This window comes from Crinia signifera, chromosome 5 (assembly GCF_055691185.1).
Source record: "Crinia signifera chromosome 5, ASM5569118v1, whole genome shotgun sequence".
In the NCBI taxonomy this organism is placed as follows: domain Eukaryota; kingdom Metazoa; phylum Chordata; class Amphibia; order Anura; family Myobatrachidae; genus Crinia; species Crinia signifera.
Window position 1 is genome coordinate 65,135,090 of NC_139221.1, and position 138,222 is coordinate 65,273,311.

General features: G+C 45.3%; 2 protein-coding genes across 5 annotated transcripts; one reads left to right on the forward strand and one right to left on the reverse strand.

Moving 5' to 3' along the window:
• Positions 1-13,923: 13,923 nt before the first annotated feature.
• LOC146080281 (carbonic anhydrase 3-like) lies at positions 13,924-91,624 on the reverse strand. 4 transcript variants are annotated; one of them, XM_083187362.1, is made up of 8 exons: positions 91,487-91,624; positions 77,512-77,569; positions 41,616-41,804; positions 30,111-30,229; positions 26,690-26,782; positions 25,346-25,408; positions 19,611-19,766; positions 13,924-14,106 (listed from the first exon to the last, which is right to left on the reverse strand). In XM_083187362.1, exons 2-8 carry the CDS (start codon positions 77,534-77,536, stop codon positions 13,987-13,989), a joined length of 765 nt encoding a protein of 254 aa, XP_083043488.1. In that variant the 5' UTR covers positions 77,537-77,569; positions 91,487-91,624; the 3' UTR covers positions 13,924-13,986. The 4 variants fall into 4 exon arrangements, with proteins under 4 accessions (XP_083043488.1, XP_083043490.1, XP_083043492.1 ...); XM_083187364.1 differs by lacking the exon at positions 91,487-91,624 and adding an exon at positions 91,180-91,316; XM_083187366.1 differs by lacking the exon at positions 19,611-19,766.
• Positions 91,539-119,360, forward strand: LOC146005697 (carbonic anhydrase 1-like). Its single transcript, XM_083145124.1, has 7 exons — positions 91,539-91,623; positions 96,517-96,714; positions 98,105-98,223; positions 101,696-101,791; positions 113,300-113,362; positions 115,594-115,749; positions 119,149-119,360. Exons 1-7 carry the CDS (start codon positions 91,539-91,541, stop codon positions 119,266-119,268), a joined length of 837 nt encoding a protein of 278 aa, XP_083001250.1. The 3' UTR covers positions 119,269-119,360.
• The last annotated feature ends 18,862 nt before the right edge of the window (positions 119,361-138,222 follow it).

A 138,222-nucleotide genomic window follows, 5' to 3' on the forward strand; every position in this document is an offset into this window, starting at 1 on the left:
GTGCAGTGAGATGTGGTGCAGCAGGTGTAGTATGATGGGGTGTGGGGGACTGAGATGGTGGACAGGTGCAGTGAAATGTGGTGCAGCAGGTGTAGTATGATGGGGTGTGGGGGACTGAGATGGTGGACAGGTGCAGAGAGATGTTGTGCAGCAGGTGTAGTATGATGGGGTGTGGGGGACTGAGATGGTGGACAGGTGCAGGGAGATGTGCAGCAGGTGTAGTATTATTGGGTGCAGTGGGATAGGGGACAGGTGCAGTGAGATGTGGTGCAGCAGGTGTAGTATGATGGGGTGCAGTGGGATGAGGGACAGGTGCAGTGAGATGTGGTGCAGCAGGTGTAGTATGATGATGGGGTGTGGGGGACTGAGATGGCGGACAGGTGATGGGAGATGACATGGAGCAGGTAAGGTATTAGTGTTCCCGGGTAGGCTGTTTTAGCAAGATGTTGCACCCTGCCCAATTTTTCGCGCCATTTAGGAGGGACCCCCCCTCCCCATCACAGCAGCGGTGAAGGTAGCAAAAAAGTAAGTGGCACGTTTAGGGGCATTGTGTAATGTCAGGTGCACTACTAGTGGCATTAAGTTTATAGGCAGGATCACTGGGGGCATTACATGTAACAATGGGGGTTATTCTAGTTCACTCTTTCTGACAAAATCCTTCTTAGATGGACAAAACCATGTGCACTGCAGGGGGGAAGATGTTACTTGTGCAGGGAGAATTAGATTTGGGTGGGGTTTTACTTCAAAGTGAGATCTATATTGCAGTGTAGAAATAAAGCAGCCAGTATTTACCCTGCACAGAAACAAAATAACTCACCCAAATCTAATTCTCTCTGCACATTTTACATCTGCCCCACCTGCAGTGCACATGGTTTTGTCCATCTAAGAAGGATTTTGTCAGAAAGAGTAAACTAGAATAAAGCCCAATGTGTGGCATAATATGTAATGGGCATAACAGTGTGCAGCGTATTGTGTAATGGGCATAACAGTGTGCAGCATATTGTGTGATGCATTATGTGTGGCCTTGTGTAATGGGTATTATAAAGTTTGCTAAAATGTGCAATGGACATTATGGTGTGTGGTTTAATGTTTCCATTAGGACGTGCCCCCTTTTTACCGAGCAAGAGCCCCGACTACTACAAATCAGGGGGGGGGGGGGGGGCGAGAGACCATACCCTTGCTCCGGGCACCGTGGCACCTAGCTACACCACTGCTGACAAGCAGCCGGACGAATGCTCACAGCAGCAGGTCCACATGTAACAAGTCACGAGTGACGCTGCCCGCCTCCTGTCTAGGAGGAGCGGGGTCTGCGGGGAGCGCTGAGAGTACCAGGATGTGCGGGTCCTATCAGTGTGGCTAATGCCACAGGGCTGCTGCATGTGTACACGTCCCCGGGTTTGTCACTACTGTGCACACCCGCCTGCACCTACAACTAACCTTGGCAACAAGCAGCGCTGATATTGGTGAGCCCTGGGGACAAAGGGACTAGTCACTGCTACATGCACTCTGCTGGAAGCAGAGATGGGAGAGCGCCGGCACATTCATTAAGATCAGTGCACACTCGGGAAGCCAGGTTGAAGTGCGGAAGCGGTAGGGCTGTGGTGGGGGCGGAGTCCGGTGACTGTATAGATGGATAGCTGCTGAACTGGGGACAGCGTGCACTGATGGGTGGCTTCTGCATTACTATGGTTCCCTGATTACTGCCATGGAGTCTGGCCACGGGGTAGATGGATGCAGAGACTGGGGGTAAGATTGTGCTACTGTGTGGTAATTTGAGAAAACATTCCTTGTGAGAGCACAACTCCTTTTTTATGGCGCATGCCTCTAGCGCAGGGCTGGGCAACACCGGCCCTCCAGATGTTAGTGAACTACACATCCCAGGATGCTTTGCATTAGTTTTGCTATGTGGCCATGCTGAAACTGATGCAAGGCATGCTGGGATGTGTAGTTCATCAACATCTGGAGGGCCGGTGTTGCCCAGCCCTGCTCTAGCGTGTGCTCTTTTATAAGATATGGGAGGGCGCAAATTTAGAGTTTGCAGGTAGGCGCCAAACACCCTAGCACCGGCCCTGCTCCCCCACCGGCAATGAGTTACAGAATTTTACTGCTCTAAAGGTGAAGAATCCTCTTCTTAATTCAGTATGGAATGTATTTTCTCGAGCCTCAGTACATGCCCGCATGTCCTAAGTATTGGCCTGTTAGCGAACAAATCATCTCCCAGTTCCATATGATTCCCAATCCTGTATTAGAACATACTAATCATGTCACTTCTCAACCTCTGTTTCTCCAGTGAAAACATTTTCAGCCTGGTTAACCTATCCTTGTATTGTAGTGATTCGAGACCTTTTATTAGCTTACACGCCCTTCTCTGTACCTCTGTACCTGTTCCAATTCATTTATGTCATTTCCTCTGACAAATATTCATTTGCAGAAACCTGGGATTTTTGTCACTGAAAAAGTGGTATTAATGTCAACAATTCCTTTAGGATTAATAAAAATGTAGCATTAAAAAAATATATATATATTTCATTATTAAATAAAAAAAAGGAAATGAGAGCCAATCTCCCCCAAAGCAGTGGGAAAGGTGACATTACAGTAGCTGCCAACTGTCATTAATTTACAGCCTCAGGTTTATTCCTTTTAATATATTTTTTTTCAATATTCATCTTACATTCTTATTTTTCTTTTAATTCATGTAATTCTCACATCAATATTCAATTTACTGTATATACTGTACATTATATTTGGGTATGAACCTTTACAATGCAGAGAGCTGTATACATGTTATTATGGGGCTGTAGTAACAACAATAAAACACGACAACCAAATTCTGGCTTTTTTTATTGCAAAATGCTTTTTTTTATAGATAACAAATAACACTAACATTTTCAATTTATTAAACACAATTACAAAATGTGCACAATATAGTGTATATGCTTATAAGAGCAATACCCTGCATACCTAGCTTTATGATTGTAATATTTGCATACAATTTTATATATATATATATATATATATATATATATATATATATATATATATATACGGTAATCGGCGGCACTCAGTGAAATAAATGAAACAGAACGCCAGATGACGCCAACGTTTCAATGCTTTATGGCATTTTCGTCAGGGCAGCAATTCATATTACAGTACTCACCATTTATGTAGTGCTCGCCTTCACCAAACCGTCCCTCTGGGCGGAATCCGGCCACTGCCGGTGTCTCACCCAGAAGTCATCACCCTGTGAACCCACCACCGCCAACTTGCTTAAGGGAAAGCTGCATACACAACAAAAACGACATGGTAATGTACTCTAACAAATGTTGTACATATAATAAATACAAGTTTATAAAAAACATTGCAAGCCCATGGTTTTATTCAAACCTGCTGGACTAAGAGAGTCCAATAAGAAAATCCATTTGGCCTCTTTTTGTAAAAGCATTTTAGATCTATTGCCGCCCCTTGCGAGCGGCGGGACATGGTCAATTACCATATGCCTAAATGCAGTAGGTGAGTGCCCTGCCTCTGCATAATGTCTGGCCACCGGCTGATTGCTGGTGCCAGAGAGGATAACTGCACGGATAGCCAGCCTATGTTGGGCCATTCTGGTTTTGAACAATCTGTTTTGCCCACATAATATCTGCCACATGGGCATATGAGAACATAGACAACGAAAGAAGAATTACATCCCAATCTATGATGGATCTTAAAATATTTTGCAAGTCTAGGGTGTTTAATGGTACTGCCAGTAAGCATGTACCCACAGGTAACACACCCTGTACACTTAAAGCAGCCTAATTTAGGGGTTCCCCAAAATGCACCAGAGCTCTTCTTTTCAAGGTTAGTGACATCCGTGTGTACCACGAAGTCACGAATATTCTTTCCTTTAGAATAACTAGTCATTATTCTCTTATTGTGCAATGATGTTAACTTTTTGTCTGTAGATACAATGACAAAAAATGGTGAGTACTGTAATATGAATTGCTGCCCTGACGAAAATGCCATAAAGCATTGGCGTCATCTGGCATTCTGTTTCATTTATTTCACTGAGTGCCGCCGATTACCGTACATATTGTGACAGACCGAGTCCGTGGACAAGCCTGTCAGCGGAAGGCACTGGGACCAGTATATCTACAGCTAATAGTGAGTGCCAGGACCTCCCAAGCATATATATATATACTGTATATATATATATATATGGTACTCTTTACTTAGCACGGCGGCCATCGCGGGCATTGAATGCACTAAAAAATCGGGTGCAACGCGACCGACGCGATGCCCGCGATTTCCCATAGGGAACAATGTTAAATGTCTCAATTGACCCGATTTTCCTGTTCAATGCCTCAATTGACCCGATTTTTCCATAGGAAACAATGTTAAATGGCCCACAGAGGCCAAATAGGCACCCTGAAGTGTGAAATGGCCCCCACAATTGTTAACGCCACCCCACCATCAACGAGAACCCGAAGCGTGGCGAGCGCAGCGAGCCCGCGAGGGGCGGCGGTACGCGTCCTACAACCTTTTCATACCCCCACTATCCACGTCGGCGTGGAGTTGAGAATAGAATAGTGCGGCGAGCGCAGCGAGCCACCGAGCCCGAAGCATGGCGAGCACAGCGAGCCCCGCGAGGGGACGCGGATACCTGTGAAGCCCGCGAAGGGACGCGTTTACCTGTGAAGGTATCCGCGTCCCCTCGCGGGGCTCGCTGCGCTCGCCACGCTTCGGGCTCGGTGGCACGCTGCGCTCGCCACACTATTCTATTCTCAACTCATCGCCAACGTGGATAGTGGGGGTATGAAAAGGTCGTAGGACGAGTAACGCCGCCCCTCGCGGGCTCGCTGCGCTCGCCACGCTTCAGGTTCACGTTGATCGTGGGGTGGCGTTAACAAATGTGGGGGCCATTTCACACTTCAGGGTGGCTATTTGGCCTCTGTGGGCCATTTAACATTGTTTCCTATGGAAAAATCGGGTCAATTGAGGCATTGAACAGAAAAATCGGGTCAATTGAGACATTTAACATTGTTCCCTATGGGAAATCGCGGGCATTGCGTCGGTCGTGTCGCACCCGATTTTTAGTGCATTCAATGCCCGCGATGCCCGCGATTTTTTTACCTGCGATGCCCACGATCAAAATCGTGGGCGCCGTGCTAGGTAAAGAGTACCATATATATATATATATATATATATATATATATATATATATATATATATATGGTATAACAGGTGGACGCAAATAGTTATTTGGATTATTCCAGCTGCAACTATGGCGCCTGGAAGGAATGGGATCATTCGTCAGACTGCATTTAGGTCTACAGTCATTAGGTCGACCCCACTAGGTCGACTGGCAGTAAGGTCAACCTGACTTAAGGTCGACATGGGCCAAGGTCGACATGACTTAAGGTCGAATTTGCATAAAGGTCGACATGAGGAAGGTCGACTGGTCATAAGGTCGACATGGGTTTTTCACTGTTTTTTGATCCGAATGTCGACACAGTCGACATGGACACAGTTGGCAATGAGAATCGGACCCTCGCATCGCTCGCTTCGCTCGCAATGCTTCGGGCACGGTGCCTCGCTGCGCTCGGCACACTATTTTATTCTCCCACCACGCCCTAGTGGATGGTAGGGCATGAAATACCGCCTGTCGGCACATGTCGGCTCAAAAAACAGTGAAAAACCCATGTCGACCTTATGACCAGTCGACCTTCCTCATGTCGACCTTTATGCAAATTCGACCTTAAGTCATGTCGACCTTGGTCCATGTCGACCTTAAGTCAGGTCGACCTTCCTGCCAGTCGACCTAGTGGGGTCGACCTAATGACTGTAGACCTAAGTTCATTCTAATAGATGACCGCATCCCGCCTGGAAAGACAATATCCCCTTCTCCCAATTCCTCTGCCTAAAAAAGGAATTGCTCAAGTCCTGCATCATTTGAAGAACAGGCTTTGGTGTATACGGATATATTTGAGGAAAGTGGTTATCCTGGCGGCATTGTAGAAGGTGCATTATCTAGGGCCAGGAGTACTGATAGAAGACAACTCTTATATGATAAAAAAATTCCGGTTGATCCAAAAACATCTGGGGACGTAATGTTTATCACCCAGTACAATACTCATGAATTGAATCAGATCATGAGAAAACACTGGGATGTTGTAAAATTAGATCCTGTTCTATCAGAACATATACCGGAGTTCCCTAGAATTGTGTACAGAAGGGTTAAAACGCTTAAATCCCTTGTGTCCAAAAGTCAGCTGAATATAATTGATGTTAAATCACCTAGTGATACATTTTTAGCAATAAAAGGCTGTTTTCCGTGTAACAGATGTAAGGTGTGTTCTCATATAAAGAAGGGCAACACCATACAGGGCACGGACTTTAAAGTGTCACATTTTATTAACTGCAATTCCACCTTTGTGGTCTATCTTGTTACATGTGGATGTGGTCTTAATTACATAGGTAAGACAAAAAGGTGTTTGAAAATAAGGATTTTAGAACACATCAGAAATATTAAGTAAGGAATCCAGAACCACAGTGTTTCGAGACACTTTAAGGAACTCCATGGTTGTGATCCTTCTAGTTTAACTTTGTCGTATATATATATGTGTGTTACTTTGGGCCTTATTTTGGTTCATTCTTTCTGACAAAATCCTTCTTAGATGGACAAAACCATGTGCACTGCGGCGGGGGGGGGGGGGGGGGGGGGGCAGATGTAACATGTGCAGAGAGAATTAGATTTGGGTGAGTAATTTTGTTTCTGTGCAGGGAAAATACTGACTGCTTTATTTTTACACTGCAATATAGATCTCACTTTGAAGTAAAACCCCACCCAAATCTAATTCTCTCTGCACAAGTAACATCTGCCCCACCTGCAGTGCACATGGTTTTGCCCATCTAAGAAGGATTTTGTCAGAAAGAATGAACCAAAATAAGGCCCTTTATTTTGATAATTGGAGTGTGTTGTCCCTCCTTTTAATAATGTTAGCATTAACTTTTTTAATAGTAAAACATTTTTTTCCCTTGTCAAATTTTATGTATACTAATTTGTGATGGCGGAGTGGCCTACGATAGCTCCGGGTTAATTACACTAATTGGTCTTTATTAAGATTGCATAGTCTGTAGAGCGTCACAGTGTATGTGTATTGCTCCATGTTGCAGCGTACCAGACTGAACCTCCCCCCCCGTAAAGGGAAGTCTCCGCTTGCACAGCATTGAGTGACAGGTCAGTTGGTATTTATATCCAGTGAGCGTACGTAGTAGCCACGCCCTCTGACAAAGTCTTATGACGAAATGCGCCAGGGCGTGGCCTACGACGCTCTCCAGACTGCCACGCTTACCGGTGATTCCATCCAGCTGAGCCCTATCCTGCCGCTGCACAGCATACCAGCCTTGTGGCGTCCAGTGAGATGGTCGACGTATCCCGGCGTATCGTGAGCAGCTCTTGCCTTTGGTTTTATATGTATATCATGTGGTACCCAGCCCACAGTGTTTTATATTTTGGTACGAGTCCGAATCTTCTATATTGTGGACTATGTTATTAAAGTATGTTTTTTTGCATGACATACTGCACCATGAAGCGCATTTCTTCTATCTCCTAATATATATATATATATATATATATATATATATGTATATATATATATATATATATATATATATATATATATATATATATATATATATCTGTTAGTTGTGGATAAGAGGCGCCACTTGTGCTGAATTCAATGTTACCAAACAATAATATTCCTTTCAGTTAGAAAGGTGTCAGCCTGTCCTTTAGTAAAAGTATAGGTATGTTACTTGGGGGGTTAATATGTAGCAATATAAAAGGACAGCGGCGACTAATTATTGCGGATGAGATAATTTAGATAATAAATAAATTATTTAATAGGATGACAATAAACAAATGGCATGATGATAAAAGACATGAAAAAGGTACGAGATGTATATAAAAAAATGTATAAAAAAAGTTATATTTATAAAATTAATTAGATATATATATATATATAAAAAAGAGGGGGGATATATATATATAAAAGAGAAAGAATCAGGAATAAAAAATGCTAATAAAAACAATTTTGCTTAGCTTAGGAGGTGATAGGAGGTAGGTAGCCCAACGCGTTTTTTCGATGTGACTTCTTCAAGGGGTGGAGGGCAAATGAATTCAGACCCATATTTATACCTGTATGCCTGTCAGGGTGATCTATGACATCACTTCCTGCTATTATTCAATTACAAGTGGCTATACATATAAAAACATAGATGAAGGACTAAACAAATATCAAGGGGTGAGCTGAGCAATAGGTAGAGTGGATCGCTATATTTAAAACAATTTGCAATGGCTAAAAACATTTTAATTTCATAAAGTCCGTGATTCGCGGCACTTCCGCCACGTTTCCGGCATCCTTAAAGCGCTATTGCGCATGCCCGGCTATTTCATGTCCCGGAGATGTGGTGACCTTCCTGGTGCCGGGCATGCGCAATAGCGCTTTAAGGATGCCGGAAACGTGGCGGAAGTGCCGCGAATCACGGACTTTATGAAATTAAAATGTTTTTAGCCATTGCAAATTGTTTTAAATATAGCGATCCACTCTACCTATTGCTCAGCTCACCCCTTGATATTTGTTTAGTCCTTCATCTATGTTTTTATATGTATAGCCACTTGTAATTGAATAATAGCAGGAAGTGATGTCATAGATCACCCTGACAGGCATACAGGTATAAATATGGGTCTGAATTCATTTGCCCTCCACCCCTTGAAGAAGTCACATCGACGAAACGCGTTGGGCTACCTACCTCCTATCACCTCCTAAGCTAAGCAAAATTGTTTTTATTAGCATTTTTTATTCCTGATTCTTTCTCTTTTATATATATATATCCCCCCTCTTTTTTATATATATATATCTAATTAATTTTATAAATATAACTTTTTTTATACATTTTTTTATATACATCTCGTACCTTTTTCATGTCTTTTATCATCATGCCATTTGTTTATTGTCATCCTATTAAATAATTTATTTATTATCTAAATTATCTCATCCGCAATAATTAGTCGCCGCTGTCCTTTTATATTGCTACATATATATATATATATCTGTATATATTTCTGGTGTCCGTTTGTAACCGAATCACTGCCATCTGCTGGCAGCAGGTGAATCTACATATCTTTCTCTTTCACACATACAGAAACACAGAGGCAATCACACAGACTAGCTTTTGCTTCGAGCGGACTTAGCTAGTTATTATATCGTGTTCTGTATGTATTTTGTGCACTTTCGAGCTGCTGTTTCTAAGCTTCTCTAGCAGCGCCATCTAGAGGTTCTTTTCTGCTGTTTTCTTATAAAATAATGGGAGCTATACCTGATAAAACATCTGCAAACTCGCAGGCCGGCAATAACTGATGGACTGCACATGCGTATGGCTTGCCATACGTTTACGATAGGTCATCCTGCAAGAAAAATCCATTGTCTTTTTTAACTGCCGGCCGTACGTAAGTTAATTTCCTGGAAATTGTGGGTGTCACCCAGCTGTTGTCAGGAATAACACAAACATGCCCAGGTGTTTTTAGCAACGTTGTGACATCTTCTCTGGCCCTGATCACAATAGGGCAAGGTGTAATGTCAGCAACCGTGCATAAGGCAAGTTGTAATGTCAGGGACTGTGCACAAGGCAAGGCGTAATGTCAGCATCCGTGCACAAGGCAAGTTGTAATGTCAGGGACTGTGCACAAGGCAAGGCCTAATGTCAGGGACTGTGCACAAGGCAAGGCGTAATGTCAGGGACTGTGCACAAGGCAAGGCGTAATGGCAGGGACTGTGCACAAGGCAAGGTGTAATGTCAGGGACTGCGCACAAGGCAAGGCGTAATGGCAGGGACTGTGCACAAGGCAACATATGGGGCAGTATTCAATGAGAATTTTGACGATGTGCAGCGAATCCTGTTTAGGATTCGCTGCACATTCGCCACTGCCCGCCGCGTTCCGGAGCCTCGCCGACTTCAGTATTCAACGAGTCAGGGGCTCACTGCCCCTGACCGGCAAAGTTTAACTCCTGCGACAATGCCGCAGGGAGCCTGCGGACGGCGGCAGGCAGGGAGATGGAAGTCTCCCTGCCTGCCCCAGAACGTTTGTGGGGGGGAGGTGGGTTCCCCGGGAGCCAGGCAGCACAGGCTGCCCCCCGGGATAGCCAACAGGGGACCGAGTATTCACTACACCCGATCGTGCATATGTAATGATCGGGTGCATTGAATATATGAATATCTAATGAGCGGCTCGGCTCCTAGCCCCCTGCTGGCTGCTGTGTAAAAAAATAAAAAAAATAATTGGGTACTCTGGGTACTCTGGTTTCCTCCCACAATCCAAAAGTATACTGGTAGGCTTATTGGCTGCTAACAAATTAACCCTAAAATGCCTATGCGTGCATGTACATGTGATAGGGAATATAGATTGTAAGCTCCACTGGGGCAGGGACTGATGTGAATGTTCAAATATTCTCTGTAAAGCGCTGCGGAATATGTGTGCGCTATATAAGAAACTGGTAATAATAATAATATGAGTTTTATACATGATAAGAGGGGCGGAACTACTGCCGGTGCAGACAGTGCAGTGCATCGGGGCCCGGTGCTGCCATCCGCCTGGCATGCTGTAATTCCCATTTTGTTACAATATGTTGGCTGCCATCAGGGGGATACTGCCGGGGGTGGGGGCACACAGACCGCAGGCCAACCCCTGGACCCTCTTTAAATAGTACCGCCGCAGGTGGAGTTCGGGGCTGGCAGTTCACGTGCGGCGCAGAGAGAGTGACCGGAAGCAGTGCTGGCATTATTACATACTACCACTTCTGGCACTTCAAACACCAGATGCAGCAGCGCTAGTCCCCGGTGTCCTGTCCCTGCTGCTGCAGTGGACCACCAGTTAAAGGTAGCCACAGACACCAAGAGCGGAGTCGCTCGCAGGGAGCGGAGGAGGGAGGCCGAACACACAGGGAGGGGAGCCGCACACATGGGGAGCAGAGGAGGAGAGGCGCACACACGGGGAGCGGAGGTGGGTAGCCATTGACACAGGAAGCACGGGAGGGAAGCCGCACACAAGGGGAGCGGAGGGAGCTGCACAAACACAGGGAGCGGAGGAGGGGGGAATCAAACACATGGTCCCCTACAGTTGACAGCTGCTGTCAGGGCTGGGAATGAACAGGGTAGCCTGCAGAGGGAGATGTCTGAATATAATGCCAGAACCCGCAGTAGCACTGTGTGCATTGTTTGTGTGTGTGATACTGGGTGTGTGTTGTGTATGCAGGTGGCATTAAGCATTAAGGAGGAATGCTCTAACATCCGCGCCCCCTTACCGCCGCACATCGCCGGCTACCGCTAACATAATTATCGCATATGCTCTAATATATGCGATAATTATGGCAAAAGACAGCTCTTGAACAATCAACTCCCCCCCCCCCCCCCCCCATACTGCTACCAATACCCACTTTCCGGAATGGCAGGTCCACCCAGCCCACCGGAAGGTGGGCAAGTCCCATGTTTTCCATGGAGGCCTTTCTTTGCCATCCACAATAGAGTACAAGGAGATGGGGGCAGATATGTAGGGAAGTAAGCCTCAAGGGAAAGTATGGAGGTGTGGTCTTAGAAGTTCCACAGCAGCCACCTGCATTAAGTACAACAAAGATCCTCATGGACATCCTTGATTTTTTTGATAGGTAGACTTGATGGCGCCCCCCCAGATCCTGGCGCCCTAGGCAGCTGACTGCGGGGCATTACTTTTAGCATAATATGTAAGGGGCATTACAGTGTGTGGTATAATGTGTAATGGGCATTGCGGTGTAATGGTCATTACAGTGTGTGGCATAATATGTCGTGGGCATTATTGTGTGCGGCATAATATGTAATGGCCACTGTGATGTGCATATAATGTGTAATTTGCATTATGGTGTGTAACATTGTGTAATGGGCATTAAGTGTAATGGGTGGCATAGTGTGTAATGGTCTTTAAATTTGAAGTAAACAAGACAAAAAAAAATTTTTGCACCTGGGCGCACAACTCGCTTGTTCCGCCTCTGCATGATAACATGTATATTTATATGTGTTCAGCGATCCCTCCTGCACTACATGGTCTGCGCTGTAGAGCTCCACTACTCACATTATAGATAAACCATCACTCTGCTCGTTATTCATTTGCCACATGTACACAGCGTTACTGACACATTTGCAGAAGGACTTGGACCCTTATTATGGTTCACTCGCAAAGGCAAATTCTTTCTCAAATGAACAAAACTATGGGCCTTATTCTGCTTGGTGAGGACCGTTCCGAATTCTTTCGGAGGGCGCATTTTAGCCGTCTGCGCATGCGTAGGCAACGCAATGCGTATGTGCAACGTAGTGTCTCCGCACTCGTTCTCGCCAATACCGTCGGAAAATATGGGCGTATATGGGCATCATGTGGGCGTACACAAGGGCACGGTTTCAAAGTGGGCAAAACTGGGCGTAAATCAGGGCGTACACGTGGGAGTTCACGAACTGTGGTAGGCGTGCATTCGGACAAGACACCGACTGCAAGCGAACCAACTCCCATGAAATATGCGGTGTCCATAAGCAAGTTTCAGTTTGCGGAGAGCACTTGTTCATGCGCTAGGCATTCGGTTCGCCCAATTAGTACGCACGCACCTGAAGCACTCTCAGCTGACCACAATACAATCCACTCCTCTACTCATTAGTGATTAATTACACTCTTTTCACAGGTTCAATTGGAACCACTAAGACAGGTAAAGGGGCAACAATGAAGTAATACCACTTTACATGATGTAAGGGTTAATCTAAAGTGCTAGTAATGTGTTTAAGTATCAATTAGGAATTAATTGATTACATTTAAAAATAATCTATGTGTTATGAGGTTGGCTAATTGCATAAATGTGTCATGTTGCAGATGTATGAGATCCAAATAGAGTAGTGAGGTTTGCGGAAATACACCGAATCGGTGCGTACGGCCAGCTTCCCATCCGTTCGGACGCTGTAAGACCGTGCAGAATCTTTGTGTTCCCACCGCACACGCACGTTTGGATGAAGTCCGAAGACACTCCCTCTCCTTAGAGAGTCCATCCGAAGGGATGCCGACGACCTGTGGGCGTGTGTTCTTAGAATGTCCGCACGACGTGGCGTTCGGTCAGTTCTGAAAGAATTCGGAACGGACCGCAATAACCAGAATAAGGCCCCATGTGCACTGCAGGGGGGAAGGGGGGGAGCAGATGTAACGTGCAGAGAGAATTAGGTTTGGGTGAGTTATATTGTTTCTCTGCAGAGAAAATACTGACTGCTTTATTTCTACACTGCATACCTCCCAACTTTTGAAGTTGGGAGGTCGAAATGCCACGCTCCCGAAAAGGGGGCGTGGCATCAAGAAACGGGGGCGTGGCCTCACAGGGTGACGCAACCTCCGGCCACGCCCCCGTTTTCGCCGCTCGTCGGCGCTGAATAGATGCTGTGCGCATGCGCACAGCGTCTGTTCTCGGCAAGCTGGGGGGGCTCCCAACTGTCCCCCCCCACCGCGGGACAATGGCGGCCCCGGGCGGGACGCGGGAACGTCCCCGAATATCGGGACGTTCCCGCGGAAAGCGTGACAGTTGGGAGGTATGCACTGCAGTATCTCACTCTGAACTAAAACCCAAATCTAACTCTCTCTGCACAAGTTACATCTGCCCCACCTGCAGTGCACATGGTTTTGTCCATTTGAGAAGGAATTTTCCTTTGCGAGTGAACCAGAATAAGGGCCTTGGTTAACTGCTCAAGCATAAGCATTGCGTCCACCTCAGAATCAGGTTATGTCCATAAAACGACAGCATTTGCCCATAATTACCACATTTGCAGTTGCACTGCTGACCAACATGTATGCCCCTCTGTAAATGATCCTTTATGTCAGAACCTGCAAATCTTTCCAGCACTTTATTTCAGACATGGCAAAAACATTTTTTAGCAAGTCATGCGCTGAGTCTAGTCGAAAGACGCTTTGACTTCTCTCCCGTTCAGAGGCTGCGTGGGCCGATAGTTGTTTGCCAAGTGCAGGGGATCCTCACATTCCATAGTTGAGAAGATGCTCCGGAATTTCTCCATCTGTCACAATAATGTAATGAGCGGAGAAAGAGAAACATGAAATACAGCATGCTGTCTTTATACACTGACATTCTTCCTGGCTTGACTGAAACTGATCTTCATTCAATCGTTTTCTGTTTACTGTATACTCTCCCCCCATCCTAATTCCAGTAGTTGATACCAATGAGTTATAATCAGGTGGATTGGAGGGAAAATGGGGACTGGACCTAGTGACACAATTCAACCCTCTATTTATATATGCACACCTTGCAGCATGTTGCTGTGCGGGGGCAGCAGGATCTAATGATTGGCCAGGCGTGAAGCTTCGGCGCGTGCCTAAAATTTTTGGGGGCATGGCCTTACGATGGGGGGTGGGGCCTATTCCCACAAGGGGGCATGAGTAGCGGTTCTCTGAGCTGGGGATGTGGAAACGCCCCCCAAAAATGGGAAATTGCCATGAAAAGCGGGATAGTTGGGAGGTATTCTCCGAGAGTGGAGATTTTTAAAGTAGGCGATCAGAGGGTGTACCACGCACCTGCTGCCCTTGCAATAGAACCCACTGTGTGCCAAGCAGTGAGTCCCCTATAACAGCTGCCAGCGGATATAGGCCCTGAATCAGGTTGTCTCGTACCGAATTTTCAGCAGGGTTCGATGTTGCGGGTCTGCGTATGCCTATCGGTGAAAATACGCATGTGCAGACCCGCAGTACAAATGCCTACGGCGAGCATCACATTCGCCGAGACATTTGCACACAGCAGTGAGGACAGGGGGCATGCAGGGGGCTGGAGCATGGTGAGAAAAATGCTGGGCGTTCATATGTAACCGCCGAAGCCAGTATGTATTTGCGAATGGGTGGCACAGTCATCTGGTGGTCGCCGACCATTGAATGATTTTTCACCCTTACACATGCAAGCGAATGTGGCCGCTCACACGGGTGAAGGGGGAGTGAGTTTGCACAGCCGGCGGGCGGTGTCTGTCCGCTCGGTAAGCTGCTAATGTATGCAGCCTACCGAGTCAACGTGAATCACCCTGAAATTTTGGTGATATATTGTACTGGCACAGGAGGATCTGTGACAGAACCTATGCGTTCTTCTGTGCATGCTACAGCAGGTATGGGGGGTGGCCCCATGTGCCATTCCTCTTACAGCTCCATACAATACCCGGGATGGGGTGCGAGGGAGAATTAATCACTGTGCATTATCTGATACTGTCTGCAGTGCTCGGTATAATACAGTCCAGGACAACAGTTATATTGGAGGTATCATTAACCCAGGAACGCCATATTTTTATGCCTCCGTCTTCCTGTCAATCAAACTGAAACTGCTATTCGTCCGCATATTAATTTGCAATTTTCATGCTCGATGTCAAGGCGGATGCAGCACATGCGCAGTAATTCGATAATTGCCCGAATTGCCATTTCCCTAATAAGCGATCCATGTTGAATTAGGCCCACTGCTCTTAAATGCCATACAAAATACTCAGGGCAGATTTATTAAGCTTGGTGAAGCGATAAAGTGTTTGGTTTTTATCACCGGCCAATCAGCTTCTAATTGTGAAGTTATAGGCTTGGCTTGAAAAATGCTAGGTAGGAGCTGATTGGCCGGTGATAAAAAACAGACACTTTGGGGGAAATTTACTAAAGGAAATTTGTAAAAAAAAATAGGTGTATTTGTATTTAGAAATACACTTATTTTTGACATTTACGATTCCGAATATACGGCAATTCGTATTCCTATTGATGTGCTATCAATACGATTACGAATTGCCGTATTTTCGGGATAGTAAATGTCAAAAATAAGTGTATTTATAAATACAAATACACCTATTTTTTTACAAATTTCCTTTAGTAAATTTCCCCCTTTATCACTACACGGAGCTTAATAAAACTACCCTAAAGCCCTAAATAGTACAAAACACACTATAAATACAAATAATTTCTCCTACATGTAAATTGCTAGGAAAGCTATCTAACACTGGACACAATGATATACAGTACACAACATTTATGGGAAATGTTATTGGTTCAAAGCAGACATGAAAGGTGCATTTGTCACCAATTTCATATTAAGGACATATGTCCTCTAAAGATGCTTCATGCTGATTCTTGATCCTATTCATTGAATCAATTTTAAAATGTGACAGTTCAGCAGGATGGTGAATCTACAGTGACAGCTGTGAAGGGCGAGATGTGAATGGTGAGCTGGAGATGTACATTTCAAAACATTCATTTGATTCAGTGCTCTACGACAATGGCACCACAGACATGTTCATTGCCATTGAACTAACTGAATTTCTAGCATGTTTTAATTGACCTTGATTCTGAGGGGTACATTTACTAAAGGTTTTAAAAATGAATATGTGATGTTGCCCATAGCAACACATAAGATTCTGCCTAGGATGTTAGAATCTTATTGCTATAGGCAGGATCACCTTATTTACCCTTAGGGCTACAATTTTCTGAAAATGGATATAATTGGTTGATTTGATTGGTTGCTATGGGCTCTAATGGGATGCTAAATACAACATTACAATAGACCTTTTTATTTTTAGAACCTTTAGTAAATAAATATACACCTTAGTTTCTTCTATTCAAAAATTATATTAAAGCAGACTATACTTGTATACTTTAGAAAACTAGAATCATTGAGATTACAGCAGAGTGCACTGTGCTGTAATCTCCCTGATTGTATCACACTCTGCTTAAAGCAGGCATGTCCAAAGTCCGGCCCGGGGGCCAATTGCGGCCCACCCTGTCATTTCAAGCGGCCCGCAGCCTCCAGCCAGAAGCGGGTGGAGCATCAGATGGTGAAGGTGGGGCCCCGGCTAGCGTGCCTTTACCTTGGTGTCTGCAGCAGTGAGGAGGTGCCGGCCACCACAGTGAGATGTGTTTGGCATCTTTTGGGTGAGTATGCATCCAACCCCTGCAGCTGCAATTGTATATCACCCTCCTCCGCAATCACAGTGACAGCAGTGTGTGGGGAGGGGGTGCAGCAAGGGGAAAGCTTGCTCCCGTAACATGCAGAGTGGAGGAGGGCGGCAGCGGGAGCCCAATCATCTCCTGTGCTTGCAGTTCCTGCTTGGCCTCTCCGTCCTCTGGCTCACACAAGATGCTAGGAAACATACAGAGAAGGGAGGGGGCAGGCAGGGGGACATACAGTCAATCGGGGCAGAGTGGGGGACATACAGTGAAGAAGGGTCAGACTGGGGGACATACAGTGAATGGAGGCAGTGATGGACATTCAGAGAAGGGGGGGGGGGGGGGCAGGCTGTGGGACATAGTGAATGGGAGTCATACAGTGAATGGGGGCAGATTGGGGGACATACAGTGAAGGAGGGTCAGGCTTTGGGACAAACAGTGAATGGAGGGTCAGGCCTTGGGACATACAGTGAATGGAGGCAGTGATTGGCATTCAGAGAAGGGGGACAAGCTGGGGGACAGAGTGAATGGGTGCAGAGTGGGGAACACCAAGTGAATGGTGGACATACAGTGAAGGAGGAGCAGGCTGGGGGACATACAGAGAAAGATGGTCAGGTAGGGGAATATACAGTGGAGGGGGCAGAGTGGGGGATATACAGTGAATAGGGGCATTCTATCGCTAACTACTCCTCACCTCTGAGGTGAAGTACTCCCAATGACCACTAGAGGTCACTCGATGGACCAAATTACTCCTTAACAGAAAGCGAAAGCAAAATGATCTGTTTCAAACTTGCTGGATATGGAGAGAGGGAGCTGTCAAGACAGAGATTGGAGGTAGAATAGGAACTAATTAACAATATATTAGATTGATATTAACATTACTGTCTGTAATTTGGGGTTTCTTGTTTGCAATTATATATTAGGTGTGATATTTCTTTTATTCTCATTCAGCATAGTATACTGTGGCATGGACAGCATATTTCCACATAAGAGTAATGTGAAAGATCCAGTCCAGGCTTTAGAGCAGCAGCAGGAAAATTAGATCCAATCCAGGTTTCCTAAACTGATTTGATCAAGGTTTGGCTGATTAGCAGCACTTGTGGCTTCCTGTTATATGTGTGTCCAGGGCAGGAGGTCATTGCTTCCAATGCTGAAAAGCAGCTGGGTGATATGCGGGTAATGTAATATTACGTTAGGTGCTTTGGAGTGTATCCTGACTGAAATCTATGGAAACTGTGCAATGCTTTAAACTTGTTTGCCGAGCTGTTAACCTGGTATGCTGTTTACCTGGTACAAAATAAAGACCCAGACTTCATCTATATCCAGTATATGTGATTCCTTGTAACAATACATGATTAATTAATCCCCATTGCAACACATGATTAATGTGATGCCTATGCAATAACTTTCAAATGCAATTTGACCTTGTGGGAGTTCATCCATAAGCATATAAGTATGTTTTCGGTGTATTTAATGTTATTTTATTGTGAACATTAACTGTCTGTATCTTGTATCTGTATATTTATTGGGTGTGCTGTTTTCCATACCATTATAGCATTAGGCAAATCAGTATGGACACCAGATACTCTAATTATACAATTGTGTTTAACTACACAAAGATAATTTACAAAAATGCTGCTGCTAGTGAGTCACAACTCACTAGCAGCAGCATGCTATGGATGAGTGCACACCAGCACAGAAGACACTGTGTGATCATGTGGTGCTGTCTCTCTCATGTCAGTGGTTCCCACAAGGGATATAAGTAGAGTTGCCAGCAGGGATTACTGAGCAGGTACAGTAAATAACAGTGATTACAGCAAATCACTGTCCTTGCACATAAGCTCCTTAGTGGCACCCCTGACAAAATCTGAAGAATCCGGGAGATTAGAAGTACAATGCCAGACAACAGAGATATATGGCAAAATGGGAGCTGTCTGTGAGATGCTGGAGGTTAAGCAACTAAAGTATGGTGCAGGTACACATTTTAAGAAATTACAGTGATCAAAAAGCAGAGTTGCACTGTGCAGCAGAGCCTTTATAAAATCTCAGGCTGGGGCTCTCATAAGATTCTAGGCAGATAAGGGAACAGGTATGCTGACTCTTCTCTGTCTTCCATCTTCTCTGTACAATATCTATCTATCTATCTATCTATCTATCTATCTATCTATCTATCTATCTATCTATCTATGACTATGTACTCCTCACTTCTATGAGGTGAAGTACCGCCACTGACCCCTAGAGGACACTCGACAGACCAAATGACTCCTTTGTGTACTAACAGATGTCAGAACAGAAAGTAAAAGCAATTTTTGCAGTGACACTAATCTGTTCCAAACTTGCTGGATATGGAGAGAGCGAGCTGTGAAGACAGATATTAGAGGTAGGAGCAAATAGGGATTAGGGATGGGGTGAAGAGATTGTGGACTTACAACTGTCACAGCTCAAAGTTAATGAAAAACGGTCACAGCTCAAGTGAAGGTACATTGCAGAAGCCATTATTTTGATGGGATTTTAACTAGTATTGTATATATAAGTACTCTGTGACTGGTCTGTGTACAAAAAAAATAATTGTAGAAAAAGATGACAAGCGATAACCTAAACATTCTACCTGTTCCGAGCTGACTGTGATTGGTTCCCTCAAGAGCAGCCAAGTCACACATTCCTCACATGGAGGGGTGGTGAAAGAGCCTTGATACGTCCAATAATCCCGGGATGTAGGGAACAGAATTGTAGGGTCAAATTCTGTGAAATGAGCTTTCTTTCCCTAGAGATGAAATGAATACATTCTCACTGTGTAATCACTATAACAAAACCTTTTATTAATACGAGACAAATACACTTTATCCATAATTAGTTAGTGTATAGAGCAGGCATGTCCAACGTTGGCCCTCCAGATGTTGTGAAACTACACATCCCAGCATGCTTTGCCACAGTTTTTCTATTAGACAATGCTAAAACTTTTGCAAAGCATGCTGGTATGTGTAGTTTCACAACATCTGGAGGGCCAACGTTGGACATGCCTGGTATAGAGCATTTCAGTGCAGTAAATCAATCTACATATCCAATATATCCTACCAATAGCGCCTCTCTCACCCTTCTGTCTCTTGCCACTTTATCCCACTGTCTTCTCTGTCTCCTCTTCTCTGTCTCTCCCCCTGATGATGTGAGACATGTTTGTACTTGCACATGTCCCGGATCTTGTACAGTATACTGTACCTAAGATCACAGCTACTGTACCCATGGTCGATAATAGGATTTTTGTCAACCAAAGCCATGCAGTAATTCATACACCCACATCACATGTGCAGCCAGAGCCGGATTAACAATGGGCCTGATGGAGCTATAGCTCCAGGCCTACTCTCCAAATAGGCCCATTTTGTAGCTGAGGGTCAGGGCTTTCCAACGAGACCAGCCCCGCGTCGCTAGCCCCCTGGGAACCGGAGATACCGCAAGGCAAACCTGGAACGTTTTCCCCATAGGATAACATGGGACCCGCTAATTCCGACCTCCACCCGGTTCCAACAGCTGCCAGTTCCCCCTACAGCATCACAGAAACTCGAGGTTGATCTCAGTCTAACCCAAATCGCTGGGCCTTCAATCTGATACCTGGCCCATATGGGTTCATTGGTTCTAGCGATATTGCAGGTAAAACTATTTTTGGTACTTGTTTCCTAGCACGGCCACAATCTTGTGGATCGTGTACCTTTAAGTTAAGGTACACGATCCACACGATGGACCCGATTTACTTTGAAATCAGGTCCATTTTGCCGGCAAAGGTACAATATCGGGGGCATCGCGTCGGTCGGGACCATTAACATTGGTCCCGACGCGACCGACGCGATGCCCCCGATTTCCCCATAGGCTTCAATGTTAAAATATTTTTTAACATTGAAATCGTGAGGATCGCGTCGGTCTTGTGCCATTATAATGGCACAAGATGAGATGGACTTGATTAAGTTCATCTCACCTTTAAAAAAATGTGAAAAATGTGAAATGGGCCAATATGACCCATTTCACATTATAGATGTCCCCGTCGTCACCCCACGATAGATGCCAACCCGAAGCGTGGCGAGCGCAGCGAGCCCGCGAGGGGCGGCGGTGCGCGTCCTCCGACCTTTTCATTCCCCTACTATCCACGTCGGCGTGGAGTTGAGAATAGAATAGTGTGGCGAGCGCAGCGAGCCACCGAGCCCGAAGCGTGGCGAGCGCAGCGAGCCCCGCGAGGGGACGCGTATAAGTTCACAGGTATACGCGTCCCCTCGCCACGCTTCGGGCTCGGTGGCTCGCTGCGCTCGCCACACTATTCTATTCTCAACTCCACGCCGACGTGGATAGTAGGGGAATGAAAAGGTCGGAGGACGCGCACCGCCGCCCCTCGCGGGCTCGCTGCGCTCGCCACGCTTCGGGTTGGCGTCTATCGTGGGGTGGGGTTTACGTCGTTAAATTTGGGGGGGTAGGGAATATTTTACATTGAATCCAATGTAAAATCGGGTCCCAGGGACCCGATTTACATTTCATTCAATTAAAAAATCAGGTCGAAAATCGACCCGATTTTTCCGACACGACCACCCCGATGTAAATCGGTGTGGCCGTGCTAGGAAACAAGTACCCTATTTTTTTTTTCGGTACTTATGTAGTATCTGGGCTGCCGATTTTTTGATTGTATGCCTTAAGTTAAGGCATACAATCAGATGCGATGCGATGCGATATCGCATCGCATCGCATCGCATCGCATGCGACCATCGGATGCGATGACCCGATTTTTCCATAGGAATCAATGTTAAAATGGACTGAGTCCATTTTAACATGGAATTCAATGGGAAAAAGGGGTCCTTTTCATACCCCTACTATCCAAGTGGGCATGGAGTTGGATATAAACCTGTGGCGAGCGCAGCGAGCCACCGAGCCCGAAGCGTGGCGAGCGAAGCGAGCCCCGCGAGGGGACGGTATTCTGTGTCCCCTCGCGGGGCTCGCTACGCTCGCCACGCTTCGGGCTCGGTGGCTCGCTACGCTCGCCACAGGTTTATATCCAACTCCATGCCCACTTGGATAGTAGGGGTATGAAAAGGACCCCTTTTTCCCATTGAATTCCATGTTAAAATGGACTCAGTCCATTTTAACATTGATTCCTATGGAAAAATCGGGTCATCGCATCGCATCGCATCGCATCCGATGGTCGCATGCGATGCGATGCGATGTACCCGATTTAGAAATCGGCAGCCCAGATACTACATAAGTACCTTTTTTTCATTTCTGAAATGTAATTTCATGGCTGTTCATGTTGTTTGAGGACAGATTTCTCTAGACCCAAACGGCCCAGTTTCACGGGACCAAAATCATTCGAAGGCTACATGTAAATGGGTCAGTTGGTTCCGAAGATATAGCTGGTTGTTTAAAGGGGGGCGGGTGGTTTTCTCTCCCCCTCACACCAGAAAATGCAGGGACTAGTCTGGTGTAAAAGGGGCCAGTCCGAGAATGTCCCTGCATGATCCTGGGACCATATTCCCTGCATTTTTTGGTATGAAAGGGGTATTATTTCAAATAGTTGCTCTGAATACAGCAGGGCAGCCCCCTACTCTCTGCCCAGCTGTCAATGGCTGTCATTTCTGCCCGGCGGCGACTGTCCCCCAGTTACCGCGAGCATGTATTCCCCCTTGGCAATGAGCATGTAATCCCACATGGCAACGAGCATGGAACCCCTGGCAATGAACATGTAGGTAAGCAACACTTATGTAGCATAATTTTTAATAGGCATTATGGTGTTTGGCATAATACGTAATGGAGATTATGGTGTGAGGCTTAACATGTAATGGGCATTATGGTGTAAATTTTTACTGTGCGCCATATTGTGCATTATTGCTCAATTTGTTTGGTATAGTGCAGGCATGTCCAAACTATGGCCCTCCAGCTGTGAAACTACAAGTCCCATCATGCATTGCCACAGTTTTGCAATTAGGGAATGCTAAAACTATGTCAAGGCTTGCTGGGACGTGTAGTTTCACAACAGCTGGATGGCCACTGTTTGGACATGCCTGGTATAGTGTGTATTTTGGCTCAATCCATGTGGCAAAATGTGAATTTTGCCCTAATCTGTGTGGCATAACGTGAATTTTGACTCAATCTGTGTGCCATAGTGTGAATTTTTGCTCAATCGGTGTGAATTTTGTCTCATTCCATGTGGCATAATATGTAAGAAGCAAGTACAGTATAAGGGGTTACTATTGTGTTGCATGAATTGTATAAGGGGTATATGGTGTGGTAAACTTAGGTTACCACATAAAAGGTGCTGACATATTGTCTACCAAGTTTCGGTTTTCAGTATTTTTTTATGACTGGAGTGCTGCCTCACCCCGCAAGTATCTTAGGAAATCTGCGTCCTGCGGGTGCACCTTTGGAGGGCACCCACCAATATATCTCCCTGCATTTTTCCTATGCCAGCCCCCTGCCTTTTCCAGGCATATATAATTAGTTGAAAGTATTTACACAAATACAGACACACCCATGAGCAGACCACCCAACCAGAACACTGGTCACGCCACCCACATTATTAGGTGCTGGCCACAACCCCTATTATTGCGCATAATAGGCCCTTGATCATTTTCAGCTCCAGGCCCATTTAGACCTTAATCTGGCTCTGTGTGCAGCGCAGATAGGAAAAAACTTTATTGTACCAGGTCCCTCTATGCCTGCACCAGAGTTTTCACGTTCTTTTGGTGTCATTGTCGACACCTGAGCAAGTTGACCCTGAATTAGTGTACCGTGTCGCCATGCGAGGGTCGGGTGCCTTGCTCCGCTAGCGATGCCCAAGACACACGTGGTTGGAAATGAATGAAAAGTTCAACCCCCTGCAAATAAAAATTGTCAACCTTTTCATGTGCCAACCTTTTGCTTGTGTTAACCTTTTTTCAATGTCGATCTTGTGCATGTCCCCTTATTGACTGTTGTCCAGCCATACGGATACCAACTGTAACATGCAGAGTTGAGCACAAGTCCATTTGTGCAGTGTATTTTGAGGTCTAACCTGTGCACATTATTTGGAACCAAGTATACGGGTGGTGCATATGCATCTCCATCTGCAACTGAAGGGACAGAACTGAGGTGTAAAAGAGCAGTGGCAAATTCAGGGGAGGGGGGCACATGAGCCGTGCCCCCCCCCCCCATGTCTCTCCCCCAATTCTTGCACTTGCATGAAGGGGCAAGCAGCACCATTGTCAGCAGCATGAATAACTCATTACAGTATGCTGCAGCAGGCTGTAACAATGTAGGAGGTGGTCCAACTGATCCAGCCCCTCACTCATGTTTCCTCCCCCTACTCTTGCCCCCTCTTCTCTGATGCTGCTGTTGCCAGGGCTCGACGTTACGATCTAATGACCGGCCCAAGCTCAAATACTAGTAGAGAGGACCTGGCCTGCTCTGCTGTCGCTGATACTAACGGGGGACTTGCTACTGCAGGAGACTGCAGCTGACTGCCCCACTGAGACTTTCCCTTCATGTCCCAGTGAACCCAATCAGACAAATTGACCAATTTTACTTCCACGTATAGAGACCTCAGATACCCTCTACCTCTACTGTTCACCCTCTGCCAATCACACCGATCACACTCTGCTTTGCTATTTTACCCACTGTCCACCCTCTACCACTCCATCACTGTCTGCTTGTCAGCTTCTTCCCATCCCCCTCTGCCTCTCTTTGTTTCCCCATAACGCTCTGCTTCTCTCTGTCACTCATTGCTTATCACCCCCTTCCTGTCAATCTTTCTCCATCACCCTCTACCACTCCCTTTCACCTACTCATAGTCACCCTCTGTTTCTTCCTATTACCCACTGTTACTCATTGTCACCTCTCCCTGTTACCTTCCCTTCGTCATCCTCTGCTTCTCAGTAACCACCTGCTTGACCTGACATCCTTTCTCTCTCCCCATCACCCACTGCCTCTCCATTCTCTACATCCACTATCCTGTAATGCCATGCCTGCAGTAAAGCCCTGGTGACGTGCCCGAGGATATAGTCCTCCCTACCCCATGTTGGAGGTGTCCACAGCTTTCTCTAACCAGGAAGATCCAGAGTAGGGGCTGAAAAAATAAGGCTATATAAGTGTTAGTCACAGGTGCCCTCCTGGCCTGGGGATGTCTCAAACATCCACAGTTTGAATTTTCATATGGTGGACAGAGGAGCTGGCGATGAGCAGAAGAGAGGGCAGTTCCAAGTGGAGTCTGAGCTGCAATATGAATAGTGCAGTGTCACTCCCTACGGTAGGTAGGCCCCCTATCTGTCTGGGTCCGATATTCCTGCATCCCCCCCGATGGTGGCCCTGTTTGTCTAAAGGGTTTATTTTATTACATACTTTTGTCTTTATACAGTCCAGACCTTCTAATATCAACTTCAAATGTGGCTTGGCTTTCCCGATCTGTTGCAAAAAAGGAAATAACATTAATTGAGAAGAGTAATGACACTGTTGTTTGAGATGCAGAAAAATGAGTTGCCATTGTGCTTGAGCTGGAAGTGCCCTGCGTCTGTTACATGTGGGTAACCAGAAAGTGGCAACACAAGATGTGATAATGACCACGCTTCCAGCTTACTGTGCTGCTTACTGGAAGACACTGATATACCCCACTGCCTCTTTTTTAATACTTACCTCGTCCCTCGGTGTAGACGGCGGCCATCAGAATCCTTTTCAGCGGCATCCCCGGGGATGCTGGTGAAGAGGATTACGATGGTCGCTGTGGACACCAGGGGACACTGTGGACGCCGGGGTACCATCAGGGCACTGCCAGGAGACCAGGTTACTATGAAAAAAAAGAATTCTGAAATCCGCAAAAAATCCTTATTCAAAATGCTTGTGGTCCCGAGCATTTCGGATAAGGGATACTCAACCTGTATTATCATAATTGTTTAGGATCATAGATTCTACAATATCAGCAATAAAGCGGTATGCGGTCCTTGGGTCGACAATGTCTAGGTCAACAGTCACTCGGTCAGCCACTAATGGTCGACAGTGACCAGGTTCGAGACAAATAATGGTCAACATACCCTTGTGACAGATGGTTGACACAATCTTAGCGCTGACATGGTCAACATGAATAAGGTCGGCATGAGTTTCTTTTTTTTTTTTAAAGTGGTTTTTCATTGAGAATATCCTTGGTAAAATGTGAGGGGGCATACGTCGACATAGACACCCCAAAAATGTAAAAAACTCATGTCCACCTTATTTATGTCAACCATGTGGATCTTCTGTTAATGGCAACAAGGGTTTAACTACCATAGGTGCAATGGGTGCAGCTGCTATGGGGCCCAGAACTTAAGGGGGCCCATCTTTATTGTCTAAGTAATATGTTTTACATACATTTATTACCATCAGTTGCTAAATAGGGGGCCCTTAAAAACTTTTGCTATGGGGCCTATGAATATCTAGTTACGCCACTGAATGGCAACCTAGGGTATTTCGACCATTCTTATGTGTTGGCCTAGTGATGACCTAGACAATGTCTACCATCTATATCACAACCCATTAAAGCAGTGCTGTATGTATACTGTATATCCAGCTCTTGTAAAATAATATTTTTGCCCATTTTGCTTATGTTGTAGATTTACAGGACACAATGATACTACTGTAGCTGGTGTACGTGCTTATTGATTGCTTTGTATGCAGTGTTATATGTATCAGTCAGACACAAAAGCTGGCACCTACTTTTAAGAACACAGAGATTATAGCCACTCCATCCGGCTGTTTCTTCGCTTCTGTTATATTGTCATACTTTGAGTTCCAATGAACAAATTGAATCTAAAATACCAAAATATCTGTTTCAATTATACAAGTACGTTCATTTCATTTAGTATTTTAAAGTTCTAATTCAATTTTGTTATAAAATGTTAAAATTGAACCCTGCAGAATAAATATATGCGCTATATATATATATATATATATATATATATATATATATATATATATATATATATATATATATATATATATATATATATATGGAGATTGGATGGCTGCGGCACTCCTCCGGTCAGTGGGTGTATACCTGGTGCCCCCCACAGTGGATCCCCTAGGGGTTTCAATATGTAGCGTGGTGGGAGCGGCGGCACTCAGAAAAAATGACACAAACGACCTGGATAACCCCAGGTTATCCAGGTCGTTTGTGTCATTTTTTCTGAGTGCTGCCGCTCCCACCACGCTACACACATATACATATATATATATATATATATATATATATATATACGGCAAAGTTGGATTTAGGGACCTGGGGGGACCCCCAAAGAAACAGGCGGCACTCGATTAGCTGGATAAGTAGAATCCAATTTTATTTGCAGGTTTCAGACAAATACAAGCATGTTGCCAACGTTTCAAAGCCGGTGCGGCTTTATCAACAGGGCTTGTGCAGCGAGAAAGTGCATGTAGTGCTGTTCTTTTCACAGCACTACATGCACTTTCTCGCTGCACAAGCCCTGATGATAAAGCCGCACCGGCTTTGAAATGTTGGCAACATGCTTGTATTTGTCTGAAACCTGCAAATAAAATTGGATTCTACTTATCCAGCTAATCGAGTGCCGCCTGTTTCTTTGGGGGTCCCCCCAGGTCCCTCAATCCAACTTTGCCGTTTATACATCACCTCGAGGAAGGCACCTTGGCGTCTTCCCTAGTGAGGAGAGTGCCAGTCAACCAACCAATATTATATATATATATATATATATATATATATATATATAAATCAGCAGATAGACCGGCACTCTGTGCTGATAGCCAGGTAACTTGCCCTGGTGCCTTCTCAGCTTTGTAGGTAAAGCAGGAATACAGGAGACTGTGGAGCGGCACTCAGGAAATAAATGTAGCAATAATCGACACTACAATGTCGTCAGTTTCAACGTTTCAGTGCTCTGTTTTATTGGCACTATCCTGACGATAGTGCCAATAAAACAGAGCACTGAAACGTTGAAACTGACGACATTGTAGTGTCGATTATTGCTACATTTATTTCCTGAGTGCCGCTCCACAGTCTCATATATATATATATATATATATATATATATATATATATATATATATATATATATATATATATATATAAAACAAAACTAGATAAAGCGGCACTCGGAGACTTCTGAGTGGTGAAAATGTAAAAAATAAATAAAAAAGTTAAATGCACAACTTGTCTGATGACGGAGCCGCCGTACTTCAAAACTTTACCCGGTACTTGTTTCCTAGCACAGCGCCCATCGCATCGTATACCATAACACTAAATAAGGTATACGATGGTATGCGATGCGACACGATGTTGTACAATAAAATATTGCATGGCATACGATGCGATCGTATACTATTTTTGATTGTACAAGCACCCTGATGTGAAATGGCCCCCCATAGTAAACGCCACCCCCAGGATCAATGCCAACCCGAAGCGTGGCGAGCGCAGCGAGCCCGCGAGTGGTGGTGGTACGCGTCCTCCAACCTTTTCATACCCCCACTATCCACATCGGCGTGGAGTTGGCTTTAGATAGTGTGGTGAAGGCAGTGAGCCACCAAGCCCGAAGCGTGGCGAGCGCATCGAGACCTGTGAGGGGACGCAGATTACGAGCCCGAAGCTCAACACGCAGTACATACATGCAATACATGTAAAGTAATCCGTGCCGCCTCGTGGGGCACCCTGCGCTCGCCACGCTCGGTGCGCTCGCCACACTATCTAGAAATCAACTCCACGCCGACGTGGATAGTCGGGGTATGAAAAGGTCGGAGGACGCGTACCGCCGCCCCTCGCTGGCTGGCTGCGCTCGCCACGCTTAGGGTTGCCATTGATCGTGGGGGTGGCGTTGAGTATGGGGGGCCATTTAACATTGTAAGGACCCATCAGGGTGGTTGTACAATAACAAATCTTATACCATCGCATTGCATGCATTGTATGCGGCTATATGGCATGCGATGCGATGCGATGAAAGTATTGAAAGATGAAAATATTGGCACTGTGCTAGGAAACAAGTACCCTTTACCCTTTTGCCAGCACATGGATTAAAAGTAATCCACTTGTTTTTACCACTCAGAAGTCTCCGAGTGCCGCTTTATTTCGTTTTGTTATATTGGAGGCACCAACACCTCTTCTTTGATGGCACCGGAGCCAGCTATTGTGAGCATCCACTATAAGTCCTGAGTGCCGGGCCCTACCCTATGGCTGGTTTCACACACTCCGGCTCCTGCCGGATGGTGAAATCACGCACGGCCAGGGAGCCGTGCCGCACACACTAGTTTATCATGGAAGGGATGGCCACAGCCCGGCAGCCGTCCCTTCCAGTGGCGGGATCCGGCTGCAAGCGTGCGGCTGGGTCGTGGCCGTCCCGTGTGAATGGACACAATAGTGTCCATTCACAACTAATGTGTGTGGCACGGCTCCCTGGCCGTGCGAGATTTCACCATCCGGCAGGAGCCGGAGTGTGTGAAACCAGCCTATCTATCTATCTATCTATCTATCTATCTATCTATCTATCTATATATATATATATATATATATATATATATATATACTATTGTAAAGCGCAACGGAATCTGATGCGCTATATAAGAAACTGTAAATAAATAAATAAATAGTGAGAGAGAGATAGATATATAGATATTTTTATTTATTATTTATTTATTTACAGTTTCTTATATAGCGCAGCAGATTCCGTTGCGCTTTACAATAGTAGATAAAGTGATGGTGGTAGCGGCACTCAGTTCCAAAGTATGAAGAGATGCTTAATCCCCACGTGAAGAAATACAAAGCAGTGCCCTCCGTGTATGTGACAAAAGCCACTAGTAATCCAGACTTTGATGAACGGCGGCACTCGCAAAATAGTCAAATCTGAAGCAGAGCTTAAGCCGAGGTTTTGCAAGTGCTGCCGTTCATCAACGTCTATATATATATATATATATATATATATATATATATATATATATATATATATATATATATATATATATATATATATATATATATATATATATATATATATATATACATACACAGTTTATATATATATATATATATATATATATATATATATTGTTGCTGATATAAAGACTTGCTGAATAGCACAGAAGCATATTAAATAGATATATGTATTATTTTCAGTACTTCTCCGGAATATTTCAGTCCATCTATAACATGCTCAGAACCCTGGTCATCAGAGGAACCCCAGTGAAACTGCAACTGGCGAAGTCTGTACGTTCCAGTTAAGGGTCCGTCCTTGATTACTAATGAACAGAAAAAGAATAAATTAGATTTACATATGATAAAAGAAAACTAAAGTAGCGCCTGATCAAGGGTAATTGTATCATTAAACAGATTGCCTGTTTTTATTTTATGTAATATAAATATATTTATCTTAAAAAGGGGCAAACAAATTATGTAAAATACCCACAACAATGCAGAACATATATTTATATTTACTCGTTCCTATGATTATATAATTGGACTATTTGGATAAGGACAAATTTTGATTCCAATTGCCAGCACAGTCCAGTATATTAAGATTAACCAGAATATTCACCTTTGTGGGAATAAAATGGTATATTCCATAAATCGGAAAACCAAATGCATTTAGCTGAACTTTCATGCAGCTTTTTCAAAGGTGATGCACTAATACCCCTTTCACACCAGAAAATGCATGGACATTCCTGGGAATATTGTGCCTGGATGATGCAGGGACATTCCCGGGTTGGCCCCTTTCACACCGGGCTAGTCCCTGCATTTTCTGGTGTGTGAAGGTGGCAGGAAGGAGGCGATTACTCACCCCGGTTGCTGGTCCTTGATGCGGGCCATGGATCCACACAGGCGGCGGGCGCAGATGACATGTCAGACGCCGGGTGCAGGTGACGTAGCTCTGCGGCGGCAGTGATGGCGCCGGAGAACTGCGTCATCTTCATCTGCCGCTGTCCTGTCATTTGCGCCCGCCACCTGTGTGGATCCCAGGCCTGACAGCACACCGAGGACTGGCAACGTGGGTAAGTATCCCCTAGCCCTTTCACTCCTCGGTGTGCTGTCAGGCCAGGGATCCACACAGGCGGCGGATGCAGATGACAGGTCAGATGCCGGGTGCAGATGACGCAGCTCTACGGCAGCAGTGATGGCGCCGGAGAGCTGCGTCATCTTCATCTGTCCGCTGTCCTGTCATTTGCGCCTGCCGCCTGTGTGGATCCCTGGCCTGACAGCAAACCGAGGATCGGCAATGCGGGTAAGTATCCCTAGCCCTTTCACACCGGCCAAGTCCCCGGGTTGAACCCAGGAACAACCCTGCTCCATGGCCCGGGAACCTTTCACACCAGCGCTTGTCGCGGGCCCAACCCTGGAAATTTGGCTGGTGTGAAAGGGGTATTATGTGGGGTACACACCAAGACGATTTGGCCCAAAATGAGCCAATTTAGATACAATCTCGACCAATTGTATGTAAATTGGCCATGTTTTGGGCCATTTCGCTGCCGTTTTGATGCGATCCCGATCCAATGCTTGGCCCGCGGGTCTTTAGGTCTTTTCTGAGATCCTACCTGCAGCAGGTCGGATCTAAGAAACAACCATTGTAGTGGGTGCGGGTCGCGATCGGATCGCGGTCACATCAGGTGCCTTTTCTGTGCGGGTTGGCGGCGGATCGGCGGCTCCGTCAACTCGTGAGCGGGTTGTACGTTTCTGTGATGACTCGCTCATGAGCAGCATCGTGCTGGTGTGTACCCAGCATTAGGAACTGGATTAGTTATCTCTTTATCTAACAAAACAAACCCCAGACTGGCTTGGGGAAATAACAGGTCCTGCTTTGGGCTCAGATTTCTATCAGTTGTAAAATTTTGGGGATAGTCAGTCCAATGCCATAAAAATGAAAAAAAAAAAAAAAATATATATATACAGCGCTTATTTCGATGAAGAAAATAATACCATTCAATGGTTGAAGTATCATAAAACTTTTATTTATAAAAGCACATAGATAGGTCTAAATGCAACTTAGTAAAAATCTAAATATGTAAGTAGCAATGTATTGAAATCAATGTGAAATGAATGTCTCTCTTTTACAAAGGTCCTTCCAAACTGTAATGCCCATTACACATTATGCCACACACCATCATGCCTGCAACACATTATGCCACACACCATAATGCGTATTACATATTATAGCACACATCATAATGCCTATTACATATTATGCCACACACTGTAATGCCTATTGCATATTATGCCATACACAAAAATGCCCCAGGATAAGGCTTCTAATTACACGTTTCCAGGTGTTTCACAGCATAAGATGTATCTTCTCTTGGCAGCACCAGTGTTCCTGGCATTTCCGGGTAATGCTATATATGCAATTGCGCAATTATAAATTTTGCACCCTCAATAGCGTTTTAGTGTAACTTACACATAATGCCCCCTATAGCGCCACTTACACATATAATTCCCCCTGTAGTACTGCTTACACATATTATTCCCCCACTAGTGCCGCTTACACATAAAATCCCCCCTGTAGTACCGCTTCCATACATATTTCCCCCATTAGCGCCATTTAAACACATAATACCCCAGTAAGTGGTGCTTACCAAAATGCTCATTGAGAGTGGTTATTAATACCCTTTTTAGACATACTACCCGGAATTTTAGCTGTCTAAAATCCCAGGTCCATTGCAGGTGCGAAGGACCCCGGGATTTTAGATGACTAAAATCCCGGGTAGATCCATTCAGACATACACTAGTCCCAGGATTGTGCGTGTGCACATGAAAAATCCCAGGATTTTGCTGCATGTCTGAAAGGGGTATAACTAGTAGATAACCTGCTGATACAGCAGTCAACTATATATATAAAAGGCTAACAACCACAAAGATTGTAAGCTTGCGAGCAGGGCTCTCCTACCTTGTTTGTTTCTACCCAGTTTGTTTAATCACTGTTGTTTCCAATTGTAAAGCGCAACAGAATATGCTGTGCTATATAAGAAACTGTAAATAAATAAATAAAATAAATGAGGTGAAGTACAGTACCACCACTGACCACTAGAGGCCAATCCACGGACCAAATGACTCCTTTGCAAAGCTCTTGGGGCCTTATTCTGATCGGTGCGGCCAAACGTGCGTACGTTCGCCATTACCGCACGCTAGCCGTACGCGGCCGTTAGGGTTAAGTCCACCCACAAATCAGCCGCTTACGTACGGGCAGAAATAACGTAGAAGGGGAGTGCCGTACAAATGAGCGTACGGCAACGTACGCGGCCGGCCCAGCCCTTACACTCCGACAACTGGCGTACAACTGAGCGTACGGCGCCGTCTACGGCCGTCTTTCCTCCGTCTCCCCACCGACTTCTTGCGGAGATCTGAGCGTACGCCAGCTTGCACGGACGGGTCCCTATTGTTTTCAATGGAAAACTCAGCTTATGTCACCGCTCGTGAGAGTGAGCGTACGTCCGTGCACGCTGGCATACCCTTCACATATATGGACCTGCAAATCTTGCCTCTCAACTACTAATCTGACAATTGATTAATTAATCTATTTGTTATTCAATTATTGTTTTCTATTAACTCAATTGTCTACCTTAATAAAGACCTAATAAAACTACATTTTAACCCACATTACATGTATATTTGTGATGTTCTAATGTGGCATTTTAATCACTATCTATGTGTCCCCATATTGCTGTTATTTTTACATCAAGTAATGTTGGTGTTTCTGTATATGTACTAAATTATGTCCATAATTACTTTGTCCACAATGTGTAACATGTATACCTACCCTGATGTTATGTGTGATGTTGTAATCGAACAACATTAAAAATTCATGCATTTTTACTATGTGTTATTTTATTCAAAAACACACACATTCACACATCAATCATTACCCCTCACCTCAAATTACAAGTATAACTTACAGTACACATCTGTATGTACCTACCCTTACAAGCCCTCTAACATATTTCTGATTAAAAACAAAGGCAATTTCGAACTGTACATAAACGTTTATTTGGCACAAAAATACTAAGGGGGGGGGGGGATAAAAAAAAATTAAATTCGGGCCTCCAGAAGGCCAAACAGGATCTGGAGGTACAGGAGGGTGAGGACAATCTCCTGCATTAGGGCTGCCACCTCCTCCTGCTGCTGTCCAGTGTCTGTAGGGAAGGGATAAAAATAAAAAATTTATATATAACATACACAAATGTTTGTTGTATTTGTACCTAAAAATAAGTTGAGAGTTATGTGTGAAGGCCACATACATTTTTAAACTACATTGAAGATGGGTCTGCTGTAAACACAGTACTACAAAATAATATACTTAATTAACTGCAGGGGATATATATATATATATATATATATATATATATATATATATATATATATATATATATATATACACACACACACACACCACATGAAAAGCCTGTGTTTGTCCCTCTGCCCCTTACTCTGGTGGAGACCTCACAGTCCTCGTCCTAGTGCTGCCTCTGATTAAAATCCCTCCCATGACTAAGCTGCTGCTGCTGTTCTCCATGGACCTGAGAAGCATGTAATGAGCTCCACCAATCAGAGCTCAGCACAAACTTCTCAGCCTCTGTCCTCTGGTGCAAAGTGTCATGGGACTTAGTCAACTCCCAGAAATGCACTGCACACTTGTGCAATCAGTGTGCCTTGGCTCCCGATGCTCAGCACCATAAATCATTGTCACATTGGCAGATAGGTGAAGCTGCAGCACTACCCCACCCATGCACAAAACATTTAGCTAAAAAAGAAAAAAAACAACTTACACATTTTTTTGGTCAAAAATACATGACAACCACAGGGGGCCCCTAGCTAGAGGGGGGCCCAGGGGCACTGACCCCTTGTGCCTCCATTATAATCCGGCCCTGTGTTGCACATCATGCTGGGAACTGGAGTTACCCAACACCTGGAGCCACATAACTACCACACCACTAATGTCGGATATCTCATTGGATGTACTGTTATGTCAATTATTCAAGGGGTGAGGCATGGCCACACTCAAAAAAACCACCAAGGGGACCCTTGTTCCTGGAGAAGGACAGGACACACCTCATGGTCGCCCTGCAGTGATATGTTGCAACTAATGTTGATGTTGGATACACATATGTGGTTGTTGTGATTGTTGATGTGTAGAAATGTGTAGGTAAACATTAGACAAATTATTTACTTACGGCTACTTGAGCCATCCTCGTCACCGCTGGTTGGCTGTGCGGTGGTTGGGGGGGTCTGGAGCAACGCCAATGATGGTCCCGGAGTCTGGACCACGGTAGTGGCTGTTACTGGGGAATGGAGAGGTTTGGGGGTGGGTGGTGGAGAGGTATAGGGGGGTTGGAAATGGGGTGGGGAGGGGGGGGGGTGGGGGTTGGGGAGGTGGTGGGGGTGGGGGTTGTGGAGGGGGAAGGGGATGGGGAAATTGTGTGGGTCCAAACAGCACCCTGTGTCTCTTCCTCCTCCTCCTCTTCCTCCTCCTCCTCTTTCTTCTCCTCCTCTTCCTCTTCCTCCTCCTCCTCTTCCTCCTCCTCCTCTTTCTTCTCCTCCTCTTCCTCTTCCTCCTCCTCCTCTTCCTCCTCCTCCTCCTCCTCTTCCTCCTCTTCCTCTTCCTCTTCCTCCTCCTCTGGCTGCTCTGGGGCTGCCTGGTCCCGGCGTGCCTGCTCCCGGGCTTCTCTGGCGGCTCTTGCCCGTGCTGCAATGTTCATGTTGATGGCATAGAAATCGAAGATTGGGATTCATAAAAAAGGGGGAAAGAAAAATTCACATTAGTCATGCTCATAACCTTCCAAATGATCATTGCTGTGATATTTCAGACATTTATCATGCTAACTATTTGATATCCTACACCAAAAAACTGAGCAACTACTTAAACCCCCCCTATACCCCCCCTATACCCCCCATATACACCCATATACACCCATATACACCCCCCTATACCCCCCATATACACCCATATACACCCCCCTATACCCCCCATATACACCCCATATACACCCATATACACCCCCATATACACCCATATACACCCCCCTATACCCCCCATATACACCCATATACACCCATATACACCCATATACACCCCCATATACCCCCCATATACACCCATATACACCCCCCTATACCCCCCATATACACCCATATACACCCATATACACCCATATACACCCCCATATACCCCCCATATACACCCATATACACCCCCCTATACCCCCCATATACACCCATATACACCCATATATACCCCCCATATACACCCCATATACACCCATATACACCCCCCTATACACCCATATACACCCATATACACCCCCCTATACCCCCCATATACACCCCATATACACCCATATACACCCCCATATACACCCATATACACCCATATACACCCCCATACTCAGCAACCTATTTTTAAAAAGTACACACAACATTGCTAAAAAACGCAGACATACTAGTAATCAAAACTTACATCGGGCAATATGGCGGCGAAGGCTGCACAGTAGAACGGGCTGCCGCCGGCGCAGGTCTGACCAGCGCCGCTCAACCTGCCCCAGGCTTCTGCGGACGCCGGTCGTGGAAAATATCAGGCGGCGGGCAGCATTATACGCCCGCCGCTTGTCCGCATTAGAAACATATGGGCCCCTGGGCCCCAGGTGACGGTCCATGACGTGGACCAGGGCCAACAGCTCAGAGTTGGAGAATGGCCTAGCTCTGTTTGCTGTCATGGTGGCAATGGCGCAGTTATTAATTGCAGGTACATATATCACTTTTGGTGCTTGCTGATTGGTGTAAAAAATTGTTTGTTTGGTATTAACTTTATTAATCCCTCTTACATTAACAAACTGGATGCGAATAGAAACTTACGCGGACCGTTCCGATATACACACCACAACCAACAGCATGCATTCAATGTATAGAGAGGAACTGTATATATACAGTGTGCGGAAAATAATACACGCACCCCGTCTACTCATAACTACGCTGCTTAAAGGGGGCTCAATACACCGATTGCCATGAAGAGAAAAGTACTGTATATATAGTATGCGGAAAATAATACACGCACCCCGTCTACTCATAACTACGCTGCTTAAAGGGGGCTCAATACACCGATTGCCATGAAGAGAAAAGTACTGTATATATAGTATGCGGAAATTAATACACGCAACCGTCTACTTAGAACTACGATGCTTAAAGGGCCACAATGCAACATGTTGCTGTATGACAATTGCATAGACATTACATATGCAAGGCAAGCATTATAACGTGATGTTTTGAAATGTGACTCACAAAGCATACACGAACTCCAACAGATACCAGCTGACAACACTCATCATTGGAATGACAGGTGCACACATTTCACGCTGTAGCCCACAATGCTCCACAACCTGTGTATATACATATACGGGTGATTGATCAGGTGCATTGAGACCTGCATAATTTAAGCGGCAATTATCGGCGGGAAATATCGGCGTAAATTTGCATATACCTTGTGGGGAAAAATATACGCCCCCTTGTTCGTGGCGGGAGATTAACATATAAATATTCAGTCAGATGCAGCCCACAATTGCTGCAAACATGTCTGACTCTGACGATTCAGCAGCAGAGGACGCTCTGCAGAGAGCACAAGCAGAATCCCTGCTTGAAGCATTACAGAAGAGGGAACAGGAGCGGAGAAGGAGGGCCCAAGAGAGGAGTAGCCTGCAAGATCAAGCGGGCTCCTCAGTAACAGGCCCTGGTGAACCTCCACCAGCTCCACAAGGGCCAAGCAACCAGCCAGAACAAGAGGTTGTATCTCTCCAAACAGGTGTGACCCAGCAGGTGCATGGTGAGAGAACTGGGGCCACCAGAAAACGTGCTGCAACATCTAGGGTGATGACTGAGCAGGATACCACCACCAGAAGGAGAAACCCTGCATTTGTAGAGGCCGAAATGCGAATTCTAGTGCCCAGGGCACGCAAATGGATTGAATTGGCAACCAGGAAGCCGGGTGCCAGTGCAAGGCGAAACCTTTGGGACAAGATCACAGAGGAAGTGAACCAGGTGTCACCAGTGGTCAGAACTTGGGACGCGGTGAAGAAAAGGTTAGTGTGTTTGTCAGGGCAATTTTTCAGCAGTCTCCAGCAGGAACTGAGGCCCTTATTCTAGTTCACTCTTTCTGCCCAAATATTTCTTAGATGGACAAAACCATGTGCACTGCAGGTGAGGCAGGTGTTACTTGTGCAGAGATAATCAGATTTGGGTGGGGTTTTACACCTGCCTCACCTGCAGTGCACATGGTTTTGTCCATCAAAGAAATATTTTGCCACACATGGCAAAAAAACATAAGATCACCCACACTAGGAAATGTCACGTAGCTAGGGGTACCACATAGTCCCTTTAATTCCGGACACATATTAATTACACAGGTTCTGTGGCTGGCTGACTTCAAGACTCCACTTCACCTAATTTTAAACTGCCACAGAACCTGTGTAAGTAACATGTGTCCGGAATTAAAGGGACTAGGTGGTAACCCTACACGTAGCACAGTGGTGCACATATCTCATGGTGATATTTGTATTTTTAAACTTGTAGGTGGACTGACTTCAAAAGTGCCCTGAAGAGGAAGATGACTGACCGGTACAACCACAGCATGTCCACCGGGAGCGGTCCTATGCCTGACCATTTGGAGTATACCCCCCTGGAGCTGGGATCCTGTGACGTGATCGATGTGGGGGAGATCAGGGGGATCTCCAATATGGACAGTGAGCTCCCGGCGGAGGTCTTTGCTGCTGCTTTTGATGGTAAGTCACAGTAATGCATTGTATTTAGAAAGATAATTTTTATTGCGTATGTGATGGTGACATTGTTTTCAATTCTTATCCTAGCAGAAGCAGAAAGTCAGGATGTACCGGCAGCATCTTCCTCTGCAGAGCCACAGGTGGAGCAGGTGGTCCAGCCTCCACCAAGACGTCGCCCCCAGCCCCAGCCACAGGAGACATTGAGTGAGAGCCTGTTGGTGACGCTGGACAGGATCGAGCAGCAAGGGGTGGATGCTGCGATCCGTCAGCAGCAGGTGGCGGATTTTCTGGCGGAGTGGAAGGCCACAAACCAGCTGCAGGTTGAGGCGTTGAACCGCATTAATGAAACTCTGGCGGCTGGCATGCTAAGCATTGGCCAACACCTCAGCCGCCAGAATGAACTTATTGCGGAGCAGCTGTCCACCGCCAGGTCCCTAAGGGACAATCCCCCATCTGCTGCCCCACCCCAAGCTGCTCCCCAACCTTCCACCTCGGCTGACCCTCCTGTGTCGACTAGGGGAAGACGCCGAAAGCCAGCTGAGCCAAAGGCCCCTGTCCCCAAGGCCCCATCTAAAAGGGGCAAAAAGGGCCCAAATGAGACCTGGTTCACTTCCTCTGTGGTTGGAGGCCAAAGGTTTAAATTGCACTGGACATCCGCTTCCTGAATTGCCCATCGATCCATTTGCGTGCCATGGGCATGAAAGTTCGTATTTTGACCTCTACAAATGCAGGATTTTTTTTTTTGGTGGTGTGTATCTTGCTTAGTATTCACCCTGGTTGTTGCAGTACGTATTCTGGTGTCCCCATTTCTTTCACCATTGCATTTGCAGGGTAACACATGTTTGGAGATATGCAACCTCTTGTTCTGGCTGTTTTATTATTTGTGTGTCTATTTTATTTGTTTATTTGATTTCTCACATTAAAGTGTCAAGCTGTGATGCTGAACAGCAAATAAATTTATTTTACAAATTAAATCTAAATTGTGGTATGTGTAATTTCTTGTGTGAAACAAATACTAGATTTATGTGTACTTACTGACCAGGGTATTTTTGAACATTTGTTGAAGTGTGGTGGAAGTTTCCCATGTGTAACCCTCTCCATGGCCATTCCCATGTTCCTATCCAACTTTTCCCTGCTAATTAGTTTGTGTCAGCACATGTGCAGAGCAACTTAATAGGTGAGAAAGCAGTTTGTGTGCAGGTGAGGTAGCTCCTACAGTAGTAGGTAAAAGCAGGTCCAGAACAATGCTTTCCTCATGGAGTGGGTGAGGCAGACAAACAAGGGTGAAAAGGTAAATTGCTGTAGGAATGCATATGTGTCCTCCCTAAAAAAAGATGTGTGAATGGGCCAAACATGATAAATTAGCTTGTGAACAAACATGCATAACTTTTAAAATATATATGATTTGACAGTGTCATAAGCAGATGTAGGAATCCTTTGTTAAAGAGATGAGAGTGCAATAATGTGATTGGTGGCATCTTACATCCAGAGTGTAGTGAAATCCAAATCATAGCAGATGAGATAGTGGTACAGTACAGGTCATAATTTTGGGTACTATACAAAGATGGTGTGGAAAATAGTGGTCATGGGCTTCAAACATTGCTGAAACATCCTTTGTAGGTGTTAGATGTGGTTTATGTTATTGTATCCTAAATACAAAACCTATGTTAGTATTAGAGTGAACACGTTGACACATGTCGACTTGTGTAGATTGAGTGTGCTACTGCGTAAAGTCTATGAAAGCACGTAGTGAATGTGTCTGTTTATCAAATACCTACCTTAGCGTATAAAAAGATTCTTACCTTAAATTAAACAAACCTTTAAATGTGGAGAAGTATAGAAACATAAGCTTCCAATGTGTTTGCGTGCTGCATGTGTGGCTTGCAGGCAGTGAAATCATGGTTTGGAGTTAATAGACTGCAGCATTGCTTATTACATTCAGGTGTATGTGTTTGAGTAGTAATCAGCGTTAATTAGCCAACTCAGGCGCACGCTGGCATGCGGTATCTGTAGGGGTGGTTTTAGCTGGCGGTTGGCGGCCGCCTGATTGGTGTCCGAAACGAACGGTGCCTTAGTCGATCGTGCGGTAGTAGCACCGCTCATTTTTGGTGCACACCCCCGTGTACGCCCATATTTACGCCCATTTTCCCTCATTATTTCGTCCGCTCCCATCAACACGCCCCTATGCCGCCCAATTACCCGTACGCTCGCGTACAGGTTTTTTCGCACGTTGAGACACCGGCCGTAAGCGTTGTGGAGTGTTCGCGCCGGCGCATTAGCGTATCTGCACATGCGCAGATCGTAAAAAACCCCGGGACGTACGCGTACGGCCCGGACGCTCCAACCAGAATAAGGCCCAAAGTGTAGTAATAATTGTCACAGCTCAAAGTAAATGTGCATTGCAGAAGCAGTCATTCATTTGGACGGGTTTTTAACTACTGTACATATAATAAGCTTAAGACAAATCCAACCAAGAGCTTCAGGGTTAATGTGTGTGGTATGTGTAGATAAAGTACATCATTTAATGGAAGTGGAAGCCCTTTAACAAAATGATTGGTGACCAGGGCCGGTCTGCCTATATGGCACTTATGGCAAATGCCAGAAGGGCTGATGGACCGGTCTGGCCCCACATAAACACCTGGGCTGGCCGACTCTGCTCGGCCGCCCACATACAGGAACCCCGAGAAACTTTGGAAATTGAACAGCACAGCCCCCCAAAGCTACGCCGGGGGTGTGCCATGAGGCCAAACTCTTGCACATGAATTGCTACTTTCCATGTTACTTATGTGGCACAGTGCACAATGCCATTAAACCTGTTTTCTTTCTTATATCCCAATGTATATTGTCCCAAAGCCTTATTATAGATATAAATGGTCACCTGACGATTCATCAAACATCACCCTGACACCCTTGCCATCATTGACAATCATTAGAGAAGAGGAAGGATTGTAGGTGGAAGTCCACGGTCGCAGTGTGCCATCATGTTTAATATACCGGGTGTGAAGTTCAATCGGGGATTGACGTTCTCCTTTAGCAAATGGGAAGAATTCAGCCCATGTGTCTGGACCTGAAAAGATAAAAAGAAAAATGTAATCTTACTGAGGACAACACTTAGGAACCACTTCTGGTTCACTCTTGGTGAACCGAATTCGGTCCTTGCCCTGGTGGTTGGGGTTTTCGCTGGGCGTTCCCATGGGGGGTGCGGGTGGCTGCCCTGACTTTGTCCTGGTGCCTACAAATATAATTTAGTCTCCACTGATTTATATTTACGAGTCAATTAGAATCACCCCCTCACTGAATAATAAATATGTGCTCATAAATCAAAGACTAACCATAGACCGTATGTTTGTGTGTTACTGTACTTGGCAAATGCTGGATTATAGAGATCACATACTGTACTCGATGTTCACATTTTCATGCAGATTTGTAAACAGGGAAGTATGGGGAACAGTAAAAGATTATGTAAGGGGTAAAGGAAAGGTACCAAATAAGTGAAAGACCTCATACCTCCAAACCTTCCCTATTTTCGCAGGACAGTCCCATTTTTGAGGGGGGACGGACTGTACCACGTCCCACCCACAGCCGGCAATTTCCCTTTGGTGGTGAGGGCAGTTGGGAGTACCCCTGTCAGAGCAGCAGTGAATAGACGCTGTGTGCATGTGCACAGCTGCTATTCGGGGAGACAAGATGCATGGCCAGCAGCTCACAGAGTGCTGCTCATGCCCCCCACATCGGCGAAACTGGGGCATGGCTACGCGATTATGGACATTCTGCCCCTAAAGATACAGCCCCTTTTTACGATAACAGAATTGATCTTACAGATTAAGGAATCCTTATGGGACTTATACCATATAAAAACATATTGAAAAGACTTGCCGGACGCTCTCAGCCAATCAGCGTCCGGGCCATTCTTTTCAAAATGTATTCAAATTCAGCAGCGCTTCCCACCCTGCCGCCCGGCAAATAGCGCTACAAGCTCCCAGCTGCCGCTGCCTGGATCCTCGCAGTCTGGACCCCGCTGCCCGGACCCTGCTGCTGCACATAGGCACCCTCCCGGCGCTGTCTTTCCCTCCTCACACCAGAAAATGCAGGGACTAGGCTGATGTGAAAGAGGCCATCCCAGGAATGTCCCTGCTTGATCCCTGGACTGTATTCCCTGGTAATTACCTGCATTTTTTGGTGTGAAAGGGGTATAAGGATGAGCAAGGTTCATCCAAAGGAACAAGCAGGGGTGGGACCCAGCAATAGGATTTCTTTAAAGGTCAGGGACAGGAAGGTACAGTACCGGTATAACTAATATCTAACCAACACTGCTGTCTAAAGTTTACAATTCTGAAATCAACATGAAAATTATGTAAATCCTGGAAAATCAACTTTATATGCCACTTAGATAGGGTCGGACATGTATCATTGCTGTGCTAGAAAACAATAGGTGGCTTAGTTATAGCAAGCTAATACAGTCAAACCTTTAGTGGGATCTCAAAGGACGGCCCGTTTAGCCTCACCTAGGGCCAGACGTACTAACTAAAGGCCCCCATACACGCGATAGCAGCGTGCCATGGGATGCGCGCTCCCCCGGGCATCGCATCACACAGTAGAAAAAGTATGTGCTGCACATACTTTTTGTACTGCCCGCGGATCGCATCGCACGCAAATCACATGCAAAACACATGTGTTGCGATGCGATCCAGCCCATAACGCATCGCAGCGTATATGGGCACCTTAAGCTTCAAAACAGTGATAACGTGGAAAGTAATAAACTATTATCCAATCAGATCCCAACTGTCATTTTTCAACACAGTATGTAGCATGGCAGTAAGTAGTTGATTGGCCTGGTAGTTTATCTCCACTTTATCACTTCTTGACGTTTGATACACCTGACCCTTAAAGAGGTATCTCACTTATCCGGTTTCTCATTTATCCAGGTTCAAGAGGGTATTGGTCGACAGGGCTTAGGTTGACACACGAAATAGGTTGACATGGCTAAGGTCATCGGGGTCAGAAGGTCGAGACAGGCATTATGTGGACAATAGAAAGGTCGAAAGTCAAAAGGTCGACATGAGTTTTTCACATTTTTTTGTCCCGAATTTCAATGTAAGTTGACATGGGCACCGTATAAGTGTACCGCGTCCCCTCATATGGCTCGCTGCACTCTCCATGATCTGCATGCTATTACAGGTCTGTTCTCCCTCCATGCCCTAGTGGAAGGTAGGGTATGAAATACCACCTGTCTGCACAAATCAGCAAAAAAAGAGAAAAGGGTAGTAGACCTAGCGCCGTAATAGAGGTTCTCATTTATGCAGGATCAAACAGTATACTTCAACACAGGTGATATCAATCATAAATTAAAGGGAAGTCCAGGAATAGAGCATTGTGTCCCTCCTGGAGAGGGTCATGTTGGGAGGTATGAAACAGTACATGTGTGACTTATAGGGGTACCTAAATGCTAAATAAAACTATGTACATTGAGAACATGCTTTGTTTCAGTGTCCCTTCTGACATCAGTGATTGGCAGTAGAGACTCGTCAACACCTGAACTAATCCCAGTTACAGAGATTCTAAAGGTGATTATTTCATTTATAGAGGTTATTAACTGCACTACAGAGGTCCTAACAGCAATCAGCTTAGTTATAAAGGAGATTAATCCTAAATGTCAGTCTCGGTTAAAGAGGTTTGATAGTCTCACTAAAAGGTTTTTTGGTTTGACTGTAATAGGACAAGCTACCAGCATTAACTTGGCAATGAATCAGAAACCAACAAGCAACATTAATGACTGTATTTGCAAAGGGATATCCTAAAGAAGCTGTACTAATATACCTATAATCAGTACTATTTTCTGGAAAAATAGGTCCAGGAACTCCGGGTCTGAGGGTGGTTCGATTAAGTAAAAATAGGTAGGGAGAGAGAGATGTATATATATGTGTATATATATATATATATATATATATATATATATATATATATATATCTCCTATATATTTGGCTACATCTGTCACTCAAAGTGGGTGTCTGTGTCTATAACGCTCTGTTCCTGGACTTTCCTCTTAATGTGTGATTGCCTTCATCTGTGCTGAACACCTTTCTGAGAAATTAACCTGTTTAAAACAGGTGATGGCAATCATACATTAAGGGGAAGTCTAGAAACAGAGCATTGTGTCCCTCCTGGAGAGGGTCATTGCCAGACACCCACTGCCTTCCCATGTTGCCCAGCACTGCTACTCCACAGCCACCAGGTGAGCGCCCCCCTCCCGCGATTTGTGGCAAAACCTCCCCCCCCCCGCCCCCCCCCCTCCCGCGATTCGCGGCAAAAACACCCGCTCCCCCGTGACCCCCCCTACCGCGAATCTCAGCAAAAACACCCCCGCGACCCCCCCTCCCACGATTCGCTGCAAAAAGAACCCCCCCACGACCCCTCCCGCAATTCGCGGCATAACCACCACCCCGTGACCCCCCCCCTCCCGCGAATCGCGGCAAACCCTCCCCCGTGACCCCCCCCCCGATTCGCGGAAAAAACACCCCCCCGCGACCTCCCTCCCGCGATTCGCGGCAAAAAGAACCCCCCCGCGACCCCCCCTTGCACGATTGGCGGCACCCCCCCTGCGACCCCCCTCCCGCGATTCGCGGCACCCCCCCCCGCAATTCGCAGCAGCCCCAGGATTAAATGGCACATGCAAAACACTGACATGGCTATGGTCGACAATGAAAAAGGTTGACATGAGTTTTTGAAGATTTATTTTTAATTTTTTTTTATTTTTTCATATTCATTGTCATATGTCGACATGGACACCAATGAAGTGGCACACTTATGTCAACATTTACATGTGTTGACCTTTCTGTGTTGATTTTTTCTTGTGGCGATTCGCGTCACAGCCCCCCGCAACCCCCCCTCCCGCGATTCGCGGCACCCCCCGTGACCCCCCACCTCCCGCAATTCGCGGCAACCCCCCACCGGAACCCCTGTGAACCCCACCCTCCCGCGATTCGCGGCACCCACCCCCGCGCCCCCCCCTCCCGCAATTCGCGGCACCCCCCCCCGTGATTCGCGGCAGCTCCAGAATTAAATTGCACATGGAAAACACTGACATGGCTATGGTCGACAATGAAAAAGGTTGACATGAGTTTTTGAAGTTTTTTTGTCATTTTTTGAATATTTTCATATTCATTCTCATGTGTCGACATGGACACCAATGAAGTGCCACACTTATGTCAACATTTACATGTGTTGACCTTTCTGTGTTGATTTTTTTCTTGTGGCAATTCGCGTCACACCCCCCGCAACCCCCCCTCCGGCGATTCGCGGCACCCCGGCACCCCCCTGCGACCCCCCCCCCTCCCGCAATTCGCGGCAACCCCCCACCGGAACCCCCATGAACCCCGCTCTCCCGCGATTCGCGGCACCCACCCCCCGCAACCCCCCCCCCCTCCCGCAAATCGCGGCACCCCCCGCGATTCGCGGCAGCCCCAGGATTAAATGGCACATGCAAAACACTGGCACGGCTATGGTCGACAATGAAAAAGGTTGACATGAGTTTTTGAAGATTTATTTCATTTTTTGAATGTTTTCATATTCATTGTCATGTGTCAACATGGACACCAATGAAGTGGCACACTTATGTCAACATTTACATGTGTTGACCTTTCTGTGTTGATTTTTTCTTGTGGCGATTTGCGTCACACCCCCCCGACACCCCCCCCCCCCACAACCCCCACTCCCGCGATTCACGGCACACACACACACACCTCCCCCGCGATTCTCGGCACCCCACCCCGTGACCCCCCCTCCCGTGATTCACGGCACACCCCGCGACCCCCCCTCCCATGATTCGCCGCAACCTCCGCCCCGTAACCCCCCCTCCCGCGATTCGCGGCACCCACCCCCGCGACCCCCCCTCCCACAATTCGCGGCACCCCCCCGCGATTCGCGGCAGCTCCAGAATTAAATTGCACTTGGAAAACACTGACATGGCTATGGTCGACAATGAAAAAGGTTGACATGAGTTTTTGAAGTTTTTTTTTTCATTTTTTGAATGTTTTCATATTCATTCTCATGTGTCGACATGGACACCAATGAAGTGCCACACTTATGTCAACATTTACATGTGTTGACCTTTCTGTGTTGATTTTTTCTTGTGGCGATTCGCGTCACACACCCCCACCCCCCCGCAACCCCCACTCCCGCGATTCACCGCACACACACCCCCCCGCGATTCTCGGCACCCCACCCCGTGACCCCCCCTCCTGTGATTCACGGCACACCCCCCGCGACCCCCCCTACCATGATTCGCCGCAACCCCCGCCCCCGTAACCCCCCTCCCGCGATTTGCGGCAACCCACCCCGCAACCCCCCTCCCGCGATTCTCTGCAATCCCTCCCCTTCCGCGATTCGCAGCATCCACCCCCCCACAACCCCCCCTCCTGCAATTCGTGGCACCCCCCGCGACCCCCCCTCCTGCAATTCGCGGCACCCTCTGCGACCCCCCCTCCCGCGATTCGCGGACACCTAAGTTGCAATACAGGGCATCTTTCATACAATTCTAACCATATTTCTCATATACAAACGTTCACAAATTAAGGGGGCGCAGCCCCTTACGACGGTGTGAAGAGCGCCCGTAGGGCGCGATGAATCACCTAGTATATATATATATATATATGAAAAAAGAAAGTTGGGTTTCAGAGGGCGCTAATATATCACAACAATTTTGATAAAAATGGTATTTATTACAACCTCAGTAAAAATTGTCATAAAAAACACCTCTTAGGGTGTAATGTTTACACATAAACAATGAAAATAAAACTCTGGTGTGACATTATGAGTCGCAATTGGAACGATGACACTGGTGGTATAGTCAATTCAGAATGGAAGGCCCAACGCGTTTCGTCATATTCATGACTTCATCAGGGGCAGTGAAACAATTGAAACGACTATAATATTCAGAAATAAGTATCAAGTATCCAGAGTGAATTTCTCAGCAATTAGCCAGAATGATGGCACGATTATTCAATAAGAGCCGATGGGTTTTGATTTTCTCCAGCAATAAACGATGCTGGGCTCAAATGAGAAAATGGCCCGTACAATATTGGAGTTCTGTGAAGAGATGTACACCGCATGAATCCACCAGATTATATATATATAGACTTCTTTATATATATATATATATATATATATATATATATATATATATATATATATATATATATATATATATATATATATATATATATGGGTTGGGATCATTTGGTCTATTGCATACCGCCTGTCGGCACATGTTGGCTCAAAAAACAGTGAAAAACTCCATGTCGACCTTGTGAATGTCGACATAGACAATGTCGAACTAATGACCTTGTCGAACTAATGACCTGTCGAACTATTGACCTTTCGAACTAGAATCATGTCGACCTTTTCCCATGTCGACCTAGAGTCATGTCGACCTTTTACCATGTCGACCTAATGGATTCGACCTAATGACTGTCGACCATAATGCAGTAGACAAAATGACCGCATCCCATATATATATATATATATATATATATATATATATATATATATATATATATATATATATATATTATATTTAGAAACAAAAGCACTCACAGGTAACTTTAAAATAAAACTTAGCTCATGGAAAGTACATTTTGTCCCAGAACAGGTTTAGGAACCCAGTTCCGGATGATTTCACATCTAATTAGAGGTTCAGTAACTGAGTTCCGGCTGGTTCCTGCTGAAATATAGCACTGCCTATAATACAAACAGCGTACACATAAAAACTACCACAATATAAATGTGAGGCACTATCAGCAACAAACAACTGTCATATCTTCTATATTAAATTCACACTGTGTTCATGCCGACTCCAGATGATGTATTAGTAAAGTGATGGAAACAATATCTTAACTGAGAAAAACAAATAAATCTAAGCCTCAATGACATTAAATACTGCGCTCACCATTGCACATGCCGTAATCCCATTCATGTCTTAGTGCCATCACGTGTCTTCTTTATTGACTTCTGCCTCCTTGTTACAAGTATTAAATCATGTACTGATTGTGTTCCTGTACTGTCCCATATGCCATTTATAGTCTCCTGCTACCCCCTGTGGCTAGACCTGGGTTTATCCATCCTCCTCCCCTATTTTCTGGGTGGAGATCAGAGAATGACAATGTTATCCTGACTAACAAGCCCCCGTGCCCTGTGGGACCATGTTCAAGATATGATGATCCCTTCTCACATTTGAACAGAGCACGAGATGTAAAGCTAATCTGACCACCACAAGTATACATTACAGAGCCAGCCACATTCACACACGGACGTGGAGATTCCGACAGAAACTGAATCACTGCAGTTGATGTGAGAATATGTCTCACCCAAGCAGTTAATACTATAAGTGCTTAGCACATACATGATTAGAACTTTTATAAGTTCATCTTTTCATTATGAAGGGTGAACTGGAACCAGAAGGAATGCATCAAAGAGGAACCAGAATTCTACTGCCTCTTCCAGAGAATAACAATTGGCTGGCTGGATACCAGGTGACCAATGCGGAATAACATTTGCTTGTAGCAATGTTAACTGAGACCTCACAATTTCAACAATCAAACATGTAAATATAATTAAAGGGACATCAAAGAAATGTACTCGTTAATTCATTGACGTGACATAAAGTAACATTTACAAATATATTGGGGCATATTTAATTAGCCGCGTTAACGGGCAAAGCAAGCTAATGAGGATGGCCACAAGTTTTTTCTATTTAAATAGATGGGCAAATTTTGCTGCGGTAGTTTTCAATAGGCTGTAACTGTGCCTATAGTTTTCATGGTAAAGGAATTGTTCATTCGTACTTCAAGAGAGAATATACTGTACTTCACATACTCCCACCCCTCTCCCACAGTGGTGGCTATATGTACACATCATCCTGTCCTCTCCGGAGGATCAGTCCCATCTCCTTACTATGCATGACAGAGATTGGGCAGATCTCCCTTGATTATTGTATGGACGTTATATCTCTTCAGCACTGTGCTGCTACTTAAACTGCTTTTTTTCAAAATCCCGCTGTCAGCCACAAGTCAATGAATAAGTCATCAGGAAGCCAACAAGGGGAAGATGTGAAAACAATAGGGGGATTATCGAAGCATTCAATCAGCTCCTGCCATGTCACAGGCGGTGACAGTTAGGCATACTTGCCTACATTTCAGTTTTCCTCTCCAGGAGACCCAAATGACAGGGGGCGGATGTGGGGGGCGACTGATGTCCCTAAGCCCCACCCCAATCCCACAAAACGCCATGATTTGTGTGCCCATAAAGAGGGATGAAGCTAAAATGATGTGGTTTGCATCGCGTTTGCCCCGCCACCTCCCTGGAGACCCACGAAGTCTGGCATTTGTCGCTGTGGGGAAGGTGGGTGTGGTGGCCCTGGAGAGCATGCAGGAGTCTTGCCCACATTCTCGGTGGGGCCCGGAGGGGGACTCCATTTTCAGGATCCTCCCGGCCATCCCGGGAGGATAGACAAGTATGCAGTTAGGAGATGATTGGTTGCTACTTTATCTCTCTCTTCTTTATCTCTCTCCAAGCTTTGCTACTTCCCCAATGTCTCAAGTACAGTAATTTTTATTAACAAAAGAAAGTATACACAAGTTATGCATTTTTTATACAGATGGAGCTCATTCATCGCCAGGAATCACCAGAATGCCCCCACTGATGATCACTGGCGGAGAGACGCTCCATCTGACTGGGATGCGCGTCTCACACGCACGTGCATCCCAGTCAATCGGTGGCGGGGAGTGAAAACCCTGCCCGTATCCGCTTCAGGGAGAAGGGCAGGTTAGGGGGAGGGTGCGGGGAAGCGGCGAGGACCGGCGGACAGCGACAAGGAGCAACGGGGAGGCGGCGGTGAGCTCCATTGGAACGGGGTGTGCGAGTGTCGCGTGCGCGCAAGCCCCCTTCCGGCAGATGGCGGCGGCTGGAGGAGGCTGGCGATTCTATCGCCAGTCCCCAGCTGAATGAGTCTGGCTCCATCTGTACTGTTAATATTTTGCAATTTAAAACAGGAAGTTTTCAGTTAGCATAATTAGATCAATAATTACAAGTCATTTTTGGGGTATAGAATATGACCTCAAATTATCTCAAAGTGTACATTTTTATTGTGTTATGCACCCCATTTAATTAAAAAATTTTTTTAAATAATTGCTTTTTTCATTTTATTTACAAAGTATACCTAAAGGCCATTTTTCATGCTTTTTTTATTTTTCATTTTCATTTTTTTGATGAAAGTTTATGAACAAAGTTTGCTTTATATCATTTATTTTCTAAATGCACAAACCACCATTTAATTGCGTTGCACTGCAGATGGGGCTGATGCAACACATGCGGAGATAATTAAATTGGGGGGGGGGGGGGGGTAGATTTTGTCTGTGCAGGGTACTGACTACTTCATTCTTACTTCAATTTAGATTTCAGTTTGAACACACCCCACCCAAATCTAAGGGGTATATTTACTAAAGCTTCTAAAAATGAAAAGAGGTGATATTGCCCATAGAAACCAATCAGATTCCGGTCTATCATTTTCTAGGATACAATAGAGCAGAGGTCCTCAAACTATTTTGCTCAATAAAAATAATGACAGGACCCCAGCAAGTTACTGCAGAAGGTCAGCACATCACATGTATGGTCAGCAGACAGCACACGCATGGCAGCATTGTGGAGGCACAAAATGATAGAAGGATTAGAAAAGTCATCAGCCTGATGGTCAGCAACATGGAGTCGCGTCCCCATGCTGAGAAACTTGGGTCCCACTTTGGGGTCAGGACCCACGGTTTGAGAATCGCTGCAATAGAGAAATGATAGACAAAATATGATTGCACATGTTACTGTATATCAGCCCCAACTGCAGTTTTGCCCAGTTCTGTGCTTTTTGCTTTGCTAACAAGCTGAATAAGGCCCATTGCCATTTTCTTGGCACTTACACACGTCTTTCACATCACATATGGCTGACAATTCGCAAAACCTCTGCTGCCATAACTGCAACTAGGAATTTTAAATTGGGTTGGAGTATTCTCGGGAGCACGCATTAAGGTCCCGATACATTAGGTCGACTTGTCCTAAGGACAAGTCAGCCCCTATTTCCCCTGAGCTCCCCAGGAGAGCTCACTAAGATTTGGCACTTATTGTGCCATTTATTTACATGTGATAAATCGCATGTAATGTATTGCATGTAAGCCCGGGGAGCTGCAGGCAGGGGCTGGCAGAATTGAAAAATCTGATTTAATAGAATGGGTGGCCGCTGATTGGCTGAAAGAGCTCTTTCAGCCAATCAGCGGCCACCCAGTCCTTTGAATAGGATTTTTCAATTCTCTCCACTGCACCCCGCACCATATAAGATGCGATACACTGCGATGTGCCATTGAAGATTTACCCTATGTGCAGCCCGTCGGATGATTTCACCTGATTTCTCGGCTCGATCTGCCTGAATCAGGTGAAATCGGGCAGCAGCACAGGATCTAATGAGTCCATAACAGACCATAACAGAACTTTCTGGTTACATAATAATATTAATTGTAAAGTTATTGCAAAGTTAATAATGGTCATTAGCTTTTTTTGCTGTAGTCAATGCTAAATAAGATAATGCTATCTCATAGTTATTTTTTAATACTGTCGTTCCTGTAATCCATTACCTGCATGTGGCCAAATAACTCCCCTTCCCGCAAATTGAATTGCTCAAGGACATTTGAGCATCTGTCAGACAGAAGAGTATCATTCATCGAAAAGTAATTTAAAAATATACAGTAGTAGAGCTGGATGCTGCATAGAACATCAGTATATAAATATCATACACAATCTAGCCTTATTTAAACTTTAGTTCTAAATATACAGTATCATGATAAGCTTTTATTGTTTCTGCTCAGCTTTTCCAAACACAATATATACTGGATTTGGTCTTTAATCATTTGGTTTATGCTTCTTTACTTTAGCTTTGCTGTAGGTGTTGAAACGCTACTGTTTACAAATTGATGATATATTAAACAATAGCATTGGTATTCAGGGGGATTTGGGGTATAATCCTGCCTATGCACCCATGTCCAGTGAGGCAATGCCGTAGACATGTTGGCACCGATTACAGGGAGGATTTCTAGAAAGAAGGACATCACTATGTTTGGTGACATATAACAGACGATGATGGCTTTACTAGGAATAAACTGATCAAGCCATTGACTTAGTAAAGAATAGTTTTGGGATGGGATTCGAACAATTAATGTACAGCTGCCAAGTTGGTACTTAACTAGACATGCCAACGTCACAGAGATTTGCTGTAATACCCCCAGATATGTCATTGCTGGTTTGGATTGCAGCTGTTATGGGTTTTTTTTTCCAGACAACCATTGACTACATAATTGTTGCGCACTGGAGGTTCTACTGAACAAAATCAGTGTGTGTGGGCCTTTAGATTTGCTTGAGATGTGTCCAAAATGAAAATCGCACACACGGTTTGATTCCGTTTTCGATTCGATTTTTATTAGATATGGACTATTCTACCTGCTATGAAGTTTTTTCTACTCATTTTTGATTTCCACTATTTTCTATTCAATTTTTCTTTCGATGTGCATTTGATTTGCTATTCGATTTGCTGTTAGATCAACACTGGCTTCAGGCAGGAGATGAACATCGAATCAAATGCTGCAGAGAACACATTAGATTTGCATGATCTACATTAGATTTCCACTAGCAAGCAGATAAATGCGCCCCCCCCCCGCTCCTTCTTCACCCAATACCACTCACCAGCATGGTAGTAGATGTGTACGCTTACCCATCCACTCGCATACGGCCATCATTCGATGGTCTCTCACCATCCAAGTATTTTTTTCTATGTTCCTGGATAAGTCTATATTTACTTTGATCCTGGATGGAGAAGGTCAAAAATGGGGCGGGCGCTGATGTCATGTGATGTCAGCTGCCAAAGCCCTTCGCTCCCGGGGTTTGCCCATGGTCATATTCACACATTCGCAAATCCCGACCACTGGACAGTGGATCGAAATTGGCACGCAGAGAGTTGGTCTGAATGGCCCCCTAAATTCAGTGTAATAATAAAGCCGTTTGGTGTCTGTGGGTTACATGCAAAAGCAGCAAATGTTTACCCTGCACAGAAAAAAATCTAAATGTATTTCCCCCCTTATGGTTTGTTCCAGATACAAAGTAACTTTTTTTTTTTTTTTGCTTTACTTCGAAAAATGGATCAGGCCCAGTAAAGGTGCATGCACACTGGGTGTTTTTGCCCCAGCATGTATGCACAGCAATGAGCGCTAAAATTGCTGGTCTGAAAATCATGCATACACACTGAGCGATTTCTTCCAGCCATTTTCCCTGCTGTGTACGGCTTTCCATAGCAGGATTATTTGGAGCACCACGTTCAAGCTCAATTTTATTTTAAGCGCCAGATTCAAGCCCAATTGTCCATATTTGAAAGTTTTCAACTAACTTAATTGGCCCAATTATTATACTGTATACCATTTTTTTAAGTAAAAAAAACGGGCTCAAAGTACCTCATAATCAAATCTTTTTTAATCAGTTTATTTAAAGTATTTAAATAAGTGTAATTAAAGTATTTGTTTCAATTTAAAATAATTGCTTTTTTAATTTTTTGGGATGACTCAAATGACCCCAAATTACTTTTTTTTCTATATTTTTTTGCATGTAATTAAATTAATTGAATAAGCTTTTTACAATATTTAACCTTTTGAAAAAAAATTTAACAACTTTTAAGTGGTACATTATTTTCCATATGTCCACAAGTAGTCTTCTATATAATTATGCTAATGAGTTTGTCACAGGTTCTGTCCAGTTTTTTTTTTTAAGGTCTAGAAAAGTCTCTGCACTTTTCATGCTCTGTTCTCAGTTCACCTTTGGGACAAAATTCTCAAGAGTTGTGTGAATATTGTATTTGAATTGTACATATCTTAGGTACGTGCATGAAGGCGAAACGTGTGAATCTGCTGTCAAAGTGTGCAGTTTTAACACCTTTGTAAACTTGCACCTAACTTAATTCTCCCCTAAATGTAACATATTATATAATGTTCTAGCTGAATATCAAGGGGAAAACTGCAGTAGTAGGGTTTTTTGATCCAGCCACAAATCAATGTGGGTTTAGGAGCCTACATGATGTTTCAGAAAAGACATTGAAAATACTGAAACATAAAAACATAGAATTTGACGACAGATAAGAACCACTTGGCCCATTTAGTCTGTCCCTTTTTTAAACATGTTACCTCAAACCATATTTGATCCTTATTTTTTGTAAGGATATCAATATGCCTAGCCCAAGCATGTTTAAATTGTTCTGCTGTATTTGTCTCTACCACCTCTGATGGGAGGCTATTCCACTTATCTACTACTCTTTCTGTGAAGTAATTCTTCCTCAAATTTCCCCTGAATTTTCCTCCTTCTAGTTTCAGTCCATGTCCTCGTGTCCAGTTACTCCTATTCCTGTGTGTACCTTGTTAAAACCCTTAATATATTTGAAAGTTTCTATCATGTCCCCCCTTTCCCTTCTCTGCTCTAAAGTATACATATTAAGATCTTTTAGTCTTTCCTGGTACGTTTTGTGATGTAGGCCATGCACCATTTTAGTTGCCCTTCTTTGTACAGTCTCTAATGTATTTATATCCTTCTGGAGATATGGCCTCTAGAACTGAACACAATACTCTAGATGAGGTCCTACCAATGACCTATACAGTGGCATTATTACTTCTTAATTTCTACTGCTGATACCTCTCCATATGCAACCAAGCATCTGACTTGCCTTCTTCATTGCTTTGTTACATTGCCTACCTGCCTTTAAGTCCCCTGAAATAGTGACACCTAGATCCCTCTCTTTCTCAGTAGTTTCCATTATAGTGCCATTTATACTGTATTTAGTCTTTGGATTTTTGAGACCCAAGTGCATGATTTTGCATTTTTTTGCATTAAACTGTAGGTGCCATACTCGTGACCATTCCTCTAATCTACCTAGATCATCAATCATTTGTTTTACCTCTCCTAGTGTGTCTACCCTTTTGCATACCTTTGTGTCATCTGCAAAAACGCACATTTTACCCTCTATTCCATTTGCAATATCACCAATAAAGATATTAGAAAGCACTGGTCAAAATACAGATCCCTGGGGTACTCCACTTGTAACCTTTCCCTCCTTTGACTGTACTTTGTTTACTATAATTCTATATTTTGTTTGACATGATCTTCCCTCAGTAAACCCATGCTGTTTTGGATCCTGTAAATTACTGGTTTTGAGATATTCTACAACTCTTTGTTTTAAGAGTGTTTCCATCAATTTCCCTACTACTGATGTAAGGCTCACTGGTCGATAATTGTTTATCTCTTCCTTGCTTCCACTTTTGTGCAGTGGGACTACATTCACTGTTTTCCAGTGTTCTGGGATTACTCCAGCAGCTAGTGACTGGTTGATTAATTCTGTTAATGGTTTTACCAGCTCCCCTTTAAGCTCTTTTAGTATCCTTGGATGTATCCTGTCTGTATTGATTTATCCACTTTCAGTTTTGAGAGTTCTGTTAGGACTTTCTTTGCGATAATTAGGAAACAAAATGGCGCTAGCGCATTTTTCCTCAAATAGTCCATTTAATAGGATGCGCAGAGTCCCGTAAATCGCATTTTTTCCCCGAAAACTCGCACTTTCTCAATATGCGGGAAAAATTAGCATTTTTATCGCATCCAGATGTTTTTGCACAGAAAAGTATACAAAACGCATATTTAATAGGATGCGCAAACAGAAATCGCATCCATTTGAGGTGTCTATAAATCGCACTTTTTTCAGACCAGGTTCTGATGTGCGAATTGGTCAGAGACATGCACAGATCATTGTGATCTGTGCATGTTTCTGTTGTAAAAATTTAATAAAAAATGTGAAAACAAAACCGGAGTGGGGTCCCCCCTCCTGAGCATAACCAGCCCCGGGCTCAAAGAGCTGGTCCTGGTTTCATAAAATCACGGGGCAAACCAAATAGGGGTACCCTGGATTTTATAAAACCAGCACCAGGCTCAAGGGCCGGTCCTGGTTCCCAAAATACGGGGGACAAAAGATCGAAATTGGCACGCAGAGAGTTGGTCTGAATGGCCCCCTAAATTCAGTGTAATAATAAAGCCGTTTGGTGTCTGTGGGTTACATGCAAAAGCAGCAAATGTTTACCCTGCACAGAAAAAAATCTAAATGTATTTCCCCCCTTATGGTTTGTTCCAGATACAAAGTAACTTTTTTTTTTTTTTTGCTTTACTTCGAAAAATGGATCAGGCCCAGTAAAGGTGCATGCACACTGGGTGTTTTTGCCCCAGCATGTATGCACAGCAATGAGCGCTAAAATTGCTGGTCTGAAAATCATGCATACACACTGAGCGATTTCTTCCAGCCATTTTCCCTGCTGTGTACGGCTTTCCATAGCAGGATTATTTGGAGCACCACGTTCAAGCTCAATTTTATTTTAAGCGCCAGATTCAAGCCCAATTGTCCATATTTGAAAGTTTTCAACTAACTTAATTGGCCCAATTATTATACTGTATACCATTTTTTTAAGTAAAAAAAACGGGCTCAAAGTACCTCATAATCAAATCTTTTTTAATCAGTTTATTTAAAGTATTTAAATAAGTGTAATTAAAGTATTTGTTTCAATTTAAAATAATTGCTTTTTTAATTTTTTGGGATGACTCAAATGACCCCAAATTACTTTTTTTTCTATATTTTTTTGCATGTAATTAAATTAATTGAATAAGCTTTTTACAATATTTAACCTTTTGAAAAAATTTTTAACAACTTTTAAGTGGTACATTATTTTCCATATGTCCACAAGTAGTCTTCTATATAATTATGCTAATGAGTTTGTCGCAGGTTCTGTCCAGTTTTTTTTTTTAAGGTCTAGAAAAGTCTCTGCACTTTTCATGCTCTGTTCTCAGTTCACCTTTGGGACAAAATTCTCAAGAGTTGTGTGAATATTGTATTTGAATTGTACATATCTTAGGTACGTGCATGAAGGCGAAACGTGTGAATCTGCTGTCAAAGTGTGCAGTTTTAACACCTTTGTAAACTTGCACCTAACTTAATTCTCCCCTAAATGTAACATATTATATAATGTTCTAGCTGAATATCAAGGGGAAAACTGCAGTAGTAGGGTTTTTTGATCCAGCCACAAATCAATGTGGGTTTAGGAGCCTACATGATGTTTCAGAAAAGACATTGAAAATACTGAAACATAAAAACATAGAATTTGACGACAGATAAGAACCACTTGGCCCATTTAGTCTGTCCCTTTTTTAAACATGTTACCTCAAACCATATTTGATCCTTATTTTTTGTAAGGATATCAATATGCCTAGCCCAAGCATGTTTAAATTGTTCTGCTGTATTTGTCTCTACCACCTCTGATGGGAGGCTATTCCACTTATCTACTACTCTTTCTGTGAAGTAATTCTTCCTCAAATTTCCCCTGAATTTTCCTCCTTCTAGTTTCAGTCCATGTCCTCGTGTCCAGTTACTCCTATTCCTGTGTGTACCTTGTTAAAACCCTTAATATATTTGAAAGTTTCTATCATGTCCCCCCTTTCCCTTCTCTGCTCTAAAGTATACATATTAAGATCTTTTAGTCTTTCCTGGTACGTTTTGTGATGTAGGCCATGCACCATTTTAGTTGCCCTTCTTTGTACAGTCTCTAATGTATTTATATCCTTCTGGAGATATGGCCTCTAGAACTGAACACAATACTCTAGATGAGGTCCTACCAATGACCTATACAGTGGCATTATTACTTCTTTATTTCTACTGCTGATACCTCTCCATATGCAACCAAGCATCTGACTTGCCTTCTTCATTGCTTTGTTACATTGCCTACCTGCCTTTAAGTCCCCTGAAATAGTGACACCTAGATCCCTCTCTTTCTCAGTAGTTTCCATTATAGTGCCATTTATACTGTATTTAGTCTTTGGATTTTTGAGACCCAAGTGCATGATTTTGCATTTTTTTGCATTAAACTGTAGGTGCCATACTCGTGACCATTCCTCTAATCTACCTAGATCATCAATCATTTGTTTTACCTCTCCTAGTGTGTCTACCCTTTTGCATACCTTTGTGTCATCTGCAAAAACGCACATTTTACCCTCTATTCCATTTGCAATATCACCAATAAAGATATTAGAAAGCACTGGTCAAAATACAGATCCCTGGGGTACTCCACTTGTAACCTTTCCCTCCTTTGACTGTACTTTGTTTACTATAATTCTATATTTTGTTTGACATGATCTTCCCTCAGTAAACCCATGCTGTTTTGGATCCTGTAAATTACTGGTTTTGAGATATTCTACAACTCTTTGTTTTAAGAGTGTTTCCATCAATTTCCCTACTACTGATGTAAGGCTCACTGGTCGATAATTGTTTATCTCTTCCTTGCTTCCACTTTTGTGCAGTGGGACTACATTCACTGTTTTCCAGTGTTCTGGGATTACTCCAGCAGCTAGTGACTGGTTGATTAATTCTGTTAATGGTTTTACCAGCTCCCCTTTAAGCTCTTTTAGTATCCTTGGATGTATCCTGTCTGTATTGATTTATCCACTTTCAGTTTTGAGAGTTCTGTTAGGACTTTCTTTGCGATAATTAGGAAACAAAATGGCGCTAGCGCATTTTTCCTCAAATAGTCCATTTAATAGGATGCGCAGAGTCCCGTAAATCGCATTTTTTCCCCGAAAACTCGCACTTTCTCAATATGCGGGAAAAATTAGCATTTTTATCGCATCCAGATGTTTTTGCACAGAAAAGTATACAAAACGCATATTTAATAGGATGCGCAAACAGAAATCGCATCCATTTGAGGTGTCTATAAATCGCACTTTTTTCAGACCAGGTTCTGATGTGCGAATTGGTCAGAGACATGCACAGATCATTGTGATCTGTGCATGTTTCTGTTGTAAAAATTTAATAAAAAATGTGAAAACAAAACCGGAGTGGGGTCCCCCCTCCTGAGCATAACCAGCCCCGGGCTCAAAGAGCTGGTCCTGGTTTCATAAAATCACGGGGCAAACCAAATAGGGGTACCCTGGATTTTATAAAACCAGCACCAGGCTCAAGGGCCGGTCCTGGTTCCCAAAATACGGGGGACAAAAGAGAAATCGTTAAACACATTAAAAATAGACACCCATTAAAAATAAAACTTTAATACATCCAAAACCCACACATACTGATACTTACCTATCTTGAGCCCGTAGGTAGGTCCCTGGGTCCGGTGCTCTGGGGTCCGGGGCTCCAGGGCTGTAGAGTCCAGGATCCGAAGAAATTCATAGGGGGACCTGTGGAAGACAATCCTACTCACAAAGGTCCTCAGGCGAAGCTCTGTCCTCTTGATCCGACGTAGTTCAGGTCTTCTGCCCCGCGTCAGGTCTTCTGCGTCTACTCCCGCTGGTACCCATCTGACGAACTAGCCGGAGAGACTCTGAAAATGCGCACATTTCCATGACTTAAAATCGCCACAAATCGCACCATATCGCAATTTTTCCCCGCGATTTCGCATTTCATTAAATATGCGGATTACAAGTGAAAAATGTGAGTTCTAAAAGTGCGAATTTGCGGCGATATGGTGCGATTTCTAAAAATGCGATAAAATCGTATTCTATTAAATGTCACCTTATATGTCATACTTCACTCTGAACTGTCCTGTGTTCCCCAAATTCAAACTGTCTCAAACTCAGGCCATATGCATCTAAACATATATTCAAAATACGTCCTTACCGTAATTGCACAAGACACTACTAATGGGCCCTACACACATGCCGATGTGTGCAGGGCTACCTAGCTATGCTAGGTCGGGCTGTGCTGCGCAGCTATCGCCTAGCACACAGAGCTGACAGCCCACACACAGAGCGAGCTGTCAGCTCTGTGTGCTAAGCGAGCAGACAGCGCCAGTGTTCTCCAGTGGGAGAACACTGCCGATGCCGAGATTGATGGACACTGTCCATCAATCTCGGCCAGCGATAAAGACGCGCGGGGACGCGCACGGATGCCGATACAGCCCCCACACATACACCGATGTGAGGGCATTTGCTAAGCGACTTTGCCAAACTAAGCAAAATCGCTTAGAAAATGCCTTAATATCGGCATGTGTGTAGGCCGTATAATCCATGTTCTCTTTATCTCCCTCATTGATTATTGCATAGTCTCTTTACTAGTCTTCCCGAATCAGCACTACAATCCATCATGAATGCAGCTGTGAGACTAATCTTCCTTGCCAGACATTTATTGTCTCCAAAACTGCTCTGTCAGTCCCTTCACTGGTTACCTTTATTTTACTGTATTATATATAAAATACTTTTATTTACACACAAAGCCATAAACCAAACTACACCAAAATACATCTCTTCTATTATCTCAAAATATCTCCCAACTCAACCTCTTTACTCCTGACCAGATCTATGTCTCTCATTTACGTACATTGGGGATGAGGTTTTAAGCCTTAAAAAGAGATAAACGCAAGGGTGATAGAGTGATACATGTACAGCCAGTCAGCTCTTAAATTTCATGTTTAGGAAGTGACAGATAAATGACAGTTAGGAGCTGATTGGCCGGATGTTTATCATTCTTTATCACCCTTGAGTTTATCTTTCTTTTAAGGCTTCTCTCATACTTCACACACATCAACTGTGGGCACTTAGGTAATCCCACTTGTGTCTAATGTATAGCCTGTCTGACAGCTGTGCAAAAAGTATCTACCAAGAGCAGTAGCTGTTGCTATTGGTTTATGTCAAATGTATTTGTGATCCTTCATACAGGGAGGGTCCATACATTTGTATTTACTCCTTGTCCAGTAAAAAAAAAAAAAACCCTGAAACACGCTCATCAGTTTCCAGGGGAGGGAGCAGGGCCGCTGAGAGGGTTGTGTGTTTTTGTGTGTGTGTGTGTGTGTGTGTGTGTGTGTGGGGGGGGGGGGTACCAATTACCCAGGCCCGGGCTTGTTGGAGGGACCTGGCAGAGGCCCTGGTCGGACCCCCTCCGTCCCTCCCGGGCAGCAGCACACACGTACTGCGTGTGGTGTGCTGACAGCAGGCTCAGCGTGAGCATCTCACTGGCAGCGCGAGAGCTCATGCTAAGCCTGCTGTCAGCACAGCACATACTGTAAGTGTTTACTGCTGCTGCCGAGTGGGGGAGCACAATAACACCCCCCCCCCCTCGACTTTAGAGGGTTTTTTCAACACTCCTCTAAACATTTAGGGGGCATGGCCTAATTGTGGGATGTGGCCACACCTCTGGAAATTAAGCCACTCCTCCAAAATGTTACCGGGGCCCAGCAAGTCTCTCTGGGAGGTAGTTCCAGGTGATCAGAATTGTGCCATTGAGCGTCTTGCTCCAATTACTTTCCATAACTCTCCAATACGGATCTTGTCCACTTTTTATTGGAGCTGGGAGACTCTACACCAAAACAGGAGTCTCCCGGTAATTCAGGAGGGTGGGCAATTATGACTTACTGTATGTTCCTTATCTCGTTGCTATGATTCATTTATACCAAAACGGAGAACTTAACCAAGCAGAGGTATAATAGAAAGTAGTAACTTAATGAAAAGTGTGGCTGTAATGTAAAAGTTTAGACGTTGGTACAATCTTTATACTCTTACACAGCAATTGTACAGTGAGATTCTAAAATTAGCTCCTCTCTGTCCACGTATATCATCTTTAGTCCAGTGACACAGGTGCCAGGAATTTTGGCTTTACTGAAAAAGCTTTACTTGGCAAATCCGGTGCTGACAGATGGCTGCATGGCGGGGAACAATGAAATACTGCACATATACTGCATGCTAATAAAAAAATAAAATGTGACTGACGTTGTTGGTATGTTTGGGAAAGTGAGAAGTATTCACAGTATTTAGCAAACAAGAATTTGCATAACCCCCAGTAAAACAGCTTGGTAGATCCTAATTCCTGTTGAAAATATTCCTTTTTTTCATAGACATAAAATCTACTGAGCAAAATCACGGCTGTGTTTTCCTGTAATTGAAACAATGTGGTCTAAACATTAGAAATACTTAAATTGGTTTCAAAGAAGTTCTTGAAATTGGGCCTAATTCATGATTGTATGCAATGGTGGACTATCACGCAAGGGAGCAATTATCATCGGACTGCACATATAGGCCCTCATTCAGTATCAGTGAAATGGTTTGCTATCACATGCTTGGAGCCGAGCAGCACATGGCAAGTGCGATACTGAATGATTATGAATAGAGACAGGATTATAAGCATTTGCATATTTGCATAAGTATTTGCATATTTTGCACATTCTCACTGGTTATTGCATATTTTACCTAAAATCTAGTGATGGTGCATATTTTTCCAAAGGGGTCACTTCACGTATTAGGCCCCACCCCCTTTCCACCAGCGAATCACGGCAATGCTTTGCCCTGCTGCTGCTGGCCAGGTAGTGGTAGAGTGTGCAGGCTGGGACAATATGTGCGCAGTGTGTGGGACCATAGATGTACGCTACGTCTGACACTGACACAAAAATCAGTTGGGACGGATGCCGTCACAAAGCTCCTGAACCTTTGCCTACCCCTGGCCTGGGATTTTTCGCCAAGAGAGAGACTTCTGCAGCAGAGGAGGTGGACGGAAGGATTGTGACATCACACGGTGCGGAGGAAACGCCGGGTCACAGTGAGTATGCGGCACAGGGAGGAAGCCTTCCACTGCGCCGCCCTCACATGCTATGCTGATCCATCGGAGCTAGAGATGAGCATATCTCCCAACATGACCCATTTCAGGAGGGACAAAATGCTCTGCTCCTTGACATCCTTGCCAGTTGCAGTTGCAGAGGTGGGACTGCACCACTGTCACAAATTCAAACAGTCCCAGCATGCGGGGCATTAAAGGGCCCGCTGGCACTTGTAGTTCTACAGTACAAAAAGTAGTTCAATAAAACACACTGACACCCTGAAAAATAAAAGTTTAATACACACATAACACACACATACAGATACTTACCTACCTTGAGCCCATAGGTCGGTCCCTGGATCCTGGGTCCGGGCTCCGGGGCTCCAGGGCAAAAGAGTCCGGTTCCGGGGCCTTGGTCTTGGTTCCGGGGCTGGTCCGGGGCTCCAGGGCAGAAGAGTCCGGTTCCGGGGCCTTGGTCCTGGTTCCGGGGCTGGTCCGGGGTTCCGGGGCTCCTGGGCTGAAGAATCCGGGGTCCAGGATCCGAAGTAGTCCACAGGGGTACCTGAGGAAGGAAATCCTACTCACCTGGTCCCCGGCGACGACATCGGCATCCTCTCCGGCAGACTCGCTGCTCCCGGCTGCTGTGGTACCCGCTCTCGGACTGAAGAGGCGCAGAGATTTTCATCTTCCGCGCCTCTCCTCCAGATGATTCTATTGGCCGCCTAGCGGCCAATCAGGAGCCGACTTTCTCGGCTCCTGATTGGCCGCTAGGCGGCCAATGGAATCATTCTGAGAAAAGGCGCGGAAGATGAAACATCTCTGCGCCTCTTTAGTCCGAGAGCGGGTACCACAGCAGCCGGGAGCAGCGCGTCTGCCGGAGAGGATGCCGATGTCATCGCCGGGGACCAGGTGAGTAGGATTTCCTTCCTCAGGTACCCCTGTGGACTACTTCGGATCCTGGACCCCGGATTCTTCAGCCCAGGAGCCCCGGAACCCCGGACCAGCCCCGGAACCAGGACCAAGGCCCCGGAACTGGACTCTTCTGCCCTGGAGCCCCGGAGCCCAGATTCAGGGACCGACCTACGGGCTCAAGGTAGGTAAGTATCAGTATGTGTGTGTTATGTGTGTATTAAACTTTTATTTTTCAGGGTGTCAGTGTGTTTTATTTAACTATTTTTTGTACTGTAGAACTACAAGTGCCAGCGGGCCCTTTAATGCCCCGCATGCTGGGACTTGTGGTTCTCCAAGTCCCAGCATGCGGGGTAGGCTTGCTGGGACTCATAGTTCTACAGTAGAAAACAATAGTTTATATTCTTTTTTTTACACTTTCCATCAGCCCGATGCCCACCGCCCAGGGGCATCAGAGACAGCCCTGGACTTTCAGCATGGGCTGGTAAGTCCTGGAGGGGAGGACCCCTTCTTTGGGGGGGTCCCCACTTCCCCAGGACCCCTGCCCATGCTGACCAGCCAGGGGGTTAATGCTTTGGCCGCGGGACCTTATATAATAAGTGTCCCCCGGCTGTGGCATTACCCTGCTGGCTGGTTGTGTCTGGTGCTGGTTCTTAAAATACGGGGGACCCCTAGTCATTTTGTCCCCCGTATTTTGGGAACCAGCGCCGGACCTTGAGCCTGGTGCTGGTTTCATTAAATCAAGGGGACCCCTATTTGTCGGGGACCCTGATTTTATGTCACCAGCACCGGCTCAATGAGCCGGGGCTGGTTATGCTCGGGCGGGGGACCCCGCGCTCGTTTTTTTTTTTATTTTAACTGTTTAATTTTTTTTTTACACCAGAACCCTGCACAGAACATTGTTATCTGTGCAGGGTTCTGGCTAATTCGCCCATCAGAACCTGGTCTGATTTTTGGGTGAATTATAGACACACTTTATACAAATCGCATACCATTAAATATGCGATTTGTATACTTTTTCATGTGAAAACATCTGGATGCGATGTGCTGCGAAAAGCAGCCATCGCATTTCCAGTGTGTCCAACTTGTTGGCAAAAATTGCACTTTTTTCACATTTTCGCAGCTCATTAAATATGCGAAAATGGAAAAAAATGCGATTTCGGACGTTTTTGCGAAAAAAATCGCAAAAGTCTATTTTTCTCATCCCATAGAATGTCACAATGCAAGCTCTTTGGCTTGAGGCTCATTTTTTCACTGGAACTGGATGGAGGAAGAAGTTCACAGTGAAGATGGGCTGCTGTATCGGCAAATGCTGTGACAGTGACTTACCTGCGATTACCCGGGTTTCATTGGACTATGAGGAGGCAGAATTTGTTGCGGATGTCCACATGAGCCGACTGGTGTTTAGCCGCAGAAGAAACCGACGCCTCAAGGCTTGTAGATTTACACCAACCCTCTCCCCTATTGATGAAGAGGAGGAGCCTGAGGAGGCCTCTGAGGAGCTCGGTGGCAGTGGAGATGGAGGCAGAACTTGCCCAGGGAGCTGTGACATGGCATCTGGCACTGGGCATGCAGAATAGGAGTCGGAGTCTTTAGACATTGACCCTAATGACTTTTATATGTGCTATTCGTTATTGTGGCCTTTATTATCATCAGGCTGCAGATCTACTGCTGGTCGGTAGTGAGGACGATGGCACATTCATGTATATATGTATATTTGTATATTTGTAAATATTGTACATATTAGATATCTATCTATCTATCTATCTATCTATCTATAGATATCACTCTCCGTGTATCTATGTATAACCAATGTACAATAAAACCCTGTATAATAACAGAACATGCGTGTGTGTGATGTGTGACACAACCCTATCTCTCACGCTGCTGTTGCACACCTACACATCTCACAGGTTTTGCTCATTTGCATTCGCCAGCAATTCTGTTGGTTCAGTTGGTGTGTTTTACAGCTGCAAAATGTGATGCAGCCGCTCTGACTCAGCCGCATAGTGTTATACAGTATAGTTATTGGTACCGATAACCACAACGCCATAAGATGCTGGTATGTAATGTTGTGTAACATAAGGTATAATATATCCCGTTCTGTACATTACTGTGGATATAAGAAGTCACCACAGAGGTCTGTGTCCTATGTAATAACCAAGGCTACTGACCTGTACATGGTCTCATCTCCCCGGTCACTTCTAATATCCGTATAAATTATAGAAGGGTGAGCACTACCCCAAATAGTGGTGGAGATACATGAAGCCTGGTGAAGTGATAAAGTGGCACCAGACAAACAGCTCCCAACTGTCAAGTTACTGGCTGGGTTAGTAAAATGACTATTATGAGCTGATTGGCTGGTGCGTTATCACCTCACCAGGCTTAATAAATCACATTTGACCAGTGGAAGCAGCCCTTCTTCGACAACACTGTGGTTGCCATGGGCAACTTCTCCATTTTATCTACAGTATAATGCAGTGATGGCTAACCTTGACACTCCAGCTGTTGTTAAACTACACATCCCAGCATGCCCTGCATCAGTTTTAGCATGGCCAAATAGTAAAGCTATAGCAGGGCATGCTGTGGTGTGTAGTTCAACAGCTGGGGTGTCAAGGTTAGCCATCACTGGTATAATGACTGCAGGGTGTGTAGTTCACAGAGGGAACCATGCCGCACACCCTGCATCCCTGTATTATACCTAAAGACTTGCTCATGCGCAGTACATCAACCACCAGGAAACCTGCACATGCTCAGTAGGATTTGGCTGAGTCAGTGCGCTCAGCTGTGCCACCAAAGAGAGAGGAGGCAGACTGCATGGATCCTGCACATGGGACACCTACTCTCTGAGCTCTGTAGCCGCTGTTGCCTGATCAGTATTACATGGTGCATACTTGCCCACTTGAAAATCAGTTTGAGGGAGATTTTAGATGCTAGCAAAATGTATTGAGGTGCAGCGTCGCGCACCATTGAAGGGGCGTGCCTAGTGACACCTATGGTCGTGTCTAGTGACACCTATGGGCATGTCTAATTCCACCCAGGGGTTTGTCCTGCAGTGGCTAGTGAAAAAAAAATATATACAATATATATATATATATATATATATCAGGGGCGGATTGGGGACTAAAAGTGGCCCTGGAAATTTCCTGGAAGTGGCCTCATGTAGGCGGCAACAAATCAATAATAGGTGGAGCCAGCATAACAGTAGACGGCATTACTACAGTACATCACTATTCTTAGAAACACCGATGACAGGCAAGACTAAAGCATCAATAGTGTCTGGAACTATACAGCACACATTGCAGCACCCTTTGACTGATATGGCACACTTAACAGCACCCTTGCAGTAAGAAGAACAATATATATATTTTTTCTTTTAATTAAAAATAGAATAAAATAGAATAAAAATAGAATTATATAACACACCTAGCAGCACCCCTGAAATTATACAGCACACATTGTATCACCCTTGAAATTGTACAGCACACATGGCAGCACCCCTTGACTGATATGGCACACTGATAACAGCAAACTTGCAGTAAGAAAAAAAACAACAACATTATTTTAATTTAAAAAAAAAAGACAGCTGCCCTGGACTGATACGGCACACATGGCGGCACCTCTGGACTGATACGGCACACATGGCGGCACCCCTGGACTGATACGGCACACATGGCGACACCCCAGGACTGATACGGCACACATGGAGGAACCAGTCAGACACAAAGAGAAATTTGTTTAGGGATGCCGAAGAGCCAACATCATGTGCATACATACATTTCTACACCACCACCCTCATACATACATACATACATACATTTATACACCGCCACCCTCATACATACATACATACATTTATACACCTCCACCCTCATACATACATACATACATACATTAATACACCGCCACCCTCATACATACATACATACATTTATACACCACCACCCTCATACATACATACATTAATACACCGCCACCCTCATACATACATACACTTATACACCACCACCCTCATACATACATACATTAATACACCGCCACCCTCATACATACATACATTTATACACCGCCACCCTCATACATACATTTCTATACCGCCACCCATATACACACATTTCTACACCGCCACCCTCATACATACATACATACATTTCTACACCGCCACCCTCATACATACATACATACATACATACATATCTACACCGCCACCATCATACATACATTTATACACAGCCACCCTCATACATACATTTATACACCGCCACCCTCATACATACATACATACATACATACATACATTTATACACCACCACCCTCATACATACATACATTTATACACCGCTGCCCTCATACATACATTTATACACCACCACCCTCATACATACATTTATACACCGCCACCCTCATACATACATACACCCTGCCGCTCTCATACACACATACACCCTGCCGCTCTCATACATACACCCTGCCACTCATACATACACCCTGCCTCTCTCATACATACACCCTGCCTCTCTCATACATACATACACCCTGCCGCTCTCATACATACACCCTGTCGCTCTCATACACACATACACCCTGTCCCTCTCATACACACACATATACATACACCCTGCCGCTCTCATACATACATACACCCTGCCGCTCTAATACATACACCCTGCCTCTCTCATACATAAATACACCCTGCCTCTCTCATACATACATACATACATACATACATACATACACCCTGCCACTCTCATACATACACCCTGTTGCTCTCATACATACATACACCCTGCCGCTCTCATACATACATACATACACCCTGTCGCTCTCATACATACATACACCCTGCCTCTCTCATACATACATACACCCTGCCACTCTCATACATACACCCTGTCGCTCTCATACACACATACACCCTGTCGCTCTCATACATACATACACCCTGCCTCTCTCATACATACTGTACATACACCCTGCCGCTCTCATACATACATACACCCTGCCGCTCTCATACATACATACATACACCCTGCCGCTCTCATACATACACCCTGCCGCTCTCATACATACATACATACACCCTGACGCTCTCATACATACACACGATACATACATACACCCTGCCTCTCTCATACATACATACACCCTGCCACTCTCATACATACATACACCCTGCCACTCTCATACATACATACACCCTGCCACTCTCATACATACACCCTGTCGATCTCATACATACACCCTGTCGCTCTCATACATACACCCTGTCGCTCTCATACATACATACACCCTGCCGCTCTCATACATACATACATACACCCTGCCGCTCTCATACATACATACACCCTGCCGCTCTCATATATACATACACCCTGCCGCTCTCATACATACATACATACACCCTGTCGCTCTCATACATACACCCTGTCGATCTCATACATACACCCTGTCGCTCTCATACATACATACACCCTGCCGCTCTCATACATACATACATACACCCTGCCGCTCTCATACATACATACACCCTGCCGCTCTCATATATACATACACCCTGCCGCTCTCATACATACATACACCCTGCCGCTCTCATACATACATACATACATACACCCTGTCGCTCTCATACATACACCCTGTCGCTCTCATACATACATACACCCTGCCGCTCTCATACATACATACACCCTGCCGCTCTCATACATACATACACCCTGCCGCTCTCATATATACATACACCCTGCCGCTCTCATACATACATACATACACCCTGTCGCTCTCATACATACACCCTGTCGATCTCATACATACACCCTGTCGCTCTCATACATACATACACCCTGCCGCTCTCATACATACATACATACACCCTGCCGCTCTCATACATACATACACCCTGCCGATCTCATACATACATACACCCTGCCGCTCTCATATATACATACACCCTGCCGCTCTCATACATACATACATACATACATACACCCTGTCGCTCTCATACATACATACACCCTGCCTCTCTCATACATACATACATACACCCTGTCGCTCTCATACATACATACACCCTGCCTCTCTCATACATACATACATACACCCTGCCGCTCTCATACATACATACACCCTGCCGCTCTCATACATACATACACCCTGCCTCTCTCATACATACATACATACACCCTGCCGCTCTCATGCATACATACACCCTGCCGCTCTCATACATACATACATACACCCTGCCGCTCTCATACATACACCCTGCCGCTCTCATACATACATACATACACACGATACATACATACATACACCCTGCCACTCTCATACATACATACACCCTGCCGCTCTCATACATACATACACCCTGCCGCTCTCATACATACATACACCCTGCCGCTCTCATACATACACCCTGTCGATCTCATACATACACCCTGTCGATCTCATACATACACCCTGTCGCTCTCATACATACATACACCCTGTCGCTCTCATACATACATACACCCTGCCACTCTCATTCATACATACAGTACATACATACATACACCCTGTCGCACTCATACATACATACACCCTGCTGCTCTCATACATACACCCTGCCGCTCTCATACACACATACACCCTGCCGCTCTCGTACACACATACACCCTGCCGCTCTCGTACACACATACACCCTGCCGCTCTCATACATACATACACCCTGCCGCTCTCATACATACCTACACCCTGCCGCTCTCATACATACATACACCCTGTCGCTCTCATATATAAATACACCCTGTTGCACATACCACCACTTTTATACATACATACACTGCTGCTCTCATACATATATACATACACACACAGATGGTGTCATATATATACATACATGCACCCACCGCCACTCTCATCATACATATATATGCAAACATACACGGCCTCTCATATATCCATCCAATCATACGACACACCTCCTCCAGCTCCATAAATATATACAACCCCCCACCCTCCCGAGTCCCCAACAATACAACAAATCCCCAGTGCAGCCCCATACGCAATTGCAAACACCAACTCCCTCTTCTCCCCCTCCCCCCACCCCTTATTATAACAAACTATAGTGCGGCACCAAATGAGTATAGTAATCCCCCACCCCACTGGCCACCACATTCACACTGACACCACCTGCCCCGGGTGGTGACTTTATCAGCCACCACTACTCCGGGGCGGGCATCAGTTCACAGAAAGGGCTCATTACTGTTACCGCTGGAAGCCTGCAGTGCTACCATCTTCCTGCTTCTTATTGCACTGCCGCTTCTTACGATGGGGCACTGCTTCCGGCTCCTTAGTCCCGCTGGACTGTTCGGCGAGTCGGAGCTCCTGCCGCGGGGGCAGCAGTGGAACCTGCTGTGCCTTCTGTGTACTGTTCTGACTGCACACAGGAACCCGGGCCGCGGTGTGGCGCACATCAAAAATGTGCAGTGACAGGTCGCTCTCGCTTGATAAATTGCGGGCCCTCAAAAACGGCCGGGGCCGGCCCAAATAGCTGATAATGGGACTGGTCTGGGGGGCAATTGTCACCCGGCCCAGCCCGCCACTGGGTGTCAAGCAGAGCAAGAGACAGTGTCAGAGAGTGAGACAGAATGAAAAAGGATGTTAAGAGGGATAGAGGGATAGGGAGAGGGAGAAAAGAGTATAGAGTGGGGCATGGAAAGAGAGTGAAAAAGACAGGAGAGAGAGATAACCAGTAGTTAGAGTGGGGAGGGGGATAGGGGAATGGAGAAAACAGAGGAGAGTAGGGGATTTAAAAGTCTTGAGACATCACTTTATGTACCATATATTTACAAAGATTCCCTCCCCCTCCTCCTCCGCAGTACTTGAGTGAATTGTGTCCTCTTTCTGTTCTGAATCTGTACGCTGCGCAGTGTGTACCTGTCCTGAAGCAGTGGCAGAGAGTTCCTAGTCAGCAGGCTCACGATTACTGGGTCTTCACCACGTTTCCTCACCAGAGCAAGCACCTTGCCAGCGTCAGCGGGGTGATCATCATCGCGGGAGTGCGGCGCTGCTCTGCTGGTGGGGTGCGCACTGGAGTGCGGCGCTGCTCTGCTGGTGGGGTGCGCACTGGAGTGAGGCGCTGCTCTGCTGGTGGGGTGCGCACTGGAGTGCGGCGCTGCTCTGCTGGTGGGGTGCGCACTGGAGTGAGGCGCTGCTCTGCTGGTGGGGTGCGCACTGGAGTGCGGCGCTGCTCTGCTGGTGGGGTGTGCACTGGAGTGCGACGCTGCTGGTGGATGGGATCAGCGTGTGATGATGAGGTCAGCATAGCCCGGGACCACGCTGCTTGTGTGGTGATCATGCTTGCTGGGGAGCTGCGTAGAGCCGGGCGGCCCCGCCTCCTCTGACTGGATAGAGCAGGGGTGGCCAACCTGCGGCTCATTAAGGAGAGAGACGCAGATTGGCCACCCCTGCTCTATGCAGTCAGAGAAGGCGGGGCCGCCCGGGGACACGGGCTCGGGCTGCTGCCTGCCGCCGCGTACAAAGTGCAATGAGGGTCCTGGCCGCAATTCGGCCTCAATCTAATCGGCCTCCCGGGAAACTTCCCGGTCAGTTTAATGGCCAATCCGCCCCTGATATATATATATATACATACATACATACATACATACACACACACACACACACACACACATTTATCTTATATATTTGTCCAGATCTGTCACAAATCTAATTTTTCCTCCCAGGACATGCCCACCCCCTGCGGAAGCCTCGCTCTGACTCCTGCCCCTCTCCCTGACCTTCCCCATATATCGACAGAGGGGAGGGCTGAGCAAAAAGCCCACTTACTTGCTCCTTCACTTCTCCCTCCCTGGGCAGCAGCTACATGTGTGCGCGGTGAGTGCCTGTCTGTGAATGGCATCATGGCGTTCAGCCGCCACACGTGCCTGCTCTATGCATATGTCACCCTTATAACCGCTCGGTAGATACACTAACTATAGTTTGCTGCTGCCTGCACCCATGGCGCTAACAAGCTTACATATCAGCCGCCCAGGGGACTCACGTACGGGGTCTCCACTCTCAAATACACAGCCCTCCTGGGTGCATTGCTAGGGTCAGGAGGGACAGTACTGCTGCTGTGCCCGCCCAACTTACATGGACAGCACAAACTTTCTCACAATAAACTGGATCACTGACCAGTGGTCATCCGCCCCTCATCCACCTGCAGCACCCCCCATCCACATGTGGAAACACTGCACCCGCCCCTCTACATGCAGTACCAACCTCACAACCATCCATAACAACCATACACTCCATCCCTCTCCAGCACCCTTCACGCAACCCAACCTACAACCCCATACCCACCTCTGCCCAAACATCGCAAAAACTGCAACAACCCCACAACCGTCACTACAACACTGCTACTACTACTACTACTACACCACGCACATGTGGAACATCCGCACTGCCTACGCTACCACCTACAGCTCACCCACACCTGCTCATCTCACACATATCACCGTACCCGCTCTACCACCTGCAGCCAGGGGCGGGCTGGGCTGGGGGGCAGGGTGCCATGTGCCCCCCGGGCCGCTGAATCGTTTTGCGCGCGGGCCGCCATTGTTCTGAGGCTGCTGCTGCAGCCAGACTCACCAGTTTCCGAGTGGTCTCCATAAACATGGCCGCCGGCCTCCTGCACTGAGGACATGTCTAGTGCAGGAGGCCACTACAGAGATTCTGTATGTTCCACCTACTTCCTGCCTGTGCGTTACACTTTCTTCCCTATGCTGCAGCCTTCTTCACTGTCTGGCATCAAGGTAAGAGGGAGTGGGACTGTACAGGCTGAGCAGCCTGTAAGGTTCAGTTATTATACAGGGGGGAGCAGCCTGTGGGGGTCCCATTATTATTATACAGGGGGAGCAGCCTGTGGATGTCCAGTTATTATTTTATGGGGGAGCAGCCTGTGGGGGTCCAGTTAATATTATAAGTGGGAGCAGCCTGTGGGGGTCCCATTATTATTATTATACAGGGGGAGCAGCCTGTGGGGGTCCTGTTATTATTATACAAGGGGAGCAGCCTGTGGGGGTCCTGTTATTATTATACAGGGGGAGCAGCCTGTGGGGGTCCCATTATTATTATACAGGGGGAGCAGCCTGTGGGGGGTCCCATTATTATTATACAAGGGGAGCAGCCTGTGGGGGTGCTGTTATTATTATTATTATATTATACAGGGGGAGCAGCCTGTGGGGTCATGTTATACAGGGGGAGCAGCCTGTTGTGTCCTATTATTATAAAGGGGGAGCAGCCTGTGATGTATTTTTATTATACAGGGGGAGCAGCCTGTGGGGGTCCTGTTATTATTACACGGGGAAGCAGCCTGTGGGGTCCTGTTATTATTATACAGGGGGAGCAGCCTGTGGGGGTCCTGTTATTACACAGGAGGAGCAGCCTGTGGGGGCCCTGTTATTATACAGGGGGAGCAGCCTGTGGGGGTCCCGTTATTTTTATACAGGGGGAGCAGCCTGTGGGGGTCCCTTTTATATACAGGGGGAGCAGGTTGTGGGGGTCCCGTTATTGTTGTTGTTATTATTATTATTATTATTATTATAATAATAATACAGGGGGAGCAGCCTGTGGGGTCATGTTATACAGGGGGATCAGCCTGTTGTCTCCTGTTATTATAAAGGGGGAGCAGCATGTGATGTAATTTTATTATACAGGGGGAGCAGCCTGTGGGGGTCCCGTTATTATTATACAGGGGGAGCAGCCTGTGGTGGTCCTGTTATTATACAGGGGGAGCAGCCTGTGGGGTCCTGTTATTATTATACAGGGGGAGCAGCCTGTGGGGGTCCTGTTATTATACAGGGGGAGAAGCCTGTGGGGTCCGGTTATGATTATAAGACAGGGGGAGCAGTCTGTTGTGTCCTATTATACAGTGGGAGCAGCCTGTGGTGTACTTTTATTATACAGGAGTAGCAGCCTGTGGGGGTCCCATTATTATACAGGAGGAACAGCCTGTGGGGGCCCTGTTATTATTATACAGGGGAAGCAGCCTGTGGGGTCCTGTTAATATACAGGGGGAGAAGCCTGTGGGGTCCTATTATTATTATTATAAGACAGGGGGAGCAGCCTGTTGTGTCCTATTATACAGGGGGAGCAGCCTGTGGTGTACTTTTATTATACAGGAGTAGCAGCCTGTGGTGTACTTTTATTATACAGGAGGAGCAGCCTGCGGGGGTACTATTATTATACAGGGGAGCAGCCTGTGTTATCCTGTTATTATTATAAGACAGGGAGTAGCCTGTGGTGTCCTGATATTATACAGGGGAGCAGCCTGTGGTGGGAGAGAGGAACAATAAGAAATCCTGAGGCAGCCTAGGCTTATTGGTTGGGGGAGAGGTACGTTGCACTTACACTGCCGCACCCGTGCTCGCGCTGCCCTGCTCTCCTGGTCCCGCTCGCTAACACTGCTGCTGGCCCACTGCTGCACCTCAATTGTACTTCTTACACTCAGCTGCCTCTTCTACTCCGGGGCCGGGCGCTGCCGCTCCTGCTCGTAGTCCTGTTCCTGCTGCCACGCAGCCGTACCTCATACAGTCTCCGCTCCCATGGTAACCGCTACCCATACAGCCCCGCGGTGGCCGGGATTTAAATATCATGACTGACATACTGTAAAGACGTCATGACATCGCGCATGCAGGCCCCGCCCCCGGAACATTGCGTTCACGTGTGCGCAGTGAGTTCCGGGAGGAAGCAAGTGATTTGCGGGGGGGGGGGGGGGGGGGGGGGAGAATGATTAAAAAAACGGGAGCCTCCCGCTAAATGCGGGAGAGTAGGCAACCCTGACATGGTGTCGTTTCAGCCAATCCTTAGTTTTGGAATGTGGGGAAGTATGGAACTGGTACAATAGTGACCATGGACTGCAGGAACATTGATGCTTGTTTCTCAATAGAACACAGTGCTTGTCTCCAGTAGTACCACTACAAAACGGTCTAAGGGAGGGTGTGTAATGTTATGGCTGATCCCATTATTCCTCCCTCCCCAGCTCAGCTCAAATATGCATCTACTCATACGCACTACAGGTGGTGCTGCTGTGGGCACAGCTGTCCTAGGCCTGGCCTCTGACACCCCACACTGCCTCCACTGAGCTGCCCCGCTGAAGCCCACTTCTCCCGGAGCACTCAGCGCAGGCTCCTCCTTCACCTCCAGATGCTGGAGGCCATTTAAAATGAGGCACCATCTTGTGAACCATTACAATATTCATTATTCCTTATACAACCCGTGGAATGCCTATCTCACATGCAAGTCAATGCCTTATGACTTATACAACAAATATAGATGTATATAGTACATACTTAGTCACTGTATATATTATAGTTGCCTACCCTCATTCATTCTGCAGGAGACTCCCATTTCAGTGTGTAATCTTCTACCAATGACCTTGTAGCCCCAACCATCCCCCCGTTGTTTGCCACTGCCGACATCGATGCTGCCCCCCCCCCAGGTCCTCACCACGGCCAGTATCATGCTGGGTACATATCAACTGATCTGATCGCATCGGGACTCGCATCGCACGGCATGAAAGAGAGAAGAGGAGAGGACAGTACCGATACCTGTCACCAGGTGCCGGGCAGGGGCACAGATGGCAGGGTGCTGTGACACCCGGGGCTGCGGCACAGCAACAGCTTCCCCCCGCCGCCCACCATGCATACATCAGAGGCCACACCCCCCGCCCTCCTCTATACGGTGGACTTCCGGGTCACTGCGCATCAGCCCTGCAGCCCCAGGAGACTATATAGTACAGATCTGCACTATATAGTCTTGCCTGCCCTCACTATGTCGCTGCCGATTTGCACTCACACGGAAGCGCGCATCGGCCGTGCATCGGGCTCGCAAGCCCTAAAAAGTACACAATCGGCATGCAATATGGCTTCCGATGTTCACTATATCGGCAACATCGGAAGCCATATCGCACCATGTGTACACACCATTAGACGTCAACATGTGGGGAAAAAAACAGGAATACCTCATGTTGACCTTTTTTTACTGTCAATCTTCCCAGTGTCGACCTAATGATTGTGTCAACCTTCCAATCCTGTCGACCTTCAGTGGTTGACCTAATGCATGTCGATTTTTATGCAGTCGACCCTTTGAGCCATAACCCTCAAGAGAAAGTGTGGAAGAGGCTTAGAAGTTGCATTATGTACAATGTGTGACCTGTTCTACCTTTAGTTGTACTTGCTGCTTCCATCGTATTCTATTCTTGTTTGTCCATCAATAAAACCTGGTGGCATAAAGAAAATGTATATATAAGTGTAATATATTTATCGTCCTACATGGATACGTTCAACATCATTGTGGGATCGGCTTCTGTTAATTCTATCCATGGGGGGGGGGGGGGGCAGATTGGTAAGTGACTATGGACCTGAGTAATGGTGGTGATCCAGTCACTGGTCAGCGCTGGGTGATAATTAGAGACAGGATTATAAGCATTTGTATATTTTTCCAAAGGGGGGCATGTCACGTATTAGGCCCCACCCATTTTCCACCCGCGAATCATGGCACTGCTTTGCTCTGCTGCTGTTGGCCAGGTAGTGGTAGAGTGGGCAGGCCAGGCGAATATGTGCGCAGTGTGGGGAACCTTGAATGTACACTACGTCTGACACTGCTCTAGGCTGCCAATTTATTTGGTACTTGTGGAGTATCACGGCTCCCATTGTATGGCATCGTATGCCATATGTAGTGGCATACGATGGCATACGATGCAATACGATTTTTACCGATTTTTGAGCATTTTTGCTCAAAAATCGTATGCGATCGCATCGGATGCCATACGATGGCATCCGATGCGATGCGATGGCACCCGATTTTGCACTGAAATGCATCAAAATGCATTGAAATGTGTATTAAACTAGTGAAATGCCCCCAAATGCCATTTTTCATAGTGCACCACCCCCACTATCAACGTCAACCCGAAGCGTGGCGAGCGCAGCGGTACGCGTCCTACGACCTTTTCATACCCCCACTATCCACGTCGGCGTGGAGTTGAGAATAGAATAGTGTGGCGAGCGCAGCGAGCCACCTAGCCCGTAGCGTGGCGAGCGGACGCGGATACCTTCACAGCTATACGCGTCCCCTCGCGGGCTTCACAGGTATCCGCGTCCGCTCGCCACGCTTCGGGCTCGCTGCGCTCGCCACACTATTCTATTCTCAACTCCACGCCGACGTGGATAGTGGGGGTATGAAAAGGTCGTAGGACGCGTACCACCGCCCCTCGCGGGCGCGCTCGCCACGCTTCGGGTTGACGTTGATAGTGGGGGTGGTGCACTATGAAAAATGGCATTTGGGGGCATTTCACTAGTTTAATACACATTTCAATGCATTGTGATGAATTTCAGTGCAAAATCGGGTGCGATGCGATGTGATGCGATTTTTAGCATACGATCTGCATACGATGCAGGTCGTGGGAGCCGTGATACTCCACAAGTACCATTTATTTTAATAAAAGTCAGTCGGGGAGGATGCTGTCACCAAGCTCCTGAACCTTTGCCTGCCCCTGGTCTGGGACTTTGCGCCAAGAGAGACACTTCTGCAGCAGAGGAGGTGGACAGAAGGATTGTGACATTACGTGGGGCGGAGGAAACGCTGCATCACAGTGATTATGCGGCGCAGAGAGAAAGACTTCCACTACGCCGCCCTCACAAGCTATGCTGATCCATGGGCGCTGGAGATGAAGGTCCGTATAGTTGATGCCAGAAGAGCATAGGACGCTGCAGTCTGCTGTAAGTGCTAACATAGCACCCAAATTCAAATACAGCCCAGTTACCTCAGTGGATGTGGAACGGTTCTTTTCCACTTAACAAAATATTTTGAGTGATCGAAGAAGAAACAATCTTACTACCGAACATTTGGACCAGTACCTGATTGGTTACTTTTCAAGAGTAACCAAATGTTAAATAATTGTTAATTATCAATATGTTATTCTACTGCTTAATAATTGTATGCTGATTTTTAAAGAAATAAGTAAAAAATTACTTTTTTTATTATTTAATGTAGCATATTCTAACACTTCATGCATATTTTAAGTATTTTTCATGCATATTTGCATGCATATTTCAAGCTTTTTATGTTGCATATAATCCTGTCTCTAATTATGAATTATCAATGTTCGATGGCCACCCCTAATATGAAGGAGGTGATGAAGATGAGCAAACTGTTGAGTGGCAGCTGGGACCCAGCCGCAGCTGATGCCAATGTGCAGACATGATCATGCCACACACTATCCCTGGCAATATCGCACCAACAGTCACAAACAGAGGCATATCTAGAACAATGTGGACCCCATAGCATAGCCGAGTCAGCATCACCGCGCCAGTCTCTCCAAACAGCACATCAGCGCCAGAAACTGTGCAGTGCACAGGCGCTTTTGAAGGACACGCTGGGGCTGGTCACTAGACTCTAGAGTGACGCTGAGCCCCAGAACAGAGGAGGAGGAGAGACCAAGGCATGACTAGTGTTGGAGTCTGGACTATCGCTTTGCTTATACAGTGCTGCGCTGTCCCTGGGACACAGGACAGCAGCGCTGTCAGCCTGCCATTGCCTACAGCATTATTTAAACAATTTAAAGGAAAACACTATGTTATTTATTAATAAGTTCAACACTGCAAGTTGTTGGGTGTTAACAACTGCTAAAAAACTACTTTGGCCTTTAATTAACCCCGGCCCTGTAATTAAATGGTTAAAGTTTTCCAGATTAATGTGTGGCTGCAAGAGAGGAAAGAAATTTAAGGAAGGCTGGGATGTAATGGGAACTAAAGCACGTTTTTGTAAACGTGTCTTAAAACGGGTCAAAAGCCAGTTAAATCCCTTTCATATTGCATGTTGTAAAGATATATTGCAGTTTCAATACCGTTTTTGTAGCTTTCAGATTCAACCCGTTTCCCCCATAGAAAGCCATACAATGTCATTTTAAATGTTTTTTTTTTCCTGCTTGTGGGCGGGGATCAAGTGTGGGTATCATTTGTAGCAAATACCGTTTCTGAGCTATTCAGACTGCAGGGAAAACGGCTCTGAAACGTGTAGGATCCTGCTGTTTCAATATACCTGTATTTTGTAACCGGTAAATTGATTGTGGAGCTCTCATATTGCAGCTGGTGCCATTTTAAAGCAATAAGGCAATAAGCTGTGTTAAAACTGCAATGTGAAAAGGGCTTGAGTTACTGTAGGTCCGATTTTGTAAAATGTCTGCTTTTTCCGCAAAAGTCATACATATTGCAAAGCCGGCCAATGTAATATTGTCTGACTTCATGAAATGTTGGATGTTTTCAGTTCTGAAAAAGAGCAGCCAGTAAAAAATTGGAACCACATGTGTTTCCCATGTTAAACATACAAATCGCCCAATGTAATAGATTCTGAATTAGAAAGTCGGGCATAAAGTAATTAGAGTTTTTTTTAGGTGAATTGTATTCAGCAATGTTGTAAATCAATAAGAAGTATACAACGGCAGCACATTTACAACATATTAACATTTGTTAAATCATTTCTTACCTTAAAAATAAAAAAATACTCTGTACTTAAACTAGTAAATGTATTGTACATGTAATTATCTTTACATTTTTCCATGTAAAATGTGAATAGTATGCACTAGCAGCTTCTTTTGATTAAAATGACATGCAGCATGCCTATATTTTGTATATAATTGCAACTGTATCTGCACTTTCCTTTCAAACAAGGCAACATAATTTGGTATGCAGATAAAGTCGCAGTATGCCTATATTCTGGGTGCTATTGCTTCTGTTTGTCCATAATATGCACATGGCTAAATAAATTGCTTCTTCAATTAGAAGACTTTTGGATTTGCAAATGAAATATTACGGTATCCTTTGTTTTTAATGAGTTTCTGTATTTTGTTTTATCTTTTTTATAATCTTTTGTTTTTATATTTTTATAATATTTATTTTGATATTTAGTCTGGTTTCTTACTATTTATTTTTGTGTGAGGATTATTTACAGAATACTTCATAATCTACGCTTGTTCACAGCCAACCATTCAGAAATTTACAGACGGTTGTGTGATAATTGTGTTATTTATCTCAATGGTTTACTCTTTGCATTGTTTGTAAGTTATTGTGGCAGTAGGGTATCGATCTTCATTATACAATTGAGAAATTATTGGTGGGATGTTATACAGTCTGAGTCTTAACTCAGACTTTTTTTTAAAGCAGCAATCAATAACAAAGCCAGGTAGCGCTGTACGGGCTTCTCTCAAGCCCCTTTCACATTGCAGTTTTAACACGGCATACTGCCGATTTTTAACTGCTTTAAAACGGTACCAGCTGCAATATGAAAGCTCCACAATCAATTTACCGGTTACAAAATACCAGTATTTTGAAACGTGTTAAAAGCAGGATCCTACACGTTTCTGAGCCGTTTTTCCTGCAGTCTGAACAGTTCAGAAACGGTATTTGCTACAAATGATAACCACACATGATCCCCGCCCACAAGCAGGAAAAAAACTTTTAAAATTACATTGTATGGCTTTCTATGGGTGAAACGGGTTGAATCTGAAGGTACAAAAATGGTATTGAAACTGCAATATACCAGTTACAACATGCAATGTGAAAGGGGTTTAACTGGGTTTTGACCCATTTAAAAAAACGTTTACAAAAACGAGTTGAAAGCAGGTTTTTGCAATGTGAAACCATCTTCAGAGTCACCTACAAAAAAGATTGGTAAGTGTGATATAAGATCATGTACTGTATATAAGTTTAACCATTTGAGTGCCAACACCTCTGTGAGAGATGTGCCAAATATCTGCTGAACTATATCCAGCGTCGCTCACATTAATTATATAACTTCAAATAAGAAATGTGTTACAAAAAGATTATATTTCCTATATAAGGTAAACATTATAGGTCATTATGGAGAATAAAAATGTTTGCTTGCCAATTTTCACACCTATTTTGACAAATTCACTTGGCACTTAAAGGGTTAAGTTGCAACAAAAGGAAGGCAATTATCTGAATATGACTACTCTTTAGGAACTAAAGCCCTGTACACATGGGGGGGAGATATATTGCTCAGCAATATATTGCTAGCAATATATTGCTGAGCAAAGGTAATTCCCTAGGGAATATACAGGCGCTTTGACACGAGCTGTTGCTTCAATGTAAGCTGCTGCTCAAAGAGTGGGGGTAGTCACTCCCCACTAAAAAGACAAGAAAAGGAGACAAGCACAAGGCAAGTCGAGCAGCGCTATAAATAATTGTACCAGATGATTGGAAAAGTACAAATTGTTTTACTCACATGAAAAACACAATAAAATACACAGTATTACAGTACAATAAAACAGTATAGGGGGGGAAATAAAAGTAAATTGGAATGAAGGTATAAATGAATAACCAAGCCTCAATGGATTCGTGCAAAAATCGATGGAGAAAAACCACTGTTTGTAGTAACTGGGTGTATATTACCACACGTTGGACCAGGTCCCAGGTTGGTGGAGGATAAACTGAAGTCCTCACGATGTACGCGGAATGGCTGTTTTTGCCGCTGGAGGATATGTCAATCACTGGAGCTCACTGGTGTAGTATTACCCAAATAGGGAAACGAGGAAGATCGTGAGAGTCACCACAGGAGTCCTTTTTGACAGACCACCACCTGGGGTATCACTGGTTGGGATAGAAGAAACGGCTTCCGTGCACAGTAATTGAGGAGCACATGTGTGCATAAGATGGTAGTAGCAGATGTCCTGAGTAAGGCTGTGCACGGTGTCCGCCGCTGTATGGAGGGGTTTCAAGTGCAAAGTCCACGATTTTAAGGCAATTTGTGAAGGATCCAGAGGCTGGTATAAAACACCTTACGCGTTTCACTGCATCCTGCAGCTTTATCAAAGGTATTTTGTCTGTGTACCTGGCTCAGGTATTTATACCTTACTTAATGAGGAAGTGAGTAACACCTGTTGGGTCCAATCATCAGGGCCCTTATTCTGGTTGGTGCGGTCAGAGCCGCACACGGGGCTCCGACCGCACAAACCAAGGGCCGCCCACCGGACGGATCGCCACGGCCGTCCATACACGGACGGCTGGCGATCCGCACAAAAATGGTGGAGGCTACGCCTCCACCATGGTGGGAGCTGCCCCCTGCCTTCGATGGTCGACGACCATCGAAGGCAGGCCCGCACGCCGCGGCAGCTCCCGCAAGCTCAGACCACACGGACAATCGTCCGTGTGGGAGCTTGTAAGGGGGCTGAAAGCTGACATCCGGCGACGTCAGCTTTCCGCCCCCATGTCATGGTAATGAGGGCGTCATGCCCTCATTACCATGCATACGCCCCGCGTTTTCATGGGAACGCCCATGAAACGCGGGGCGTACACATAGGGAAATGAGGGGCTGAAGCCCCTCACGCCCCTATACGCCCCCTTTGCGGCGGACGAAATCCGTCTGCGGCGAAGGGGGCTGCACATGCGCAGAATGACCTCTGCGCATGTGCAGACAAAAAACATCGGCGGTACGGCCGCACGCGGGCCGTACCGTGCCGATCAAAATAAGGGCCCAGTATAGGAGCAGTTTTATTAACCGTTTCTGGTAATATTCAGTAAAAAGAAATGGAGGCAGACATATATCTATAGATAAAAATGAACAGTTATTATTTATAATCAAAAGTCTTAATGAATACAGAAAAGATTAAATATCAGCTCCGATCACATGACCGGGGTCACAAGTTCGAAATGTGAAGACGACACTATAGATCGATATTATTGTGTCACTATAGCAAATATATTTACTGTTTATAACAGCATCTATCTATAAGCAAGTGGGAATAAACAATCTTTTATTATTTTATTTATTTTTCTTAATAGTAGTACATATAGCGTTTATATGGAACGCATTTGCGTTCCATTTGGATGATAGGAAATACTTCCGGTATCATCCCGGATGTATTTAGCGCAATGACCTAAGGGGTAGAGAGAATGAGGAGGGATATTGCGTGTGTGCATCACAGAACTGGGCGGTACTTTTGTCAATCTAATGCCTGCACGTAAAATACATGCAGGCGTCACCGTGCACAACACGTTACCGCAATTATAGTAAGCCAGGATAGGATGTTGTAGCGGGATCACGTGTGTGTCACGTGATCGGAGTGGATTTCTGTTGGAACGCATATGCGCTCCAGGAAACATCAAGAGTGTCATGTGACCACAATTGTAATAAAACACATAACGTAATAATGACAAAGTTTCAAAAAATGTGTTACTATTAATTTATAATGTCTCGAACTATAGTATAAGGCAGATACAATATCACAGTATATGGGTAAGAAACAAATAAAGGAATATATATATATATATATAATGTAGTGGGGGGGGGGGCGGCACTCAGAAAAAACGACAGGAGACGGCAGCTCTTGTGACCGACGTTTCAAAAGCCCTTGGGCTTTTTTTATCAAGGTGCTGTAAGGGTGAGAACAAATTACAAGTGATGCAGTGCTTACCTAAGTAGTGTTGAGCTCCGTCCGTGGAGCCTGCACGCACCGGCAGGAGGGGAGACGCTGAAGGATGACGTCACACCACCATCAAGGACGCGCAGGGCGCACGGAGGGGGGCTCGCCACTGTGGACCAATGAAAACATAGCAGCAATGAATATAAACAAAGTGTATAACAAAAAACATACTACGAGTATCCTGAATGAAAGAAGGGATACATGGGTGTAAAATAAAACGGTAAACTCATTGCGGCATCTTGGATATTAAGTGAAAAACTACAGTAAAAAATAAAACATATAAGTGAAAACGTTAAAAAGCGGTTGGCATACCAGCCTGTGTGACGAATAAAGAGTGTAGATGGATCTACACACTGGGTACCCTGGCCCCCAGAGGGCTCAATGAGAATCTTGGTCTCAGCTGCTTCTTATGAGTATTCTCATATGTCCACTCTATGTACATATTGGCTAGACATCGACAGTGTTGTGTCGACACAGGTTGACTAATCATGCACATTATGTTTATGCCATTTATATAGTTTTGTCTCTCTTAGACTAAAGTCTTTTCCTAGAGAACCTTTATAACTTGCTTTATTCGTCACACAGGCTGGTATGCCAACCGCTTTTTAACGTTTTCACTTATATGTTTTATTTTTTACTGTAGTTTTTCACTTAATATCCAAGATGCCGCAATGAGTTTACCGTTTTATTTTACACCCATGTATCCCTTCTTTCATTCAGTATACTCGTAGTATGTTTTTTGTTATACACTTTGTTTATATTCATTGCTGCTATGTTTTCATTGGTCCACAGTGGCGAGCCCCCCTCCGTGCGCCCTGCGCGTCCTTGATGGTGGTGTGACGTCATCCTTCAGCGTCTCCCCTCCTGCCGGTGCGTGCAGGCTCCACGGACGGAGCTCAACACTACTTAGGTAAGCACTGCATCACTTGTAATTTGTTCTCACCCTTACAGCACCTTGATAAAAAAAGCCCAAGGGCTTTTGAAACGTCGGTCACAAGAGCTGCCGTCTCCTGTCGTTTTTTCTGAGTGCCGCCCCCCCCCACTACATTGTTTGTACAGAGCGTCCCTGCACGCTCGCTCAGGAGGGCACCGGAATTTGTTGTACCCACCACGCACAGTGGTGACATCACGGAGTGCCACCACAGTCTCCCCCGATATATATATATATATATATATATATATATATATATATATATATAAATAAATAGAGAAATAAATAAAGTTCCTTGAAATACATAATACGTCCCTATGTAGAGAAAATATTAAGTATTAATTCTCAAAGAGAAGATTTTTTTATAATTACATGTATAGATAACAAAAAATAATAAATAAAAATAAATATGAATATGGAAATAAAAATAAAAATAAATAAAAAGGTAAAAATAATAAAAAATGAATAATGAAGAAAATTGTTTCTTGTAGAGGCACAAAAGGGGACAGTCTGTTGGTATATAGTAATAGTAGTAAAAGCTAATTTTAAATCTTGCTGTGTCTGTCTAGTTTAGTTTGGATATGTAGAATAAATTTTCGACACATGCATAAAAGAGAGAGTATTAGAATATTTATAATATTTTGAAATATTTTAGAGAGGGACCCTAAAACATATAGAGGATTTCATAAAACTATATTTAGTTCCATTGCCTCATTAAGGCCCCTTGGAAATAAGCAATCCATTTTGAAGGTCCAAAAGATCTCCTGTTTGCACAGCGAGCGGAACCTATCCCCCCCCCCTCTTAGTGGGGGGTATATGTTCCAATCCAGTGAGTCTCAGATGTTTAGGGTTATTCTCATGATGTTCGGCAAAATGCCTGGATACGCTGTGCAATAGAGACCCTTTCACGATATTGCGGCGGTGTTCAAGGAAACGAGTCCGCAATGGTCGTGTTGTGCGGCCGACATATTTAAGGTCACAAGTGCAGGTGAGCAAATAGATGGTAAATGGTGTGTTACAATTGATAAAACCCCGAATTTTCATATTTTCTTTAGATGTATTAATCATTGTTATTTTTTATTATCAATATAATTACACGTGATGCATGAATTGCCTCCACATTTGTAGCAACCCAGTGGTTTGACAGGGAGCCAATCTAAGTGAGGGGTCATTGAATTAGTTTTAGTTTGAGGACAATTCAAGTAACTAGGGGCTAAAAGATTTTTTAATGATTTCTTTTTACGAAAGATGAACTGAGGATGGGAGGGTAGAACTTCTCTCAAAAGGAAATCTTGTTTTAAAATGAAATGATTTTTTCTGATAATTTTTTGTATATCTAAATAATCTCTGTTAAAGGTGGAGATAAAGGCAATGCGGTTATCGTTCATATGGGGTGAGGTTTTTGGTGTTTTATCACATAGGAGGGTCTCTCTATTTCTTTCTCTGCTGGATTTATATTCCTCTTGTACCAATTGTGTGGGATAACCGCAGCCCTGAAATGCTTTTATGAGGCCTTTAGCTTGATGGTCAAATGTTTCAAGTTCAGAGCAATTTCGTCTGAGTCGCAACATCTGTCCCTTGGGTATATTTTTCACCCAAGGTGGGTAATGAGCGCTCCTAAAATTTAAGTACGAGTTAGTATTAACGGGTTTTTGATAATTGCTGGTTTGGATGGACCCATTTGTACTAATGAGCGTCAAATCCAGGAAATTGATGGTCTGTGGGTGGTAGTCATGTGTGAATTTTAAATTAAAAAAATTAGATTTAAGGTGAGAAACAAAAGAAGTGATAGAAGTGATATCCCCATCCCAAATGAAAAATAAATCATCTATATAACGGCCATAGAGGACCAGATTCGCACCAAAGGAGGACCCCCATATGAGTTGGTCCTCAACCTCCCCCATATAGAGGTTGGCATAACTTGGCGCGAACCTGGTCCCCATGGCCGTTCCCATCACCTGTAAATAAAAAGTGTCCTGAAAAAGAAAATAATTGTGTTGTAATATAAATGAAATGGCATTGGTGAGGAATAGTTGTAGTTCCACCGACAGATCATTATCCGTTCTCAGTCTTTTAGAAATGGTTTGGACCCCTAATTGATGGGGTATATTTGAGTAGAGACTCTCTACATCAAGAGTCAAAAACTGGTAAGTGTCCTTCCAATCGATGTTTTTAATCAGATTGAGAAGGTGGGTGGAATCACGGATATATGATCTGAGGGTGGTAACACGTGGCTGTAAATAAGAATCAACAAACTGTGAGAGGTTGGATGTGAGTGATTGGACACCAGAAATAATAGGGCCAAATATCTGCTGAACTATATCCAGCGTCGCTCACATTTGTTATATAACTTCAAATAAGAAATATGTTACAAAAAGATTATATTTCCTATATAAGGTAAACATTACAGGTCATTATGAAGAATAAAAATGTTTGCTTGCCAATTTTCACACCTATTTTGACAAATTCACTTGGCACTTAAAGGGTTAAGTTGCAACAAAAGGAAGGCAATTATCTGTATATCACTACTCTTTAGGAACTAAAGCCCTGTACACATGGGGGGGGGGGGAGATATATTGCTCAGCAATATATTGCTAGCAATATATTGCTGAGCAATATATTGCACAGTGTCTCCTTTTCATCAGCGACCAGAGATGGTCGCTGATGAAAAGGAACCTCTGCTGGTGGTGCCGCAGAGGTAACTAGCTGGTCGCAGGAGCAAGCTCCTGCGACCAGCGATTGGAAAAGGGCTGAAAACGGGAGCGCGCACCCGGGGCACACTCCCAATCACTGGCAATATGGTCGCCAGCGACCATATTTCCAGCGATTTCAGCCCCCATCGCCCCCGTGTGAACACAGCATACGGGCTTTATTCTAGTTCACTCTTTCTGACAAAATCCTTCTTAGATGGATAAAACCATGTGCACTGCAGGTGGGGCAGATGTAAAATGTGCAGAGAGAATTAGATTTGGGTGAGTTATTTTGTTTCTGTGCAGGGAAAATCCTGGCTACTTTATTTTACACTGCAATATAGATCTCACTTTGAAGTAAAACCCCACCCAAATCTAATTCTCTCTGCACAAGTTAAACTGCCCCACCTGCAGTGCACATGGTTTTGTCCATCTAAGAAGGATTTTGTCAGAAAGAATGAACTAGAATAAGGGCCTAAGTTACAAAGCTGTACTTGTAATATTGCCAATCACATATATTTACAAATGTCTTTGCAGCCAATATTGGCGAATAGGCTTCATGTGAAGTGTTTCTGTATGAAATAAACAAACAACGAGGGCACTGAAAAGTTAATCTGAGATAAATTGACTGGTGTCATCTGCAAAGCATTCAGTGCATTTGTATATTCAGCTGATGCTGCAGTGAAATCATTAGTTTAATTATAGTAGTAAGTTAATGTAGGATAGAAAAGCAATACAATTTCTTTATACCTGCCAGCAACAAGATCACCTGTCTGACATATATCAGCCGGGGCTGACAGCATTTACAATTGAGATTTTCTAGGCCACGGAGCCGCTAATGTTAGCAAGCGAAGGTACCAATGGAGAGAGAGACCCATTGCTTACACAGTCTATATGGAAAAATGAGGAACATCAAGGTTAAGCATAGTTCTATGACTACGAACAATCGACACAGCAGCAGCAACGCTGGCAGAGGCAAATATTCCACAAGGCAACCTAGGCGCTGCGTGAGCATCGCATTTAATACCAACATGAATTATACCTATTGAGCAGTGTTGTATGTGCCAATATACAGGACACCTATACACATATACATTTTGCATGGGAAGACTGGCCCACTGGGATACCGGTTGAATTTCAGCTGGGCTGGTCGCACCAGCACTGCGTAGCCAGTCCACCCGGTCTGCCTACCCCGATTCAAGCATCTGCCAGGCCAGATGACATACATTCCACACTATGAAACGAGCACCGAGAAGTTGTTGGAAGAAAAAAAACAGGGCAGAGAAGAAGCCGCGGAGGAGGCAGGGGAAATAGCAGGCTGCTGAGTGTAAGGGACACACACCAGGGCCGCCGAGAGGGAGGAGGAGAAGGTACAGTTTACCCGGGCCCAGGCCTGTTAGGGGAGCCCAGGCCGAACACACAGGTTTTTTTTTTATTTGGTGGTGCCAATTCTGAGTGTGCAGCTGTTTAGTGGCGGCGTTGGGAGTGTGAACTTGGGCAGGTGTGGGTGCGGCAGCATCACAGAGGTCCTTCTGAGCGGCGTTCTGCTCTCTGGCTCTAGGGCCTGCTGAGAGTTCGCAACATGACCCGGGAGTTTACCATAGTTAGGGTAGGTAGTCCCTGAGTGCCGGGTGGAGCTGGGACAGAGAGGCCACCTCCCACGGGAGTACCACCCACTCTGCAGCATCCAGCCCACCAAGCTCCCCACATTCCCATCCTAGCTGTCGCCAGCAGCAACAGGTGCCAGTGCCATGTCTCCAGCCCAGCAGTCCCAGACCTGGTTCCCCACACTTGTCCAGGTCTCTGTTTTCCAAGGTGGAAGGTGGGTGGCTGTGTCTGCTGCCTCCCTGCATGCTTCTGGGGCTGAGATCCAACCCTTGAAGTCAGTGTGTAACCCCTGGAAGAGCATGTACTGTAACTCCATGGCAACAAGCATGTTAACCCCTGGCAGAGCATGTAACTCCTGGCAGAGCATGTAAACCCATGGCAATGAGCATGTTAACCCCTAGCAATGAGCATGTTAACCCCTGGCATCAAGCATGAAACCCATAGCAACAAGCATTTAGGTAAGTGGAACTTATGTTGCATAATATGTGTGGTATTATATGTATGTGTTCAGGTCAGTGGCGTAACAATAGCCCCGCAGCCCCCGCAGCGGCGGGGAGGAGCTGAGTAAAGTGTGGGCGCCGGGGGTCTGCGGGGCTATTATTTTACTGCTGCCTGCTGCCTGCTTGCCCTCGCCACCACCACCTCTGTAGCCGGGACACGCACATCTACTTGTCTGCAGTCCCGGCGCTTCTCCTCCAGTCTGTCTCCATTCCTGTCCTGCTGCTATTAAAATCTCCCTCGCAAAATGTCCGCCCCCTTATAGCAGACTTTTTTTGGATGCTAGAGGAGGCTCCTCTAGCATCCCAAAAAAAGGTCTGCTGTAAGGGGGCGGACATTTTGGGAGGTAGGTTTTAATAGCGGCAGGACAGGAATGGAGGCAGCCTGGAGGAGAAGCGCCGGGACCGCAGAGATCTGCGTGTACTGTTTCAAAGGCAGCAGCGGCAAGCGGCAACGGGGTAAGAAAGGAGGGGTGGGTGGGGGTGAGGGGGGGTGTGTGGGTGCACCAAAATTCCCGGTGGAGGGGGCGCAATTTATGAAGTTACGCCACTGGTTCAGGTTGTTCCTGAAGACAATAATAAATCGAAACATTGAACGCAGCCTGTCTTTTTGGGATTATTGCATCCCTGATTTGAAAAGCCTGTGAGTGCCACCAGCATCCTTACCTGTACAAGCTTCTTCATTGTGAGGGCACGGGGCACATTGCAACGATTGAATTGGAGTGCCGGGCCACAATATATATATATATAGACTGGTTGTGGTCTGGCACTCTCCCTGTTGCTCAACTGCCCCGGTGCCTTCCGGAAGATGTAAATATCCAAACAGGAAGAAGAAAACAGCGGCTCTCTGAGGACTTGTGCAAAAATTCAATCTGGCATTTATTGGGTAAATGCAGGTGTCCAACGTTTCGGGGTCCAAAGCGCCCCTTTTTCAAGGTGAAGGTGTAACAACAAACAGATAAAAAGTTCTTACCTAAATAGGGTGTCTCTCGCCTAGTTCGTCCCCCCTCTCCTCAGATGCCAGGATGCCGCCAAGCCGGAAATCGGAAGAGGCGTGTGACCAGAAATGGTCATTGGAACGCAGCGCAGTAGCCACCGCTGGAACGCATGGTGGCTGTTGCCGGGGTGATGTCGGCAAAGCATCTAGTGATACCTTGCTTGGTTCCGGCGTCCTGTCACTGTCTCTGGATAGGGGATAAAACAAACAGGCTCCAGACACTGCAGTGAAAAGTGCAAAAAATATTTCTACTAACGTGTTTTCAAAAGAGTCATGATCTTGCGTGTGCTGGTGGAACAATATGTGAACTTGTGAAACAATGTACAAGACGTGAGAAAACATAATCAGTTACAGTAAGTGCTAAAAGACAATTGTCCCAAACAATGATCATGACATAAATGGTGTATAAAGAAATTAAATAAATAGTGGCTATCTTTCATTTAACCTTAGTCAAGCTACAGGAATAAATATATATATTAATTATGTTATACAACGTGGTTAACTTATAACCAGGGCTAGGCATCGCTAGTCCCCTCCATACTATTTTCCAGCAATGCACTCCCAGGACCGATGAAGACGCTGGAGAAGATCCTGAAGGCCGTCGTAGACATCGGGGGACTTGGTTGGTATGTATGAAAAAAAGGGGCGGCGGGGAAGGGGTGAATCTGAAATATTCTAAAAAACTACAGGTTTTTTTTTAAGACATCTCTGGATACGGGAGACTCTACCTGTACACACATACTGTAATGACAAGACCTATTTTGCTGTTGGTAACAAACCCCCTTACCTTAGATCTTTACGTTGTTTAACAAGCTAAACAGTATTTTTAACTGTAGTTATACAGTAGTTATCTTCATCCACTTTATTGTTTTAGAAAGTTTCAAACAAATCTAGGCGGCATGTAATAGTGCATATAAAGTGGTTTGATTGCATTTGCAGCCTTTGTATATACAATTTTAATATGGATAGGCCAATAAACAGAGGCCTGGCTCTGTCATGTGGCTGCAATATACTGTACTGTCAGTCATGGCCAACTGGCATAGTACATTTTAGGGGTAAGAGTGCACTGGAATAAAGTTTGTTATATCAGGAACGTCTTCACAAGACCGGTGTAAGATTAGAGCCCCATATACATTAAATGAGGCCCCGCTAATGCCAATATTGGCATGGGCGGGGTGCCAGGGGGAAAAGGAAGAGACGGCGGTGGGGAGCAACAGTCATGCTGACCGACGTTAATGAGGACTCCCTTCTCGTGCATCGTTAAAGACATCAGGGTGTATTCAATGAGGCTAAACAGTGGGGATTGATGAAAACAAGGGCTTAACCCCCGCACCGACTGCTCACCCTATTCAACGTTCCGGCGGAATCCTCGCTGTCGGAGGATGGTGAGGTTTCCCCCAAACAGCAAGGCTCGCAGCTAATTCAGGGAGCTTGCTCTATTTACCTGCGACTCTCACTGTGTTAGCGGCCACATTCGCCGTTTCCCCCTCGCTCCAAAAACCAAGCAAGGGGGAAAGGCGTGTGCAGGGGGGGGTCAGTTGAATACTGACCCCGCAAGCTGTGACAGCGAGCAGGCAGCCCTGCTCGCTGTCACAGCTAGCACACAGCTTTGAATACTGCCCATGGAGTGTATACACTAGAAAGCCCTTTCTGAGCACGATATTGTTCACAATATCACCTAGTGTGTATGGGGCTTTATGGAAGAGCAGAAACACTGTACACTCTGCATGGATGTTCAATAGCAATGGTGCATGCATTTATTTATTTTTATTTACAGTCAGTTCTCTATTGGTTAGGGCAGTTTGGCCGAAACTGTGTGCTGCAGCACCCTGGGGCGCTTCAGTGAACATGTACCTGTGACCTGGGTTAGTGGTACAGGACCAATTTCAATTATTTATGGTCAATGGAATAGGAAAAACTAGTACTGGTGGCTTCCAATCATAAATACGTGGGCAAACAGATGCAAATCCCGTAACTGAACCTACGGGTCACATACAGTACAAACACAATTTCATAAATTCAGCTAAAGGAACTATATTTGCATGCCCAACACATCTACCCTATTGCATGTATATATAAGGGGGTTACCACTTACCAGTTGCCTGAACCCCCCACCCCCGCCCCCCACAGAGTGGGATAGAATACAATTATATTACTACATGCAATCGAAGGGACAGAGTTGCTGAACATATAGGGGTTTATTTACTAAGATAGGAGGTCTATTGAAGATGGGATGTTGCCCATAGCAACCAATCAGATTCTGGGGCAGGACGTTCTAACATCCGCAGCCCCCATCCACCGCCCTTCGCCGCACATCGCTGACATAATTATCGCATATGCCAGGGGTTCCCAAACATTGTGAATCACAGCACCCCGAAACATCAGAAATGTTTCCCGGACCCCCTACGCTAAAGGTTTCGTATTGAGAATGTCAGAAACAAATATTAAGTTAAATACATTGTGTTTCTATCTCATCGTTAGGATCAGTTATGTGGTAATGGGCAGGGTTCCTTTCTGTTTGTGCACAATGTGACTATTATATTGGGCATCATTTTTTTTACCACATTTTTCCTTTAGAGAATCTCCCCTCCCTAGAAGGTGCTAAATACTGTAGCTAAATAAATAAGTAGATTCTGATTGGTTGCTTTGGGCAACATCCTATCTTCAATAGAACTCCCATCTTAGTAAATAAAACCCATTGAGTAGCATCAGCTATTCCAAACAAGTCTGATGTGTGGGTTGATCTGTCCACTCAATCAGTGCACCAGACCAGAGAGACCAGAGAGCAACTGCCAGGAAGAAGAATCAGGCAGCTTATTTTAAAGTGGGAGTATTTGTTCTTAGAAAGTTCAGTTCTCTCTCCTTCTGGTTATATTATGGATGCATAGTTTACGTGGGATGTTTTATCTATTCCTGCCCACCTATGTTATTTACATACGATAAATGTTTCATACAGCAAATTCCTTTTTTAGACTATGTTGTACTCAATCCGCGCCCCGATGCTGACCCAGGGGGCTGGGGTAATGCGGTCGCCGCCGCTATGCTCCATTGGGGGGGGGGGGGTTGGTGGAGGTAGATGCGGCCACATCTGCCTCCAGGCGGGGAGCTGTTAGAGATGCGGCGATGGCCGCAGCTCCTGGGGGGTCAGTGCAGGCTCCAAGGGCAGGGGTAGCCTCACTTTTCTGCTCCCAGGATGGTGCTTTCCTCTTGCTCTCCTTGGCGGGAGTCGGGACCCTTACTGCTGCTCCTCCAGGCAGCTCATTACCGCCCTCCAGTGGCCGGCGCCCTAGGCAAATGCCTAGAGCTGCCTAGTGGTGGCACCGGCCCTGCCTGTACTTTATACCATTGATCATTTTAAATATTAATAATGTATTACAAACACTATCCAATGTATAAGGAGACCAAGTCCAGAGCGGGACCTAGGATCTTCTTATATTCCCCAAGACTCACAAATTTGCTTGAATGTTCAGAAGAATGAGGGACTAACATAATTAATAAGTGCGCACACATGCTAATTATACTGCATGGGCTGGCCACACTCACTCTGTATTGGTAGATATATTTAAACTTATTATTTAAGCTTTAGACATGCACCAAGAAGGGCTTTTTCCCTACGAGATAAGAGAACCGTAACAAACTATTGTCTTGTGGGAAAATTCCTCTAACAATGTTAACAGAAGAGTGGGGGGTCCATTAAAACATGCCTATAGGGAACAGTAGGCAATTTCAACGCTTGTAGCCATGAATCAGCACCAAGAAGGATAAGCAATATGGTAATATAAAGCGTCCCGTAGCTCTCTGTGGCACCATTACATAAATTTATGAGGGATGTCATCAGCTTGTCTAGGCTAAATTTTGTCTTGATAAACTTTTATTGCCCATGTACATGAGGTAAGACACATAAACCGGGCTATAAACTGCCAGTTGTATTTCTATATAAACTGAGCTAGTCAATACAGTAAGACACATTGACGCTGTCAAGGGAACAAGCATCATGAGCGCACCCTGGGGTTACGAGACACATAATGGTAAATGTAACTCTTCCTAAAGCTGTCCACCAGAAATGTGGGTGTCTGTAATGTATAGTGTTCTCCAGAATAAAGTAGGGTCAGCAGATGAGGTTCCAGAAGTAAGGCTGCAGCACAGTTCATAATTGAAATAGGGGAGCTATTGCAACTGCTATTCCATACTTACTTACTGGCAGTTGGTGTTGCTCCCCTATTTGAATTTTGGACTGTGCTGCAGCCCCTCCACTGGAGCTACCACTGGTCAGCAGTAGTGTCTGGGTCCACTGATTGACCATTGCATTTTGTAAAGTGGGCAGAAGGAGGATCTCTGTATTGTGTATTATTTCTGTATTGTATATTAGTATATTAGTCATTAGAATAAACCCTGTATTGGAAGTGGGTCCTACCTAGCATTGTCTAGTAGTCCACTGCAGGACCCATTGCATTTTGCATAGTGGGCAGAAGGAGGATCTCTGTATTGTATATATTATTTATTTATTGTATATTGGTAATTAGAATAAATTAAAATGGTTGGCTGGGAACACATAGGATATAGTGAAGTGGGTCCTACTTGTCAAAACAGGATGTATTTTATCTAATTATATTTTTTAGTTATATCACAAATCTACATATATTTCTTTGCACAGAATATTGCCTACATTTATTTTTGGAGCAGCAAAGCTTCTTTTCATTATATAAATGTTAGGGTGCCCATACACTGCCTGCGATGTCTCGCAGCAGTGTACGGACACCCGATACCCGTTGTGATGGATTGCATGCGTCCCTGCTTACCGCCCGCCTCGCCGCCTGGAGGAACGGGTGGTCGGGACCGCGCATCGGACTGGACGGCATGTCAGGGAGAGGTGATTTGATCCGATTTAACGGGTCAATAGGTCGCAATTGGCCGAAATCGAACCAAATCGCCTCGATGTATGGGGGCCTTTAGAGTTACAAAACAGATTTGTGATTTATTTTATTTTTCTATTTTGGTTGTTTTAGGGCCTGAACAGTGGCACAAGCTTTATCCCATTGCCCAGGGGGAACACCAATCTCCAATTGATATCAAAAGCAAGGAAGCAAAGTATGAAGAGTCGCTGAAGTCTCTCAGTATAAACTACAGTCCATCTTCTATTAAAGCTATTATCAACGTTGGACATTCATTTCAGGTCGTTTCTGAAGACACTGCCGATATCTCAGGTAATCCTTCACACAATGAGTTAAAGGGTTAGATTCAATTGCAGACGAGAGCTCATGCTGCTCGCTTAAGGCCCCCATACACTAGGGCGACATCTCAGAGCGGAGAAGTCGCCTGGGATCTCCCCTTGAGTCACCCAGGACCTTCCCGGGCTGCAGTATCGCATGCAATATATAATATACGGTCCTTTTGCATACGGTATATCCTATGTGTTCCCAGCCAAGCCAGCCCTTCCAAGATGTGATCCAGCAGATCAGTTCTGCAGGTGGTGCAACTCGCAGGCTCTGGCGCGATGTGAACGAGACCGCGCATTGCATCGAACCAGCTGTCAAATGCCTGTGATTTGGACACTTTTCATAGGATTGATCACTGCAATCACCTACAAAAAAGTCCAATTTGCGTCCAAATCACATAGTGTATGGCCAGATTTACACACAATCATGGTAGTCTGATTTCTGCTCGCACCTCAGTAGGCATCGTGGGGAATACTACATTAAACTTTTTAAAGCTGCTGGATCTTCAGCGATTTTGGCCAATTACTGTATATTCAATAGAAAACTTGCCTTTTTCTTTTGACTCTTTAAATGTACCAATTAAAACTGCTAGAACAAAACGTTTTTGCAAAGCCCTGCATAGTACATATAGCCCAAACAAGGCTGGCAAATGAAATGCATACAACAAAGTAAATGGAAGGGAGGGCTGCGTTTGTGTTAGAGTTACATTTAGTTTGAAAGCACAAGATAAGTGCGTGTGGCTCAGAGTGTAGATTTGGGCAACCATACCTCTAATGCACTAATATAACAGGGTTGTCTACCCTTCTGGGATGACCAGGAGGCTTGGGGTACTTGGGGGTGGGGCTTGATGGGAGTGGGGCTTGATGACGGCTACATCAGGCCACGCCCCCCCATGTGCTGCTGACAGTCTCCTCTCTGGGACACTTTAAAAGTAGGCAACCCTATAATATAATATGGTTTGGAGCAGGGATGTTTTAAGAAAGGAGAGGGCCCATGTGCAGCCTCCGAGCCTGCTGTGTTTTTTCTAGAAAGGGCAGCCGACTGACTTTGTCAAGGAGTCTAATGCACATGTGCAGGTCTTGGGAACATGGTGCCTTCTCTTGTTCCTTTATAAGGGCATGGCCGCAGCAGCATTTCCCCCATGATTTCAGACTGCATCACTGGCCGCCATGGAATGGACTTTCAGAGAGAATTTAAAGATGTGAAGGCCAGGGAGAGTCTGATTGGGCATGGTAGGAAATTCCATAACTGTAGGAGGACCAGGGAGTTATGAGAGATGAGAGAGTGATCAGAGCAGAGTATTAATCACATTTACCATTGTAATGTAGTGGGGCTATGTTGGCTATACTCCATTATTTTCTACTATATGTTGTTTCAGTGGTAAAAGCTGGTCCACTTAAATCAAGTTACCGACTGAACCAGTTCCACTTCCACTGGGGACCGTCCAATGACTTTGGGTCAGAACACACTGTGGATGGGAAGGGATATGCAGCAGAGGTAACTGATCACTGATACTTCATTGTTTCACTCTATTTATCATCTTTTGAGTATCTTCCTTTATGATTTCCACCTCTCAGGGTATATTTGCTTAAGCCGGAATGTTGCCCATAGCAACCAATTAGATTCTGTCTATTATTTTCTACAATGAAATGCAGAAATTATAGCAAGAATCTCATTGGTCACTTTGGACAACACCACCCCCTTGTCTGTTTTAAAAGCTTACGTAAATTTATCCCATGCAATTTGTGCCTAATTTGCTTATGATCCAACATTTACACAGCATAACAATAAAATACAATTCTCCCCACTGCCCAGGGTTTCCTTGTATCTCTCGCCCTACCCAGGACACAGGGCAGGGACTGTGGTACTTTCCAGCAACACAAATAATTTTTCTGCCAGGTCCTATAAAGTGGTAACAACAAAACTCCACATTTTATGCTAATAACCACAATGCTGGAAAGTCCCCTTATACCTGTACATTGTACAATATTGATTCTATATATTAGCATACCACTCTTTTGTCTCAATGTTCGTGGACAGTCATGATATTTGGTGACTGTCCCATGTCCCACTTATGGGCGGCAATGTCCCACAGTGGGGGTCCCCCATACACTTGCTGCCAGGGCCGGTGCCACCACTAGGCAGCTCACCCCCAGCGAACTGTGTAAAAAACTTGCGGCCCCGGCGTCCCTGCAGTGCTGGGGCGGTCAGGGGTGTCCGTGCCATAGGGGAAGCGCTAGTAATTTTCTATTCACTACAGGGACCCCGCCGGCCGCAACCCGGACACCCCTGACCGCCCCAGCACTGCAGGGACGCCGGGGCTGCAAGTTTTTTACACAGGTACCACCCCCCCTCCCCCCGGCACCGGGTCGCCCCCACCCCGACTCGCCTGGGGCGCTCCGGTGCCTTGCACCGGCCCTGCTTGCTGCTCTGCTTAGCAGAACAGCGATGAATAGAAGATTGGCAAATATGCACAGCATCTATACACTGAGACAGATGGAATGGGGGCATGGCCAACAGCTCTAGCTATGCTATTACAGTGATTGAAAAGGGGGCGTGGCTAGCAGGAAGCACCATTCCTGCGAAGCCATGCCCCCATTTATAAAGGCCACAAACCTTTTGGGTGCCGGCACAACTTCACCACGCTCGTTTCCCACCTGCCATCTTACAGAAATCAGGAATATGCATTAGTCACCTTGATTAAAATCACTTCTATAAAGCAGACATAAGTAAAATAAAAAATAAGCAGAATGTAATTTTGGTAAAGGAACTACAGTATAGTGAGACATTATTTTCTTATGTCCTTAGGTCACATGTCAGTTATTTGTTAGAAGCCTTACTGTGTATAGAAGTTGGCAAGCTGTTAAGTAACCATGAGAGAATGTGTTATAAAGCATACTGAGCCCAATTCAGAGATGAAGGTTAATGCCACCACAGCTGCGAATGTAAATGTAGCAGCTGTGCATGAATATGCAAATATCACAGGCACTGGGATTTGTACTGCGACCGCCACTGGCCGTCCATCTCTGAAAAAGGCATGTAAATAATAGTTTGCAATATCAGTACTGCCAATCTGCAGAGCTGTGTAATTATTGTGGTGCATCAACAGCATTTTCACTTCAGCATGATCTATTACAACCGAAGTGTGTAGACCCACCTCCTATCATGCGTACATGCATGTTTCTGCAGATCTGCATGAGCTGCATTGCGTGTAGATGTATGAACTATCCCCGGTCTAAGGGGTTCTTTTAAAATGTTAGGTTGTAAATCCCAAAGCTTCTGATCATGTTTAACCCTTTGAGTGCCAGCATCTCTTTGAGAGATGTTCAAAATATCCACTAATAATGCCAGTGGCACTCACATTTGTCATTTAAATTGTTATATAAATTCAAATAAAAAGTATTGTGTAAAACAAGATTCTATTTCCTATATAAGGCAAACATTACAGGTCATTATGATTAATACAAATGTTTGCTTGCCAATTTTTACACCTATTTTGACAAATTCACTTGGCACTCAAAGGGTTAAGCGCCAAATTTAAACAGGCAATACTTTCATCAACAAGACAGTGCTAGTAAAATGATTGCACTTTTTAAGTTTGGGCATAAACCCGATCAGAAGCATTGGCTTTTACAAATCAGCACTTTTGTAAATATACCCCCAAGTTTGCTCATCCGCCCCTTATACGTTCAAAGGGAGTATAAACCACAAGTACCAGGTACAAAATACCAGATAAATCTACATTATTATGTTATAAGCAGTGGTCGAAGTGGGGCGGTATATGGGGGTATGGCATACCCCCACTTTAATCTGAAGATAAAAAAAAAAAGTTTTTTTTCCCCCTCAGGATGCTCTCTGATCACTCAGCAGCACATATTGTGCTTTTGTAATACCCCTGTACAACGGGGCAGTCTGGCAGGGGACGTTGATGGACAGGGGGGTGTCCGAAGGTGCGCACTATATTCACTCTTTACTTTTCCATACCCCCACTTCAAAATTTCCATACCCCCACTTCAAAATTTCCACTTCGACCACTGGTTATAAGTATTTGTATTAATCACTATGTATGTTTTGCAGTATACTTCCTGTACTTTAAATATAAAAATATTATCAAACTCAATACAGAAAATTAGACTGAAAACTGATTTATATGTTTGTACCTAGAATACTGTATCTGTCCCCTAGCAAGTCTCTATAAACATCACAAGTATAAATACCTGCCGAGGCCTGGAATCAGTTATGGATGTGTAAATATTAAAAAATCTTTTAATATAATATAATAACAATGTGTATTCTGTAACTCTATCTTTGGAGATGAAACAGGCTTTATTCGAAGATGCTGGTACATTTGTAGTCTATAAATAGCAATATATTATAATACAAAAAGATAACCTTATACCTCTTTCACACAGAAAATGAAATTCCCGGTGAATCAGTTCCACCCGGGAATTTCATTAAATAAACGGGTAATTTTTATGTGTGAATGGGTCGATCCGGATCTTAAACCTAGCAAAAGAACAGGGTTGGAGACCAGAGGCGAAATGTAATAGGACAAGAGATTCAGAAAGTGAGAGATTTGGGAAGAAATCTCCAGTTTTTTTAAAGAGGCAATCATTTACACTGCAAAATCAAACTGGTTTTGCAGTGTAAATGATTGCCCCTTTAAAAAACTTCCCAAATCTCTCACTTTCTGAATCTCTCATGCTATTACATTTCACCCCCGGAGTTTAAGATCCGGAACGACCTTTTCACACAGGAGAAAACTCTGTGTAATAGAGGAAATCTCTGGGTCTAAATTTTAGAGCGGTGGCCAAATAACCCGATGCTTGAAAAGCCAGGTAATTGCCAGGTTATTCAGCCGCCGCCGTGTGAATCACTGGTTTCGGGGCATTGGGGAATCACCGGCTAGATGTATGGCCGCCATTAGTTTTTGATGTATGGTTATTTATTTATTGTACTTTTCTCATAGTTGCATCTAGTTCACTGGAACTCTGAGAAATACTCCAGTTTTGCTGAAGCCTCTAAAAATCTGGATGGATGCGCGGTCCTGACTGTTTTCCTAAAGGTTTGTAATAATCAAGACTTAAATATGTGCCGGCATTTTATATTATTTTTGTGTATGAGCTATGACAGTGGACACAAAAAATGTTTGTGTTATCAGCATAACTTGTTATGAAAAATGATGCAGGGTTGCACTGAACAGCAAGTTTTCTTAATACTCTTTAATTTCCAGAGTACAGAGCACAGATATACATGTGCCAAGAAAACTTCTTACCACACAAGTGTTCTAAATCATTGTTCACAAAAGGAAATCCCAATGAAATACTGTATACAATCTGTACATCTCTAATGCTCCTACACAGTCATTTGTGCAAAAGTAGTACAAATTACTACAAGTAAAAACATATTGGGGGAAATTTCATAGGATGAGAGATTCAGAAAGTGAGAGATTTGGTAAGAAATCTCCAGTTTTTTTTAAAACGGCAATCATTTACACTGCAAAACCAGTTTGATTTTGCAGTGAAATTGATTGCCTTTTTTAAAAAAAAACTGGAGATTTCTTACCAAATCTCTCACTTTCTGGGCGAGATGTATCAAATGGAAAATGCGGTAAAACACCGGTTTTACCGCATTTTCCAATGTATCAAAAATGATACCGCACTGAAGGGTATCGCCACCTTTGGGTGGCGATACCCTATAGAAGCCTATGGGCTTCTTTTCGCCGCCCGCCGACGCAAACCCGCCGCCTCGCCGACCCCCCCTCTGGCTTACCTTCCTGAAGGGTCCTCCTGGACCCCGGAAGGTAAGCCCTGCCTCCCCCTAGTGAAGCAGCCAGACATCCTTCCGGCTGCAGGGGGGAGGAGGAAGCGCCAGGGACAGCACATGCATAGCTGTCCCCGGCGTGAGAGGGGAGCATGGCGGCAGGGAGGTGATGCCATGTTAGTACATATGCGGCAGCATCGCGGCGGGGGGGGGGGGGCGGCGAAGGGCGGCAATGTATTTTAATACATCCCTGCCTCTGAATCTCTCATCCTATTAAATTTCACCCATTGTTCATACAATTTAGAAGAACATATTGTTGTTTTAAATTGTATATGTGTCTTTTTATACATTAAAATCAGTGAGCCGCCACTGATTAAGACAGTTTAAAGTTAATAATTGAATAATAATAATTATCAGTAAAATAATAAGCTATATTAACAGCTATATACATTTTATAGACTATAATATAAGGGTGAGCAATCTGTGGCCCTGCAGATTTTGAGCTTCTGTTTGGTGTGCCACAACAGTATAATGATGCCCATCCAGTATGACAGAATCACTTTCCAAGCTTGGGATGGACATCAGCATGCTCACCATTGATTTTTACTATAGATGGAGGTATAAACCATCACTTGTATATAATTTGGGTCTATGCAGGAATGCTGGCTGGAAGCCCAGCAGCAGCAGTCCTCTTTACACAGCAAAAAAAATTGGGTCCATGGTTATCATCGATGGTACGAGACCAACTGGCTCACCAAAACCGATGGTAAAATAACTTGAAGTTGGCCTTGTCACTGATTTAGAACCATCAGGGGTCAATTGCTATCCCTATTCCAAGAGGGTTCTCTATATTTTTTAACTATATTAATAATGTTATATGTATTCTATTTTTATTCATTACTCTGATTTTATATCTTGAAACAGCTTAATATTTGGATGTTACAGAAGAATGTAATAATTTCTGTGTGTCACAAGACAGTCAATGTAAGCAGGGTATTACAACTCCAGCCCCCAGGGAACCTTAGCAGTGCATGAGCACCACACAGAAGTATTGGCAGAGTGTCTATAAATACGTGCAGTGTGGTTGTTAGACGACACACTTAGAAGATATAACCAACTTGAGGTTTATTCAAGTGACAGGCTTGCAAAGTATAACAGTACTTTGGTAGTTAACTTCAGGCAGTATACAACTGATTGCATAGGAATCACAGTCTCGGGTGTTACTTAGCTGTAGCGTTTAGCTTGTGCAGGGTTAATGGCAATTAACTGGTTTACGCTGCGGTATCTCTCCCAGTCGTCGCTGCTGCCAATGATGATGGATCTCCCTGTGCAAAAGGTCATGCTTGTAACGGGATTACAGCGGGGCTTTGTCTTGTGCGCTCCGGTGCACGTGGAGCTGCAAACAGCATGGAGGATGTCACGCACGCTCTGAGGCACATTATCACGCGGGGACTTCCTTACAGGAAAGGAAACGCTGCCAGCAGGGTCAGGGGTCTCTGCCCTGCTATACGCTTAAGCGAGCTGTCACTCAGGGTGACGTCTAGCTACAGTGGCCAGAAGGGGACAAGGCAGTCTGTTAGGCTGCACACTAAACAGTGTATGGAGACAGGCGCCGGGCGCTGCATTCTAACACTCCCCCTCGCTCAAGGCTGTCTTCGGCTACATAAAAGAACTCAATACAATACTTTGTCCTTTTGTAATACCTGTAACCGAAAATATGGTTAGAGAGAAAAGACATTCAGAACATCAAAACTTCAAAGCAACATTTTGAACTTAGACAAGTCCACAGTCCTTCACGAACTTAATAAGCAAGTTTGTCGACAGTCCTTTTGTAAGCATGTCAGCGACATTCTGTTCACTTGCAATGTATTCAACATCGATGGACTTGTTCTCCACTAGTTCCCTGATGAAGTGGTGTCTTATCGCGATGTGTTTCGACCTTCCATGGTGCTTGGTAGTACAGGAAAGATCTATTGCTCCTCTGTTATCACATGCGATGCTGATAGTCTCTTCTTCAAAAAGTAGACCTAACTCACACAAAGTCTCTTTGATCCAGAGTGCTTCTTTTGATGTCTCTGTAAGAGCCATGTATTCGGCCTCAGTTGTCGAAAGAGCAACGGTTGGTTGTTTTCTACTCGCCCAACTAACTGCTGCTCCGGCCAGTGTGAACAGGTAACCGGTGTGGGAACGACGATCATCTTCATCTGCTCCCCAGTCGGCATCGCAGAAGACTTCCAAATTTGAATTGCTTGTCTTGGCGAATTTTAATTTCAAAGAACTTGTACCTTTTAGGTATCTCAGAATCCTCTTCACTGCGATCCAGTGTTGTCTTCCAGGATTTATTGCAAATTGGCTCACCCGACTGACTGCATGAGTGATGTCTGGACGGGTTCCAATACTTGCATACATAAGACTTCCAACCACGTTCTTGTAAGGAACATCTTGCATTTCCTCTACTTCTTCTCGTGTGGTTGGTGACATACCTTTTGTAATCTTGATGCTTTTGTCAATTGGTGTATTTACTGACTTGGAGTCCGCCATCCCATACTTCAAGATTGTTGCCTCGATGTACATTTGTCGGTCGACCGTGACTGTTCCCTTTTGCAAGTTTTGAACAATTCTCATTCCCAACAAATGATTGGCTGGACCTAAGTCTTTCAACTTGAATCTCTGTTTTAGTTGATCTCTCACACTTGTGATGTGATCTTCGTGACCTGCTATAAGTATATCATCCACATAGACTGCTATGATGAACAACTTTTCTCCCAGAGTTTTGTGATAAAGGCAGTGGTCAGTCTCTGATCTAATAAAATTCATTTCAAGTAGTACTGTGTCCAATTTTATGTACCAGCAACGACCACTCTGCTTTAGGCCGTATATGGATTTCTTCAGAAGACACACCTTCTCTGTCTGAAGTTCATCCTCATTATAGTGATCTGGTGATTCCATATAAATTTCTTCAAGTAACTCTCCATTTAGGAACGCTGAGTCGAAGTCTAGTTGATATAGCAGTAAGTCTTGTAAGGTGGCGACTGCAATTACTAATCTTAGAGTGTTGTACCTCGCAACAGGTGAGTATATCTCCCCATAGTCAATTCCGGATCTCTGTGTGTATCCCTTAGCAACAAGACGGGCTTTGTAACGGGCAACTTCTCCGTCTGAATTTAACTTCTTACAGAAGACCCACTTGTTCTTGACTGTCTTGCGGTTGCTTGGCCTATCTACTATGGTCCAAGTATCATTCTCTTTCAGTGCTGATAGCTCTGTATCTATTGCAGATTTCCATTTCGCCCAATCACTGCACGCTTTCGCTTCTCGAATACTCTGAGGTTCACTGAAGGCAATATTCGCATATTCTTCCTCATATCTTCTGGCTGGTATGCCCTTGTTACTTCTTATGGAAGCTCTGTTTGTTGGTTCGCTTCCCTCTTCAGTATTTTCTGTTTCAGGTATGCTTTCTATTTCACACACCTCTACTAGTGCTTGCTTTTCTTGCTCTTTTGCTTTTGTGGGTGATGCTGTTTCTTGAAATATCACATCTCTTGATTTCAGAAGACGTCTGTTCTCTACATCCCAGAGCCTGTACCCTTTGCTCTCCTCACAATAGCCTAGCAATATGCACTGTCTTGATTTCGGGTCAAGTTTCTTCCTTTTCTCCTTTGGTATATGCGCATAAGCTCTGCTCCCAAAGACACGGAGATGACTGATGTCTGGCTTCTTCCCAGACCAGGCCTCTAAGGGGGTTTTTCCCTTCACGGCCACTGTGGGTGTTCTGTTTTTCAGGTATACTGCGGTAGATACAGCTTCTGCCCAAAAACTCTTCTCCAGGCCAGCATCGTTCACCATTGCTCGTGCTCTTTCAACGATTGTTCGGTTCGCCCTTTCACTTACGCCATTCTGTTCAGGCGTATAGGCCATCGTCAGCTGATGCTTTATGCCATGCCTTTTTAGAAATCGTTGTAACAGAGGGTAGTGGGAAAGGTGCGCAATTAATTATGGTAATGCAGCCTGCTATTCATTAAAGAGGTACACCACCTCTGAGTATATATGGCAAACAGAATAAATGAATAGCTGCGGCGCAAAACCACAAAAAATGTATATCATACAAATCAGTGTAATGATCTTTTAATTTCAAAGGGTAAAAACAAAACAGAAATGCAAAGATAATTTTGCAATAATAACAAATTGTGCAAGAATAATTTTGCAATAGTACAGGTATACTTGGAATATCAGGACCAAAAACATGTAGTGGGATCCAGGAAATGAAAAACAAAAAATACCTCACCCTAGATTGGGGTTGCGGTGGGCTATTACTTGCGTTCAAGTCTGCGGCACCACCGCAGATGGCTTGAGGTATCTGATTCCCAGTCACAAAGTGCTAGTGCATGTAAGGTGCTGAGTCCATAAAGTGCATCAGTGTCCAGTATGTGCAACGCGTTTCGGAGAGGTCCACTCTCCTTCCTCAGGCTGAATAATATGCCTGTTAGCTTGTGGTCATATTTATACCACTTTCCTGATGCCATTCATTGAAAAAACAGCCAATCTGGGCGTCCGTTTGTTTTCGCGCCCCCGGAAGTGCTCTGCGTTCCAGATCGCACTTCCGGGTTTGCGTTCCAAACGTAGCTCCATGGCTTCCGGTTACAGCGCTGGTTTCTGTCACAGCGCAAACGTCCTTACAACCATCGCGCCCCCGGAAGTGCTCTGCGTTCCAGATCGCACTTCCGGGTTTGCGTTCCAAACATAGCTCCATGGCTTCCGGTTACAGCGCTGGTTTATGTCACAGCGCAAAGGTCTTTACATATTTTTACAAACATCCTATGTCAGCGTTTCATCTTCCCCCACTTGTTTCTTCAAGCTGGCATCGCGGGTCTTTGTTTATACGATGTTTGGTGAACTGCTTTCTTACGTTCACAAAGATTCCCCGGCGGCCATCTTTGATGAGGGATATAGGATGGGCAAATCTTGTATAAGCCTTAGAATACCAGGGAAACATGTCACTCTCCTCATGATACCTACTATACTGTACTTCGTATTCCAGTAAGGTCCATCCCTATTTACCGGGAGAGTGACAGGTCCCTTATCCTCTTTCCTCGTATTTTTCATAGGAACATGTAAAGATGAAAAAAAATGTACAATTAATACATAATAAAATACAATAAAATTTATAATAAAATTTTTTTAAAATATTTAAAAAAGAGATGTAAATACATGAATCAATCTAAAAACCATTTTAATTCAAAAATCTACATTGTGTCCATTTGGTGACAGTGTATTAAGAATAAAGATCCACTTCATTTCACTCTTGGCTAATTTTGCTTCGAGATCTCTGTTTTTCCAATGAGGGAAGACCTGTTGGATTCCTATGAATCTTTTGATCGCTCCCTCACCTTTATTGTGATATTTACAGAAGTGGTCTGACAATGGATGCGAAACAAGTCCCTTGCGGATATTATATATGTGTTCTGCTGTTCGCAGCTTTAGATTCCGTTTGGTTTTTCCTATATATAATTTGCCGCATTCGCATTCCAAAAGATAAATGACGTTTCTAGAATTGCACGTTATAAATTGATTTATCTTATGTTTAGTCCCATTAACTTCAAAGATAGTAACTTTTTTCTCATAGGGTTTGTTTGCGGTGGTCCGGCACATCAAACAGGACCCACATCTGTGGAATCCTTTGTTCCTTTCACTACCTGATATTTTTTCAGGCAGTGCACTTTTTACTAAAAGATTTTTCATAGAAGATGCTCTTCTATATATAAAGTTTGTTTTTTTTGGGACAACCTTTCCCAGAACGGGATCATCTAGAATTATCCGCCAGTTATTTCTTATGATCTTTTCCACTGTTTTATGGTGAGCTCCATATTGAGAAAGAAAGGCCCATTCAGCATAATTAGAATTTTTATTTGTGCTGTTCGAAATCTGTTTGGGTTTTAAAAGACTGGATCTTTCTATTTCATTTATTCTGGTTCTGGATTCACCTAGACATTTATCTGTATATCCCTTCTGTAGGAAACGTTGGTCAATTTCTTCGAGTTGTTTGTCTAAGACTTCAGGTTTCGAACAATTCCTTTTGAGGCGCATATATTGCCCCAATGGTATGTTACTCAACGCTGACATAGGATGTTTGTAAAAATATGTAAAGACCTTTGCGCTGTGACATAAACCAGCGCTGTAACCGGAAGCCATGGAGCTATGTTTGGAACGCAAACCCGGAAGTGCGATCTGGAACGCAGAGCACTTCCGGGGGCGCGATGGTTGTAAGGACGTTTGCGCTGTGACAGAAACCAGCGCTGTAACCGGAAGCCATGGAGCTACGTTTGGAACGCAAACCCGGAAGTGCGATCTGGAACGCAGAGCACTTCCGGGGGCGCGAAAACAAACGGACGCCCAGATTGGCTGTTTTTTCAATGAATGGCATCAGGAAAGTGGTATAAATATGACCACAAGCTAACAGGCATATTATTCAGCCTGAGGAAGGAGAGTGGACCTCTCCGAAACGCGTTGCACATACTGGACACTGATGCACTTTATGGACTCAGCACCTTACATGCACTAGCACTTTGTGACTGGGAATCAGATACCTCAAGCCATCTGCGGTGGTGCCGCAGACTTGAACGCAAGTAATAGCCCACCGCAACCCCAATCTAGGGTGAGGTATTTTTTGTTTTTCATTTCCTGGATCCCACTACATGTTTTTGGTCCTGATATTCCAAGTATACCTGTACTATTGCAAAATTATTCTTGCACAATTTGTTATTATTGCAAAATTATCTTTGCATTTCTGTTTTGTTTTTACCCTTTGAAATTAAAAGATCATTACACTGATTTGTATGATATACATTTTTTGTGGTTTTGCGCCGCAGCTATTCATTTATTCTGTTTGCCATGCCTTTTTAGAAAGTCGGTTAGCTCTTCATTTTCGTACTCTCCCCCATTGTCGGATCTCAGGACCTTTAGCTTTAGGCCCGTCTGAGTTTCCACTAGGTTCTTGTACTCCACAATTTTCTTGACCACCTCACTTTTCTTCCTTATGAAGTATACATGTGTCATTCTTGTGGCGTCATCAATGAGAGTCATGAAGTACTTGTAACCACTGGTTGACTCCTCTTCCATTGGTCCGCACACATCTGTGTGCACCAGAGCTTACTGTGATTCTGCTCTGCTCGCTGACTTGGGAAATGGGTTGCGGGTCTGCTTGCCTTTTATGCAACTCTCGCACACAGGTCTTCCGGTGTCTTTCACTGTGATTCCTGTTGCCATCCCATCAGCTAATTTCTGGACATTATCATATCCTAAGTGTCCCAAACGCCTGTGCCAGAGTTCCATCGACTCAATTTCAGCAGAGGCTGCCAAAGCTACACATTCATCTGTGTCTAGGACGTATAGTTGGTTGCATCGGGTTGCTGAAGCAATTACAGTCCCTTTTTCATTATGCACCATACACCTGCCCTTTGCAAACTGGACTCTGTAGCCTTTTGCCTCGAGTACGCTGATAGCGATGAGGTTACTTCCCAATTCTGGTACATATAGGACGTCTTGGATATCTGTGACTACTGTCTGTCCCTCAATTCTTAGTCTCACTGTGATTGTCCCAACATTTGATGCAGTAAGGACCTTTTCACCAATCCCGGTAACTGTTGTGGGTGTACACTGTGTTAAAGAATTGAACCACTCCTTGTTGCAGCTGAAGTGTCTAGAGGCTCCCGAGTCCATGTACCAGAGATCCCTCCTTGGCTTGTCTGTTACATTCAGTGCTGACTCGTTCTTCTTGTCATGCCGCTTGTGCATGCCACTAGTGTTCTTCATCCTGCATTCTGAAGCCTTGTGCCCTAGTTTGTGGCACACATAACATTTGAATGTGCATTTCTTAGGTTTTGCACCCTTTGCTACTAAGGCAGAACCCTCAGCTATGGCATCCTTGTGGATTCTCTCTTGGAACTGTAGTAGCTTGGCTCTCACAACTTCAGTTGTAAGCTTGGTTTCATTTGACTCTAGTGCGACAACTAGGAAGTCAAATTCTTCTGTCAAGTTCTGCAGCATTACCATCGCCACTTCTTCCTCATCCACTTTTGCTCCTACACATGCCAATTGCTGAGCTATCGATAGTATCTTATCAATGTAATCGTTCATGTCCTTGCATGCATTCAACTTTGTTCCATACAGTGTGCGTCTCAGACTTATTCTTCTCATTAAGCCTCTATTTTCATAAGCACCTTGTAGAGTTGTCCACATGTCCTTAGCGGACTCCTTCCCACAGATAGTAGAATAAACATGCTGCTCCACAGCCAGGCCTATTGTGCCAATGGCCTTGTCTACCTCTTCTGGGTTTGGACTATCTCCTGGGGCTATTGTGACTTTCCATAGCTTCTCCCTTTTAAGCTGCATTTCCATAGCGAACTTCCATGTAGTATAATTCTCTGAGCCTTTGAGTTTTGGAAAGTTCATGCTATGCCCTATACTGTGCATTCTCGTTAACTCTTCCACAAATGACAATTTTGGAATATTACTTTGTGTTCTTTTATGTACTGCGCTAGCACTTGGTCTTTAGGGGGTTAATCTTCGCGCACATGACGTGCTGGGCCCATAACCTATTGGCAGAGTGTCTATAAATACGTGCAGTGTGGTTGTTAGACGACACACTTAGAAGATATAACCAACTTGAGGTTTATTCAAGTGACAGGCTTGCAAAGTATAACAGTACTTTGGTAGTTAACTTCAGGCAGTATACAACTGATTGCATAGGAATCACAGTCTCGGGTGTTACTTAGCTGTAGCGTTTAGCTTGTGCAGGGTTAATGGCAATTAACTGGTTTGTATCTCTCCCAGTCGTCGCTGCTGCCAATGATGATGGATCTCCCTGTGCAAAAGGTCACGCTTGTAACGGGATTACAGCGGGGCTTTGTCTTGTGCGCTCCGGTGCACGTGGAGCTGCAAACAGCATGGAGGATGTCACACACGCTCTGAGGCACACTATCACGCGGGGACTTCCTTACAGGAAAGGAAACGCTGCCAGCAGGGTCAGGGGTCTCTGCCCTGCTATACGCTTAAGCGAGCTGTCACTCAGGGTGACGTCTAGCTACAGTGGCCAGAAGGGGACAAGGCAGTCTGTTAGGCTGCACACTAAACAGTGTATGGAGACAGGCGCCGGGCGCTGCATTCTAACAAGAAGAATTGATATAAAGGTGGATACTATGCTGTTATATGTGCATGTGTCCCAATGATTGCCGCCAGGGGATATACAGTAGAGTGATCTTGGATGCAGAGACCATCACTTGGTATGTCAGTGGCCTTTTTGTGTGGTAACAGGGGGTGGCAAGCCAGACATGTGTGTCACGGGTGAGTTGTATCAGGGCCAGATTAAGGTCTGTGGGGGCCCTGGACAACAAAAGGTCTGTGTGCCCCCGCCCCCCCCCCCCCCCCGAGGCAGCCAAACCGCCTCCCCTGGTCAGCACAGGGATCCAGGCAGCGGGGTCCATGCAGTGCTGGTGAGGCAGCAGGGTTCCTGTGGCAGATGGGCAGTCAGCGGCGGGGTCCCTGCAGTGGATGGGAACTAGTAGCGCTACTAGTTTCCGTCTGCCGCAGGGAGCCCGCTAATGACTTTCCATCCGCCATTGGGATCCTGTCGCTGACTTCTCATCTGCCGCAGGGATCCCGATGCCTCCCCAGCGCTGCATGGCCCCTGCTGCCCGGATCCCTGTGCTGGCCAGGTACCATGGGAGGGGGGAACCAGTGTGGGGCCATGGATGTGTGGGGGCAACGGGACGAGTGCCCCTGTCGCCCCATGTATAATCCACCACTGGTTGTAGACTGCGAAAGTCTAATTTTTCTGCAGTTTCTCTGGCACCAGTGACAATGTTCAGATGGACATTTTGTGCAACCATATAGCTACTCTAATGTTCGATATTGATGTTCTGTTAGGAGCTCATGCACTGCTAAGGTTCTAATGTTGGGGCAGATGTGCGACCAATGGTGCCATTGCTGAGATTTGCATGCAAAGTGGCAAATTAGGGATACAGCCAGTGAGTGTCTCTGTACAAGTTCCAGTGGTTGCCATAGTAGCATACAGTAACTGCAGTTGCATTGAGTAAAAAGCTCCTTGTTGTCTCCTTCCTGTTCCTGTGTTACACTTATTGCTGTCTCCGTCCTGTTCCTGTGTTACGCTCGTTATTGCCTCCTTCCTTGGGTCATCAGTCTTGATGGGCCAAGTGGTTCTTATCTGCTGTCAATTTCCATGTTTCCATCTTAACAGCATTGTAGGCCATGGACAAAGATATGCACTACACTCCCATCCACAGATTATTATTATTTTTTATAATAGTAGCTTTTGCCTCCTGCAGTCCAGTGCCATCTCTCCACATACTTCAATCCAATGAATGGCTGTAAGCATAGTGATTGGTGGCTAACTTCAGCCATCCACCAATCAGCATGCTGACAGCCAATCACTGTATGGTTGCAGGCAGGGAGATAAGTAGAGAATGCTCTCCGACTGCTCTGTGTGTAATTTACAATCAGAGCAACGGGGCAGCATTCGCTACCTGCCTCCCAAATAGATCAGAAGGAACCGTCCAAGAGGGGGTGAGTGCCCCTAGCCTTGCCCCAGAGCTTTGTTCTTGTTTGTACAATATGTCTATCTATGCTATTGCCATTTGCAAACACCCTAAACCTATAAATGGCTACTTTATCGGTAACAACAACATAAAATTCTACTTTGTTTTAATATATGTAGAGTATAATAATATAAAGTTCTGACATGCTTAGTTATTACTGTACTTAGTGTATTACTTACAGAAAATGTCACTTATTGCAGGTTGGCAGTGCACACGCAGGACTGCAGAAAGTGGTGGATGCTTTAAGCCTCATTAAAACAAGGGTATTGTAATTTGTAACAATGTTTTTGCTTATGTTTCTATTACCCTTCACACCAAAGATAATTAATTGCACTAAAACAAAGGTATTGTCCACATGCTATTGTTTTTGAACAATCTGTTTTGAGAAAAATCTTAGAAATGGCCAAACATAGGCCTATAACAGTGCGAATTAGAATATAGCAATACAATAGAAATATACAGTAGATATATATTTCAGTTTATTGCAGAACAGTAATCAAGGGTCTTACAGATCTAATACAATGTAATATAAATATACTACAATAGTAAATAAAATAAAAAGTGTAGAAATAGAAAAAATTATAAAGTAATAAGAAGTGTGTGTGTGTGTGTGTGTGTGTGTGTGTGTGTGTGGGGGGGGGGGGGGGGGTAATAGATGGGGAAGGGATCACTGTGTATTTATACTACTAAGAAGAGGAGGAAGTTATATAAGTACAATAATCAGGTGTCTCCTTAAAGGCTAGCCAGCTCTGCCAGATGGATATAAAGTTAGCTGAGGGTGATTTCATGAATGAAGTCAGATCTTCCATTAACATGTAGTTATCTATCCTCTGGAACCACTGAGACAGGAGGGCAAATCGACAGTCTTCAATATTAGGGTATAGTCGCTCTTGCAGTATTCACCAAATGCCGAAGTAGCGATTTTTATATATACAGGTTGAGTATCCCGTATCCGAGTATCCGTTATCCGAATTATTCCGAAAACCATACATTCCAGAAAGTGAAATAAAAATATTTTTTTTGCTAAAAACTCACTGGGGACATTTGTAACAGCACTACTGGTGACATGATATGTAACTGGCACTATATATGTGCAAGAAAATGATTGCTTCAAATTTAATATCTGAGATAGTACACAAATTTTGTTTCATGTTTTGAAACCTTGTTTTTTGAACAAATAAAATATATTTGTGTGTATTTTATGTGGTAATAAAATATATTTGTGTGTATTTTATGTATTTATACAGCATACATGCAAGATACTTCAAAAAACATAATTGAAATATTAAAATATTCCGAAATACGGAATAATCCGTTATCCAAAATTCTCCTGGTCCCGAGCATTTTGGATACGGGATACTCAACCTGTATATCTAAATAGGTATGTCCATTAAATTAAATAATCAAAACTCAGGTGTGTTACTGTAGGTAAAGAAAGACCAGTAAGGTGCAAGTCACTTTCTGAACAGTCTGACAAAAATCCATCAGACTGGACTATGGACTGGGGTGCCAATCTCTTGGTCACCTCTTCAGCATGGGGCAGATACATTTGGGGAAATGTTATGTAGTTGTACTGTGCATCGATACCAATGAGCTAGGATTTTATATTGTGTTGTCAATACCTAAAGTGAAGAAGAACTAGCAAAAGTCCAACAGAATATACAAGCCCATTGAGCTTCAGTCAGACTTTTCCCCAGTTCTTCCTGCCAGGCTAGAACTTATGAAGGTAATTTCCAAACACCACTGGTATAAATGAAAAACCAAATGTATTGGTGGGTTTTTTAATAAACATAAAGATTCATATTTAGTAGGGTTCCACCTGAAGGGTTCTAGCTTGTAAATAGAACCAGAATGAGTGGGATGGAAGATGATGTTCCTGCTGAAGGTCAGTAAATGACCGTAAACCACTCTTGGAGACTAAGTGATATATGAGCGAGACTCCTACAGAGGACCAACAGGTCTTGAAGTTGCCACCCCTGGAGAGAAGTCAGGATTGTCCATTAGAGATGTGGGCAATGAGATCCTTGGGCTAAATGGGGGGGGGGGGGGAGTTCCTAATTTTTTCCAACATTAGAGAGTTGGGTAGGGTGAGAAACGTTAGGGAGTTTAGTATCCCAAGGGAGAACACGTAAATGTATATTATTGGCACTAGAAGCAATGTTCAGCCATTGTTTAAGTGCCGGTAGTCTGGACATCTTGATAATTCTACCTAGGTGGATCGAATGAAAATAAGTGATGAAGTGGGGGAGTTGAAGGCGCCCTTCATAGAGGTTTTGAGTAACAGTGGATTATGATATACCTGGTCGGCTCTTTCCCCACACAAAATATATTATTAAAAATAAATTTTAAACTTTATTAAGTAATTTAAAAAAACTAGATTTCCGTGCATTTTGCGGGGAAAACTGTCAGTCAAGTGGTAATGAATACATAGCTCGATTAATCCAATTACGATATTTCAAACACATATAACAATACAGTTCTAATTTTGTTTTAGGGCAAACAAGCTCCTTTTACCAGTTTTGATCCATCAACCCTGCTTCCTGCATCAAAAGACTACTGGACCTACATTGGTTCCTTAACCCACCCTCCGCTGCTGGAATGTGTCACCTGGATTATATTCAGGGAGCCAATCAGCGCCAGCCCTGACCAGGTAACAGCACTAAAGAAATGTAAAATGTGCAAATATAAAACCACTTACCGTATTTACACAGAATGTATAGTTTTACTGCATCACTGTCCTGATTTTTTCAGTACAAAATAAACACATCGGTTTTATTGACTGAAACTACGGGTATAGTTTAGCGTTTCCACTTGTCAATTATAATGGTATAAACATTTGTTAATGTAAATTAGTTTCCTCTACTGAGCATTGTCAAGGTACAGGCCATCTGGCAGCTTTCAGTATGTTTCTGAATGATCAAATGAAATTAATGTAACAGGGATTTACATATCATTCAACAAAGCGATAGAAAGAGAATGCGAGAGAGAGAGAGGGTGCTATGCGACAGGTTGATAGATACGACATATTGGGGCAGATGTACAGAGTGATACAATGGAGAGAAATGATCTACCAAGTGATCAGTTCAAACACTCAAACCCCCCCCCCCCGCAATCCCCGAATTAGTGAGCACTCCTCCCGCATCCCACATCCCACCAGCATATTGTTGTTAAAGCTGAAAATTGCGGCTCTTCAGCGGAGGGTAAAATGACCCCGCCCCCTCAACGAGGCCTGGCAATTTGCGGGATTATCATCATTAGGGCACAGCCCAACAATGTTGACACTTGGCTTAAGTCAGGGACAGTTCTACCTTTAGGCAGCTGCCTAGGGTGATGGTGTCAGGGCGGGATGTGCCATCAAGTCTACCTATCACAATATTAAGGATATCTACCAGGAAGACATCCTTGCTGTACTTAATGCAGGTGGTGGCTATGGAACGTAGGTTGAAGTTTTGCCTAGGTTTTGCCTAGGGGGCTTCTCCCAAATCCCAGCCGCTTCCCATGGAAGTATACAGTATACGCAAATGAACCTGGAAATCCTGGGGCCGTCCCGAAGATCACATCTTTCCTAGAAAGGTGTTTTGAAATGTAGACAAGAATGAGAATAAGATATAACACAGAATTGTATCACTTTGCATATTTACATTTCTTAGGGCCTAGTAATAATAAAGGGCTGGCTGGCCCGCCCTGATAATTAAGTATCTACCTTGGGAGTGCAGCTGTGGATGCTTTGATTGGTAGACATCTTTGTTGCAGCTTTGAGATCTGCAATGCTGGATGACGGTGTCTTTTGTCTTTAGACGCCAACTGCAGCATAAACATAGTTTTGCATTGCTACTGTGTAAAAAGACGCCTCTGAAACACCGCCACTGTGCATATGATAATGGATTGAAATGTTGAGGTGGAACAGATGATTATTTTTTTTTTAACATTACACAAATGCCCTTATTCAGATCTGATCGCAGTACAAATTTGTTCTCAAAATGCGCAAAACCATGGGGCAGATGTAACAGATTTAACATGAGAGAGTTAGATTTGGAGGATTTATTTTAGTTTCTGTGCAGGGTAAATACTGGCTGCATTATTTTTACACTGCAATTTAGATTTCAGTTTCAACACACCCCACCCAAATTTAACTCTCTCAGCACATGTTACATCTGCCCCACCTGCAGTGCACATTGTTTTGCCCATTTTGATAATAAATTTGGGTACTTATGTAGTATCTGGGCGCCCGATTTTGAAATCGGGTCGGGACGATCGCATCGCATCGCATTGCATGCAACCAAATCGCATGCGATGCAATCGACCCGATTTTCCATAGGATTCATTGTAAAAAGGGTCTTTTTCATTTCCCTACTATCCAAGTGGGCATGGAGTTGGATATAAACCTGTGGCGAGCGAAGCGAGCCACCGAGCCCGAAGCGTGGCGAGCGCAGCGAGCCCCGCAAGGGGACACAGATTATTTTGGTGACATGGAATACATTTTAAATAATCTGCGTCCCCTCACGGGGCTCGCTGCGCTCGCCACGCTTCGGGCTCGGTGGCTCGGTTATTTCCAACTCCATGCCCACTTGGATAGTAGGGAAATGAACAAGACCATTTTTACATTGAATCCTATGTAAAATCGGGTCGATCGCATCGCATCGCATGCGATTTGGTTGCATGCGGTGCGATGCGATGCGATAATCGCATCACATCTGATTGTATGCCTTAAGTTAAGGCATACAATCAAAAAATCGGGTGCCCAGATACTACATAAGTACCCAAATTTGTACTGCGATCAGATCTGAATAAGGGCTAAAGTTGTAAATATGCACTGGAGCCAAATTAACCAATCAGCATTTAGCTTTCATCTCTTTAATTCACATTAGATAACAAAGCATTTGTTTGATTGGTTAAATGTTGTTGATTTACACATTTGAATATATGAAAATATAAGTACAGATACCAATATCTCCCATTCAGGAGATGTGACTTTACATGTCAGCCTCATGAGGTTAGTAAAGTCTAGACGTGCTTAATGTTACTAATAATATTACGCGTTCCTTCACTTTTTAATCTAACAGATACATTATTATATATAATTTAGGTATCAGCCTACACTTGTCTCATTTGTGTTAAGTGGTATAATTTGCTTTATGATGATTAAGATTAAATGCGAACCGCAATGTCTGAGTCTACATAACATTTGGGCACGGGAACAGACCCCTGTGGTATTACTAATAGGGGAAGCGTAGGCACAGGAGTGAAGCTTGCTGGAAGGAATCACAGAGGATGGAATTGCCTGGTAATGAATTAGTGTGACATTTTACATTCAGTGCGATCAGTTACCCCCTGACAGGAGCACGGAACACAGCACAAAATGTTTTATTTCTGTCCAGCCGCAGTATCATTCAGCAGCAGCCAGGGCCTGTATGTGCACCACGATTTTACATGGAAGGTTACAGATACTGCACAGGCTAATGGGATTACATTTAATTGTGTGTGACTGATGTGTCCCCTGTTTATATGCACTTGTTATGGTGTAAATGCACATTATGGGGCATATTTATGAATTATTTCAGCCAGATGTATAAATGTTCGAATGCAAGGACAGTGACTCATAATGGAGCCGCCATCAGCAGCCTGTTCTCTCCTCTGTGCAATCTACTGTCCACACATGTGCGGCAGCTAAGTGCCTCATTCTGGATGACCTGGTAAGCTGCAAAGATCGCGGCTTACCAAGTCCCAGAGTGCCCACCCCACCGAAAAAATTGCCCCCACCACTGTATCCCCTCGTTATGAAAACACATCCCCTCATATGTGCCAGCAGTAGGAGAAATGGTTGGATGGTTGGCGAGCATTGAATGATTTCTCCTGGGCACGCAGATATAAGTCAGTGGAGACTGACTTATATTTGCGGTCTCCGGGCTGAAGTCAGCTGTCCGCCCCTGGCACACTGCGTAATACTCAACACTCTACGGAATACTGCGCTCAGCATGGAAAGCGTTTTCTTTAGAAGAACTCCTAATCTATGTTCATATATAATAACCTTGTTTCATTTGTTCCCTAGCTCAACCAATTCCGTAGTCTTCTATCTTCTGCTGATGGGGAAAAAGAGTGTCCCATCCTCACCAATCACCGTCCACCGCAACCTCTGAAGGGCAGACAAGTCCGAGCTTCCTTCTCATAAATCATGTTTGCCAATCATGGTGCAACCAATATCATAGAATATATATTCAGTAGTTCTATCACTTACAGTATGGTATGTTTGCTTTGTGGAATTCAACCAATAAACAGATATTGCAACATACGGTAAGCTTTTGGCCTGTTATTTTACACGAGTTGCAGTGGCTGTCCTGGGCCTAGAATGTGGACTGTGGCTGGCTAGATTAGTAGCAGGTACTACCAGCGATGGACTGGGCCACCGAATCGTCCCTGGCATTTGTGCAGCATGCTACCTTTGTCGCGCATGTGCACACAAATGCACGCGCTTCCTGTCTCGGCATGCAGGAGAGAGGGAAATAGCGGCATGTGAAGCCTCCCTCTCTCCTGGACCTCAGCGGCACACGGATAAAGCCACGAGTCCAGCGGCTCTCTGTGCGCTGATCGGGAGCCTCCACCTTACAAGAAGAATTCAGCCCATCTGGCCATTTACCAGAAATGCCAGATGGCCAGTCCGGCCCTGGGTACTACTGTGCAGCTCCACAATGTAATTCACTCTCTGGCACTTTTCTTTGCTAGTGACATCTGACATTTAACCCCTCAGAGGTTCTGTATATACTGAAATGCAGTGAGATATGAAAAATAATAATATTCAACCTCAGTGTTATGCCCAGCCTGTCCAAGTGCCCAGCAACTTGGATAATAAAGTGGAATACTTTTTGTATGGTAGAATTGTATTTGGAGGGGTGCAAGGTTAGGGGGTATCCGGATGATAGTTTAAAAGTCAAACGGTCAACACCAAAAGGTTCACGTTGACAAAAAGTTGACTTGGCAATGGAGGACACATATAAAGCATGGACGTGCGGTGAGGTAAATGGCTCAAGAGTCCCTGGCAAGTACCAGAGCCAGATATGCACACAATATATGAGCCATGGGGTACATGCCAGCATTATACACATGTGCAGCAGTATGTAATGCTGGAGATTCACTGAGTTTTGATAAGAGTTGTGCAGAAAAGGCACTGCCTCACCTGCCATAGACTTTTTACTCCAGCGTTTTGACTATAAAAATGATTAGAATAATAAAAATAAGATTTATTTTATAAATTATTTGTATGTTTGACATACTTTATCAATTCAAAATGCCGGCATATGCGCTAGTATGACAGGAAAGGCTGTGCCTCACCTGCCTCACCCCACCACACGCCACTGATATAAAGGTCGACGAGTTTGTCAGCATTTTTTTCCCATTATCTTGGACTTTTTTCATACTTTAACATCAACATGTACTACGATTGGGCTGTAAGAACGGAGTGTCAGCACAGTGGTAGCGAAGTGAAGCACCTGGCCCAAGGCATGGCAAGTAAAGGCGTGGCCCACATGCTCAGTTAAAGGGGGGCCCACATGCTCAGTTATCAACACTGGCAACAAAAAACTTGAAAAGGGTGATTATTACCAATTATTTATATAGCGCACACATATTCCGCAGCGCTGTACAGAGAATATTTGAACACTCACATCGGTCCCTGCCCCAGTGGAGCTTACAATCTATATTCCCTACCACATGCACACAGACATTCTAGGGTTAATTTTGTTAGGAGCCAATTAACCTACCAGTATATTTTTGGATTGTGGGAGGAAATTGGAGTACCCAGAGGAAACCCACGCAAGCATGGGCAGAATATACAAACTCTGCACATTTAGTGCCATGTAGGTCTACAAGTATTAGGTCGACACTACTAGCTCGACATGCATGAAGGTCGACATGCAGGAAAGTCAACATTACTGAAGGTCGACATGGGTTTAGGTTGACAGGGTCATTAGGTCGACACAAGCATTAGGTCGACATGGGGAAGGTCGACAGTCAAAAGGTCAACATGGGATTTTTAACTTTTTTTTGAGCCGACATTTGCCGACAGGTGGTATTTCATGCCCTACCATCCACTAGGACGTGGTGGGAGAATAAAATAGTGCCCGAAGCATGGCAAGCACAGCGAGCTTTGCGAGGGGACATGTTCTATGTTTCAGTGTCCATGTCGACTGTGTTGGAATTCGGGACAAAAAAAAGTGAAAAACCCCATGTCGACATTCAGTCATATCCACCTTAATGCATGTCGACCTAGAAGTGTTGACCTAATGCTTGTCGACCTAGTTGCTGTCTATCCTATGGATCCATACCCAATGGCCTCCATCTGCACCATTGTTTATCTGGCCCTGGATAGAGGTGAATAACTCTGCAGTGGGCTTGCTGCAGGGCTCCATTGGGAGAGCAGTGGTCACACTTGGATCCTACTGTGAACCACATTGATGCTGCTGTACCTAAAGGTGGCATGGAGCCCAAAGGCAGGTGACTCCATTGCCTCTGGTAGTTAAGACCCATGCATGTAAATTTTTTTTAGATTTCGGCTATTTCCGTGTCAACCTTTTACTTGTGTCAACCTTTTTGTCACTGACAACCTTGTGCCTTTTGGCATGGCCCTGTCGACCTAACAAAGATACCTGTTTTTTGTCTGCCTATACAGTATAAAGATGGTAATATGAAAGCGCACAAACATCCGACCCTCTGAATATATATACTGTTTTCATGATATATACTACAGTATACAGCAATATACTATCTGTATGTATGTTGTTAGAGGCAGAAGGGAGCCCATATTAGGAGGAGATGTGGAGTAGTTTGGGGTTGCTCCAAGGTAGGTAGCTCTTAGTTTGGATAAATCAAGTAAGGAGCCATTATCATGTGGCTCCTTGCTGGTTAATCGTAGACCCAATTTAGGGTAACGGTGGTGTGGGGTGCGGTGCCCCTGGACTGGATGGGGTGGGTGGCTTTAGTGCGGCATGCCCTTACATTCTATTAACACTTTTCCCTCACTAACACTATCTCTATCCTATTTTAATTGCATTCATTTATCTCTCTCCTTTTATATAGCTTAGGCTTCCTATCACTAATTATTAACACTTAGTATATCACTGGCATGCCGCGCTGGGCTTCCCAGCTTATGATGTTTTTTTGGGGTGCCGCACCCTGCACCTAGATATAGCGCTAGGGACCCCCAATATACAGAGAAGCCTTGACGCGGCTTGGGGGCATAGCATACACCTGCGCAGGTATATGTAACCAATATCTCTGAATTCTATTATCATGTAGTGTTCTAGATTGGTTACTAGCATTGCTCAGTGTGTTGAGGGAAAAAATGTCTTGTTTTACTTACCCAGTAATTAACCCCTCCCTCATGCACCTGGGAAATGCTACTGAACTAATTGAGCATCTACCACTATCTGTAAGTATACAGCAATACAAAGATCTGCTTTTACAAATGCATTACCATACCTCCCAACTTTGGTATTCTAGCAGTCGGGACGCTGCTGCTGCGCGCCAGAGGCGCGCCGAAACGTTCGGGGCGTGACCTAATTTGGGGGCGTGGTCTATACTCGCGGCTCCCCCCGCTAGGCCACGCCCCTATTTTGCAGCACAGCGTTTATTCCCCGCTGCTTAGCAGCTGACAGGGGGGACTCCCAACAGCCCCCCCACACCGCGGGACACTGCCGCCCGCGGGTGCGACAGCGGGACAGGCCCTGACAATCGGGACTGTCCCGATAAAATTGGGACTGTTGGGAGGTATGCATTACTGTAGTTGAAATGCGGTCAAAGGCAGTTATGCAACATAAAGATAGAAAACATATGTGTCTACTGTAATGCCTCTGCATGCGTGCATTTTATGGGCAACAAACTGAACAGTAATTACATACACCTGTTTTCAAATATGTTATTTTTCAAAAGGATGTAGAAGCGCTTTGTACAGGGCAGGTTGGGAAGAATCATGTGTTAATGATGATGGAAATACTGTAATAATGTGCTCTGTGTATGTCACTGCCATCTAGTGATAGAATAGTATAGTAGTAAATGCATAGTGCCATTGTCACACTAAGGGCCTAATTCAGACCTCTTTGCGTTCACCCAGCATGGTCAATAAACATCCTAGCATCTGATGTGTGTGACCTCTAGCATGTATATACATCACATTTCAAAACTTACAAACTAAACCTGAAATAAAGACTCGGAGACTTAGGTTTGGCAGAAATTGTTAGCTGATTTATTTTAGCACTTTTAAGCTAGATTAATTTATTAATAATTAATTAATTAATGGTGGCCCAGAAAGAACGGCGGTACTTATGTAGTATCTGGGCTGCCGATTTTTTGATTGTATGCCTTAAGTTAAGGCATACAATCAGATGCGATGCGATATCGCATCGCATCGCATACGATGCGATGCGATGCGATGCGATGACCCGATTTTTCCATAGGATTCAATGTTAAAATGGACTGAGTCCATTTTAACATGGAATTCAATGGGAAAAAGGGGTCCTTTTCATACCCCTACTATCCAAGTGGGCATGGAGTTGGATATAAACCTGTGGCGAGCGTAGCGAGCCACCGAGCCCGAAGCGTGGCGAGCGAAGCGAGCCCCGCGAGGGGACGGTATTCTGTGTCCCCTCGCGGGGCTCGCTACGCTCGCCACGCTTCGGGCTCGGTGGCTCGCTACGCTCGCCACAGGTTTATATCCAACTCCATGCCCACTTGGATAGTAGGGGTATGAAAAGGACCCCTTTTTCCCATTGAATTCCATGTTAAAATGGACTCAGTCCATTTTAACATTGAATCCTATGGAAAAATCGGGTCCATCGCATCGCATCGCATCGCATCGCATCGCATGCGATTTGGTCGGGTGCGATGCGATGCGATGGACCCGATTTCAAAATCGGCAGCCCAGTTACTACATAAGTACCAGAACGGCTAATTAACTAAGCTCCACCCACACAATCTGCATACGTAATCAAGCCTACCCTAACAAGCGGTATCCGCTCGACCTACTGCATTGACTACCCACCCATCTGATGGGTTCGCTGCCCCCCGAGCGGGAGATCGAGCGAAGGCCTAAGCCAATGAGAGGCGAGCGCACCGAAAAGCAAACATATACGTAGCATCATCATTTGAATAAGAACTAATTCTATTCACCTGCCGTTCTTTCCCGCCTATCAGCCAACGCGATTAACACCCACCCAACCATAATAACACAAGGGAGGGAGGGCGGGAAAACTTTCAGGAAAGAGAGAAATACTCCTGCCCTGATATCCCAGCTAACACTGCCCTTCCTTAAGTCCTTATTGGACCACCGAGTCACATGCTTCCCTAGGTCACACAACAGTCTTGGATGTTTAACCCACTCCATGCCTATTGCAGACATTACGTTATTCTAAACATCCTAGCATCTGATGTGTGTGACCTCTAGCATGTATATACATCACATTTCAAAACTTACAAACTAAACCTGAAATAAAGACTCGGAGACTTAGGTTTGGCAGAAATTGTTAGCTGATTTATTTTAGCACTTTTAAGCTAGATTAATTTATTAATAATTAATTAATTAATGGTGGCCCAGAAAGAACGGCTAATTAACTAAGCTCCACCCACACAATCTGCATACGTAATCAAGCCTACCCTAACAAGCGGTATCCGCTCGACCTACTGCATTGACTACCCACCCATCTGATGGGTTCGCTGCCCCCCGAGCGGGAGATCGAGCGAAGGCCTAAGCCAATGAGAGGCGAGCGCACCGAAAAGCAAACATATACGTAGCATCATCATTTGAATAAGAACTAATTCTATTCACCTGCCGTTCTTTCCCGCCTATCAGCCAACGCGATTAACACCCACCCAACCATAATAACACAAGGGAGGGAGGGCGGGAAAACTTTCAGGAAAGAGAGAAATACTCCTGCCCTGATATCCCAGCTAACACTGCCCTTCCTTAAGTCCTTATTGGACCACCGAGTCACATGCTTCCCTAGGTCACACAACAGTCTTGGATGTTTAACCCACTCCATGCCTATTGCAGACATTACGTTATTCTAAACATCCTAGCATCTGATGTGTGTGACCTCTAGCATGTATATACATCACATTTCAAAACTTACAAACTAAACCTGAAATAAAGACTCGGAGACTTAGGTTTGGCAGAAATTGTTAGCTGATTTATTTTAGCACTTTTAAGCTAGATTAATTTATTAATAATTAATTAATTAATGGTGGCCCAGAAAGAACGGCTAATTAACTAAGCTCCACCCACACAATCTGCATACGTAATAAAGCCTACCCTAACAAGCGGTATCCGCTCGACCTACTGCATTGACTACCCACCCATCTGATGGGTTCGCTGCCCCCCGAGCGGGAGATCGAGCGAAGGCCTAAGCCAATGAGAGGCGAGCGCACCGAAAAGCAAACATATACGTTGCATCATCATTTGAATAAGAACTAATTCTATTCACCTGCCGTTCTTTCCCGCCAAAGCGGGGACTCTGAGCCCAGAATCCCCGCCCGGCCACCAACCTAACACACTGAGCTACAACCAGAGATAGATCCTCCAAAATTAATGAACCATCCCTAACCAAATGCACCCTGTTAGGCAGGAAGACCTGATGGCACCAAAACCTAATCCTCTCCTGTGGGTCAACAGCACCTCTGGCAGCTAGAACCCACTGTGCCACCGCCGATATAGCTGCTTCCGAGCCTCATTTGAAGCCTTCCCATTTCTAACATCTCTCAAAACGGAGTCGGGGAAACAATTGGAGACCAACCAAGGTGCAGAAAAACCAAGCTGTATTAATGGCTGCAAGATCACTCAAGATCAAGGCCGACAGCTTCAATCGGGACATTTTCCCAAATTGTTGCCTCCAGCAGAAGTACCAAAGACCTCAGACACTGGCGGACGTTCACCTCAAGGAACGCTTCTAAACTGAAGCCAGTACGGCCCTCGAACTCCAAGCCACCAGACTAACAGAGAATTCGCAACCGGCCTACCCCCAGATGAGGCCCAGCCGGCTGCCCAATACACAAATGAATGTTCAACTATGCACACTCTGAGCCTATCCTTCATACCTCTAAAGGAGAAGCTATAAGAGGAGACTAGTAGTATTTATATTAAAGGGTTGACCTAAGTATAATAGGAGGATCTGCCAAAAAGAAAATAAATTTGTTCTGTTGAAGCACAATTTTAGGTGCTTAAGACATGCTCCAATACCAATTGAAGCCATACCAGGAAACAAAGATGGAAAGAGACAAACAGAGACAAGGTAATGGAAGGGTATAAGGAAAAAACGGGTGTACTCGGCCGGAGAAAAAACGACTGGACCTGCTGAGGGACTCTTAATTGAGACTATAGCCGAATCAGAGTGATCAAATTCAGTCCGTCAGTTCAGGCAAAAAGCGAGAAAACTCCGGACGCTGGCCCAACAGCAGAGCGTAGCTAATCCCCGAGTAGGATGGACAAGGATGGGGGAATAAACAAATGACCTCAATCAAACACATACATACAAAGCGCAAGGACCTACAGCGCAGTAGGTGAGGCCTAATGTACTATTTAAATTGCGGAGCGCCATCTTCCTAGAGATTTAAAGCTCGACAAGGCCAATTGAGCGGCTATAGCCGATGTGGCAGCCCCAAGGCAATGGGAATGGATTCCAAATTCCCAATGGAAACTCGCTGGACAACGCCACCTCGACCCAGCAAACTGACATCAGGTCATCAGAGAGCCACCAAACTGCAGGAGCCAGAGCCTGCAAAGGAAAGCCTGACCAGTGTATAAATGTTTACCAAGGCCACTGGGAGGATGACCTAGGGCACCACAGGAACCAAGGACACACTTCCGCCCCCAGCCGTCAGATCCATCTCGGCCGCCTAATCTTAAACCCCCGAACCCCGGGGACTAGTCGGATATCTGATGCCAGCAAAAAACGCAGCGCGGGTCCTAGAAAGCACTACCAGATAAGGCACCCGAGGGGCACCATGCAGCTGTAGCAAAACAGCAAGGATAGACTCCTCCCGGACAATAGCGTATCGTAAGCAGAGTCTGCGCAACCCTAAACCTAAACCAGCAGCAAGCAAAAGGTGATGGGGTGGTGGGGAGGGGAGGGCATTTTTTGGAAAAATCAAAAATAAAATACCCATTAGGTAATGCGCCAGTACCACCCTGAAGTTCCCGGCACTAAACATCTCCTAGAATAGACAACATTAACCCCAACCCCCGCGAACCTGACTGCGCAGATCAGCCAACCCAACGCCCGGAACATACGTTCCCTAAATAGAATTGGGAAGTGAAAACATTGCAGGGCGAGCTGCCCCTAGCCCACGCAACCAAGAAGACCCGGAATACTGGGTAGATGGCTGCAGCCCTGCATTGACAACTACTAGAGCCAGCTGGATCCCATCCTGCCCAATTATGGTAGACAAGCGAACCAGATGATGGGATCTGGCCACGCCCGCAGCGGCCCTTATTAGTGAGTGGCAGACAAGTGACCCATGGGTACAAATGACTTCAGGTAACAGAGGTCATACACAGCGGCAATCTGGATTCCCAGAAAGGACAGGTAAGTAACCGCTCCTCCATTCCAACCTCAGCAATTAGCACACCAAAATGTCCGAATAGCGAACGGAAACAACCCAGGAGCCTAGTGCAGCGTTCAGAATAAGCAGTGCCAACAAAAATCAATTCCTAAAGGTAGTGAGAGATACAGCCCTGACACGGGGACACTTCAATGCCCCAGTGTAAAGGTGTGTAACCCCTTAAATTATGCATGAGAAATGGAACACCCCATCGGCAATACTTGACGATGAAGTATTCCTCGCCTCTCCACAGCAGATCCGTTCGCTAAGGCTAGTGAATAACAGGCTAAAGGTGTTATAATCCTGATTTATTTATTCATGGCATTGCTGCTATTTAATTGGTAGTGGTGATGTACATTGTTCCCATACTACATAGTGTGTTACAGGGGATCTATGCACCCATAGATTGCTGCCTTGAACTTAAAGTCTATATTTTAATTCACCTGGACACGTATGCCCACCAAAACTCATTTCGTTCTTGGCATCCAATAAATTTTAGAAGTATTATTGTGGAATATTATTATCGAAAATAATGATTATTACTGCAATGCTAGAGATTTTGCCTTTCTTTATTTTGCTGCTTGTGACACATTCGAGAAGCAAATATTTTGATTTGAATGACCCCTAATCCAGATATGCGTCCGTAGCATAGCCTGGAGCGCTGGAAATTTTTAGAAGGGAATATTACTGTGCGAGAACACAGCGTTGCCCATGCGCTTACCTGATGTGTTCTACTGCCAATCATGTCACCTTTCCCTCACTCATCGTAATTTTAGCATTGCAAAGCAAATGACAGGTCTTGTACCTTAGAATACAGCTAATCCAAGCTTTAGAGGCTGATGCTCCTAAATAACTCATTCGCTGGTACTGCGTTTCCACCGCCATGTTATGTAATCTATTTATTCTGCAGTAATAATCACACCCTTCTGGAGAAATACCCTGGAGAAAGATGGTCCCTGAGCTGAACTACTTTATTAGGAACGCTGTATCTGGGGCAGGGGTTCCCAATCTTTTTCTAATTGCGACACCCTAGAGCACGGGTGTCAAACTCAAGGCCCGCAGGCCGAATCCGGCCTGCTGGACCTCTTCAAGTGGCCCCCTGCCTCCGCCCACCCCCCCCCCTCGCCGCTGCCCATCCACCCCCACTGCCCGCCCCCCCGCGCCTCTCCGTCCTTGCACACAGAATGTTCAGTGTCTGACAGGAAGCACAGCTCTGCGACTTCCTGGTGACGTGCAGAGCTGCTCTTCCTGTCAGACGCTGAACATTCTGTGCGCAGGTAAAGGCAGCAGTAACTGTGGGGTGGGTGGGCAAGCACATATTAACCCCTGGCAACGGACATTAACACCCCCTGGCAACGAGCAAGAACCCATGAAAACGGACATTAACCCCTGGGCAACGAGCTGAAACCCCTGGCAACGGACATTAACCCCTTGGCAACGAGCTGGAACCCCTGGTAATGGACATTAACCCCATGGCAATTAGCAAGAACCCCTGGCAACAGACATTAACCCCCCCCCCTTGGCAACGAGCAAGAACCCCTGAAAATGTACATTAACCCCTTGGCAACGAGCTGGAATCCCTGGCAACAGACATTAACCCCTGGCAGCCACCACCAGCAAAAAGAAAAATCGTGCAGGAGACAGTTTGAAGAGCAGCTCTCCCTCTCCCCGTCCTGGTTGGACACAGGTAGGCAGCCTACTACTCACCATGATACTTGTAGTAGTACACATTCGGAAAGGGGACGTGGTAACGCCCTTTTTGCCCATGGCCACTCCCATTTGTTCATGGCCACGCCCCCTTTCTGAATGTGTACCGGCCCTTTGCGGGTGACCAATGTGCTGATGCGGCCCCCGATGAATTTGAGTTTGACGCCCCTGCCCTAGAGTATCAGAATTTTTCCAAGGCACCCCCAGGCCCCAAAAATATATCAAATCAAGTAGATTCTGTTGATATATTTCTCTTAGGGTCAGTTATGTGGTAAAGGGCAGGATTTGCTTCCGATTGTACACATTTTATGATTGGCAGCCACCAGCACTGGTTTTGTCCAGAAATAATTGAACGTAAATAGTTTGAATTGGTCCCGGACCACCAACCCGAGGCACCCCTGCCAGTATCCTGAGGCACCCCAGGGAGCCTAGGCCCATAGTTTGGGAACCACTGATCTAGGGGTTGAGGCTGATCTAATTGAGACATACAGATGGGTCTGTTCCCATCCTTGCTGGCGGGTCGCCAGAACGTACGCGCTGGCGACCCGCCAGCAGCCTCGCCAGCGAGGAGACTGAGACGCGCGTGCGTCTCACGCGCACGCGCGTCTCAGTCTCCGTCGCTAGCGCGGCGGAAACCCTGTCCGTCTCCGCCTCAGGGAGATGGACGGGGTTAGGGGGGGTTAGGGGGGATGCGGGCAGGCGGCGGGGACCCCGGGTTACCGCCGGCAAGCCGGCGGGGACCCGGGGAAACGTATGGAAGCGCCGTCGGAAGGGGACGCGCGCGCCTCTCGTGCGCGCGCGTCCCCTTCTCACGATCGCCATGGCGCTGGCGGGGGATGGCGGCTGGCGACGCCAGCGCCATCCCCTGCCAAGATGGGAACAGACCCATCTGTAGGAACACCGAGCCTGGGAGGCTTACATGGACTCGTCGGTTAGGCTGAACAAGTACATAAAGTCATCCTTCTAAATTTACCCCTTACGGCTCTCACTTAATGCCTCGATACCTGAAGGACTGCTGTGCATTCGCAGAGCCCAACCAATGTCAACCCCATGGGGGGGGGGGGGGACGAGTGAGAAATGCCAGATAAGCCGCCCGACACAGGCTCAGCCTCCTCACCTGAAAATCCAGGCCGCGCCGCCCATGTACCAACATCAGCATCACTATCCATGCCCGCTTCCATAGCCGACTCCACTGCCCGAAAATCCGTGGGGACTTGACGTCTGAAGATTCAGGCTGAGCAGCCCATGTGTCATCATCTGCATCGTCCTCCCCGACTTCGCCAGCAGTGAACTAATCCTCTTCGCTGTAGTCCAGCTGTGCCTCAACATCTGTGGGAACATGCAAAAAGGGGGGGGACCCCGAGGACTGTAGGCCTCGGTCACGTATGCGGCTCTGTGCAGAACCATCACCTCAGAGTGTCTCCCTCTCCATCATGGCAACAGCTGACCCCCATATCCCTGAAAGCCTGCAAGAATTCTGAGCACCCTGGAATGGGCCTCCTTTGTGCCCCCTGAGACCAATCCTCTAACTGTCTGGGACCCCACCGTCTCCCGGGGCAGAGTATTAACAATGGGCACCAGAGCCCCAGCAACGGAGGACACTGCTGTGGACAGCAGAGAGGGGTCAAAGGAGGTAGTGGAGACTCTAGCCGTGGTTGCACCCCCAGACCCTGCCTTGGATCCAGAGCGCACCCCACCGGTGGAAGCCTGCCAATTCCCCTGACTCCACCCCCCAGAAGCCCGTGCAGTAGTATGTCCCCTAGGTGGCAGCGCCTCACAGTTGGCCGATGAGGGCATGTAAATGCTGCCCGCACTAACCTGGCCCACGCTGCCCGACCCCTAATGTTCGCAGCTACTGTAGCGCTCACCTACAACACCGGGCCTTGTTGCCCCACGGCGTCCCGCCCCTTGGCTCTAGCCGCCCCGGGGCTAATTAGCATATGCCGCGACCTAATTAGCATATGCCGCGACCTAATTAGCATATGACGCGACCTAATTAGCATATGACGCGCCTAATTAGCATATATCACGGCCTAATTAGCATATGCCGCGACCTAATTAGCATACACCGCGACCTAATTAGCATAGGCCATGCCCCTTGCGGGCGCTGTGAGAGTCCCTATTTGCAATCTTCAGAAATTGGGAGGTATGCATGGCATGGTAATAGTCAGGGAAAGCACTACTGAGGCAGCAAAGTAATGTATCAGCACTCAACTGAATACAGTTATACACTAATGCTGCTTTCAGACCGCATCTCTGGCTTTGACCCTGTATTTGGAAACGTTTCCAAAAACGGGTCTGCCAGATAAAACCCCTTTCACACCGCAGCACTTAAACGGTATATTACCGTTTAAGTGCCGATTTTTTGACACTTCAGCCCTCCCCTCCCCTCCGTGCATGTCGACGCCCCCGCGCGTGTCGACGAGCCCCCCCCCCCCCCCGTGTCGACTTACCCTGTGCCGGTACCTCCGTTGTGGATCCCGGCACTGCAGCTCAGTATGCTCGGAAAGCACTTATGAAAAAAGTGTCTTCCAGAAAATGGCTTCCCCATAGGAGACCCAGTTTAAAAAAACTGTCTTTCGTATGGGGGCAGCCATTTTCTGAAAGACACTTTTTTCATAAGTGCTTTCCGAGCATACTGGCCCTTATTCTGGTTGGTGCGGCCGGAGCCGCACACGGTGCTCCGGCCGCACAAACCAATCCCCGCCCACGAGACGGATCGCCACGGCCGTCCGTACACGGACGGCTGGCGATCCGCATAAAAATGGTGGGGCGTACGCCTCCACCATGGTGGGAGCTGCCCCCTGCATTCGATGGTCGTCGACCATCGAAGGCAGGGCCGCACGCCACAGCAGCTCCCGCAAGCTGAGACCACACGGACAATCGTCCGTGTGATAGCTTGTATGGGGGCTGAGAGCTGACATCCGGCGACGTCAGCTTTCCGCCCCCATCAGTGGCGTCATACCCTGATTAGCATGCATACGCCCCGCGTTTGCATGGGAACGCCCATGAAACGCGGGGCGTATACATAGGGAAATGAGGGTATGAAGCCCCTCACGCCCCTATACGCCCCCTTTGCGGCGGACGAAATACGTCTGCGGCGAATGGGGCTGCACATGCGCAGATTGACCTCTGCGCATGTGCAGACTAAAAACATCGGCGGTACGGCCGCACGCGGGCCGTACCGTCCGATTCAGAATAAGGGCCACTGAGCTGCAGTGCCGGGAACCACAACGGAGATACCGGCACGGGGTAAGTCGACACGGGGGGGGGGCGCCGACACGCGGGGGGGGGCGTCGTCGCGCGCGCGGGGGGTGTCGACGCGCGCGCGGGGGGCTCCAGTGCTGTGAATACTTAATGAGCGCTCATTAAGTATTCACTGTGCTGAATTTAGGACCCAGCTCATTGGCTGGGTCCTAAATACCGTTTTAGAACCGATTTTGAGCCTAAAATACCGGTTCTGAAACGGGTAGGACCCTGCATTTTAACCGGTTAGAAAAAACGTTTTTTTCTAACCGGTTAAGTGGTCCTGCTCCTTTCAGACCGCACACATTACCGTTTTAAAACGGTAAAAAAACGGCAATATACCGTTTTTAAAGTGCGGTCTGAAAGGGGCATTACTGGGGAGCTCAGGGGCACAGGTCCACTCACCATAAAACTTTCAGGAAAGAGAGAAATACTCCTGCCCTGATATCCCAGCTAACACTGCCCTTCCTGAAGTCCTTATTGGACCACCGAGTCACATGCTTCCCTAGGTCACACAACAGTCTTGGATGTTTAACCCACTCCATGCCTATTGCAGACATTACGTTATTCAAAAGTGGCAAATAGCTGATTTATTTAAATTGTATTAATAAAAGCAAAATTATGTAAAAAGACTTATTAAATTAAAAAAGGAAAATAAAGCACAAAAATTAGCTTTTGGGGTAACTCGAGACAACTTTGATAGAATATAAAAAAATTATCAAAAGCCAACAATTTTTTTTTTTTTAATAAATACTTTAATCAAGTTTCGGGGGATAATGTGACAAAAAGTTTGAATTTGGTATCATTTCAGACCATTTATTTCTTGGCCCATAGTTTGGATTTTCCTGCACTACGGGGCTAATTCAGACACCATCGGATGGGGCAGAATTCGGCCCATTTCCAATGGTGGGGGTCTGTGCATGTGCAAATATGTGCGTGTGCGGACCCCCTGTGCGAACACCTTTGGCGACTGGGGAGGGAAGGGGGCGGGAAGGGCCCGGCAGCAGGGGTACTCCCAGCGTTTTATGGGCATCTCCATGAAAATGCTGGGTGTTCCCCATGGTCTCAGGTGGGTCGATGACTGCTCAGAGCGGATGTCTGATGTCGCATGATGTCAGGGCCCTTTTGGCCATCTCTGGTGGAAATAAAAGTAATTTCAGACTGTTTAAGGCACAGATAACACAAATCCCCAAGGAGAGTCCAAGTGGTTCCTCGGTTGCGATATCAAGGCCTGACCCTCCCAACACTGGGCTGGAAGTGGTGGCTCCTTTCACAATTTGCACACCCTCTGCAAGTTCTGTGAGGAGCATAGACAGTCCAGTTGCTGACATTGAGGATGTACAGTAGAAGTACACCAGGATGAGGAGGATATTGGTGTAGCTGGCGCTGAGGAGGAAGTCGACAATGAGGCTTCTGATGGCAGGGGCAAACGCAGGATTTTCAGAAGGGGGTTTCCAGAGAGGGGTGGAGCAAAGCACGGAGATGGACACTTAGGTGATCCAGTATATGCCGGGTCAAGTAAAGTATTATAGATAGCCCAAATGTATATAAATAATAATACACACACACATATATATATATACACATACATACATAACAGCAGTGTAGACCCCTGGGCATAGCAATGTATTGGGGCCCCTACCTATACTCCAGGGGTAGGGGTGGGGGGTGCTATGAGCGGAAGCTTTGATGTCCCCCGGGTGGTAGGGGGTATTATATCAACCGCACAGCATGTAGGGCCTGGATCAGTAATTTCCACTTATTACCCCTTTACTGCACAGATGGTGGGAGATGGGGTGGGAGAAGGAGGCATTTGGCTGAATGAAGGGGCCCTGATACATAACTTCCAGGGTGGTAGAGGATGTTTAATATGCCTAGGAGGGGTGTATAGTGGAGTGGGCTTATTATTCATAATTTTCTGGAGGGAGGACAGCTTGCTTGACTGCAGATATCCCGGAACTAGATTTCTTAGCTTTTAATGGATTTAAGTCTAGGGCCCATAGATTCCTGGGAGGGGGTGGTTCTTGGTACTCAGAAACCCCCCTGCATGCGCTACTGGATGGTGATGTGGTTTGCTTGAATCAGAGACAGTTGTTGGCCGTGGGATGAAAAAAGCCCATTGTCATTGTCAAAAACTCCTCCTCTTTGGTCTATAATTATTTCTATTCTAATCTAGACACTGTCTCGCCGTATGTCTTTGCGAAGGCATAAAAAGTAGGGGTAAGGATGCTAACAACCTAGAGCCATCCTCCCTTATTAGTCACCTGCAGTGCATTCATCATAAATCATTGTTACGTTCAGAAACTTTGGCATAATCAGTCCATTGACAACTAAATTCCTTTTTCCTGTTGTATCCACGCACATGAAATTCACACCGCCAACTCCCTCACCATCAATTTCCTCCTCGATCAGGAATGAAAGTAGTCCTTCCGGCCATATCTCTGGCACAATTGACTCCTGTCCTATCTGGGATTCCTCCAGAGGATCCTTGAGTTCTCTGCCTACTGCTGCTGCAGTGGCTGTTGCTGCATGGAGCTGATCGTCATCCCACAGAGGGGGAGTCACATGACCACTTGTACTACTTTAAGTAACAGTACTTTGGACCTTATTCTGGTCTGTGCGTACTTTCCCGAATTCTTACGGATGGCGTTTTTTAGCCGTCTGCGCATGCGTGGGCAACGCTATGCGCATGTGCCACGCATGGTCTCCGTACTTGTTCTCACTAATACCGTACAGAAAGGTGCACCGCAATCACTCAGGAAATATGGGCGTCTTATGGGCGTCATTCGGAACTACACAGGGGCGTAGTTTCAAAGTGGGCTAAACTGGGTGTAAACATGGGCGTACACGAGGGAGTGCATTCATTCTGGTAGGCGTGCATTCGGACAGCACACCGAATGCACGCAAACCAAAAGGCTAGAAATATGCGGTGTCCATAAGCAAGTATTTCTTTGCGGACACCACTCGGTCATGCGCTAGGCAATCGGAACGCCCAATTACTACGGGCGCACCGCAACCAATGTCAGCTGAACACAATACAATCCACTCCTTTACTCATTACTCATTAATTACACGCTTGTCAGTGCTTCAATTGGAACCATTGCAGCTTAAATGGACCATTACTAAACACACAAATATATGCTGCAGTTTTGACACACATTTACACTGCAACCAATGGACAGAACTTACTATCACTAATATAAATAGACATGTCACTTCTACATTTACCAATTAAACCACACATTTGGGGATCAAAATATAAATTTATTACAATAACTTCAAACAGAAAATGGAAAAAGCATGTTTTTTGACACATGCAACAAATTAAAAGGTACCATGCCAGGAATGTACAAAAATAAAACAAAATAAAAAAATGTATTTTTGACATACATAGCCACAGCAGAATCATTAGGAACACATCAGGTGGCTTCACAACAAAAGTATAGCACCAACACTAACAGCAGACAGTAATGGTAGCCGAAAGAGGGCAACAGGGGAACCAAACAAGTCATTCGAACCGAGGGCAAATGTGGGTACCCTCTGCACGGGATTGGACACAGGAAGCTGACACACACAGCTAATTGAAAGATTTGGGAAGACATAAGGGTGGAGATTAATGCGGACACAAGTTCATTTGCGGGCACGTTTGGCCCTGGTAGGCTCCTTGCCACATGCAGCAGCTCTTCGGCCACGGCCACGTTGGGATGGTGGCCCAGGTGGAGCAGATGCTGGTGAAGGGGGGGATGGTGTTCCCCCTCTGCCAGCAGGGAGTGCTGGTGGTGGAAATGCACCAAAAACGGATGACAATAGGGCCCTATTGCTGGAAACTAGCTCCACCATAAGCTCATTATGGTGGAGGAGGAGGTCATTTTGGTGCAGGGCTTGATCTGCCAGCACCTGCAGGCTTGCAGCTATTGACTGCTGGGCCTCAGCAATAGCCTGCTGGCTCCCAGCTATTGCCTGCTGGGTGCTGACCAAATCCTGCATGACCTCCTCGGTCCTACGCATACGCTCTGATGCTAACTCTCCCTGCTGGTGAATCTGCCCAAGCACCTGCACCCACCTGTGGTAATCCGGTTCGGCCGGTGGCTGCTGCTGCACATGGCTGCCACTGGTGGCAGGTGGCACAGACTCCTCCACCTCCTTAAGAGATTCTTGACCAAGCGGTGGGGATGCTGGTGAAAGAGAAAATTAAAATTACAACACATTCCAAGCAAATTAGTACCAACTACTTATGCCATGCCAAATAATTACCTTCAACAAAAGCAGCAAAGACTTCCGCTGGGGCCTCGCTATCCATGTTGCTCACCTCCTCTACTGCAATACAGGACTTGGCCATCTCCTCCAGGGGGGTGAGCTTCAGGCGGCCTGGCATGGGGCCAGCCCCAGAGGTGTGGCTGTGTTCCCACCGTTTGGTCAGTTTCTTCTTGAGGTTGGTTTTGAAGTCGTGCCACCTGCAATCAAACTTTACATATTACTACATGTCACTCCTGATGTTTGCTGTAGCAGCCATAGCAATCTGCAACAGATTACAACATGTGCTTCATTCAACATAACTTTCATTATATTAAACTATAAAACCAACCCTTAGAAGATACATTCACACTCACCCCACAATAACCATCGACTAAATGACATGGCAATCATGTCTGTGGCTCCTAGCAACGTGACCAACCATTTACCAACTCCATCTAACATCTAATTAAAACATTACTGGTCTTGTACTGCTCAAATTTAACACACATGAACTTGCCTCTTCTTGACGTGCTCCGCCTCACGAACTTGTGGAGCGACCGCATTAATCTCTGCAGTTATGTCCTCCCAAATCTTCCATCTCCTTGTGTGTGTCAACCTGTCCTGTGGACACTCGATCCAATCCCGTGCACGGGGTACCAGTATGGCAAGCTCCTGCGGTTCGAATGCCATGTTCCTGCTGCTTGGTTCCTCTGTTGGCCTCTTTCGGCCACGGCCACCTGTCGCTGTACTTGAAGTGCTGGCCAGGCTACTCTGTTGGGAAGCCACCTGTTGTGTTCCCAATGATTCTGCTGAGGCAGAAGATGGCCCAGCTGCAGATTGGGCTGATGTTGATGGGCCAGCTGCCTGCTCTTCTCTCACTGGCTGGTCTGTGGTGAGGGGCACATATGAGGTGCTGGAGTCCAGGCGATCAAAGAGTTCCTGGCACTCCTGGTCTCCCTCAGATTGAGATCCAGCCAGGTTTGCAACAACTTTTTGGTTTTCTAGCACACCTTTATATACTATTTTTATAATTGCCGTACATCAGCGACACCCTGCGTTCCGTGCGGCAGCGTTACGTATGGCAGCGTAGACCATGCCGCGCATAGGCCACGCCCATACCAGCGGACAAACAAAAGTACAAAACCAGGCATACTTTCAAAGTCTGATTTTGTACTTATTGGCAGATTTGAACACCAATAAACACCTAAAATTGTGGCCAGACATGAAATCTATATGTGAATGTTCATTTGTACTGTGCACTTTTTTGGTATGTACAACAAATGACACTAACCCATTCCATATGTTAATCCAGTCCACCACTCAGGCAATAGTAATTAGTGCTTGCATCCAAATC

Excerpts from the sequence above, each read along its gene's own strand:
- LOC146080281 (XM_083187362.1), bottom strand. The coding sequence starts at position 77,536 with ATGGAAGCAGCAAGTACAACTAAAG. Across the intron at positions 41,805-77,511 it reads AGCAGCAAGTACAACTAAAG|GTCCAGACACATGGGCTGAA; the intron begins GTAGAACAGGTC and ends TTATCTTTTCAG. Across the intron at positions 25,409-26,689 it reads TAATCTCTGTGTTCTTAAAA|ATCGGGAAAGCCAAGCCACA; the intron begins GTAGGTGCCAGC and ends TTTTTGCAACAG.
- LOC146005697 (XM_083145124.1), top strand. The coding sequence starts at position 91,539 with ATGCCGCCAAGCCGGAAATCGGAAGAGGCGTGTGACCAGAAATGGTCA. Across the intron at positions 91,624-96,516 it reads AGCCACCGCTGGAACGCATG|GGCCTGAACAGTGGCACAAG; the intron begins GTGGCTGTTGCC and ends TGGTTGTTTTAG. Across the intron at positions 115,750-119,148 it reads TCAGCGCCAGCCCTGACCAG|CTCAACCAATTCCGTAGTCT; the intron begins GTAACAGCACTA and ends TTTGTTCCCTAG.